Raw genomic sequence first — 120,621 nt, 5'->3', positions numbered from 1 at the left:
AATATGTAGAACTTAGAATGGACTGTTGTGTATAGAATAAAGCAAATGGGTTTAGGGTTGAAGGAGAGATTGAACTTGTGGATGAGAGATGCATTATGTAGTTATTATAGGATTATAGAGGCAAACAAAATTGAATGAGAGGAATGGAAAAGGGTATGCAAATTTGAAATTATGCAGACTTCACTTGGCTCTATGTCTGCATGACCCAATGAGAATGCACCGATGCAATAAAAAAGCGTGTTCCAATAAAGAAGTTTTGCATTAAATTAGATGTTGGAATGTAATCATGATTAGATGTAAAATGACGCTCAGGGGTATGTAAAACCATGTTTAATTGATTGTGATTAGGGTAATTAAGGGAATTTGGTAGTAATTGATTTTTATATATTAATATAGATATTAAAAACAATATTTTTTTTATCTCAAATATTTACTCTAGGTAAGATTTTTATAATAAAAAAATTATTATATTATAACTATTCAAATTTTCATTAAAAAATAATGAGTACGTGAAAACGTTAAATATAAAATTATTATATTATAACTATTCAAATTTTCATTAAAATAATTGAAGTGTGAAAAAATTATACTTAATATACTATAACTGTACTTAATTTTATGCCAATGATATTAAAAAATAAATAAATTATCTCAAATATTTACTCTAGGTAAGATTTTTATAATAAAAAAATTATTATATTATAACTATTCAAATTTTCATTAAAAAATCATGAGTAGGGGTGATCGCGGTGCGGTTTGGTTCGGTTTTGAGCATAAAAGTCATCCTAACCGCGAGATAAAAATGCATGCAGTTCGGTTTGGTTCGGTTGATTTTTAATAAGTCATTCAATCCAAACCAAACCAAACCAAACCAATGCGGTTAGGATCGGTTCGGTTGATTGCGGTTTACACTATAAAATAAAAATATACTGAAATAAAAGGAAAAAAGAAAGAATTCAATGCCAATATAATATATGATATTATACCATACAAAAGAAATTATATTATAAGAACAGTAGAGAACTAAAAATATATTATAAATGAAATACATATATTAGACTGTAGACAATTACATATATATGTAGCTCAATAAAATACAAAAACTAAGTTGATTATGCCAAAACTTAAGTTAATAAATTAATTATTAAAATTCAAAACGTGAGGTGTGGCTTTATGCAATTAGATTTGGAAAGATAATAAATTAACTATTAATATTCAAAACTTAAGTTAAACATGCGGTTTGGTTCGGTTTTGTGAAATACAAACCGCAAATCAAACCGAACCGCGCGGTTCAGTCAAAAATTCATCCAAAATCATCCAAACCAAATGCGGTTTTTTGCGGTTTCGGTTTGGATTGATTCGATTTGCGGTTTTGCTTTTGGATTGGTTCGGATACGATCACCCCTAATCATGAGTATATGCAAACGTTAAATATGAAACAATATTTTATTAATTTTAGTTTTTCACATTTATAGTTGGTGTATTGTATTCATTTTTATTTTTATGATGCAGTTATTTACAAACATTAATTATTAATTAATTCTTCTGTCTCTCGACTTTATTTAGAAGACATAAAAATTAAATAAAAAATAAAATTAGCTAAAAAAATATCTTATTTATAAATTATGTTTTAACAAATTAATACTCGTTTGATAAATCATATTTTTTAATAAATTATATATTTTAACAAATTAGTAAAAATAATTATACCTCGTTTAAATAATTATACTCCATTTATGAATTAGTAGAAATAATTATTCTTATTATAATTCAAGAAATATAAGAAAAATTAAATTTAACCAATTGATTATTATAAACTTGTATATGCATATGTATCAACATCATTCTTTAATAATTCATTCATAAATAATAGGAAAATCATGAAATATAAAAATCATAATTTGTGTGTCAAATATATAAAAAGATATGCATATTTAACATTTCTTTAATAACATACCATTTTCATTTTTTGTGCACATTTTTATAGAAAATTATAACTAATCTATTATTTTTAAAATAGGAAATGAATTAATTAACAATTACTTTCTTTTTAAATATTCAAAAAGAAAGGAAGATGTGTCATTAATTAAGATGCCGTTAATAGGATAAATATGGTGTCATTTGTTTTCCTAAATTTTATAAAAAATATATTGTAACAAACTTTTTAAAAAAAATTAACATAAACTATAATAAACTTTTTCTATAAAAAAATGAAATTGTAATAAAAAATTCATTTTATTATTTTATAAATATAATCAGTCTATTTTTTTAAAGGTCATATAATATATTAATAATTGGGCTAAAGCCCACAAAAAAATACATGGATAAAAAAAAAACAAGAGGCGTCAAGCCAAATATCAATAAAAAAAACATATAGCTTAACATAAGAAAATAGACAAAAGTCACCCACCACAAGCAACCATAACCAAAACAACTAGCAAAAAGAAAAAGAAGAGAGATATACTCCAACCCCCATAGCGAAACACCACCCAATCAAGATCAAGTTAGCTCTCATACATGAGAACCACCAAAAGCAATCTAGATTCTCAAGGAGCCAATCGGAGAAGGATAAAGAGTTCACATGGGTTTTATTATGAAACCAATTGACTCCAAGAAAAAAAATACTTTTATCCTCCAATTCTTTCAAATTTATTGGTGCGCCAATGAAAAGCTGATTATTACAAACATATCAGGTCATCCACACCACAACATGTCAAATCATAATAAACCTACAATTAGTCTTAGGCGTGGGATCTAAGGAGAGGGAAAACTCTAAAAAACAAATCTAAGATTCCTAAGAATGGCCAAAATGCACCTCTAACACCTAAAAATCATATACCATAAACTAGCAACCAAGTTAAAAGTCATAAACAAATTGGAGGCCGACTCTAAATGATCCCCACTATATGTATAGGAAGTCCCCTCTTGATCGGTAATAACATTCGGCTTAAATAGATTTCCTTAGAGAGGGAGCTATCTGAAATAGTGGAAAGATTTTGGAACATATTCTTTACACTATCATCAGAGGTAGGACTACAACCAGCTAGGACTTGATAAGAGGACGCCGCAGAGAAAGAGTCATCTCAAGTATGTCTCCACACACCAATCGATTTCAGCATTAAGATTGACCTCTTGGAGAGTCAATAGAAACACGTCAATCATTGGTTCTTCATGAACAAAGAATGATCATCTTCATCTATGGTCACATGTGATTGATCTCAGATCATGTAATACCCTTTAAACCCCAAAAATATATCTAGCATAATTAGAGTAAATTAGCATGCATATCAAAAGAGGACGTCACATGTATTTCAAAACCAACACAACTACACCTGGTCATGCTCATAACACACATTTAAATTCATGTTCCATACAGTAACATATATGCTTATCACAACGAAATAATTATCTTTTCAAACAATACTAATAATTAAATCTCATAATTGAATCTCATTAGGCACCAAAGATCAACCATCACTTAATCTTAATACATCATAATATAAAAGAGAGTATAACAAACATCTCTCAAAACAAACATGAGTTCAAATGTTTTCTCGTGTTACATAACCAGAGCATGACTCACTACCTAGAATAAGGATAAACAAAGAACTAGATCCTCCGACTAATCCTTGCGATCAAACACCACTATTCCTTGGTACCTGAGCGAAGTCGACAAAATATCATTTCAACAGAAGAGTGAGAATTCGTATCATTATAGAAATATATAATAATAAGTAATGCACAAATACATACATAAATAGAATCCATCACACTTCACACATTCATGTATTCAACACTTTTTACCCCAATTCACATGTTTACATATACAACGTTGCTCAACAATTCAAAATAACAAAGTAATCGGTCACAAATACCACCAATGTATCATTCACACAAATATTACATAAAGTATACCAAACATACATTTCACTTCGGCACATGTGACTCAAATGCAACTCTATGCAATATGCATGCGGTACCAATTGTTATCCTTAACGATTTCACCGAGTCCATCTCCAAGTCATATAACCACCAAAAATAAACATGTTCCCCAAGCTTCAAACCCATCTCCAAGGTTTGGAACAAGTCACTAGCTTCCACGAAACTAACAAACATTTCCTCTTGACAAAAATAATTCATGTGTAAATACCAACAATTATATGCAATTAAGACCATCTCCAAATCTTAATTATACAAGCATATATCACACAATTAATCACATATGACTTATCTCACCTTTTGCACAAACATACATATATCATGTCATCATTCACATATGAAGCACCTTCAGAGTATTCACCAATTTAACACATCACAATTAACATATAGCAAATAATATAATGCTCAACAATGTTATTCTCAACCAATTGCAAATCATGACATACATATACACAAAATCAAGTGTTATGTTCATTCAAAGAATCGTCTCAAAAACCATCCAAACTTATTCCTAAAATTCCAGAAAATTCATGATAAATCAATAACATACAAGATCCAGTTCAGTTCATGAAAATATAAAACTTTTCATTCCATACCCCGCTAAGCGTGATAAAGCCCGCTAAGTGCCCTCACGAAAAACCAGAAAAATCCTGTTTTAGAACAGTCTCGGGTTCCCACGATTTTCATCCTTAAAATTCATCCAAACATTCATATTTCATGAATTAAAAAATCAAGACCAACAAAATAGTTGAGGATGGGGCGAGGACGTCCGAAAAAGACGGTGTCACCGTTACCGGATCTCACAAACGCTTCATCTCCGATTCCCACCTTGCAACCTAGTAACCTGCAACCTTCTGTAAGTGCCTCTAGCTCCCGTAAGGTTGACGATGATGCTGTTAATGAAACTATGGAGGAAGCAAAATCGAAAGAATCCCCTGAAACCCTAGTTCCGGATCGCAAGCTATGGGTTGATATCCTTAAGGATAACCGAAATCCTGCGAAAGGAAGGAGTATGAAATACATTGCCCCAAAAAGTGTAGAAGGTGGATGCGAAGTTGCGATTGAAGAGGCTGATATAGTTGATGAAATCCAATTCTGGCGACCATCTCTTGTACTCTATGCTTTGGGATGTGAGTTGAGTATGCACGCCGTCAAAAACTTCATGAGTAAGAACTGGTATTTCGTTCAATTACCAGATATGTATTATCACGAAGAGGGGTATTTTATTCTCAGATTCAATTCTTTCAAAGATAGGGATGATGTGTTGATGAAGGGACCTTACTCTATCAGAAATATGCCGCTACTCATTCGTGAATGGAGGCCAGAATTCAATCTACAAACTGATTTGCTTCGAACTCTTCCCATCTGGGTAAAATTGCCTAATCTTACTCTGTACCTGTGGGGCTGTTACCCTAGGTTTTCGACTTACCAACAAATAGGCAACTGGGGCTCAAAATTGGTAATTGGGCCTCGATTTGGTAAAAAGGCCCTAAATTGGTAATTGGGCCTCAATTAAATAATTACATTGCCATTTGGGTCGAAGTGGTTCGACTAAGTAATGCTTAGTAGTCGAAGCTGTTCGACTAGAAAGGTCATCTGAGGCTTCAACGTTCGACCAGACCTAAAGGATGCGAAGACTTAAGAATTTTGCTGCAGAAACTGAAGTGGAAGTCGAGAGGTATTAGAAGTTAAGAGGCAGTTTCAAGCAGTTTTCTGGCAGTTCTTACAGGACGCGTGGAGGTCTCACAATTGAAGATCTTGCATGTCGAAGACACGTGTTGACTGATAACCAGTCGACCGTTAGTAGTAGTTATTTTATTTTTCTATTTAAGCAAGTTTCATAGGAATAGTTAGGGGTCCGCATTTTCTACATAATCACAAGTAAACTTAAATCTCTGTGCAAAAATGAGTAACGAGTGCAACTTTGGAATGTACGTATGCGTACCAGTTTAATTAATGCAATCATTTTACGTTATATCTCATCTTTCAGTGCACATTTACTGCTTTTTTATTGCTTTGATTTACTTTAAAGCCTTTAATTTCAGTGTTTACTTTTATTTTAAAGTTACTGTTGCATTTAATACAAATCAGATACACATAACATAACAAAATAAAGCAATTAGTCCTGGAGTATTCTAGTTGATTCCGCAAAAGTAACCTTTAAAAAGGAAACTAGCGCTTGTTTACCATTTTTCTGGGTAAACAAATTGGCACGCCCAGTGGGACCCGTCAATTGCTGTTTGTTTTATATTTGTTAGTACAATAGTTATGTATGATATTAAGAAGTGGTCGGAAATTAACTAACATGGCTGAAGTTAATACAAATAATTCTGATCTTTCTGGAAATCAAGGAGGTGTTCTAACCGGAGCAACACCGCAAAATGCCGCAGATTCATCCCCAGTGGGAACAACAAATACTGGTAGATCGACGGCAGCAATAATGGTATCATCACCAACGAATGTACGGTCACCGTTGAATCCATTACGACCGCCGTTTCATGGAATGATGCCTCCACCAGGTTTTAACCCTCAGTTTGGAATGCCCACGTCTATGATGCAAGGTTTGCATACAAATCCTTCATTATATTCTGACAGCATGATGGCTACAAGCACATCAAATCCAGGGGGTCGACCTATAGGCATAGGATATAATCACCAGGTTTTTCCATCTTTAAGTACTACGTCAATGTTGTCAATTCGACAACAAATGGACGAAAGTAATCATGAAATGGTGAATGCCCTTACTCAACAAATGGGAACTGTTTTTACTCCCATGATAAATAACACGAATCAAAGTTATGAAATATTGGCGGGACAAATGGCCAGAATTGCAGATTTCTTTGGAGCGCCCCCACAACCAAACCTTTCGACTACTCAAGGGTCGAATGTGAGAGAACTCCAAACTACAAAGGAAAGAACCCCATGACTCGAACGCAGTGGAGACGTTACCAAAGAAGCCACAAGAATGGACAAGAAGGTTCGAAAATGGTGCAGGCAGGATTTTCTCACCTTCAGTCAAAACCTTTTCACAGGAAGTTGACTGAAGAACAGGCTAAAATAGCAAATGAAAGATTAGCTGCTGGGATGATCCTAGGAAAGAAACTCATTAAAGAGCTAGTTGATGATGATGCTCCGGCTCTCAATACGGGGAAAGAGCCTGAATATTCTCCATTGTCGGACGAAGAGGTCGACGACAACTTTGACATAGAGTCAGATGAGTTGCTAATCGACTGTGGAATTGTCTCTGTACTTCCAGCAGAGTTCGACAGAGTATCTGAGGTATCTGAGAACGAAGATGATTTTCTTCCTAACGAGAATATGGAAGAAACACATGTCTGTTACTATGTAATGGAAAAAGGGGTGGTAGAAGAGCAAAAGGCTGTGTTCGAGAGGCCAGGTCGAGGAATGATGTATCATTTGAAGCCTTTATTCATAAGGGCGAAAGTGGATGGTGTTCCAATAAACAAAGTGTTTGTCGATGGCGGGGCTGCTGTAAACTTAATGCCCTATTCTTCACTTCAGAAAGTGGGAAAGTCTGATAAAGACTTAAGACCCCATAATATGGTACTGTCAAATTATGAGGGCAAGACAAGTGGAATACTTGGAGTAATTCAAGTAAAACTAGCTATTGGTTCGTCTGTCAGGTCAACCGTCTTCATGGTGATTGCATCGCAGGCAAATTTTAAACTGCTATTGGGTCGAGAATGGATCCATGGTATTGGGGCAGTTCCTTCCACCTTACATCAGCGTGTGGCCATTTGGAGGTCAGATGGTATAGTGGAGAATATTGAAGCTTGTAACACCCCTCTAATACCCCACGGCAATTAACAAAATTAAATCAGAGTAACATGCAAAGGGTGTCACAATTCAAAAATAAAAGAAAACACACGTTCGGCATATGTCATGCATTCACTGAAACATATGAAATTATAACTCATAGATAAAAATCATGTTTACACAGCGGAATCAAATCATCAAGTCAACATTACATCGTTAATGTATCAGACTTCAAATAAAATAAACAATAGAGTTATAATTCGAAACTCAAAACATCGCGTCCCCAGTGTTACATCTATCAGAGCATGACACCGACACAACAACTAAACCGACTTATGAGCTAATCCTCACCAAGTCAAAAGCAGCTATCCTCAATCTGAAAATTGTTAACAAGTAAGGGTGAGTCTCATTCTCAATTAATCAATGTTATGTATTCATAAGCAACAAAACATCATAATATATCATTCACCCAATTTGTCATATATTCAGATTCACATCTATTATTCATCAATTCACACAATAATAGATTACAACACAAACACAAAAATCCATACAATCATGTTATGACAAAATGCATATGACACAACTGACACTATGCATGTGGTACCAAAATTCGTGAATCACATTCACAGGACTTCTCTCTGCGAGACTGCCCTTCAAGTCGCTTACACCCCACATGGGCACACGACTAACCTCATCGCTCACACCCCCATGGGCACACGATGACTGCTTACTAATCTCCGCACAATGGGAATTAGTCACCAACGATCCACTCATCAACGGGATCCAATGTAAATGATTTATGAATGAATGCACACATATCACATACTTATATCATCACCGATCCGATGCTTAACATCGTCTCATTTCATCTCACCAATATCGTCACAAACAAGTATGTACATGTCCAAGCATCATTCAATCATTCACATACATTCACCACAATCAACATATTAATATTAACAGCATATTAATATTCACAAATCATTAATCATCATCATATAATTCTCAACAATCATCACATCGTAATGTTTTCAAAACAACATCTTATATTGTCACATTTCATCATATATGTCAACAATACATCATCCAATTACACAAATCGTCACATGATTAATATTTCAACCTAGCATGTATTTAACACATCTCATCACATATATGTACAATACATCATTCACCAAGAAATAAAATCATATTTAAAAATAATTGGATTCACACCTCATTCCATCGTTTAAACACGTAGGCTATCTCATAAGATTCATCGTACTCGAAACGACACTAAAAACAGACCTACGGTTCGAAAGTTACACCTCATTTAACTTTCCCAAGAAATAACTATCGCTACAGCACGCGGCGCAACCAAAGTTCGCGGCGCGACCTGAAGCACACAAAACACATTCGCGGCGCCAACTCATGCACGCGGCGCGATACGAGAAAATAAGTACGCCTTCGCGGCGCCAACACATGGACGCGGCGCGAACTGGCGATTTTGCATAATTACGGGTCTGCGTTCAGACTCTGCGATTTCACCTCCTTTTCACCCAAAAACGATTCCAGACATCGCAGACAGGCATATAATCATCGAATTTCTCATCACACATCATTATACATCAAAACAACACATCAATAACCAACAATCTATACAAATTCATCAATTATCCCAAATCATAACATACCTAACAATATCAAATCCCAATATACCCAATCGAATCGAATCATACGTTAATCCATCCTATCACCCATAATCACATAATAGAAATTAACCGGAAGAGTCCCCCTTACCTTAGCCAAGAGTTCTTGATTGGTCTCTCCCTCCATTGCTCCTCTTTCACGTTCTTCGTGTTCCAAACTCTTTTCACATTTCTTTCTCTTATTCTCAATTCCTTATTACTTTATAAAGTAACCTTTTAATTAGAATAGGGCCTTTACTAACATAACACCCCCCTCATTCCTTAACATCACACATGGCCCAACACCATAAACCATCCTTTTCCAATTAAATCCCATAAACCACATATAATTCTAATTATTAATTAAATTTCCATTTAAATTAAAAATTAAAATATACGGGTATTACAACTCTCCCCCACTAAAAGAGTTTTCGTCCTCGAAAACATACCTCAAGTAGCTTGCTCATATAAGAGTCCTCCACCTGACTCTTCAGCTCCCAATTAAATTTACCATCGGTCAATCCTCAAAATCCATCTGACTTAACCAACAGGAAACATGTTTCATACATTCAAATCCCAATTCTTACGTCGCATTTGACTATCCAAACGTATACCACTCGCTATAGCTCCAAAAAGGTTAACAACAACAGAACATTGAGGTACAACCTATACATACGCTCAACAGCCGAGTAATACAATTACACAATCTATAGTATGATCACACTGATCAACACTGCAGTAATGCATACCATCTACCAACATACCAACCTTAGACATACTCTTCCATCTGAGCGATAAAATAATACTTACACTTTTCACCAACCGATTCCTTCAAGAAACTCAATACTCATATTCCTATACCATTGAATTCCAATTATCTGACTCCTCTTAAGTCAAGCCATCGATTATCCAACACTTTACATTCCGTTTTCCGCACTACTCTGACTACTCATCACAATCATCTATACCAATTAGACTTCTGAGCTTTACCCGATCCCGACTCTCTTTACTTATTCGGTCAAGAATCATTCTTCATCATTCATGGTACCAATTTACCATTCAGTAATACTTACTCGCACTCAAAAACAAATTCCTGAGTTACCACATCTATTAAAACATTCTCACCATCGGAACGAGTGCACACAAGTAATTATAATCACGCTCATCAGCCTCAATACGCCATTTCTTACAAAACAACTCAAATTGAGTTTCGCTCTTTTCTAAGAATTAAATCAATTCCTCCCTTCATAGAGTATAATTCCTCATTATATCTAGAATCTACAATAACCCCTTAACAACAACACAAAATTATTACAACGTCATATAGCATCAACTCTTCGTTTTAATTTCGCCGAATACATACTCGTTAACTACGTACAACCGTAATAACATATTCATCATCTCGGCAATTATTCAAAAGAGTTATAATTCTTCGACACGACATCTTTACATCCACTGGATTCTAAATCCAACATATAGATCAATACATATTCTCTATGTAGGCTTCCGACATATTAATTCCTTACTTCCCGCGAGTAGTACTCATAACACCACTCCGCATCACACTTTCGTTGCGCGACTCTGATTACCCGTCTTAAGTCATCATCCACCATGTTGCACTCTTTCCTATTCACTTCTTCATAAGTTCACACAACATAGTGAGTGATTATTCTCACGGCTTAGTATTCATCACATCTTAAACCATTAAGGTAACAAAACAAGCTTATCTCTTCTATATGATTCCATCTACTACCAACAAGAGATTTAGGGTGATCAAGTCCTAAATTTGTCAATATTAGTTGAAAATCATATTTAAGCATAAACCGTCGTTACTACATAATAGTGTCCCTTTCCGAGTTTGCACCCAAACTCATTAACATTGCCATAGTTCAATAATTCACTACGGTGTCCTTCTAGAATATCCTTCTGAAGCTCAAACATCAGTTACACAAATCCAATCACTCAACCTCATTACATCGTTTTCGTCGATTATGAATTCACCGCCTTTACTTTGGTAATTCAAAGTCAACCTATCGGTCAACTCAACATCATCTTTCTGACCTTCTCTAATCTCGTCAAGAATACCACTAGTCATCTTTTAGCATACTCAATCTAACACTATTAGGAGTGCCTTCACATACTAACTCAAGTCTCTAAATTGTCCAATTAAATCCAACTCATTCATCATTAGCACCGACATTTTAAAGACTTCTTACGCAACACAATAGCACAACATTTTCCTCATTAGGATGGTAATTCAAACCAAAATCCTAATCCTAAAAAAATATACTCTAATCATGTCTACTGCCTCATCTTAAGCCTTTTCTGATCAAAGAGGTACTTCAACTCTTATGATCACTAAACACTTCGAATTTTGAACCATACAATTAACCTGCAAGACCAAGACAACATTCATAACTCGTGGTTTTAATCCAAATTCCATGACATCTTTCTTGCCCAAATATCATCCCACTCGACATCTCAACAAAGTCTTCCTCACATTCAATAGATGTCAGAAATCCTCTAAAATTCTTCTTTTATACTTATCGTTACTTTGCCACCACAAATATGATTCCAAGAGTTCTAAAGTTTATTCCATCTTTACTACTAATGCACTCTTCACTAAAATTCATCGGAACTCAAACCATCTTTATTACCAAACATCTCATCAACCTATTCATCAACAACATGTTCCACTCAATTTTTGTTTCAAACACTACTACAATTTTGGCCTACGGCCACGCTAAATTTTTCCACAGCTCTAAAACTGTGGCCAAATACACGCTTTTGCCATGGTTTTCAAATCGTAGAAATATGTTTTAAAATATTGAATACGAAGTGTGAAACTGTGACCTTTATCTCAGTTGCCACGGTTATGTAACGGTAGATATTTTAAACCGCAATCAAAAAACCGCGGCCTTATAATTTTCATAATTTTCAGTTCAAACTGTGGCCAAAGCCCCAAAAAAAAAAAAAACCCTCCAAAAGTTCCCTTTTTTTTTTAGTTTCCCTCTATCTTTTTATTTTCTTTTCTATTTTTTTAATTAAAAAAAATTGAAAGAACAAGACCGTAACTCTCCATCTCGCTGCGCCAAAGAAATAGAAAAGAAAATTCCAAAGAAGAAGACGAGACCCTAACTCCATCTCCATCTCGCTGCGCCGCTGCTTCTCGCTGCGCCGCTGCTGCCACCTCCATCTCTGCTTACAGGTTAGTTTCCTTTCACCACCATCTCCGCTTCACCTTCATCTCTACTTCACCTTCATCTCTGCTTCACCTTCATCTCACTAACCTTAATCATCTGTTATGAACCCTAACTCTCTTCATCCCTTCACCTTTTCCCAAATCTTCTTCAAGATTTCACCGAAACCCTAACTCTCTCCATCCCTTCATCCTTCTCCCAAATCTCCTGTTGGTTTAGGGTTTATGTGTTTACAAATTGATGTTTAGTTAATTTCTAGTCTATTGGAATTGAGTTTTTTTAGGATAATGGGGGTGTGTTTTTTTCTTGTATTGATTATAATGAGGTTGTGGTGTTCGTTATATTGATGCAAATGGAGTTGTTGATGTTGTTTTCCTTATGTTACTGATTGTAAAAAGACAGAGGCAGCAGCGGGTCATAGCCTTCAACTTCAAAAATCTATTAGTCTGTGTTTGAAATCTGACCATGATGGATTTACCCTTCAAAGGTCAGAAGGAAATTAACGCTAAATTTCCTTATGTTAAGATAAAAGACAGAGGCATACATCTTAGAATTGATTAATGTTACAATCAGTAGTGGTTGTTTTTATTTTTTTTATGAATGTTGCTCTTTCTTATTGCTAGCTGACAGTTATTTCACTATGAATTTTGTGAATTATTTCATCTGTCTTATAAATCTTCTGTTTTTAATTGGTTATTCAAATCTATTAGTCTGTGTTTGAAATCTGACCATGATGGATTGACATGGCTGATTATTACTAAATAAATATTCCGCCAATATGTTATTGATTGATTTAATTTTTTTCATTTGGCTTAAGTGTAGATAGCTTCTTTTTCTATGTTCTTTAATTTCGTCCAAAGTTGACCGTTCCATTTTCTGGTGTTTTTATGAGCTTTACCCTAGTGGCTTGATTGGGCATAAATTTTGGATTGTAGGCTGCTGCTTCTGCCAATCTTATAGTTGGGACCCATGTTTGGTTGGAGGATTCTGATGTAGCTTGGATAGATGGCGAGGTCTTGGAGATTAATGGAGAACAAATCAAAGTCCTTTGCACTTCCGGGAAGACGGTGAGTGCATTTTGTAATATTTGCTCAAAGTTAATCTTGGCCTTCACTGATGCATTTCTCTGTTTTTTGAATTACTTGTTTTACATGAATGTTTTGATTTCTTTGAATCTTTGAAGAATAGCATAATATGTACATATGCACTTTCTTTTAACTCAGAATTTTGAACTTTCTGATGTTTTAGAATTTGTTTATTTTGTCCCCATCCTATGTCTGATTTGCAATATGCAGGTTGTTGTTAAAGCCTCCAGTATTTATCATAAAGATAGCGAAGTTCCACCGTGTGGAGTGGATGATATGACAAAGCTTGCGTACCTGCACGAACCCGGAGTCCTAAGTAATCTGAGATCAAGATACGAAATCAATGAAATTTATGTACGCATTTTGGTTCCCAACGCTCCTTAGATGGTGTCTTTTGTGTGACTTTTCATGTTTTCATTCATGCTGTATTAACTTGTGCAATTTCAACGGTTTGCTTTCAGACTTACACTAGGAATATATTGATTGCTGTGAACCCGTTCATAAAGCTTCCTCATTTATATGATAGCCATATGATGGCGCAATACAGAGGAGCAGCATTTGGTGAGTTAAGTCCACATCCCTTCGCTGTTGCCGATGCAGCATATAGGTACTTTTCATACATATCCTGTAATTTGTGTATACTGTTAGCTTATAAAATCTGACTATATAAATTATATGTGTATTTAGGCTCATGATAAATGATGGAATCAGCCCGTCAATATTGGTGAGTGGTGAAATCGTGAAAGTGGTGCTGGTAAAACAGAAAGTATTAAGTTACTCATGCGATATCTTGCTTACATGGGAGGGAGAGCGGCTGTTGCTGAAGGTAGAACTGTCGAGCACACTTTCATTGAGTATTTTATAAGCTTAGATTCATACAGTAGGAAATCACTAAGTGTATTAATTATTTGAAGACTTTCATTATTTTATACAGTATTTTATAAGCTTAGATTCATACAGTACTTTATAAGCTTAGATTCATCGAGCACACTTTCATTGAGTATTAATTATTTGAAGACTTAATCACTAAGTGTAAAAAAATTCTAATATCAAAACAGTAGGAAATCATTATGTTGCCCTAGATTCATACACGAGTGATGCACTTTTGGATTCCTACGTAGTAAATCAACGTGAAACTAAGGTTATAATATATATTTCTAGTTTGTTTTAGTATAATTACATAACTAAAACCTCCAGCTAGTTTAAGATTTGAGTTCCCCATCTTGGATTGTAGTCACATTTTTTAAAGGAAGTAAAGTAGTTGAAATGAGTAGTATATGTATATGTTAAGAAATGTGATGTTGTCTTTTTCATCTGAGAATTGATTCCACCCACTTGTACTATTATTCATTTCTATAGCATATAAATTTTCTTTTTACTCAAAAGTTTAAAGGTGAAGTCTTTTAGATTCCATTATACTTTAATGTTTTGTCTATATACATCACATAAGAGAACTTCTTGGTAGAACTGATTGGGAAGTCAGGTTGAGACAGATGCCTCGTGCTGAAAACAGAGTTGCTGACAAACTTGCCGATATAGGTCGTGAATTACCTTTTTCCGGTCTGCGTGAGATTGGTTCTCCCCCTCAAAACTGTGTCGACCTGCTCTAGATACTTTCAGTGTTAATTAATCTGATGAAGTTTTTACTATGTGATTGGTTATATTCAAAGCAGTTTCCCTGATTTTGTATATTAACCCCCTGTTTGTCACATGTACTCTGCAGTTTTGAGCAATTTTGTATTAATTTGACCAATGAAAAGCTTCAGCAGCATTTTAATCAGGTTTCTTTATTATTTTTATGGAAGATATATATATATTTTTGCTTATAATTGATTATTTATTTGAATCAGACAATTACGTCACCTTTTTGTTACTCCACATGCTATTTTTGCCCTCAAATATTTTGTTCTACAACATGTTTTCAAAATGGAGCAAGAAGAATACAAGAAAGAATAAATTGATTGGAGTTACATTGAATTTGTGGATAATCAAGATATTCTGGATCTGACTGAAAAGGTTTTTGTTTCTAACTCTGCAATGCTTAAGCTGATTGGTCTTTATCTCTCGTTGCATGATTTTTATTTAAGATATTCATTCCTTCTAAGGAGAAATCCTTGCTTACAATGGACTCCCATGGAAAGTTAACTTCAGGGCTTATTTGTTTGAGAAATCATTTTTCTGGGGTTTTATAATTGTTATAGAGATTGACAAATCTGAATTTAGATGGACTGTGTTTTTTATGTGATACCCTTAATTAAATCATTTGTAAAGTTTTTAAAATTTGGTGAAAATCTGAATTTTATTCATTACAGGGCATGTATAAAGTGATCTATGCTGCTAATACACCAATAGAGTTTTGCAAATGGATTGATCTGAAAAAGGTATTTCCATATTTTGTTACATTGAATGAAGCAGCAACAAACAAATATGACTGGTGAATATTCCAGTCCATGGAGTAAAATGTAGTTTTAAGTCCCGTTGCATCTCATGATGATAAACTACTATTGTTAGGCGCTAGTCCTGAGTTTATGTAATGAATAAAGATCAAGTAGATTTTGTAGTACGGTAGTTTAAAAATGATGAGTATCCTTTTTATATTTATACTGTAATGGATGCCAACAGATCCTACCGGAGGATATAGACTGGGAAGGGTTTAATCAGATACCAAGTACTGTCGAACAAAATGGACAAGACTGCGACAATGATAATGCAGGTCTGGGAATCAGGAGAATAAGTTTTAAGGCTCATTGCTAGTATAACTCTTAATATTATTCATACTTGTATATATTTGATTGAATGTGCAGAAGAAAAAGATCAGCAGGCACATGATAATGAACATTCAAGCCTTTTGGATACATCTGATGGAAACAATGGTATATTTCAACTACTAGTATTTCCTTTTTTTACTTTTACCACTTTCAGTTTCAAGTTAACAAAAACAAATTAACTAATGTTATTAATAGAAAGAAAAAGTTACTAACTCTATGAACATCATTCATTCAATGTGACATTTTTTACGCCTCTTTATTTCTGGTCAAACTATAGAAGGAAATTAGAATATTGATTGTGTTCTTAATTTTATTTGAGAGTTTACTCTTAATCAATTATAAGTCAATAGAACAATGTTAAGGGTAAATGTAGTTTAAGCATTATAAAATGATTTTAAGTATAATTTTTTTTCTTTTCTGAACAGAAAAGGTGAAGAAGTCTGTAAAAAAGATTACAATGTGTAATCAAACTCAAATGAAGCAGTAGAATTATACAACTACAAATTGTCAAAGGGGTTAGCTTCTTATTTTCTCATTTATTTGGCTCATCATCTTAAGATAAAAAGCATGTTATGGACTTTTCAAAGTTATTGCATCACTTGTGGGCTTTTTGATTTCATTTGTTGCAAGCTGTTTGTTTTGTTTGACAGGTTTGATACAAGGCGTACAACTGAAGCTAGCTCAGGGCTATGTTCTAAGAGTTCTTAGGTTCAAACTTCACAAGCCGTGAAGCTGAAGTTTAAGCTTTCAATAAAGTAAGAGGCTGCCTGGATCTCATGTGACTTTTCATTGAATAGCTCCTTGCAGCATTCACTTTCAGCTTCAATGAGCAAATGCTTGGGTACTTGACTTCACTTTTTAATGTCTAATTACAAATTGTTTCTCTGATACATATCTCCTGCCATGGTAACGTATTTATCTCGTCATGGTAAAGTATTTATCTCGTCATGCTTGTGTCGTTGCCGTGTTATGCTTGTGTCGCTGCGTTTTGTTTATCATTGCTGTGTTGTTTCTTGAAAAATAATTAGTTAGTATGAGAAATATCTTGTGATACAACTTTAAAATTTGACATGCTAGTATCTTGGAACGTGTGAACAATGCGTTTTAATCTTCTAACAAATCATCTTATTTGATGTGCTTTAGAAACTTCATTTCTGTAATGATTATTTTGCGAATTGTTTCAGTTATCCTCCCCCGAGGGAAAAGTGCGCAGGTCCAAATTGCACTAATGCTTACTAGTATCGGGATTCCAAGTCAAAGGTTCCTCTTTGCAGTCTTGGTTATTACAAGGCAATAGAAGAAGACTAGATTTAGACATGGGAAATGCATGGATTAAATAGTGGAGCAAATATGAGAGGTTATTTATTTAGAGGTCATTTGACAGTAAATTGTGTTTCAATAGTGGATTAAATTATGTTTCATCTCATGGCAATTGAAACTCTTTGTACATTTATTTAGAGGTTATTTAGACACTAAAATAATTTGTATTCATACAATTATAGTAATCAAATTTTAAATTCTTTAAAATTGGCGCAAGTGATTGGTGTCTTGGATTAATATAAGCCACTAAATTTATTTACATTAAACTGTGGCAAGATAAATGGTTTAGAATGCATAACATATAACAACGGTTTTAAATCTGTGGTCATAACCAAACCGTGGCTATATCTTGAACCAAAACTGTATGTTAAACGATAAATTGAGACCGTGGCTTTACCATATGGCCACAGTTCTGTAATCATGGCAAATATAAACCGCGGCCTTAATCAAGCTACCTAAACCGTGGCCTAAAAAAGCCACGGTTGTAAAAAAGGCGTGGTCTATACCAAAAAACCGTGGACTTTACTTTAGGCCACGGCCGAATACTCCACAGTTGGATTTCCGTGGCCAAACTGTGGCCTCAGCGTTACGCCACGGTTATTTTGCATATAGCCAGGGTTTTCTGGTCGTGGCAGGAGACCTTTTTTTCTGTAGTGAAACAATCACGGTAGTAGGCATTCCTATTCAACCAGTTTCACGCTTCCATAACCGACTTCAGAACCTCTCCTCATAGGGTCACTCTACTGTATTTATAACTCTCCCATAAATTAGAACACAATCCCTCCTCCTCGTAGGTTCAAACGGCACATTAATCCGACGCTCGAAACTCAAGATAGGGATTTTCCAATCATTGCCCGAAAAATGCAACACTGACATCATGCAACAACACTCTATACGATACATCCAAAACTCCTCAAATGGGTAACTTCAATTCTTAAAATTACTCCTCAACAAACCTCCTAATTATTCCTTCGATCCATTCAACACTGACACTGACATCCCGTGCAGTACCAATAAACAAGTCTAGTTATAAGAACAAGAGTAACCGTAACTCCACCTCTTTCCAACGTCGTCCTGTCACAATTAAATATGTTACAGCTGCTGCAACTATTTTTATAACAAAGTTCATCTTGTTAGCTTTCCGACGCTTCAAACGGAACTCAATTCGGATGTCCAGAACTCCAGTTATGAATTTTCGAAGTTCTGCAGCTATTCAGCAATTTTCCTGCGTTTTTCTTACGAAAATCTCACTCCAAAACTCATTCTCTTCAACTCTATCACATTCCAAACAGCCCCTTATCGTATCTCTTCACTTCCAAACATTCTTATGACTTGAGCAACACATCCTATCGCCGAAGTGCGATTTCTGGAACATTACGACAACAATCCTCTTTGCAAACTTGCAGCTGAATCTCTTCCGAGACGTAAGGCTACTCAACTGACATCTTCGCAGTACACCAGTAGAGTTGACACGTCGCAACTTTCCAATTTCCTTCTCTTACAATAACTGTCAATTACCTCTAATCATCTTCCTTCAAGATGTTCCAACCCAATTCTCAGTGAAGTCTTAATTCCAAGTCACCTTCAATTCGGGAAACAACAAACTCCAACAACGCTCGCACTGTTGCCAACAACAGCCTACTGAGTCAATATTCTTACAACTGAAACATAACCGAGAAGCGAAGCTTCTCCCCCACTTGTTTCAATCCAACACCTGCAACAAACAACCAAGTACCGACAGTGATTCACTCACATGTCGCGTACCAAGGAATAAAATGCCGACAATATACAACTGTCGCGCAATTCAACTGACTCAACAATTGGCCGGACGGACCGACCTGCTCTGATACCACTATTGTAACACCCCTCTAATACCCCACGGCAATTAACAAAATTAAATCAGAGTAACATGCAAAGGGTGTCACAATTCAAAAATAAAAGAAAACACACGTTCGGCATATGTCATGCATTCACTGAAACATCTGAAATTATAACTCATAGATAAAAATCATGTTTACACAGCGGAATCAAATCATCAAGTCAACATTACATCGTTAATGTATCAAACTTCAAATAAAATAAACAATAGAGTTATAATTCGAAACTCAAAACATCGCGTCCCCAGTGTTACATCTATCAGAGCATGACACCGACACAACAACTAAACCGACTTATGAGCTAATCCTCACCAAGTCGAAAGCAGCTATCCTCAATCTGAAAATTGTCAACAAGTAAGGGTGAGTCTCATTCTCAATTAATCAATGTTATGTATTCATAAGCAACAAAACATCATAATATATCATTCACCCAATTTGTCATATATTCAGATTCACATCTATTATTCATCAATTCACACAATAATAGATTACAACACAAACACAAAAATCCATACAATCATGTTATGACAAAATGCATATGACACAACTGACACTATGCATGTGGTACCAAAATTCGTGAATCACATTCACAGGACTTCTCTCTGCGAGACTGCCCTTCAAGTCGCTTACACCCCACATGGGCACACGACTAACCTCATCGCTCACACCCCCATGGGCACACGATGACTGCTTACTAATCTCCGCACAATGGGAATTAGTCACCAACGATCCACTCATCAACGGGATCCAATGTAAATGATTTATGAATGAATGCACACATATCACATACTTATATCATCACCGATCCGATGCTTAACATCGTCTCATTTCATCTCACCAATATCGTCACAAACAAGTATGTACATGTCCAAGCATCATTCAATCATTCACATACATTCACCACAATCAACATATTAATATTAACAGCATATTAATATTCACAAATCATTAATCATCATCATATAATTCTCAACAATCATCACATCGTAATGTTTTCAAAACAACATCTTATATTGTCACATTTCATCATATATGTCAACAATACATCATCCAATTACACAAATCGTCACATGATTAATATTTCAACCTAGCATGTATTTAACACATCTCATCACATATATGTACAATACATCATTCACCAAGAAATAAAATCATATTTAAAAATAATTGGATTCAGACCTCATTTCATCGTTTAAACACGTAGGCTATCTCATAAGATTCATCGTACTCGAAATGACACTAAAAACAGACCTACGGTTCGAAAGTTACACCTCATTTAACTTTCCCAAGAAATAACTATCGCTACAGCACGCGGCGCAACCAAAGTTCGCGGCGCGACCTGAAGCACACAAAACACGTTCGCGGCGCCAACTCATGCACGCGGCGCGATACGAGAAAATAAGTACGCCTTCGCGGCGCCAACACATGGACGCGGCGCGAACTGGCGATTTTGCATAATTACGGGTCTGCGTTCAGACTCTGCGATTTCACCTCCTTTTCACCCAAAAACGATTCCAGACATCGCAGACAGGCATATAATCATCGAATTTCTCATCACACATCATTATACATCAAAACAACACATCAATAACCAACAATCTATACAAATTCATCAATTATCCCAAATCATAACATACCTAACAATATCAAATCCCAATATACCCAATCGAATCGAATCATACGTTAATCCATCCTATCACCCATAATCACATAATAGAAATTAACCGGAAGAGTCCCCCCTTACCTTAGCCAAGAGTTCTTGATTGGTCTCTTCCTCCATTGCTCCTCTTTCACGTTCTTCGTGTTCCAAACTCTTTTCACATTTCTTTCTCTTATTCTCAATTCCTTATTACTTTATAAAATAACCTTTTAATGAGAATATGGTCTTTACTAACATAACACCCCCCTCATTCCTTAACATCACACATGGCCCAACACCATAAACCATCCTTTTCCAATTAAATCCCATAAACCGCATATAATTCTAATTATTAATTAAATTTCCATTTAAATTAAAAATTAAAATATACGGGTGTTACAAAGCTGACCAAAGTTATTACAAAACTGAAAGTGGTCGCAGACACTTCGACCAGCATTTGGCAAATGTAGCTCCTTGCTACAAAGCAGAAGATGTATATCCTTCTGATGAAAGTGTGTCTAAGTATCTGAACTTAGACCCAAATTATGGTTTCATTTGGAATAAAGAAGATCCTAATGAACCATTGAACCATGAAAGTCCTCCAGAGCAGAGGACAACAATCAAAGACGATGACCACTGAGTCAGAATACCTGGCTCGAATAACGGCCTATTTGGCCGAAAACAAAGAAAAAGCGGCTTTAGAAGCCGAACTAGAGAAAAATATGACGATTGAGGCCATGATAGTAAAAAATGAAAACGATCAAGAAGTCGGTCACCAAGTCGAACGACTTGACGGAATATACGATGACGAACCTTTAGGTTTCGAAATGGATCCATCAGGATCGGTAAAAAGGATGCAAGCTCAAGATCCTCTTGAGGAAATTGACTTAGGTGATGGAGTCATTAAAAGGCCTACTTATGTAAGTACAAGGCTTACAAGTGACCTAAAGACCAAGTTGATTCGACTTTTGAAAGAATACAAAGATTGTTTTGCATGGGATTACAATGAAATGCCTGGTTTAAGTCGACATGTGGTGGAACATCGACTACCACTAAACCCAGGGAAGAAACCTATCAAGCAGCTTCCTAGAAGATTTGCGCCAGAGGTTATGGAAAAAATCAAAATAGAAATTGAAAGATTGCTGAAAAGCAAGTTTATTCGAACTGCGAGGTATGTCGAATGGTTAGCTAATATAGTGCCTATCATAAAGAAAAATGGTAGCCTTCGTGTATGCATAGATTTCAGAGATTTAAATAAGGCTACTCCTAAAGATGAATATCCCATGCCAGTTGCTGAAATGTTAGTCGACTCTGCAGCCGGATTTGAATATCTCAGTTTATTGGATGGATATTCAGGTTATAACCAAATTTTTATAGCTGACGAAGATGTACCTAAGACGGCGTTTCGATGCCCAGGTGCTTTAGGAACTTATGAATGGGTGGTAATGCCTTTTGGTTTAAAAAATGCTGGAGCTACATACCAACGAGCCATGAATTCCATGTTTCATGATTTTATTGACAAGTTTATGCAGGTTTATATTGATGATATTGTAATAAAATCTAACTCTGAAAATGGTCACTTAGACCATCTTCGACAATCTTTTGAACGTATGAGGAAATATGGACTCAAAATGAACCCTTTAAAATGTGCTTTTGGTGTACATGCAGGGGATTTCCTAGGCTTCGTGGTTCACAAGAAAGGCATTGAGATAAACCAAAATAAGACGAAAGCAATCTTGGAGCTAAAGGCGCCAGAAACAAAGAAACAACTCCAGTCATTGTTGGGGAAGATTAATTTCTTGAGGAGATTCATCTCAAATCTAAGTGGCAAAACGAAGATATTTTCACCACTTGTGAAACTCAAGAACCAAGATCAATTCAAATGGGAACAAGAACGTCAACAGGCATTCGACCAAATAAAAGCTTATTTAACTAAGCCTCCTATTTTGTTACCCCCCAATAGGACAAAAAGTATGAAGTTATACATAGCTGCACCAGGTTCGACAATTGGGAGTATGTTGGCCCAAGAAGATGATAATGGCGTCGAAAGAGCCATATATTATCTAAGTCGAACCCTAGTAGATGCTGAAACTAGGTATAATGATATTGAAAAATTATGCTTATGCTTGTATTTCTCATGTAACAAACTTAAGCAATATATAAAGCCTGTTGATGTGTATGTGTCTTCTCATTTTGATATTATTAAACATATGTTGTCTAAACCAATTTTGCATAGTCGAATTGGTAAGTGGGCCTTAGCGCTAACTGAATTTTCCTTGACATATGTCCCTTTAAAAGCTATGAAAGGACAAGTTGTGGCTGATTTTATAGTCGACCATGGGTTAGTCGAATTGTCTGTAAATCAAGTCGAGCAAACTAACTGGAAATTGTTTTTCGATGGCTCTAGTCACAAAAATGGTTCAGGCATTGGAGTCCTAATTATTTCCCCTAAGGGACTTCCAACTAAGTTCCATTACAAAATGAAAGAAGTATGCTCTAATAATGAAGTCGAATATGAAGCCTTGATTACTGGTTTGAAGGCCCTAATAGATTTAGGGGCAACCCGGGTTGAGATTCGAGGTGATTCTGAACTAGTGATTCGACAAATCAAAAAAGAGTATAAGTGCATTAAAGAAAATCTAATAATGTATTATGCAATCATGATACGCTTATTAGAAAGCTTCGAACATGTTGAGATCTTGCATGTACCAAGATCCAACAATTACATTGCCAATGAATTGGCACAAATTGCTTCTGGGTATAGAGTTTCTAAAGACAAGTTAGAAGATATGGTCGAGATCAAGAATAAAGAAACTCATGAAGTATTAGACAAATTGGGTCAATTGTCGACGTCAAAATTCGAGGGGGTAGATGATGATGTTGAAATTGAAAATTTGTATGCCTTGGAAATTTTTGCCATCGACAATATGACTGATGCTGATTGGAGGAACCCATTGGTCCACTACCTAAATAATCCAGTCGGAGGAACTGATCGAAAGATTAAATACAGAGCTCTAAACTATGTGATATTAGGAAATGATTTATACAAGAAAACAGCTGAGGGTGTGTTGTTGAAATGCTTAAGTGAAGCTGAAGCATATTTGGCTGTGTCAGAAGTTCATAGTGGTGTTTGTAGAGCTCATCAATTAGGCCATAAGATGAAATGGTTGTTGTTTAGACAAGGTTTATATTGGCCAACAATGCTAAAAGACTGTATTGAATATGCAAGAGGATGCCAAGAGTGCCAGAAATTTTCAGGCATTCAACATGTTCCAGCCAGTGAATTGCATGCGATTATCAAACCTTGGCCTTTTAGAGGATGGGCTTTGGATTTAATAGGAGAGATTAAACCTGCATCTTCTAAGCAACAAAGATTCAACTTAGTAGGAATAGATTATTTTACTAAATGGATAGAGGCAATCCCACTAGTTAATGCTGATCAAGAAGCAGTGATTAGTTTCATACAAAAACACATTATCTACAGATATGGGATTCCAGAAACTATTACTACTGATCAAGGATCAGTTTTTGTTGGTCGAAAGATGCAAGCTTTTGCAGCAGAGACAGGATTTAAATTGCTAACATCCACTCCGTATTATGCTCAGGCTAATGGTCAAGTCGAGGCTGCTAATAAAGTTATTATAAATTTGATAAAGTAGCATGGGGGGACAAACTCTATGACCAGTCCGGGATAATTGTATGACGTCGAAGATGCCCAATTCCTCCCATCTTTGTTGTTTTTTCGCTTGAACTTTGTTAAGCCAAGCCAAGTATTCCTTGTTGCCAGGAGCTGGAGTCGAACGGAAAACCCTAAGCGAAGGATCCATAAACTTCAAATCGAGGACACGTGATTTGTCGAAAGCTACAGGCATGGTGGTTTGGAAGCAAGGAAAGAAACCAGTGGTTTGCTCTGGGTGGTAACGGTGGTCTGGTAATGGCCCTGAAAAAGCCATTAATTTATCAGTAATCTGAAAAGGGATTAACATCTGGTTTTGCCAAATGATGGCTTTGGCCTCAGTAAGGTTGGGTTGAGGAATGAAATCTAAGCCTTGTTCTTCTTCCTCACGAGACATAATAAACCCTAAAGGGTTCGCACCCGTATCGTACACAGTGGTGTTGGTGGTCGTAGCTGCCATTGTTGTGTGTAAAAGGAGAAGAAGAAAATGGGTAAAGGTTAGAGGAAAAGAGATGGTTCTTTCTGAAACGTTTGAGAAGAGAAGTAGAACGAGGAGAAAGAAAGAAAAAGGAGAAAGAAGTTGTACATATATATAAGCTGGTGGTGACGTCACTAGAAATCGTGAAAAAAAAAGAGAAGTTGTAAAATCAAAAGTCATTCATGTCAAAGAAACTCTTTGAAAACTGGATTCAGAAAGTGGGAGAAGTTAATAGCCCATTACCCAGCGTTTAGGTAATAATTAGTGCCTGGGAAAATGAAACGTAATCATGGCGTAATGGGAAGTAACAAAAGTCGAAACCCAAGAAAGAACTGAAACGCCATCTTCTCTCTTTCCTAAAGTCAGTCGAAAGAAGTCACTTGGAGGGCAATTTGTTACCCTAGGTTTTCGACTTACCAACAAATAGGCAACTGGGGCTCAAAATTGGTAATTGGGCCTCAATCTGGTAAAAAGGCCCTAAATTGGTAATTGGGCCTCAATTAAATAATTACATTGCCATTTGGGTCGAAGTGGTTCGACTAAGTAATGCTTAGTAGTCGAAGCTGTTCGACTAGAAAGGTCATCTGAGGCTTCAACGTTCGACCAGACCTAAAGGATGCGAAGACTTAAGAATTTTGCTGCAGAAACTGAAGTGGAAGTCGAGAGGTATCAGAAGTTAAGAGGCAGTTTCAAGCAGTTTTCTGGCAGTTCTTACAGGACGCGTGGAGGTCTCACAATTGAAGATCTTGCATGTCGAAGACACGTGTTGACTGATAACCAGTCGACCGTTAGTAGTAGTTATTTTATTTTTCTATTTAAGCAAGTTTCATAGGAATAGTTAGGGGTCCGCATTTTCTACATAAACACAAGTAAACTCAAATCTCTGTGCAAAAATGAGTAACGAGTGCAACTTTGGAATGTACGTATGCGTACCAGTTTAATTAATGCAATCATTTTACGTTATATCTCATCTTTCAGTGCACATTTACTGCTTTTTTATTGCTTTGATTTACTTTAAAGCCTTTAATTTCAGTGTTTACTTTTATTTTAAAGTTACTGTTGCATTTAATACAAATCAGATACACATAACATAACAAAATAAAGCAATTAGTCCTGGAGTATTCTAGTTGATTCCGCAAAAGTAACCTTTAAAAAGGAAACTAGCGCTTGTTTACCATTTTTCTGGGTAAACAGGGGCGAAACAAGTCTCAACAAAATAGGAAGTGCTCTTGGTGTTCCTATAGTTACTGATGAATGCACGGCAAATAGATTGCGGATCTCCTATGCTAGGATTATGGTTGAAATGGACATTACAAAAGATCTTCCAAGTGAGATTATTATTAGAGATAATCATGGTGAGAAGATGCGACAAGCTATAGAATATGAATGGCGTCTTGTTTTCTGTGGTAGTTGTCAAAAATTTGGTCATAATTGCGACAAGCCTAAGCCCAAAGCGAGAATTTGGCAACCAAAAGCTCCTGTTGAGACCAAGAATCCTGCTCTCCCAACTGAAGAGGAACCACCAGTAGCAAAGACTCAGCCCACAATTCCCCAATTACCTGTCATCCAATCACCTACTGATGCTGCAATTACAGATCCAGTTCAGAGAACCCCTGATGCTAAGCAATGGACTTCAGTTAGCAAATCCGGCAAGGATCGTGGCAAGCGAGTCATGATAGAGGAAACTGATGCTTCTGTTCTGAGTACAAACGGCTTTGATGCTCTAGGGATTTTGAGTGATCTTCTAGTGCTACAAAATCCGGGCTAAATGATTAGTTCTTGGAACGTGAGGGGGCTCAATAAGATTGGAAAGCTCAAAGAGATAAGCTCCCGTCTCGCCGAGCTTAAAGCTGACATAAATATTCTGATTGAGACTAGAGTCAAAGCAGGGCAGGCAATAAATATCAGGAATAAACTCCATGTAGGAGGGAATTTTGTTGATAACTATAGTTGTCATATGAATGGAAGAATTTGGATCAATTGGAACTCCGACAATGTGGCCATTGATGTCTTGAAATGTACTAGTCAGATGATTCATTGTAAAGTTCAGAACCTACAGAGGAACTTTTCTTATTTTTTAACAGCAATCTATGCCTTGAATAAACTGGAACAGAGGAAGATTTTATGGAGAGATTTACACAATTTGCAGACTCAAGGCCCCTGGGTCATATTGGGAGACTTTAATAATGTGTTGAAAGTGCAGGATAGAATTGAGGGTCAAAGGGTATCAGATGGAGAATTCGTGGATCTTCAAACATTCATGGATAATCATGGTCTCAATGAAATGGATAGCACAGGGGATTATTTCACGTGGTCCAACAAGCATACTGTGGGCACCATATATTCCAGGATTGATAGGTTAATTGCAAATGCAGCATGGTTCCAACTTCACATCAATTTCAACCTTAAGATCCTGCCTCCTCAAGTCTCGGATCATGCTCTATTGCTTCTATCAGATCAGCATCAGATTAAATTCAAAAGAATATTTCGATTTCTGAATTGTATTACTGATGTTACAGGTTTTAAGGAAATTGTTAGGAACAATTGGATTATCCCTTTGGAAGGTAATCCCATGTTTGTTCTTTGGTCAAAGCTGAAGAGACTACAGCCTATCCTCTATTCCATGAATAAAAACCTCACACTTTCTCATCAAAATATCCTTCGGGCTAGGGATCACCTAGAGAAGGCTCAAACTGAACTTATGACAGATATGATGAACATCCATTTGATCGAGGAAGTTAAGCAATGCACTAACAACCTAATTCACTGGCAGGAAATAGAGGAGTCTATATTGAAGCAGAGGGAAAAATTAAGGTGGATGAGAGATGGTGATGCTAACACAACCTTTTTCCATGCTGCTATTAAGGCGAAGCATACTTCTAGAGCTTTAACTTCTCTCCATAATGACGATGGAAGCACTATTAATTCCCAAGCTGATATTGAGCAAGAGATTCTGAATTTCTATGGCTCTTTAATGGGGAAAGATGATGATGACCTCCTTAACATTGACATAGAAGCCATGAGAAAAGGTCCTCAATTGTCTAGAGAGCATAGAATTGAATTAGAAAAGCCCGTCACTGAAGCTGAAATTGTGAAAGCTCTTAAAGGTATCCATGAAATGTCAGCCCCCGGTTTGGATGGATATAATTCCAAATTCTTCAAGTATTGCTGGGATATTATAAAGCAAGATGTGGTTGCGACAATACAAGATTTTTTTCTTCATGGTAGAATGTACAAAGCCTTCAACTGCTCCCTAATCACTCTCATTCCTAAGAGTAAAGCTGCTAAGGCAGTCAAAGATTTTCGCCCGATAGCTGTTTGCTCGACCTTCAGCAAAATTATTTCAAGAATCCTCACAGCGAGATTGAGACAGGTTATTTCTATGATCATTAGCCCGAACCAGGCAGCATTCATTCCGGGTCAACAAATACATAGTCATATCCTCCTTGCCTTTGAATTAATTAAAGGATAAAGTCGGAAGAGTGGTCCACCGAGATGCATGGTTCAACTGGATTTACAGAAAGCGTATGATATGGTTTCTTGGGAAGCCTTAAGAAACATTATGCAAGAATTTGGTATCCCCGCCTGTTTTATTCAATGGATTATGACCCTTGTTTGCACTGTTTCTTACAGGTTCAGTGTCAATGGCAACATCACTCAAATAATGAAGGCTAAGCGAGGCATTCGACAAGGCGATCCCATTTCTCCCTACCTCTTTGTCCTAATCATGGAGTATCTTCAAAGATCTCTCCACAAAATGCAACTCAACAATGACTTTCATCATCATGCAAAATGTGCAAAACTCCACCTAACAAATTTGATGTTTGCAGATGATGTCTTGTTATTTGCCCGTGGTGACAGCACGTCAATGGACCTCATGCTTCAAACTTTCTCCAACTTTGCTTCCTCTACAGGCATGAAGATCAATCAAGCGAAAAGCAAGATGTTTTTTTGGCAATGTTGTGAATGAGGAGAAACTTACTATGCTTGATAAATATGGATTTTCCGAGGGCAGATTCCCATTCAGGTACTTGGGGATTCCCATGTCGAGTAAAAAGCTCTCTATTACTCACTATATGCCATTAATTGACAGGATCCTTGGAGGAATTAAGCACTGGTCAGCTAAACTGCTGAGTTATGCTGGACGGATTCACCTTGTTAAGAGCATTTCTCTTGCGATTGCGAACTATTGGCTCATGGTCATTCCTTTGCCGAAAATGGTGCTAAGGAAAATTAACAGTATCTGTAGAACATATGTGTGGACTGGTTTTGATATGGGCAGCAGGAAAAGTCCAGTAGCATGGGGAGATATGTGCAAACCTGCCAAGCAAGGAGAACTGGATATTCTTAATATCAACATATGGAATAAATGTGCTTTGATAAGATTACTGTGGAATCTTTGTAACAAGGGGGATAATCTTTGGATCAAATGGATTAATTCCTATTATTTAAAGGGCAAAGACATCAAGGAGGTTAAAATAAAAACTGATAGTACATGGATTACAAAGGCCATCTTAGAACAAAGGGATTATATTGACACTCATCAAAGGCTATGGGAGGATATGACAGCCAAGAGTAAATTCAAAATGCATGAGGTGTATCTTTCGCTGAGCTACTCCCCTATTGTCAATTGGTATAAGCTTATCCTGCGTAATCCGGCTAGACCAAGAGCAGTGTTTTTCTTATGGTTGGCATGCCATGAGCGTTTGGCCACAAAGAGCAGACTTTTTAAGTATGGTATGGTTGCTAACACAGAATGTGTGTTTTGTAGACAGGATGAGACTAATACTCATGTTCTGTTTGATTGTGTGGAACTGAAATCTATATGGATGGCAATCCTAAAATGGATCAACTTTGACCATGTCCCCATGAAGTGGCAGCAGGAGCTAATTTGGTGCATTGAGCATGGTGCAATTAAAGGATGGAGGGCTACTCTTCTCAAACTTGCATTAGCAGAGACGATCTACGGCATATGGATGTATAGGAACCTTGTTTCTTTTGGAGGCCAAGCTGATCATGATTACATCATCCAAGAAATTAAAAACAAAATTTGTTATAGGGGTTGGGTCCATCATTCTCTTAAGCCTAAGATTATTACTCTTATGTTAGAATAATCCCTTATGTCTGTTTTTAGGATTATAATGCAGCTGGGTCTGCGGATCGCTTTGTAATTCCTTGCCTTTTGGTTAATAAAGTTTCTATTTTCCAAAAAAAAAAAGACATTATAACATATACTCATCATATAGTATCAATTACCAACATAAAAACATAATTCCAACATCAATTTTATGGATTCTAAATCAAAACCTAAGCATACCAAAACCTAGAAATTGAAATCTCAAATCCTAATACATGTTCATACCCATTACATACATTACATACTCCTACAATCACATGAAAATTCACCCTTACCTTGGATATAGATCTTCTTTTAGGATTCTCTCTTCCCTTTCTCTTCTTTCTCCTTTTTTTCCTCTCCTTTTGATTTTCCTCACTTCTCTTTCTAATTTCTATTTCTCTTGTTTTTATCAAAACCCTTACTAACACATACCCCCACATTTACTCTTCCTATTATTAGTAGGCCTAATAACTCATTCCTATTATTTTCACACCCAATGACGCAACACACATATAACACATATATTCACAAAATCACACAATTAATTAATTATTATATCATAAAATAATTAATAAAATAAATAACTAATAAAGTAACCAGTAAATAAAAATCGGGTTGTTGTTGAAGGAGGCATAGCGGAAAGCAACAAAAGATTTGAAAGTGTTTATCTGAGAATTATTGTATCCACAGAGATGGTTGTTATAATGTCGTTCGACGGTTTCTATGGTTTCGAGTTTTGGTTGGAATGTTCAAAAGTATAAAAATGGAAAAGTAAATATCAACACAAAAGAATTCATTCTTTGGAAAGATAAGATTTATCAAGCATTGCATACAATCTACTTCTCACAAACTTAAATTTATCGATCAGTTATACTCAACCTACGATACTCGTCTATGTCATCACGTATCTCTCACATTAGTGTCCATCTCTGGAGTACCTACGAGATAAACTCGCAACCAAGCTTATCTCTAACGTAAAGTTGCGGGAACATCTGTATTCTCGCGTCGGCTATCTCTCGCACACCACTCAAACACCGAAAGCATTAAGGACGGATGCACAAGTGATTGTCAGCTTTAAATCTATCTCTAGAGTTCAGAAACTAACAGATATCATCCTAGATAAGGATTCAAGAATTTTATCTCTAAAGCAACCCAAATCTCGAGCACAGAGCAAAAATCTAAGACAACAATCAACATAGAGTTATAAAGAAAGTTTTATATAACGCAGTGGGCAACAAATATACATGAGTTCAAAGTAAATACATACATAAAACTCAACTATAAGAGAAAACACAAATAGGAAGAGAAATGAACCAAAAATCTCTCGGTTTGTGTGCTCCATTCGACGATTAATACACCTCCAATCATCCAAATGCAAGCTCCATAATTTTTTTCTAACTTAATATAACCTAAAAATGAGAGTGATGAAGTTTGGGAGCAAAAATCCCCAAAATCCCATAACCTAGAAATAGGGGTGTTCAAAACTAAACCCACCCAATAGAAAACCGCAAACCAAACCAAACTGAAGCTGTAAAAAACTGCATTTGGTTTGAATTAGTTTGGGTCATCTTTTAACAAAACCGCACAGTTCGGTTTGGTTTGCGGTTTGTATTTTGTAAACCAAACTTAAACCTATTATACCTTAGCCTTATGATTACTGTCATACCCCAAAATTTGCCCATCCTAACATTTTATTTTTTATTTTTTATTTTTTAACTTTGATTTTATGAGAGTTTGGTTTAATTTTACTAACATTAGCCTTTTAAAATAGCTTGTTTAAAATATTTGTTTAGTTTAAAATAAGTTTATCTTTACTAATCCAAATTCATTTATATAATTGTTTGTTCTACATTATTTTTAAGTTTAGTAATTATTAGTTTGATAATATTTTTATTTCTTATTTTTATAGTTATTATTTCTACTTTTACTTAGAATAGATTTACCTTATTGTTATTATTTTTAGATTCATATTATCATTATATACTATTATTATTATTATACTATGGTTTTTTATTTGTCCATTATAATTATATCAAGAGTTTTTATTAAATAAAAAATGAAAGAGAGGCAAATAGTAACGTGAAAAGGATCCAAACATGCCAAAATCCAAACCTGCATCTTCAACTTCTTCAAATCCAATCATTCTAAAAATACAACAAATCCCAATCAGATTTGAATCAGATTCAATCAAGAATTAATTGGGTTAACCTAGGATGCTGTCATATATATGTACAAGAATTGCAGACAGAAAAGAGAGGATTTTGCAGCCAAAAGCCATAGTGGAGTTCTTGGAAATTCAAAGAAAAAAATCAATTTCGAATTCAAAGTGCCAGGCCAATTTAAAGAGTTTCGAGGATTCAAATACATCCCTGGAGCATCCCTGAAGCTGACTCGTCCTCCATAGGCATTCAACAGGTTCAGAGTCATCTTACATAGGCCACGGTTTGTCAAGAAACGTTTCCATTCGGTTACACCAAATTACATGTTATAAATGATTTTTTATTGTGTTTTTGAGTTTGTATAATTGTATGGAATGTTTCTGGGCTGGAAATTTTGAGTTTTGTCACAGATTGAGGAATCCACCATTGTTAGGTTATTCAAGCTCTAAATTGGGGATCTTCAAAATAGGTAGAATTGGACCATATGAGGGGTATCATCGTGTTCGGCAGGGTGATTGGAGTCGAGTCATGGTGTTCTTTTTTATTTATTAATTGTGTTTCATTCAGATCAATTTCCAGGTGTGTGTGCAATAGTAACGATATCGCGAAGAAGAAGAAGCTGTGCAGCTCCGCGCACGTCCTTTTTTTATTTTGATTTTTGTTCGTTTCTTTTATATATTTAGCATTGGAATCATAAAATGAACAGCAAGGATATGGTGTCCCAGCGGAGGCGTTTGTGTTTATGACCCATTGAGTCACCGGTTCGATCCCTGGCTAGGGATCTCTTATTTTTTATTTTATTGTGTTTCAATTGCCATAAGTTTCAGTGTGCATGCCCAAGTGTGGCTCACGGTACATCCTCGTCATCCTGGCCATTGGATCGTATCCGGATCAGATCAAACGCACCAGAATGTGCATGCTCATCATGGAGCCTCAAAGACTAGTAACATGGGATCACAGCCAGGTTCTTTTATACATTGTTTTTATTATTTATTTAATTATTTGGATTACTAGTTATTTAATTATGATTAGATTTAATTAATTCATTCAATTAAAAATTAGAATAATATAAGTCAGAATTAGGACTATTAGGGTTTTTCCGATTATTTTCCCGATTTGTTCGATTTAATTAATTTTAATTAACTTTAACTATCACAAATCACAAAAAAAAAACCCTAGAAAGTCATAATGCATTAGGGTTCACTCAATCCCATTTGCCCTTGGCCAAATATTAGGATTTAAATTATTATTCGTTCCGACTAAATTTATTGGTCGCGATGATTAATAATCGATTAATTTAATTAATCAAATCCTATAAATTAAAATAATTTATTTTGCTAAATGGTTTTAACCAAATCTATTGGTTATGATGATTAGCACTTCCTCTTTATCAAATTTGTTATTATTTGTAATCAAATCTATTGATTATGAGGGGTAACGATAATAATTAAATTCTAAAAAACACATCTATTTGCTATTAGTGATAATCGAACCTATCGATTAAAATTGTTAGCAATCCCCACTAATCTATTAATTATGGTGATCAAACCTATTGATCATCGCGATTAATAGTACAAATCAAATCAGGGTTGTACGCCCAAACATCTAAAAAACATTCAAAACACTTCAAATCAAATTACGGATCTTCATCCTCTACGACAGGCCATTCAAAAAGCCTTCAAACAACTTTCAAACATTTTCAATTCAAATCCTAAGCGTACAACCATGTCCCCGAACTACGTAGACTCTGATCCTCCATAAGGAGGTACGTAGGCACTTGGCAACAAGGCGAGTCCCCCTCTTCCAAACTCTAATCATGTTCAAATAATTAGCCTTTAACTCTTATTACTCTCTGTCACCTTTCTTTATAAACCTTGCCATAAACCTTTATCTTTGAGATGTTAGCCTTTAGGAAAGGGTTGAGGGTGCCTAACACCTTTCCTCGACCTGAATATAGTATCTTACCCTGATCTTTATACTGCGTAGGGTTTCCTATTCGCCCTTCAGAATAGGTGGCGACTCTAAAACTTTAATTTTTAGGGCAGGTTGCTACAGCTGGCGACTCTGCTGGGGACAACTTAATAGTGAATACTATGCTCCTATAGGTTTTAGGTTTTGGCAGGGTTTAGGTTTGACAACTTTTTAGGGTTTGGCTAATTCGCCTTTTTTAGGGTTTGTAATTATTTTTTTTATTTTTATTTTTATTTTTTAAAAAAATTTGTTTATTTGTTTTTTATCTAAAAAATATTTAATTGTTTATAACATGTTTATATTTAATTATTTATGTTAATATATTTATATCTAATTGCCTGTTGTTATATTTTTATATGCATTGCTGGTATTTTCTATGTTGTGTTAAACCCTAAGTGTGGGAGTTAACTTTGAGATCAATAGGGGAGCATGAATCGCCTACGAGTCTCATTGATAACTCCACTCGGAGTGGGTTGAATATTCGGAAATGTTCAAAACGAGGCTTGACTTTGTTGAGGGCAGGACGGGATATTTGGCTGATCTCTCCGGGAACCTACCCCAAAAATTCGAACCTCATGGATAAAATGAGTTGTTCTAAAATCCGAAGAGACAAAAAAGTCTCGGAGGCTACGAACGACCCCATGAGACCTTCTAGAACCCCCTATAATAAGGTTGGCTCCCAAGAGCCGCTACGTCGGACCTATGAACCTATGTGATTATGTGCTATATGTATATATATGTGTTGATCATTTTTTTATTATTTCTTTTTCCATTCATCATACATCAGGGGCATTCTTGCATCATATCTTATTCAAAAAAAAAGAAGGAAAAAAGATATCATACATATCATGCATGGCATACACATCATTTTTATGACATTGAGAGAAGATTCCTCTTCTATCTCCAGAACAGGGGACCATTGGGAAGGATAACCTAACATCCCGACCATATTATCCAACAAGATTTCAGCAAAAGAAATCAATGGATCAGCTAGAACAGAATCAAGCCGCCCTTCGTGAGGAAGTGGATCAACTGAAGGTTAGTATGGAGGAAGTTAAAGGAGGTATGACTCAGGTGCTAGAATTCATGAAGGCCCTCCTGGATAAACAAGAAAAAGCAAAAGAGGTTCAGTCTAGGGATACCCTGGTTCAGGATGAGATCCCCGATGACGAAAACCCGCCGCTAGGATTTGTTTCAGGCTTCGGCCCGGCTAAGGACAGACCTCAGGCCCGCTCTGTTAGGAGAGCTATCCAATTCCAAGAGAAAGGAGAAACCTCCCAAGAAGGATTTGTCCCCACTCTACAAACGAACGGGACAACCCGCACAGTTCGCATTCCTGCTGACGATGTCCCTAAGGACGAAGATTACCTGGATCTATAATACGGAGTGCAAGAGGTGGACAACTCAGACCAAGCACCTCAGACACAACAGTCTATTCCTAACCCTGAGGAAGACTCCAAGGACAGTGAACAAATCAAGGCGCAGGAGGAGAGACTAAAAGTGGTAGAAGGATATGATGTCTTCGATGTGGATGCTTTCGAAATGAGTTTGGTCTCAGACTTGACTATCCCTCGCAAATTCAAGATTCCCGACTTCGAGAAATACAAAGGACTCACATGTCCGAGGAATCACTTGCGCATGTATGTGCGAAAAATGGCTGCCTACGCCCACGATCAAAAGCTAATGATACATTTCTTTCAAGAAAGCTTAAGCGGAGCGTCCATTGACTGGTACATGCAATTAGAGAAGTCTTCTGTCCGAAGCTGGAATGATTTGGCCAACACCTTCTTAAAGCATTACAAGTACAACTTGGACATGGCACCCAACCGAATACAATTACAAAACATGTCACAGAAGAAGGATGAATCATTCAAGGAGTATGCCCAAAGGTGGAGGGAAATGGCTTCTCGAGTCCAACCTCCCCTAATGGAAAAAGAACTGGTGGACATATTTATGAGCACCTTGCAAGGACCATACTACGACAAGATGGTCAGAAGCATATCTTCAGGGTTCTCGGACTTGGTAGTCATTGGTGAGAGGATTGAAGATGGAATCAAAAGTGGGAAGATACAAGGGGCATCCCCAGGTTCCTATCACACCAAGAAGTCATATGACGGAAAAAAGGAACCCAACACTGTTGGGGCAATCCTGGTTAATGAGACACCAACAGTACAACAGAAGGATCAACAAAAACAACAGGGTGGCCAACGCCCCTGGAGGTCCAAGCCAAAACGATCATTCACCCCGTTGTACATGCCACTGTCTCAAGCTTTGCAACGTTTGCTCAGTCAGAACTTGGTAACTCTGCTACCTCCATACTCAGCTCCAGCTAACCCCGCTCCCGGGTACAAGCATCATGCTAGATGCGCTTATCATTCAGACAGTCCTGGTCATGATACAGAGGATTGTGGGTCGTTGAAACACAAGATACAAGATTTGATTGAAGAAGGGCTCATTGAGTTCGAAGATCCTAGCAAGTCTAAAGCCATAGGTGGCTAGAAGGAGGATTTCTCATATCATAAGTTTTGTTTTCATTCGCAATTTCTTTCCGTTTGTTTAAACATTAGTCTTATGACATATGCTATGTACTTTACAAACAATCATTAATGCATTGCTTACGTTTGTCTTGATTCATTCCTAGTGTTCTCACTATATTCAAAACTGTGTTTTTACTTGGTTTTCTCCTTTGTGATATTCAACTCTCGATTAAAGTCGTACACCTTTAGAGGGAGAATGACGAAAACGATACCACAATTTCATACACTACGCTTTCGAACAGACCGTGTTGACGATGTACAGGCATTTGTTCAATTCCTAAATAATGGAGATATAAGGATGTTAATCCCTCGTCAACCCCTTTGAGCCTAAAGAAGTAGGAGTTTTCCTTCATATAAAATAGAACCCTTCATATATAACCTGGGGTAGGGTAGCTGCTCAGTTAACTTAATCATTCCAAATTGTTCCTTTGAACATAATCACCGATGGTTCCCCATCATCATTAAATCCGGCAGTCAATATCCAAGAAAGCAATGCAAGGGCCTTCTAAGTCAAAACCTATTAAGGAGACTTAGGAAAAATTGGGGCATCCCGCTGACTGTAGTTTTAAAACGAACAGTTCAGGCAAAAGTTAGGGATAACAAAGTCGAAAAAAAAGGTTACTATGTACCTTCGACAAAAGGAAAAAATTACAAAAAAAAGGAGGATGACTGCCTTTGCAGATAAACCTTTGGTTTTTGAACCATCATAAATGTCAATGTCATAATTCCCCAAATTCTTTTGGAGACTAAACACATAGCTAACTGAGCATAGGACTGGAGAACATCACGAAGATTGGGATGGGTACAAATAAACTTTGAGCCTCCATCTTTTGTTTCTTTAAACCGTGAACTAGGCCACGTTACAACCCTTAAAAGTCCTAACTGAAGCATGGTTAGTTCGAAAGCATACCGTTACCAAAAGGTATCCCGACTCCTTAAGGTCTACTATAACTCTTGAGTTGATATCACTTTCTTACAAAAAAACTTTGTTTTACTCAAAAATGTTTTTAAACTTTCAAGACAGACATATGCATTCGCATTACATTATAAAGTACATTTGTCTATATAGATTTAAATGTTAACATCAGGGAGAAGTTGCATGGAGCATGGCTAATGACTAAAAATCCTACCGACAGATGAAATAGCTTCCAAAAAGAAGCTTATCAAAAGAAGAAACATCTCTTACACATGACTGAGATAGCTGGGGTGCACACGGGGCATAACCCGTCATTATCCCATTTATATGGGGCAATCTAATCGATACCCATGGAGTCTCTCAAGGACGCTGAATAGCCCATGGGGCAAGTCTATTACCTGGGGCATGTTGCAAAGGTCACTCAGTATCAGATGGTGTCAATACCACTCTCACATCCTTTCCAGGAACCTTTACAGGATACTTCTCAATCCGTCCATATAGTATTCTTCAAGACATGTTCAAATACTTCTCACCCTTTCTAGGAGCCTTTTCCAGATAGTCTTTTTAAGACCCATCTTCTTATCCTTTCTATTTTCAAACCCTTTCAGACAGTCTCCTCTAAGACATATTTCTCTCTAAGAACCTTTTCTAGGCAGTCTTCTGTAAGACATCTCTTAACTTTTTCAGTTAGTCTTTTGTAGACATATTCAAACTTCTCTTATGCTTCCAAAAACCTTGTCAAACTTTGTTTAAAGTATGGAGTCTTCTCTAAGACAGTTCACCATCCTTTCTAGGGTGACCTTCTTCAAGATGTTTTTCCTCAGTTTTGTTTAAAACCCCACACTCCTTAAAAACAGTCTCTATCCGCTATAGGAATATTTTGACCCTCTGCACAAACACATCCCTTTGAGCTTTGTTTAAAGCGCGATCTTATTTAAGACAATCTCCCATTTCTTTCCAAGGACCTCTTCAGGTAGTCTTGTAGAAGACATCATCTCACTCTGAGTACTCAGCAAGTCACTGTCCGTCGGACGCGACCGAAATGCATGACTCATTCTGAAAAGCATCTACTTCACATTCAAATCAACACTTAGCATCAAGGAGACCTCAAAATTGGTCTAATCAAAGACGATCATTCCTGATAAAGACTCTTGAATGGGGAAACCACATCCAGAGGGTTTTCCTAAAATAGGGGCATACAATCAAGGACCCTATTAACTAGGGGCATATCTTTCAAGAATTCAAACACTGGGGCAAGGCATATCAGGCAAGACATGGTGAAACTCGAGTTCTCTCTAAAGGTCCCTCCTTCAGATTAAGGGGCACGTCTCTCAAAATTTCTGATATTCGGGAAGTCACACTGGTATCATACAAGGAGCATTGTTGCATAATTGATCTTCCCACGCCTGTACTATTTACATCCCACAGTGTGGGATAAGCATACATGCATAATTCTCATTTATTCTGAGAATCTCATTACATGACACATGCATCATGACATTGCATAAAACTAACGCTGCCTTTTCAGGTCACTTCATGTTCAAAAGGATGTTATCATACAATTACAGTGCAAATACGATCGTATCAACGATTCAATCTTAACTGATACAATTCTAATACCTCATTCCAAGTCTTTCTTCAAAGACAATCCAGAAACAATTAAAGAATTTCTTACCTCTCCAGGTAGTCTTGTCCAAGACAATTATCCTAATCTTTCCAAGCAGTCTTGTTTAAGACATATCCTAACCTTTCTAGGTAGTTTTGTTTAAAACGTCTCACGGCCTTTATAGGAATCTTTCTAGATAGTTTTGTTTAAAACACATCGTTTCCTTTATAGGAATCTTTCTAGATAGTTTTGTTTAAAACACATCGTACCCTTTATAGGAACCTTTCTAGGTAGTTTTGTTTAAAACGTATCGTACACTTTATAGGAACCTCTCTAGGTAGTTTTGTTTAAAACGTCTCACGACCTTTATAGGAACCTTTCGAGGTAGTTTTGTTTAAAACATATCGTGTCTTTTATAGGAACCTTTATAGGTACTTTTGTTTAAAACATGCCATATCCTTTATAGGAACCTTTATAGGTAGTTTTGTTTAAAACGTATCGTACCCTTTATAGGAACCTTTCTAGGTAGTTTTGCTTAAAACATATCGTACCCTTTATAGGAACCTTTCTAGGTAGTTTTGTTTAAGACACATCGTGTCCTTTATAGGATCCTTCTCTAGGTAGTTTTGTTTAAAACATATCATGTCCTTTATAGGAACCTTCTCTAGGTAGTTTTGTTTAAAACATATCGTGCCCTTTATAGGAACCTTTTCTAGGTAGTTTTGTTTAAAACGTATCGTACCCTTTATAGGAACCTTTCTAGGTAGTTTTGTTTAAAACGTATCGTACCCTTTATAGGAATCTTTCTAGATAGTTTTGTTTAAAACGTATCGTTCCCTTTATAGGAACCTCTCTAGGTAAGTCTTGTTTAAGATATCCCGTATCCTATCTAAGAGCCTTTCCAGGTGAGTCCTGTTTAAGACGTACCATAACCTGTCTAGGTAGTCCTGTTCAAGACGTTTCATATCTTTTTAGGAGCCTTTCCAGGTGAGTCTTATTTAAGACATATCATGCCTTTCTAGGTAGCCTTCTTAAAATGTTTATCCAATCTTTTCTAAGACACACTTAGTTCTTTTAAAAGAACTCCTCAGTTAGTCTTCTCCAAGACATTCTTCCTAAGCATTGTTCAAAGCCTAAGTTTCTTCGCATCAACCGTCGATATATCCTATTCAGGAACCTCTTCAGGTAGTCTTAGGTAAGACATTACTTCCTCTCTCCGCAGATGCAATCAAATGATACAGGTCTGAAAAGCATATGCTTTAGACAAGTGCCCTGCAAGGCAAACAGGTGGCATCTATAAATCCATCTCCCACAGAACTCCTTCCCTACGCAAGCAAATTTCAGGGCATTTCAGTGTCCAATCATCTTCTACCTCTTCAGGTTCAAGAAGATTGAACAAGGGCAGCTGTCATACCCCAAAATTTGCCCATCCTAACATTTAATTTTTTATTTTTTATTTTTTAACTTTGATTTTATGAGAGTTTGGTTTAACTTTACTAACATTAGCCTTTTAAAATAGCTTGTTTAAAATATTTGTTTAGTTTAAAATAAGTTTATCTTTACTAATCCAAATTCATTTACATAATTGTTTGTTCTAAATTATTTTTAAGTTTAGTAATTATTAGTTTGATAATATTTTTATTTCTTATTTTTATAGTTATTATTTCTACTTTTACTTAGAATAGATTTACCTTATTGTTATTATTTTTAGATTCATATTATCATTATATACTATTATTATTATTATACTATGGTTTTTTATTTGTCCATTATAATTATATCAAGAGTTTTTATTAAATAAAAAATGAAAGAGAGGCAAATAGTAACGTGAAAAGGATCCAAACATGCCAAAATCCAAACCTGCTGTCGCACGCTCGCGAAAAAGATCAGAGTCGCCACCAATATATTTATCCCATAAGGGAAAGGAATATCAGAAAACCTAACAAAGGGTAAGAACAAGGTCTTGCGACCAGAGAATAGGGTACGGGAGTCGGTTACGCGAGGGGAAGGTATTAGCACCCCTCGCGCCCATCGTACTCGATGGTATCCACCTATGTTTGTTTCTATCTAAAGGGTGTGTACTATGTCTATGTCTATATATGAATGCATGCAAAAAGAAATACGGGGAAAAGAAAGAAATATTTACAAATGTGCTCGTTCAAGCCCCGCGACTTGATGCCTACGTATCCTTTTCAGGAATCAGAGCGTCGTAGTTCGGCTCCATAGTTTTGTTTGTTTTTGTGTTTTTTAGTTGGGCGGAGTTAACGTTCGCGCTCTTGCATAAGGGATCGCCTACGATGCGTACGAGCGGAAATAACAGTGCCCTTAGGTGCCAAAGAGGCAAAAGAAAAAGAAATGATTGGTTTGTGTCTTTTAGGGTAATTCCATGATGACGAAGACCTACTACAAGGCTTCGCATCACTTCCTTACTTTGTTTTAAATCTGACCATTTATTAGTGTTTTAAGTGTTTTTGGTTGGTGTTTTTTAAGGGAATTTTAATTTGTGACTTAGATCATACCAAAAGAGTTTTGTTTTGCGTATTTAGAGAACGCACATCGAGGCCTACGCCACAATCGTTTCTCTAAATAGCGGTTAAGAAATACATTGAGGCCTCACACCTCAATCATTTCTTCTCCGCTAAGTAAAGGAAATACAAAAAGGAGTTATTTTGTGAATATTTAGAGAATGCACATCGAGGCCTACGCCACAATCGTTTCTCTAAATAACGGTTAAGAAATACACCGAGGCCTCACGCCTCAATCATTTCTTCTCCGTTAAGTAGAAAAGAACATACATCGGGGCCTACGCCCCAATCATTTCTTTCCTACTATGAAATGTAGTAACGGTATGATCTTCATCGATATTTATTAAGTATTTTAAAAGTTGAAAAGGAAAAGAAAATGAGAGAGGGAACTAGACCTATTTTCTATTCTAATAGTTGTTATTCTAGTCTAAGTCTAATGTTAACATGGTAAATTCTAATAGGAGCATTAAAAAGGTATTAACAAAATAGGCCAAAAATATGGCCAAAAACAAGTAACAAAATCACACAACAATTATACCAAAATTAACATGTAATTGATACAAAAACAATCCAGACATTAGTGCAAAATTAAACCAAAAAATACTACTATTTTTGATGAGTTTTTTATGAAGAAAACTAAATGTCAAAGTTAACCTAAAATTTTTACTATTTTTATGTATTCTTAATGAGAAAATTCTAAGACTAAAATTAATCCTAAAATCTACTAAGTTTAATCTTTATTACTAAGAAAAAAGAAGGAAAGAAAAAAACTACATCAAAAACTAAATTCTAATCAATAGTTAAAACATGCGATTAGAGGGTGCACATTGAAACTACTAGTGTGATGAGTAACTGGCGTAGGCCCACATGGTCAGGCCCATGATGATTTTTTTTGTACAGATTTTATGATGCCAAAAAGTGTGCTATGGGCCTATGGGGGGTACAGAAGCAATTCGGTGGCCCAGATATTATTGATGATCCAAATTCAAACTAACTCAGATTTTTACAATTCAATTAATCAAATTAATCACCATTAACCATAGTTAATCACACTTAATACTCAATTAAAACTAATGTTAATTAAAAATAGTAAAAAGGGGAGTTTAGGGTTAATACTGTGACCTTTGGAATTCTAAGTGAGTCTTCTTCCTCTCTGCGCAAACGGCGACGGCGGCGAAACTCAACCCGGCGAAATCCTTCAGATTGCCGTCATGACCGGAAGCAAATACGTCAACCTCCGATCTCATTCTCTCATTTCCTTCGATTAAGCAATGGTGATTGAAGATTTGCGTGAAATTATTGCCGAGAAGAAGATGAATAGAAAATGATGTTATGAAGATGCGTTTGACGTGTTCCGCTGGCCGCTAACGCATCGTGGTGTAGATGTTGAATCAGTGAGTGATACTTCGGAATTGAAGCGGATCGAAGAGGATGATGACGAAGTGCGTGGGGATGATCGAAGGTTGAAACTTGAACTTGAGGATCGGAGAATTGAACTGCGGTTGAAGATTGTCGTAGAACTCCTCATTGAGGTTTGCTACCTTTTCTTGTTACTGATTTTCTCTTTTTCGTTTGCAGAATTGTGATGATGGTTGTTGAATTGTTCTTGGTGTTATGAACTGTTGTTGTTTGTAGCAGATGTGTGGAGATGGTTGTGGGGATGTGAATCAGACCGTTGAAGATTGTTGAGTTTTTTTTCTGGTTTCTCTTATGAAGATTGGTACAGAGATGAAGGTGATGATGAAAGTGTGATGAAGATTCAAGAGCAGAGTTGATTTCTGATTGAAGATGATGTTGATTTCAGAAGATTGAAAGTATGGGGAAGATGAAGAAGATAGATGAAGAATTGGAGAGGGTTGATGGATGTGATCGAAATCTGAATTTTTCTATTATGGTTCTTGGTGAATGATGAAGGTTATGCCAAACTGAAGATGGATATGGAGAGAGAGATTGAAGGGTGATTGTGATGGAGGAAACCGCCGAATGGAGACTGAAGAATTCTGGTATATAGGTTGAAGGAAGGTTGAGTCAGTTATGATAAAGGTTAGTTATCTTTCTGATTTTTCTGTTTTGAGTTAGTTAAAAAACTGTTATGTGTTAGTTGAAGTCAGTTTTTAAAACTGTTAGGAGATGTTAACATAGTTAGGAGGTTAGTTAGTTACAAGGGTGGAAAAGGTTAGTTAGGATTCTGTTTGTGGCTTTTTATGGATTTAAGTTAGTTAGAACTGTTATGAGATGTTTGCAAGTTAGTTATAGGAGTGGGTAATGGATGAAAGTTTGGTTTGCTAACTGGTTTAGAGAGTTCTGTTAGGAAATGGTTAGGGTTAAAACTGAATCTGTTAGTGGCGTAAGTAGTGATAGCTTGTGTAACTAATTTTGTTTGAGTTAGTTGGAGAATTAGTGTTTTAGTACTAGGTTGTTGGTTTATGCTTCTGTTTGGATTTTACAGGACTCTGAATTTGATTTAGATTTTCTATGATTTTTCTCCCTTTTCTGTGCTGAATCGATGCAGGGTTGCTTTGTGAATAAGCTGGATTTTTTTGTTGAATCTGCATGGAGTTTATAAATGCCCTGCTTGTGAGTTTTCTTTGGTGTTAGGCATGCTGAAACTTGTAGTCTAGCAGGCAATGCATTTGACAACAAATGTCTTTGTAACTTGCAGGTTCAAATAACCAGGATACAAAGTCAAAGAAAAATGGGGACTTGAATGATTAGAAGCCTTGAAGCAATGACTTTTATTTCCTGAACTGATGTCGTTTGCTGTCAGTTTCTAGATGCCGTCTTTTGTCTGACTGTGTTGTGTTGTAGCAGGGATTTTTCTTGTTTAATTTTGGATGGAAAAGCAGCATCTTGGAGCACATTGTATGGCTCAGTTTTGAATGCATGGCGGTTCGGTTTCGGTTGGCAAGTGAAGTGGCTGCAAGTATAGGCCTGAGAGTAAGATGAATACCGGTGATGCCCACAAGCAAGAGCTCTGACCAATGCCTTTATATTTCCCAAATTTCGGACTCTTTGTAACTGAATTTTTCTTTACTGCAATGGTAGGCTTAGATGTATAAATGTTGGGAATTTGATGTATGTATATCAGATTGAACATTGATATATGGATCGAGATTCTGATTGGTGCTGATATTGTAATTCCTTTTGACAAGTCTGAGCATGGTTTTTCTCTTTGCATGAAATTCTCTAGCATTAGAAGCTTCATGAGGTTTGGAGATTTGTGATACATATGGTGATGACTTCAAGGGGCTGGAATGCAAAAGACTCTAAAGTTCAGAAGTGGAATAGGTCCAGGGTGGGAGTTGACTTTGGTCAACTGTGTGACCAAAAAGTCAACAGTTGACTAAAATCAACTATAGGTCAAAATATGTAAATCCTTGTAATGGGATAAAGCTTGATTTTCTTGTATTCTTTGTAATGATTGATATATTTGCCATCCTTCTTTTTGTAACAAGATATTTTTTTCTTTTAATGAATTTTGAATGAGGAATAATGTGCATCTTGGATAAGCTTTTGACGATTCTGAATGATGGATCTTGTATGAAAATACTTGAAGATTCTTGAATGAATGAACGTGTTTTCCATAACGCCTGAATATCCTTGTACATGACATTTGTCTTAAGTTTCAAGTAACTTGCTTCTCAAGACCTCACCCACAAATACTTAATAACTTTGATTATCTTTGAACTCAAATCCACTTCAAATTTCGATGAACAGTTCTAATCAACCTGATCTTCAATGAATCCTTTAATTCAATTCAATTCACCAATTCAAATCAGACTTGCGTATCAAGCGACTAGCGTTAGTGTCATACCCCAATTTTTGACCTAAGATACCACCTCATATCATCTGCATATGCATCATTTGCATCTCTAACAAACTGCATAGCTTGTGTTTGTTACTTGTGACTCAGCAGGATTTAATCAGGAAATCACTCATCAGTACAAGTAACAATCAATTAGGGTTTTGTTCTCCCTTCATCTCAAAAGAACTATCTTCATCAACAATCAACATTTGGTCCTCAGAGATTCACTTCAACAAACTCAACAGCTTTGAATCGACTGAATTAGGGTTTTGACTGAAGACAGCATACTCCTGACTTTTGCTCAGAATTTGACCTAATGGCTTGGGACATGACCTCAAGACCCCAAGTACATCACTTTGACCTAATCCATTGGCTCAGAACATCTCCTACACAAAGATTGATCAGACAAATCCTCAGATCAGGGTTTTGAACTATCAGGGACTGAAATCAGGGATCACATTTGGGAAACCCTAAAAATCCCCAGGAAGTCAATCAAAGGTTTCAATCATCTTCAAATAATCCCTATGACCACATCCAATGGAAATTGTGTCTCAATTCAAGATCAACAGTCAACATTTGGTCCTCAAAAATCCATTTCAACAAGCTCAAAAGCTTTGAATCGACCAAATTAGGATTGTTCATTCATTCACTCATTCTTTGCAAGATAATTTCGTGTTCATGGCGGTTTTCCACTTTTTATGCGCCATTGCCAATTGGTGTGATTTAAGAGACTTGCTTGGAATTTATTTCATAGTTTTTTGACTCATGGATTACTCATGGTGAAGATTTGATTTATACGGATTATTTGATCATTCATGGGAATTTCATCAAAGTTGCAAAGAAAATATCATGTTTGGTCCATTGTTGGAAAATTACTTCAAAAATGATTCAAGATCATGAGTTCAAGGATTTTAATCCAAGATCATTTCAAATTCATGGTGCAAGAATATATTCCAAGACTTGAAATTCAAAACTTCATTACTTCAAGGATATTTCACCATTTCCTTTTGAAAAAGGATCATTCAAAGGAATTCAAGAATTGATTCAAGACATAGAAATTGCATTTGAAATTCATTCAAGAAATATTCAAGTTTCATATAATTTCATTCAAGGATTCTAAGAGAAATTCAAGCATTTACAAATGGAGTTCTTTACATGAAAAAGTTTCAATTTTCAAATGAATTACAAAGGGACTTTATCCAAAATTCAAGAATTACAAAATTCCATTCATTTGCAAGAATACAAAGTTTCATTCATACAAAGTTGGAATTACAAGGAAAAGAAAAAAATAAAACTTCAAATGCAATTCTTGAATTCTTCAAGTCTTCATTCTTCAAGATCAAATTTCTTCATGCTTTTCTTCAAGGTTCTCATGCAACATGAAAAAAAAGAAAACAAAAAGGGGGTGAAATTAGCAAAAGTCAAAGAATGTCAAAGAGAGATTTTTATGTCATAAAATTATGCAACTTAGAGATATCATAAAATGACATAAAAATTTACACACATGGCTTATATCATGAAAAATATCTTTGTATAAGAATATTCTTATTCTTATTCTTATCTTGCAATGATGAAGAATATATTCTTATTCTTGCAATGATGAAGAATATATTCTTATTCTTGCAATGACCATAACATTCCAATCAAGTTTCCTAATTCCTAACACATCCCTAAATTTGGCCTATAAATAGAAGTGTTTCTCTTTGAAGCAAGACACACCAAAGCAACTAAACTACTTGCTTTCTCACTTCTCCCTCTTCTCATAGTTTTAAAGTTTCTTGGTAAGAAGGAGAAATTCTTCAAAACCAAAGAAAACCACTTGAAAAGTAAGAGTTTCTAGTTACAAAGGGAGTGAAGAATAAATTCTTCATACCTTGGTGTGGAGAGTTCCTACTTGAAATCCATCTTCAAGTCCTAAGCAATTTCAAAAAAAAAGAGGCATCACCTTCATCAAAGGGAGCCTACAACAACAAATCAAAGTTGTTAGCAAGAAGTTCAAAGTTGTTCTACAACAATCAACAACAATTCAAGGGTGTTCTTCATCAAACACCACACGAATTTCCAGAAAGACAAAAAGAGAATTGAAGCATACCTTCAACGTTGCAGCCCCGTGTCTACACCTCATACACACGTCACCTGCAATTTCAACACCGACGCTTCCAGCAACAAATTGTGGTGAAGCTGCAACACAGCAACAATTTGCAAAAACAAAAATTCAGAATCCCAGCATAACAACAAACCACAGTTCAGAAACACTGCAATTTTCAACAAAAAAATTCAAAGCGGTAGCAGCGACATATTCAACAATTCAAAAAATACAGCAACAATCAATTCAGAATCACATCAACACAATAACAATTCGCAACCGGTTCAGCACCACCATCATAATTTACGGTTCAGACAATAATTCAGAAGCATAAAGAATCAATAACATACCGGCAAAATCCTCCTTGCCGTAGGTAACTCGATTCCACTCTTACTCTCCATACTGTTATTACTGTAATTTTAGTTACCTGTTAAAACAAAATAGCCAGAAAAACAGAGGGAAATTAAATTCGTTGCTGCGTCACGAAAGTTGAAAACGAATTTGAAATTGCTTACTGATTATGCTTGCAGTTGTTATTTTTTGTATGAGAGCTTTTGTTCCTTCATGGCCGCCGAGAGAAACCCAGTGAAAGAGCATCGTTTTGTTGTTGTTACCGCAAAGAAGCCGAGTTGTGTTGTTGCTCCGAGAGAGAGAGTGTTGCGTTTGTTTCGTCGGAGAACGAGAGAGAGATGACGAGTGGGAGAAAGAAATGGAGAGAGGGGTTTGTGTTGTTGATTGTTCGGTGAAGGGAATTGAGAGCAAAAGGAAGAGTTTTGTTCCTCCATTGTTACTGTTAGCGTAAGAAAGATAGAGGAAATTCAGAGAAAAATTGAGAAGGAGCGTTGCCTCTTTTCTCAATTGCGTTTAGGGTTTTCCAACCCGTGTGTGTTTTAGGAGATGGGGCGGATCCGGGTCACACTGACCCGACCCGGTCCGGCCCCAATGTTTTTTATTTTATTTCAGTTCCTTAAATTAATTTGGGCCATACACCTCCAGTCTGAGTTTTAGCACCCCTGGCCCACTTAAATTAGTTTTTAACTAATTCTCCTTTTATTTTATTTTTCTATAAATATTTTCATGAGTTTAAGTTATTTTTATTTTAATGTAGGATTTTAAGTTCTTTTTTTTTCTAATCCTTTTTTAAAAAAAATGACAAAAATATGTTGTGAGATTTAAGTTTTCTTAGAAATATTTTTAATATGTTTAGAAGTATGTTTTTCTAAAGATATTAAAAAACACAAAAATATTTTAGATGCATATTTAACTTTATGTTTTCTAATTATTTTCTTCTTTTCATGAAAAATCACAAAAAATATCTTCTTTTAGAATTAATTTTATTTAATATTTTCATATAATTTTGTGTAGCTAATCATTTAAATTTTTAATTGATTACTGTTGCATATTACTTGAATTTTCTAACTTTATCCGAGACTTCGAGATTATTTCTCTGTTGTTCTCTGTTTGTTTGGTCTTCCATTTGCTGTAGAACTCCATAAACAATTACTGGATGATCATGGAATTGCTGAAAGCTGTGAGCTTATTCGACGTTTCTTTTCTGCTGGTGTGGATGCTTAACATTTGTTTAGATCCTAATTTATTCCAAGCACATCACTTGAAGATCACAATAACACCTCAAACTCAGAAATCCAATTTTCTCATTCTTCGAGGTAAGCCTAAAACTCAATCAACTGTTTTCACAACAGTAATCAATTCACTTTCAAACCATGCAACTCATTTCCAAAACGAAGTGGGGCCTCTCGAATATTAGAGAGTATAAGTCCCTTTCGTCTTTCTTTGTACAGTTTTTGTTTTAACAGAAAACTTTTTTCAAATAAACTTCCAAACAGTTTTTTTAACAAACAAATCTTTCAACTCTTTTTTAAACCATCCACCATGTTTTATGAAAATAAAACAGGGGCCTCTCGAATATTAGAGAGTATAAGACCCACTCCTTTTTTCTTTTTACACAGTCTTTTTATTCAAAATAAATAAACTTTCTTTCAGAACAAACTTTCAAACCGTTTTTCAAACAACGCGACTGTAAATAAAACGATCAACCATGTTTTGTAAATAAAACACGGGCCTCCACGTAGGTATAAGTCCCAAGCCCCTTTTGTACATACCCATTCCAGTACATGAAATTAGGTATTTCATTGTACGCCTTTTGTACACAGCTCGATCTGTTCTTTTTAACTTTGAATAACAAACCAAAAACGAAGGTTTCTTTAAATCTTCCCAAAAAAATATACCATGGGCCTCCATGTAGGTATAAGTCCCAAGCCCTTTTGTAAATACCTGTTTACATAGCTTTGAATAAACTCAAATGGACCTCTCCCCGAGTGTGAGTCCCGAGCCCTGTGTATACAAATGGATCATGCTTACAGGTATATTTCCTTCATAAACTCCATTATATACACACACTTTGTCATATATGTATAACTGTTCATAGTTGTTCATGTACTTGTTAATGTTTGTTCATACTTGTTCATACTTGTGATTGTGTTATATGCTTATTCAACTTAGTACAACACTAGGTTCCCCATAGCCTCCTATTGGGCTTCGTGCAAAGAATCTCCACTAGTTTAGGTTAGGACATAGAGTATGGTTTCCCGGTGAAATCGCTCTAAGAACTCAAACCAACTATACCATGCCTCCCCTTGGGCTTTGTACAAACGAGTGACCCTCCCATAGCCTCCTCTTGGGCTTACAATGCAAGGACCCCGGATTGTCCCTCCCATAGCCTCCTCTTGGGCTTACAATGCAAGGACCCTCGGATAGCCTCCTCTTGGGCTTCGTACAAGGACCCACGGGCTTCTTATAAGCATCCCCAATATCCAAAACAAATACCCTAGGAGATTAGACATTTTTCATCTCTATGCTAGGAGTATCTCTTATATATCATCACAAACAATCAATCAATCAAACTTTTTTGCCACAAGGCTGGCTAATCAATCCAACTTTCTTTTTGCCACAAGGCTGGCTAATCAATCAAACTGTTTTACCACCGTACTGGATGATTAATCAAAGTTTTTGTCACAAGGCTGACTTCATTGAAACTTTTGCCACGAGGCTGGCTGATTAATCAAAACTTTTTGTCACAAGGCTGACTTCATTGAAAGTTTTTGCCACAAGGCTGGTTAAACAAACAAAAACATCTTTATCATTCTAAGCACCCTAAGTGGCATGGCCCCGGGCTTATAATGAAAAGATTTTCAAACAAAATCAAACAGATGTATGTGATGATATAGATTAGATACATCTAGCATTTAGACGACATTTGTCTATTTTCCTTTGCTTCCACTAGCATAAGTGGGAACTACGATTGCTCTGACTTTCTCAACATCCCTTTGAGAATACGTAGGCACAAGGTCGATCCTTGGCGAGCAAAACAAAACAAAAAAAACCATTCAAACCTTAGCACCCGTAGACCCCGAGCTACAGATGCTCTGATTCCCTCTAGGGGATATGTATGCAGAGGATCGCGATGATCTTTGCGAGCATAATCAAACAAACACCTTAGGTCCCACCTATTTCACAAAAACCTTCACCACAACAAGAATGGAATAAAACATAACAAAGAAACCTATAGAGTACTATAGATACGTTGGGTGCTAATACCTTCCCTTCGTATAACCAACCCTCTTACCCAAAGATCTCTCCCCCCACTTTTAGGTTATTGCAGCTTTTTTCCTTTTCCTCCTTTGGAAATAATAAAAAGTTTGGTCGAAACAAAGAAAAATCATTTTTTTGAGCACTCGAGCCCAAAGAAGGCATCAGGTGTCTCATCCACAAAAAAGAGGAACAAAAACGGTTTTTCGCCCGCGACAGTTAGCACGAATGATGCCTTAAGTACAATGCAATCTTCAAGTTCATCCTCTTGTACCATAGTTCAACAATGATCTCAAAGCAAAATCACAATGCTTTGAGGTAAACGCTGATGAGAGAACCTAATTCGATGATCCTCAGTTGGAAACCTTTTCAAGCTCAAACACAACAGGTGAAACCTTACCTTTGGTCAACCATAGGGAAATAAACCCTGATCCCATGCCTTTTGGCTTGAAGAACCAGAAGAACCATGTCTCAATCGCCATGCACGCGTCAATCTCATTATGAAACCCTAAGCTTCCGAAATCCTTGATCCCATGCCCAATTTATTGATCAATGATGCATGATATGTTATATGACCTAATGGAGAGGTGATGCATATGAAATGAGAAGCCTAAGCCAGTTAAAAATTAAGGGGCAGGACAAATTTGGGGTATGACAGCTGCCCCTACTTAATCGTCTTAAACCTGAAGGTGAGATTGGCGCTAGCCTTTCGAACAATTAAGGTAGAAGAAGATTAAATATCAAGACCTGAAATTTGTCCTGAAGAAAAGATGGTGTAAGTGTTATCTTTATTTTTCGTTTTTGCTTTGATATCTGTTGGGGAAAGAGAATTTTTGTTTTTCTGGTGGAAGAATTTATGGTGAGTAATGGTTGAATGGTGATAGCTTGTAACGTAGCAGTGGTGCCAATACAAGGTTCTCAAAGGGAATGATTGTTGTATGAAACTGACTGAAAGGATAAGATCTCGTGCGATCCATGACTCAACATCGGGAGAAGATCTCGTACGAACTTCAAGACTGAAAGAAAAGAGATCTCGTGCGACCTATGACTCAACATCGGGAGAAGATCTCGTACGATCTTCAAGACTGAAAGGAAAAATATCTCGTGCGACCTATGACTCAACATCGGGGTGAGAATAACAAACTCACGACTCAAGAGAATTGAAAAAGACGAGGATAAGGTCGACAGACCTACGATCCATGACTCGAAATTAGGGTAAGATCAACGGACCTACGACCCACAAGAATTGAAAGAAAGAATAGACATCAACACTGGGGTTGGAGGACATCAACGCGGAGGTTGGAGCATATCAACACTGAGGTTGGGGGACATCAACACTGAGGTTGTGAAAGGAAAGGCGTCGACACTGAGGTCAAGGACATCAACACTGAGGTTGGGACGAGAAAAGATAAACATCAACACTGAGGTTGTGAATGACGATCGGCATCGACACAGAGGTCGGTGAAGGAATGATAGGTATCAACACTGAGGTTGGACAAGAAAAGGATAGACATCAACACTGAGGTTGAAAAAGAAAGGTAACGACACTGAGGTCAAGGGAAGAAAGAATTAATATCAACACTGAGGTTGGGGATTGGGAATTAGTTTTGAAATGGTTTGCCAGGACGGAAGGCAGAGGATACACAACACGGGGGTTGGATCTAAAAGTTTTCCCGTACGAGGGAAGAGATCACGGAGACTAGTGACGACTAGACTCGATCAAAAGACATCGGTAAACATTGGAGATTCACTGAGATGTTGATGCTGGCGAAGCATAAGAATTACATTAATCCCTCAGGCCAAAGGCAGGGTGTAACTCTTCAAGAGCGGAAATCGTTCGAATTGCCACACACCAAGTATGGTTATTCAAATGATTGAAAAATGAGATGGGTTGAATGCCCACCCTCATTCACACTCTAATCTTCACGCAGCACGCGGGAAATAACCTCGGAGACAACGATTCCGACGAAGAAGGACATTGTATCCGATCCACATTGGGGAGAGAACATGAGACTTCTTTTAGGGGTGGAAATAGGCTAGGCTAGGCTAGGCTTTATAAGGCCTAGGCCTGGCCTACAGTAAACTTGAAAGGCCTGAGCCTGGCCTGTGGCCTATAATAGGCTCTCTTTTTTGGCCTGGCCTGGCCTTTTTAAAAGCCTGGCCTGGCCTGAAAGCCTATATAAAAGCCTATTTTTTATTATGGTTTTCAATTAATCCATATTATTTAAGAAACCTTATAAGCCGTCTTATATATGCATATTTAGGTCGGTCTATTTAGCCTTTTTTATAATATATATACAGATATAGGTTTGCTTATTTAGTCTTTTTTCTAATATACATGCAAATATAGGTCTCTATTCAGCCTATTTTTAATATACATGAAAATATAGGCCGGTCTATAAGGCTTCATAGGCTTTTTTAATAGCCTAAGCCTGGCCTATTTTATTAAATAGGCTTTTAAAAAAGCCTAAGCCTGGCCTTTTTGTTAAAAAAGCCTGGCCTGGCCCGGCCTTATATAGGCTAGGCCATAGGCCCCTGTAGGCCGGCCTGGCCTATTCCCACCCATGGGGATTGAGGATACCAGGTATTGGCACCATGGTTTGAGGAGATTTGTGATGTAGTAACAGATATCAATCGGAGTTTGTAAGGACAACATTTTATGTGGGGAAGTATCATCGTCTTGATTGAATGTTGATTTGTATTATCTGGCTTATGCTTTGTATGCATGTTTGAATTTTTCTATGGCGTAATGTTCCATTTTGATGGGTATGCTACGCTTTTGATGATGCAATGTTATATGCAACGGAAACTATATGCAGAGTGCCAAATAAAGGCATTAGAGTGATAGAGAAGCATGATTGTTGGAGTCCTTTGCTTGTTGTCTTGAGCTACCAATATGAATCAGTATTGGAAACCCTACAGTACCAAAGATCTTTATCAACCGCATTGAGGAATGGAATGTGGCTTTGTTGGGGAGGAAGTGACTTCATTTGACTTTCCCTACACCTTGAACTGCTTGGGGATGGTGAGTTTGAGGAGATTCCCTCGATTCACCATGTTGGGGATGAGAGATTCTGATAAGGAGACCAGGTTGGGAGAGTGGAACAACTTCCATGAGAAATAAACTCATGTGTTTGAGGAGAGACCAAAGTTCCAGGAGAAATAAACTTCTATGATTGGGGATAGACAATAAAGCTCAGAAGATTGTGCCCCAAGCTTCATGTACTACGAGGGAATTTTCCCCAAGGGATCTTTGGAAAGATTTGTCGAATCTCGACGTAACTGCCCTAGATTGACTGAACTTGAGAGAGGATCCTCGACTTGATTGCCCCAGATTGGTTGAACTCAAGAGAGATTCCCCTACTTGATTACCCCAGATTGATCAAAGCTTGAAGAGATTTATCGACATGATTGCCCCAAATACGCTGAATTTGAGAGGTCAAACCTCGATTCAATTGCCCCTGATTAGGTGTATCTTATTAGGATCTTCGAGCTTTCTTTGTTTTGAAGTCAAACAAACGTGGAAACAACTTTACCACGCTCAACGGAGTCTTCAAACTCTTCCTCACATAGTAATCAAAGAACGCATCAACTATTCATGCCCAACAGAGTTCTTTAGAGAACCTTCCCCTTGATGGTCAACATTTGGAATGATTAGCTTTACTCCTCGGAGTTCTCAAGTCTCTTGAACTTTGACATAGTCAAGTTACTCACTGATCCTCACCATGGTAATTTCCTTGATGTTAAGCACATATTTGTATGCAAAAGAATGTTAATTCTAAGAATGATGATTCTAATGCAAAGCCTATGTTAGTCTTGAAGTTGTAAAACTATTTATGAAATGAGGTTGCGACCTCTTGTGAATGGATCACTAGTTGACACAACCTCGATTTTTGCATATGGAAGATAAAGCAAGCATACGATACCAACATGGATATGTGTTACGCTTCATTGGGAGTCAGTTAAACACTATCTCATCGGAGTGCGCTTTCAAAATAAACCCTACTTCAATTAGGACTTTTAAGGGTTGTAACTTGGCCAGGTTCACGGTTTTGGAAACAAAGGATTTTTAGGCTCAAAATTATTTGGTGCCCACCCCCTTCATGATGTTCTCCAATCCTATGTTCAATTAACTCGACACGAGTGTTCATCCCTCACAAGGGATTTGGAATGGCTGAGGAATCAATAAGGTTCTTTGGACATGGCGGTCGCTCACCTTTTATTCTTCTGATTCATTGTCACACGACTTTGTTCTTGCTTGGTAATTTCATCATCTTTTTTTTTTTCATCTTTTGTCATTTTTATTTTCATCCTTTTCTTCTTTTTTTTTTTTTGCCATTTCTTTTTTTGCTATATGTTTTTTTTACAAGTCGTGTGACCTCGCATTATCTTTGATTCGTTGGCGGTGATTGCGACTGCCTCGCTCCTTTGATTTGATGAAGGATTACCACTGTGGTATCGTCATCTCTTGATCTCTTGATGGAATAAGGATAATCATTACGGTTTTGACATTCCTCAACCTTTGGAAGGATAACCATTGTTGTATCCTTAGATGCACACCCTTTTGGTGAGTTTTGAACACTCAATCAAGTTAAATGAACACTACCCTGTCCCAAGGTTAAAATTAGGGGTTTTTTCTAATGAGAAAAGAAACTCCTACTTCAAGGCTCAACGGGGTTATCGAGGGTCTATCTCCCTTATATCTCCAGTGTTTGGGGATTTGAAATAATGCCTGTACATCCTCAGTAGGGTTTTTTATTCAGAAAACACATGATTAGAGATTTTTGCGTTTTTATTTTTCATCATTCTCCCTCGGCTCTTGCCTAAGCAAGCAATTAGTAAAGTTGATATCGTAATGCTAAAAACATTTTTTATGAGTGATAACGAATGGATTACTTCAAGACAAACATAAGCAATGTATTTTTATTTTCATTCAGAAATTAACAAGTTTTTACATGCTAGCAGTGCTTAAACAAACAATGAAATGTTACAAATGAGAATGCAATAAAGAAACTAAATGAATGCCATTGTTGAGGAGACTTGACTCCGTCTGGACTTATTGATCTTGAATACTTTTTGCAGTTCTTTCCAAATACTTCAGATTACTCCAAAAGAGAACTCCAACGAAGTCACCCATGAGTCGTAAACTTTTGCCTTGCTTTAGGGATTCGAGCAATGCAAGTGATGCAATGCTCAAGATAAGAGTACGTCTTGCTTATCCCTCGTGCGGGAGCCCCAAGCATAGTTGCTAGAGTAGTAATCGCCATCCTAAATGGAAAGAATCTTGTATGATCATCAAACTCAAGAGAGCTACTAATTGAAATTCCAACAAACAGGGAAGTGAATGGGCACGAGGCAATAGAATCACATCAATTTGTTTCTCATATTCTTCTCGTCTCTGTTAACAAGCGGAGGCTACTGAGAAGGAAATTCTGAGAAGAGACAACTGAGATATGAAGTGGAACCTTGAGAATGAGAAGCATTGTGTAGAACACTTTTGATTACCACATGGAAAGAGATTTTGACAAAGTCATCCAGGAATTTGTAACGCTTTTAAGGGATTCGAACAAAGCAAATGGTGCAATGCTCAAGATAGACCAGGCCTTGCTTATCCCTCGATCGGGAGCCCCATGAACCTTTCAATTTATGTGAAGACCATTTGGAGTGAATGATATCGCTTTGGATTCAATGAGATCTTGGACTTTGTGTTTCAAAATATTACAATCCTCAGTTGAATGTCCAGATGCCCCAGAATGGTACTCACACTTGGCGTTTAAGTCATATCCTTGAGGAATCGGTGTTGGAGGGGGCTTAGCCTCCCTTAATTGGACCAAGGAATCATTGAGTAAATGAGAGAGTAGTTGACTGTAGGTCATAGGAATCGGGTCAATCTTTCTCGGGGGTCTTCTCGGCCTTTGTGGACCTTGTTGTTGGTAATTTTGGTGATAGTTAAGAACATGAACCTGAGGATAAGCAGGGAGCTCTCCTTCTCTATTCTCTGAAATTGCATCTGTTTCACTTTTCTCTTCTTCTGTGAATTCGGAAGTATTAGCCATATCTTGGATTTTACCCATCTTTAAGGCGTTTTCAATTCGTTCTCCTACGACAACCAAACTTGAGAATTCGGAGGAAGCACACCCAATCATCATGTTCAGATAAGGATCTTTCAGAGTATTCATGAACATGTCTACAAGCTCTCGTTCCAAAAGAGGAGGTTGGACTCTGGAAGCTAATTCTCTCCACCTTTGTGCATACTCTTTAAAAGACTCATCAACCTTCTGAGTTAAACTTTGGAGTTGTAGTCTAGTAGGAGCCATGTCACTGTTGTACTTGTAATGCTTGAGAAAAGCCTCTGCTAGTTCATCCCATGTGCGGACATGGGTTCGTTCGAGTCGTGTATACCACTCAAGGGATGCCCCACTTAGGCTATCCTGAAAGAAATGCATTAGAAGCTTATCCTTTTCTGCATACGGAGCCATCTTGTTGCAAAATGCCTTGATGTGACTCATCGGACAAGTGGTACCCTTGTATTTCTCAAAACTGGGGACTTTGAATTTAGCAGGAATCTTAATATCAGGCACTAGGCACAAATCAATAGCATTTAAACCGGAGGAGCTTCGACCCTCTAAAGCATTCAACCTTTCTTCTAGGAGATGGAATTTTCTCTCATTTTCCTCGATCGGGAATTTGAAAGCTTCAAGTTCAGAATCGTTCTCATGGTGTGAAGTCTCTTTGTTAGGAATTTCCACATGCACGGGTTTCGACCCCCATTAGCAACAGTGGTCGGAGTACCATTAGCCAACTTAGCAACACTTTGTCTTAGCTCTTCTTGCCCTTGAACAACAGCATGGAGAGTCTCCAAGAGTTGGGTAATCCTCTCCCCCATAATATCCAAGTCCTTACGAAGTTCAGCCTGATTCTGTTCAAGATGGTCCATGATTCTCTTCTGTTTAATCCTCGTGTGATACAGATGTAGGGAAGTCAAATTTGTTGATGAAGCAGAAATACTGTTGAAAGGGACCCCAATTAGTTTCTGATAGAACTATGAAATGTATGATAGTATGAATGCAATGTTTCATTTATGAGAGATCCTAAAGTCTTTTCATACACTTTTGTCCTTCTTTTTTTCTTTTTTCTTTTGGAATCAAAGCTTTTTTTGTATAGAGTATCTTTTTTTTCCGCTTTTCTATTTCCTTTTTTTCTTTTTTGAAATAGACTCTAGGATCCCCCATAAATGAAGTGGATAAAACAATGATGTTATGCAATGCCAAGGCATGGGATCAAGGTCCATATAATCTTAGTAACCACCATACAAACTTCTGAATAACTGATACAAGTCAGATGTCACAGGATCAAAGGTCCGACACCTTTTTGAATACCAGGAAAACCAATAGTCACCAACAGAACAGAATAGTCACCAACGGTACCTGTCATGTATATCCCTCCCCACTCACAGGTGAATCTAGGTCAGGGTAGGTCAAAGAAAGCCAACAGAGGATTGAAAGTAGGCGTAATCATACGATATTGCCTCTTTCAACCAAGCTCTGTCCGTGGATACATGATCAGATCAATCAGACATACGTCTTCTGCCCGTCATGGCCACTCTATTCCTAGTTCCTAAGGTATCACTCATGGCCTGGGTATTGGGCCTTTTACCTCATAGAATCATCCCAACCAACCTGCAAACAGAGAGAAAATATATGGCCCCCACGGGGACCCATAATATAGTCCAGATGCATGCGGAAAGTAAACATGATATGCAAGCAAGAAATAAACATGATATGCAAGCGTATATATACAAATGCAAAACGCATAAACAAATAAATAAACACCCAATAAAAGAAACAAACAAAGGCTAGGATCGACTCGCTAAGAATGGACCAGCACAGGTCTATCAACATCCCCAGCAGAGTCGCCAGCTGTCGCATGCTCGCGAAAAAGAACAGAGTCGCCACCAATATATTTATCCCATAAGGGAAAGGAATATCAGAAAACCTAACAAAGGGTAAGAACAAGGTCTTGCGACCAGAGAATAGGGTACGGGAGTCGGTTACGCGAGGGGAAGGTATTAGCACCCCTCGCGCCCATCGTACTCGATGGTATCCACCTATGTTTGTTTCTATCTAAAGGGTGTGTACTATGTCTATGTCTATATATGAATGCATGCAAAAAGAAATACGGGGAAAAGAAAGAAATATTTACAAATGTGCTCGTTCAAGCCCCGCGACTTGATGCCTACGTATCCTTTTCAGGAATCAGAGCGCCGTAGTTCGGCTCCATAGTTTTGTTTGTTTTTGTGTTTTTTAGTTGGGCGGAGTTAACGTTCGCGCTCTTGCATAAGGGATCGCCTACGATGCGTACGAGCGGAAATAACAGTGCCCTTAGGTGCCAAAGAGGCAAAAGAAAAAGAAATGATTGGTTTGTGTCTTTTAGGGTAATTCCATGATGACGAAGACCTACTACAAGGCTTCGCATCACTTCCTTACTTTGTTTTAAATCTGACCATTTATTAGTGTTTTAAGTGTTTTTGGTTGGTGTTTTTTAAGGGAATTTTAATTTGCGACTTAGATCATACCAAAAGAGTTTTGTTTTGCGTATTTAGAGAACGCACATCGAGGCCTACGCCACAATCGTTTCTCTAAATAGCGGTTAAGAAATACATTGAGGCCTCACACCTCAATCATTTCTTCTCCGCTAAGTAAAGGAAATACAAAAAGGAGTTATTTTGTGAATATTTAGAGAATGCACATCGAGGCCTACGCCACAATCGTTTCTCTAAATAACGGTTAAGAAATACACTGAGGCCTCACGCCTCAATCATTTCTTCTCCGTTAAGTAGAAAAGAACATACATCGGGGCCTACGCCCCAATCATTTCTTTCCTACTATGAAATGTAGTAACGGTATGATCTTCATCGATATTTATTAAGTATTTTAAAAGTTGAAAAGGAAAAGAAAATGAGAGAGGGAACTAGACCTATTTTCTATTCTAATAGTTGTTATTCTAGTCTAAGTCTAATGTTAACATGGTAAATTCTAATAGGAGCATTAAAAAGGTATTAACAAAATAGGCCAAAAATATGGCCAAAAACAAGTAACAAAATCACACAACAATTATACCAAAATTAACATGTAATTGATACAAAAACAATCCAGACATTAGTGCAAAATTAAACCAAAAAATACTACTATTTTTGATGAGTTTTTTATGAAGAAAACTAAATGTCAAAGTTAACCTAAAATTTTTACTATTTTTATGTATTCTTAATGAGAAAATTCTAAGACTAAAATTAATCCTAAAATCTACTAAGTTTTATCTTTATTACTAAGAAAAAAGAAGGAAAGAAAAAAACTACATCAAAAACTAAATTCTAATCAATAGTTAAAACATGCGATTAGGGGGTGCACATTGAAACTACTAGTGTGATGAGTAACTGGCGTAGGCCCACATGGTCAGGCCCATGATGATTTTTTTTTTTACAGATTTTATGATGCCAAAAAGTGTGCTATTGGCCTATGGGGGGTACAGAAGCAATTCGGTGGCCCAGATATTATTGATGATCCAAATTCAAACTAACTCAGATTTTTACAATTCAATTAATCAAATTAATCACCATTAACCACAGTTAATCACACTTAATACTCAATTAAAACTAATGTTAATTAAAAATAGTAAAAAGGGGAGTTTAGGGTTAATACTGTGACCTTTGGAATTCTAAGCGAGTCTTCTTCCTCTCTGCGCAAACGGCGATGGCGGCGAAACTCAACCCGGCGAAATCCTTCAGATTGCCGTCATGACCGGAAGCAAATACGTCAACCTCCGATCTCATTCTCTCATTTCCTTCGATTAAGCAATGGTGATTGAAGATTTGCGTGAAATTATTGCCGAGAAGAAGATGAATAGAAAATGATGTTATGAAGATGCGTTTGACGTGTTCCGCTGGCCGCTAACGCATCGTGGTGTAGATGTCGAATCAGTGAGTGATACTTCGGAATTGAAGCGGATCGAAGAGGATGATGACGAAGTGCGTGGGGATGATCGAAGGTTGAAACTTGAACTTGAGGATCGGAGAATTGAACTGCAGTTGAAGATTGTCGTAGAACTCCTCATTGAGGTTTGCTACCTTTTCTTGTTACTGATTTTCTCTTTTTCGTTTGCAGAATTGTGATGATGGTTGTTGAATTGTTCTTGGTGTTATGAACTGTTGTTGTTTGTAGCAGATGTGTGGAGATGGTTGTGGGGATGTGAATCAGACCGTTGAAGATTGTTGAGTTTTTTTTTCTGGTTTCTCTTATGAAGATTGGTACAGAGATGAAGGTGATGATGAAAGTGTGATGAAGATTCAAGAGCAGAGTTGATTTCTGATTGAAGATGATGTTGATTTCAGAAGATTGAAAGTATGGGGAAGATGAAGAAGATAGATGAAGAATTGGAGAGGGTTGATGGATGTGATCGAAATCTGAATTTTTCTATTATGGTTCTTGGTGAATGATGAAGGTTATGCCAAACTGAAGATGGATATGGAGAGAGAGATTGAAGGGTGATTGTGATGGAGGAAACCGCCAAATGGAGACTGAAGAATTCTGGTATATAGGTTGAAGGAAGGTTGAGTCAGTTATGATAAAGGTTAGTTATCTTTCTGATTTTTCTGTTTTGAGTTAGTTAAAAAACTGTTATGTGTTAGTTGAAGTCAGTTTTTAAAACTGTTAGGAGATGTTAACACAGTTAGGAGGTTAGTTAGTTACAAGGGTGGAAAAGGTTAGTTAGGATTCTGTTTGTGGCTTTTTATGGATTTAAGTTAGTTAGAACTGTTATGAGATGTTTGCAAGTTAGTTATAGGAATGGGTAATGGATGAAAGTTTGGTTTGCTAACTGGTTTAGAGAGTTCTGTTAGGAAATGGTTAGGGTTAAAACTGAATCTGTTAGTGGCGTAAGTAGTGATAGCTTGTGTAACTAATTTTGTTTGAGTTAGTTGGAGAATTAGTGTGTTAGTACTAGGTTGTTGGTTTATGCTTCTGTTTGGATTTTACAGGACTCTGAATTTGATTTAGATTTTCTCTGATTTTCTCCCTTTTCTGTGCTGAATCGATGCAGGGTTGCTTTGTGAATAAGCTGGATTTTTTTGTTGAATCTGCATGGAGTTTATAGATGCCCTGCTTGTGAGTTTTCTTTGGTGTTAGGCATGCTGAAACTTGTAGTCTAGCAGGCAATGCATTTGACAACAAATGTCTTTGTAACTTGCAGGTTCAAATAACCAGGATACAAAGTCAAAGAAAAATGGGGACTTGAATGATTAGAAGCCTTGAAGCAATGACTTTTATTTCCTGAACTGATGTCGTTTGCTGTCGGTTTCTAGATGCCGTCTTTTGTCTGACTGTGTTGTGTTGTAGCAGGGATTTTTCTTGTTTAATTTTGGATGGAAAAGCAGCAGCTTGGAGCACATTGTATGGCTCAGTTTTGAATGCATGGCGGTTCGGTTTCGGTTGGCAAGTGAAGTGGCTGCAAGTATAGGCCTGAGAGTAAGATGAATACCGGTGATGCCCACAAGCAAGAGCTCTGACCAATGCCTTTATATTTCCCAAATTTCGGACTCTTTGTAACTGAATTTTTCTTTACTGCAATGGTAGGCTTAGATGTATAAATGTTGGGAATTTGATGTATGTATATCAGATTGAACATTGATATATGGATCGAGATTCTGATTGGTGCTGATATTGTAATTCCTTTTGACAAGTCTGAGCATGGTTTTTCTCTTTGCATGAAATTCTCTAGCATTAGAAGCTTCATGAGGTTTGGAGATTTGTGATACATATGGTGATGACTTCAAGGGGCTGGAATGCAAAAGACTCTAAAGTTCAGAAGTGGAATAGGTCCAGGGTGGGAGTTGACTTTGGTCAACTGTGTAACCAAAAAGTCAACAGTTGACTAAAATCAACTATAGGTCAAAATATGTAAATCCTTGTAATGGGATAAAGCTTGATTTTCTTGTATTCTTTGTAATGATTGATATATTTGCCATCCTTCTTTTTGTAACATGATATTTTTTCTTTTAATGAATTTTGAATGAGGAATAATGTGCATCTTGGATAAGCTTTTGACGATTCTGAATGATGGATCTTGTATGAAAATACTTGAAGATTCTTGAATGAATGAACGTGTTTTCCATAACGCCTGAATATCCTTGTACATGACATTTGTCTTAAGTTTCAAGTAACTTGCTTCTCAAGACCTCATCCACAAATACTTAATAACTTTGATTATCTTTGAACTCAAATCCACTTCAAATTTCGATGAACAGTTCTAATCAACCTGATCTTCAATGAATCCTTTAATTCAATTCAATTCACCAATTCAAAACAGACTTGTGTATCAAGCGACTAGCGTTAGCACGAATGATGCCTTAAGTACAATGCAATCTTCAAGTTCATCCTCTTGTACCATAGTTCAACAATGATCTCAAAGCAAAATCACAATGCTTTGAGGGAAACGCTGATGAGAGAACCTAATTCGATGATCCTCAGTTGGAAACCTTTTCAAGCTCAAACACAACAGGTGAAACCTTACCTTTGGTCAACCATAGGGAAATAAACCCTGATCCCATGCCTTTTGGCTTGAAGAACCAGAAGAACCATGTCTCAATCGCCATGCACGCGTCAATCTCATTATGAAACCCTAAGCTTCCGAAATCCTTGATCCCATGCCCAATTTATTGATCAATGATGCATGATATGTTATATGACCTAATGGAGAGGTGATGCATATGAAATGAGAAGCCTAAGCCAGTTAAAAATTAAGGGGCAGGACAAATTTGGGGTATGACACCTGCATCTTCAACTTCTTCAAATCCAATCATTCTAAAAATACAACAAATCCCAATCAGATTTGAATCAGATTCAATCAAGAATTAATTGGGTTAACCTAGGATGCTGTCATATATATGTACAAGAATTGCAGACAGAAAAGAGAGGATTTTGCAGCCAAAAGCCATAGTGGAGTTCTTGGAAATTCAAAGAAAAAAATCAATTTCGAATTCAAAGTGGCAGGCCAATTTAAAGAGTTTTGAGGATTCAAATACATCCCTGGAGCATCCCTGAAGCTGACTCGTCCTCCATAGGCATCCAACAGGTTCAGAGTCATCTTACATAGGCCACGGTTTGTCAAGAAACGTTTCCATTCGGTTACACCAAATTACATGTTATAAATGATTTTTTATTGTGTTTTTGAGTTTGTATAATTGTATGGAATGTTTCTGGGCTGGAAATTTTGAGTTTTGTCACAGATTGAGGAATCCACCATTGTTAGGTTATTCAAGCTCTAAATTGGGGATCTTCAAAATAGGTAGAATTGGACCATATGAGGGGTATCATCGTGTTCGGCAGGGTGATTGGAGTCGAGTCATGCTGTTCTTTTTTATTTATTAATCGTGTTTCATTCAGATCAATTTCCAGGTGTGTGTGCAATAGTAACGATATCGCGAAGAAGAAGAAGCTGTGCAGCTCCGCGCGCGTCCTTTTTTTATTTTGATTTTTGTTTGTTTCTTTTATATATTTAGCATTGGAATCATAAAATGAACAGCAAGGATATGGTGTCCCAGCGGAGGCGTTTGTGTTTATGACCCATTGAGTCACCGGTTCGATCCCTGGCTAGGGATCTCTTATTTTTTATTTTCTTGTGTTTCAATTGCCATAAGTTTCAGTGTGCATGCCCAAGTGTGGCTCACGGTACATCCTCGTCATCCTGGCCATTGGATCGTATCCGGATCAGATCAAACGCACCAGAATGTGCATGCTCATCATGGAGCCTCAAAGACTAGTAACATGGGATCACAGCCAGGTTCTTTTATACATTGTTTTTATTATTTATTTAATTATTTGGATTACTAGTTATTTAATTATGATTAGATTTAATTAATTCATTCAATTAAAAATTAGAATAATATAAGTTAGAATTAGGACTATTAGGGTTTTTCCGATTATTTTCCCGATTTGTTCGATTTAATTAATTTTAATTAACTTTAACTATCACAAATCACAAAAAAACCCTAGAAAGTCATAATGCATTAGGGTTCGCTCAATCCCATTTGCCCTTGGCCAAATATTAGGATTTAAATTATTATTCGTTCCGACTAAATTTATTGGTCGCGATGATTAATAATCGATTAATTTAATTAATCAAATCCTATACATTAAAATAATTTATTTTGCTAAATGGTTTTAACCAAATCTATTGGTTATGATGATTAGCACTTCCTCTTTATCAAATTTGTTATTATTTGTAATTAAATCTATTGATTATGAGGGGTAACGATAATAATTAAATTCTAAAAAACACATCTATTTGCTATTAGTGATAATCGAACCTATCGATTAAAATTGTTAGCAATCCCCACTAATCTATTAATTATGGTGATCAAACCTATTGATCATCGCGATTAATAGTACAAATCAAATCAGGGTTGTACGCCCAAACATCTAAAAAACATTCAAAACACTTCAAATCAAATTACGGATCTTCATCCTCTACAACAGGCCATTCAAAAAGCCTTCAAACAACTTTCAAACATTTTCAATTCAAATCCTAAGCGTACAACCATGTCCCCGAACTACGTAGACTCTGATCCTCCATAAGGAGGTACGTAGGAACTTGGCAACAAGGCGAGTCCCCCTCTTCCAAACTCTAATCATGTTCAAATAATTAGCCTTTAACTCTTATTACTCTCTGTCACCTTTCTTTATAAACCTTACCATAAACCTTTATCTTTGAGATGTTAGCCTTTAGGAAAGGGTTGAGGGTGCCTAACACCTTCCCTCGACCTGAATATAGTATCTTACCCTGATCTTTATACTGCGTAGGGTTTCCTATTCGCCCTTCAGAATAGGTGGCGACTCTAAAACTTTAATTTTTAGGGCAGGTTGCTACAATTACGAACAATTTTCTCATCCTTACACATATAATTTCAGTCCCGATCTTCTCTAATCTCTAATAACACTATCGCACCTTCTTTGTCACATTCATCTTCCCTCTTCTTATATAATCTCTACTCTCTTATATTCTTTCTTTTTCACCTTCTCATTTTTATGAAAATGTTATGTATTTCAGTTTCGTTTTTATCGCACTTCTTCTTTTCTAATATCTCAACTTTTTTTTCACCTTCACTAATCTCTCATCTCTTCTATTTTTTGTTTCATTATAATAATTTTTTTATGCTATCATTTTATGTTTAATGTTCCACTTTTGTCTAATTTAATTTTTACATATTAAATAGAAAATTGTTGTCAAAATATGACGATTTTTATTGTTATTTGATAGTGTATGAATGTCTAAATATAATATGTTATCATCTATATATGTATGTATGACTCAATAAAATATTTGTAAAAAACCGAATCAACCGAACCGAACCAAACCGCATTAGTTTGGTTTGGTTTGGTTTAGATTTTTTTTTAAAGTCAACCGAATCAAACCAAATCGCACGATTTTTTCTCTTGCGGTTCGGATGATTTTTTTCGTCAAAATCGCCCAAACCGCACCGCGAACACCCCTACCTAGAAATGTGCCAAATGAAAGAATATAAAGAAAAGTTTTTGCAGAATGGCTCAGCAAACTGTCAAAACTGTCTAGTACAGTGGACTTGGCTAAGCGGGTTGAGCTGGCTCAGCGATCTCAGGAATATGCTCTTCTCTATTTCACGTTTATGCAAGCACGCTTTGAAGGATAGAAAAACACTTAGAAAGGGGGGTTTGAATAAGTGTAGCTTTAAAACTTGTAAGATAAAAACAATTTGCACAATGATTTTTATCCTGGTTCGTTGTTAACTAAACTACTCCAGTCCACCCCCTTGGAGTGATTTACCTCACCTGAGGATTTAATCCACTAATCACACTTGATTACAATGGTTTTCCACTTAGCCAACTGCTAAGTCTTCTAGAGTATCCTGATCACAACCTGATCACTCTAGGAACAAACTGCTTAGACAACTTCTAAGACTTGCTAGAGTATACTGATCAACAACCTGATCACTCTAGAACTTACAAATTAATGTAAACAAAATTCTTTTAAGAGTTACAATGCTTCTTAAAAAGCTATTATCACAACTGTGATTTTCTCTTAAGTTTAAGCTTAAATCTCACTAAGATATTACAACAGCAATGTAGTGAGCTTGATGATGAAGTTTGAGAGCTTTTGATTTGAAACAGCGTTTCTGCAAGTTGGTTCAGAATTTGTAATTCGTTAACATTTGCTTCTCATCAGAACTTCATATTTATAGGCACTTGAGAAGATGACCGTTGGGAGCATTTAATGCTTTGCGTATTCCGTACAGCATTGCATTTAATGTTTCACTCTTTTGTCAACTACCTCGAGCCTTGTTTCCGCTGTGTCTACTGACGTTGCCTTTAATAGCTTCTAACGTTCCTTTTGTCAGTAAGCGTAGCCTGCCAGTCTAGTACTTGCTTCTGATCTGATGTTTGTGTAAACAACGTTTGAATGTCATCAGAGTCAAACAGCTTGGTGCAGAGCATCTTCTTGTCTTCTGACCTTGAAGAGCTTCTGAGCGTGATACCATGAGAACTTCAGTGCTTCTGCTTCTGATCTCAAGTTCTTCTGATGCTTCCATAGACCCATGTTCTGATTCTGCTTGACCATCTTCTGATGTCTTGCCAGACCATGTTCTGATGTTGCATGCTGAACCTTCTGAGTCAGTGCTTCTTGCGCTGATTTTGTGCATACTCTTTATATAATTCCTGAAACGGAAATTGCATAGTATTAGAGTACCACATTATCTCATACAAAATTCATATACTTGTTATCATCAAAACTAAGAATATTGATCAGAACAAATCTTGTTCTAACACGCTTGAGCTTGGCTTAGCGAGCTTCTGTGTAATTTCCATTTTATTGCTCCAAAACTGCGTAATCGAAGTCGTGCCTTCGACACTTTATTCCTTGAAGCTCCGATATGCATCAATACCTATAAAACAAAGGAAAAACTATCAAACGGTACATAAAACGAATTAAAACTCAAGTAAGCACATATATACACAAAAGTTGGGATTTTATTACAAAAACCAAAAGAATAGAATCGATAAGTGCCACAAATATATACTCAAAATAATAACATTTTGGCACTTATCAGGTATTACAAATTATACCTCCCTACCTCGCCCACAGTCTCATCTTAAATTTGGTAGATAGAGAAAAATCACTACTACAATTTTTTGCTACAATAGCACCAAATTGATAGCGTTTTTTAATAAAGCGCTATTAATTATTTTACATACTAGCCTATGATACCGCTTTTTTGTCGGGTGCTATTAAAGATGGGTTTTATATTAGCACCTTTAATTAAACGCTATTTTAAAGCATTAAAATAATAATAATAATAATAATAATACACATTTGTTAGCGCTTTTCGTAAAAGCGCTATCTTAGGCGTACGACCAATTTTTTAAAAATAAAATATTTCCATTCAACTTTTGCCAAAAATCACAACTTTACCAAATTAAAAAAGAACGCATAAACTTTCACCTTCGCGTACATCACTTCTCACCTCCATCACTACTCGAAACCCCACCATGGAATTCACCTTCCCTCATCAAACTCATCCTGTTCTTCCCCAACGATACTCGTACTTATCAAACTCAGAAACCTTATTGTCTCTCTTATACCCAGCCTCCATTCAAGAATTCAGAAACCCTAAAACCAATTTCGATTGAGCATAGAACTTAGAAATTCTAAAAACTCATTGAATCTAGAACTCAGAAATCGGTTGAGTTGTTTTTAGAAATCTTCACAAAGGATACCTTTATTGTTTCTCTGTCTCTCGATGTTGTTGTAGCGGTTCTACTTTGTCAGTTTTCTCACCCGCTAACATCTAACACTCTTTGAAACCCTCTTGCAAATCCTCATATGTGATTTTCATTCACCTCGTTCAAGAGCTACTTCATTCAAAAATATGGTTAATTGAATTGTATATTGGAACTGAACTGAATTGCACCATAAAAAAACTGAATCACTTAAATGGTTAATGAACTGAACCATTTAATTTAAACAATTCAGATTCAGTTCAAAACTGGTTCAAAACCAGTTTTATTTTATAAACTGGTTTAATTATATAAATGATTTTTTTATAAAAAAATAAAAAATCATATTTTTTCAATAAAATTTTAAAATAAAAATAAAATCCGAAAAAAAAAAAATCTGAAAGTAAAAAAATATTTTTTTCTTGAAAATAAAACAAAATCTGAAAATAAATTATTTTTTAAAAATTTCAAAAAAAAAAAAACTGATTATATTATATGAACTATGAAGCCTAATATAATATATTTTGTACTATACATAATAGTGTCAGTTTTTCCTTTGTCAAATTGCAAATATCTAATTGTAATTTAAGTTTTGTGTTCACTTAAAATAGTTAATTTGTTTGACTGAACATATGACTAAATTAGTTCTTTTATTTTGATTAATTAATTTCAAGAAGCTTAATAATTTATTAATGATTTCATAATCTCATATAAGTCATCAATAAAATTTGTATTTGCAAGAAAATTTTAGTGTTTCAGAATAAAGGAAAATATTTTTTGAGAATAATTGAAATTCAATGTGTGCATCAACACAATGTGATTAAGCAGTTTATAAAATAATATGATTTTAAATAAAATAGTTGAGATCACATAATGTTTATAAATGGTTTTTCTATTCTTTTATTTTAAATTTTTAAAAAATAATCGGAAAGAATATGTGTGCAGTTCCTTGGAGATTTCAATTGGTTTATGTGTGCATTTGTGGAGATTTCAAATTTGTGGATTTCCAATTTTAAAACACCAACCGAAACAAACATACATAATATATATATAATGTGTGCATTTGAAGATTTAGATTTGAAGAATCCTGGAGGCCGAATCTTGGAAATCCACAAATTTTCAAAACACCAACCGAAACAAACATATATATATATATATATATATATATATATATATATATATATATATATATATATATATATATATATAATGTTTTTTAAAATAAAATTTCAAAATAGATTAATTTTAAAATAATTTTTAATATAAAATTGTTTTTTTTTGACAGAATATAAAATTGGTTATATAACTATAAATTGGTTTTAAACCGGTTTATATATACAAACTGGTTTAAATATGCAAACCGGTTTAAACCAATTCATAATTGAATTAAAACTGTTTTAACAATTAACTGAATTGTTATTAATGTGGTTATTAAAAACTGAATTGAACCATTTATGTGGTTCGGTTCAGTGCAGTTTATGAACCATGAACACCCCTAATCTTCTTCTCCAACCTGTATGTGAAGGTTTCAAAAATATGAAGGAGGATAGTTCGGTTGCATCGTAGTGTCAGTGGCGATTGAAATCTAATTTAGGTATGTATATGTGCAAATCATGTTTTCTCTAAATCTCAATTTCGTAGGGTTGCCTATTCCTTCATTGTTGACTATACTCCATTAAATAATTCGGAACACATAATACTGAATCTTTTTTATGCATGGATTAAGTTTTTTGTGATTAGCTTTAGTTCAATCAAGTTTAAGGAAGCAAAATGTTGGGTGTTATAAGAAACAAGGTGCAATATCGATCAATTTGTTCAATTCGGTTTTCGTGATTTTTTCATAATTAACAATTTACATTTTCAGAGTATTTGAATTGAACCTCTCAGTTCTACAACATCGATTTCGTGTACCAATGACATTGTCAACACTAGTTCCCCTTGCTTGTAGGGCATATGTGTTCTAATCTTAGCCATGGAGAAGAGTTGTGCATGTTTCTTTAGCAATGTGTCTCTTAAGGTGGAAGGTACCACAACCTTTGAACCAGTACTATTGGCAAAAATTTGATTGCATTTGATTGCAGTACTATGGTAAAGTGTTCCCAGACTATATACTTCTTTTTCCTCCTTTTGTTAGGCTAAGTGTCTGGGGTAGGTTCCTCACAGTTGAAAGGAGTGTCATCACTTATTGTCTCATAGTTGGGTATATCACTCTATTTGAAAATTACATAGTGTTCTTGAGAATTAACTAGCCGGTTTTCATGTAGTATCTCGCCATTTTCCAGCTCATAGTGATGCAACATTTGAGAATTAGCTAGTTGTCTAGGGGATAGTGTCTCAAAATTGGTTAGGTGATGGTTGCGCAGTATCTCATAATGGTCAAGATGGGTGATGGAAACTATATCATATTGAGCAAGATGATGATGATGATGTACAGGTTTGATGCCTCTGATGTGACTGTCTTCAAGTTGTTCATAACATGGCAGTGGATCACAAATGGATAGAGATTCATGTTAAGGGAAATTATCTTTGGGAATTATACGGAAATCAGAAAAGTGATGATTATGAGAGTGAGTTTCAGGATGAGAAAGGTGATTGTGATTGTGGGAAATCATTGTGGAAGTGGACAACTCATTTCTTGTCATGGTTTCAGTCATGACCATATCACTGATGGTATGTGCCTCTAAAATGACCACCTCACTGCCTGTTGTGTTGCAAATATAAACCTTTCAATAATATGTTATGTTTCTAGTAAAGCTACATCATTGTTGTGTTGTGTTTTTAGTAGTGCCTCATAATCAACTCGTTTGAGGCATCAACATTGCTTGACTGTTCATTAGGTAGTGATTCTGAATTTTTTGGCTTATTAGTAGGAGGTTATAAAGTGTTGTCCCATTTTGAAATATATGTATATAAAAATACAATCAAATATGCTTTTAATTCTTCACTTGATAAGAAAATGTTAGGTGATCTTATAGGGTAAATAAGACAAAGTAGTTCTAGACTTTGTTCTGTTTAGTTTATTTCTCTCCCTCCAAGTATGTTGATGTAGCTGAAATTTAGACAGAACTAGTGGCATACTTAAAATTTTGGGAGCACATGAGCTTGAATCTTCTTTGGAGGAAACACTAATAGAAATTTTGATTGGTTAATTTTTTTATCACTTTTTTTTCTATCCACTGGTCTAACTGTGATGTTATTGTGTAGCACATTCAAAAATATTTGCAAGATTTGATTACTTTGGTTTCAGAATTATGGTTAGCATTCTCTCTTCCAGCACCAACTCATCTTTTCCTTGGCTATCTGGTTCGTGTTGCAGCATCTCTTTGGTAGAATAAATCAAACGACACGTTCCTGTGGTTAAAATTATTTTATACGTTTTCCTTCAGCAATGTTGCAGGTACTTGACCTGGTAGAACAACTTTGCTTGGCTCTTAATGATGAATTTGGGACATATCTACCAGTTAATCAATGACGCAGAACGGTGTAATGATTACACGTATGTTCTTGATGTTCTCCACACCCTATAAACTTTTGGTGGTGTGTTCTCTTTCCTGTAGCATACTGCTTATTTTTATTCAAATTCTAAATCAAACTACCACTTTGACTTTTCATTATGTACAACTTACCTTGCATATCCAACTCAACTAATCACCTTATTAAACTTAGATAGTGTAAATCACACACTGTTACTAATCTATTTAAATTGTTAATCGAATCGTGTATGCGACCGATAAATGTTTAAAATATAAACTTGAAATTCAAAAGACAAGAAAGGGTGCTACCAATCTTAATAGAAGTTTTATATTTTTAGCTTCATGGGGGTAATACTGCTCTTACTATATAAAATAAAGGTTTGTATATGCTTTTAGTCCCGGCAAATATCAAGAGTCTTGGATTTAGTTATGTAATTTTGTTTGTTTCTTTAGTCATTGCAAATATACTACAATTTATTTTTTTTACCTTGTTTAGTTTTAATCTCTATAAAATATTTTTATATTGAAATTGATATGTAATATTATTTTGTCTTCATTTTGAAGGATAAAAATCACATCTTTTACATATTACAGGGACTAATTCCAATAGAATAAATTTTAGAGACTAAAACAAAACATCAAAGACAAACAGTAATAATTTGTATATTTTCAAGGATTATAAACAAAATAATATTTATCATGTCACTGTTGTTTGTTTTTATCATTGTGGCTATACTGTTGTTTGTTCTCATGTTTTAAGGGAAGTTTGACAACATGTTTTGATTACAAATTCGTAAGAGCAGGCGATGTCAAGAAACAAACCTGCAACATAACATGCTATGACAGTGATTCATCTAGTTTGCTAAAGTTAAGAGCAACCTAGTCACAAGTGTTGCAAAGCCTTCCACTCATGTTTTACTTGGAGAGCATGTTGAAGTAAGGCCTTTTCTCTGTTAGGTATTTATATCTAGACATGTTTGTTTACCACTTCAATATTTTAATTTGAAGTATTTTAAACTTGATTGAACTTGTCAAGGAGGTAGTAGTTGTTGATAAAAAAGATGAGGAGTAGAAACAACGTATTCCAATTAAGGAACAAGATGAAGAAGTTGAACATATTAGTCCCATTAAGGTACTAAATAGTTTGTCAAATTCATTTTCAATTTGATTTTTCATTCATGTTTTAATAAGAAATCAGTTTTATTTTATGTGTAGGTGTGCAACAAACTTGGAGATAGAAGAAGTTGTCGCAATAAAAAAGGCTATGGAGGTATATGATAATAGGATTGATGCTAAGAGAACAGTAGGGAATCAAACTTCTTTATCATAGAGATCATATGATAACATATGTGATTGTTACATATATATTTCTATGCATGTGACTTTTTAATAGATATAATTTCTCTTGTTACATTTAAGCTGTATAATTTTTATAAATAATTAAATTCTTATTTGACATAAATCTGTTTCATAATTTCTATTTTAAAGAAATACATATGATAGCGTTTTTTTTAAAAGCGCTATTAGTTTACACGATCAGAAAGTGCTATTTGGAATGAATCTATAATAGCGCTTTTGGAGAAAATGCTATTAAAAACTTGACTTTAATAGTGCTTCTTAAGCGCTATTAAAAGTAGCCATCCTATAATAGCAGCAGCTTTAATAGCGTTTTAAAGCGCTATTAATGGTCAAGAAAAGCGCTATTAAATGTGTTTTCTGGCATAGTGAATCTATGAAATATAATGATAAAGGGGGTACTACCTAGTCAAGGGTCTTTACAAAAGGAATTCAAACAACCGGACTCAACCTTCTTAGTAAATACCTACTCAAACAAATTCAAAAGATCACCTTTCTTAGATCCAAGAAGGGAAACTCCTCTCATCCATGCACACACAAAAATATTTACTTGAAAACCTACCTCTACACCAAAAGAATACAATAGAAGCACCATAACGGGCATACAGAATATCATACACACTATCAGACCAAAGCTTAGAATAGTCTGTCGGGAGCCTTCGTCTCCATTTTGCAAGAAGAGTAGGGTTTACGTGTAACGCCCGGAAAAATAATTATTTTCTTAATTTAGTCATTTGTGATGTTTATTGAAATTTTTCGCTTTTGGGACGATTTAGTCGGTATTAGTTCGGGATGGCGGATCAATATTTAATCGAAAATTTTAATATTTTTAGTATTAGAAATATTAATGAGTTAATATTTAGCGTTTAGGGAATTTTCCGAGTAATTAAGATTTGACCGGAAATATGAGACATTGAGTTATTAGAGGATTTTAAGAGTATTTATTTTACTATTTTATTTGACTTTATTTAGTGTGTTAATTAATTAATTGATTGTTAGATAGTATAATAATTGATTATATTAATTAACTTGGTGTGTATATTTGTGTATATTTAATTATTGGTGTTATTTAATTTAGTAACTAAAATAGAAATAATAAATAGAATATATTATATTAGGCTTATTTATTGATGTTAGAAGTAAATAGGGGGTGTTATATTTAGGCCCATTAGGTATACTTGGTAAGGGTTAGAAGTGGGGAAGTGTCATAATTCTTTTTCATTTTCTCACGGATAACAATAGAGAGAGAGGCAGAGAAAGAAGAAGGAAAAAGAGGAAAAGAAATGGGAGAACAACAAAGAGGAATTAGGGTTTGGAGAAGAAATTGAAGAGGTAAGGGAGAGAATCCTTATTATTATGTGTTAGTATGATTGGGTCAATGGGTAGATTAACATGATTTAAGGATTTTGTTCTTTAATTTCTAAGTTTTGACACGTTTAGGTTGAAATTGCTAATTTTTAAGGTTTTGACATTGCTAATTTTTTAGGTTTTGATATTGTTGTTGATTATGATTGTGTCTATGTTTTTCTTTTATTTTGATACATTTACTTAATGTAAGGTCTGTGCAAGAATTGTGTAATCTCATGAATAGTTCATCAGTGAGTAAAAGGGGTTGTAAATGGCAAATGAATATTAGCTTTTAAATAAAAGACATAGCAGGTCATGTACATGAAATTGGAGTTAGAAAATAATTGTCATTAAAGCTATTAGTTTAGAATACAACCAGAACAATTTAGCTGGACCTGTATACACGAGTCTGGGAGGTTCATTGATGAATTAAATAGATAGAAAAATGTAGCCATGGATAGTTAGATTTACATAACTATATCAAGTCTCTACTGTAAACTTTATATGCTCCACTTTTGACTTATTTATCTATTTTATCAAAGAATTCTTGGTAGGTTAAATAAAATTAAAAACTAAAATGGGCACAGGATAAGAATGATAACTATTGGAGTTTACATAGTTTTTAAAACAAAGAATAAGACAATCTTCTAAAATTTACACGCCCATAATATTGTCACAAACCATGAAAATGAGATATATATATATATATATACTAGACATAGTAGAATAAAGAATCTTGGCACCTTATATAATTAAATATTAGGATACTAGAATTTAGAAATGTAATAGAAATATAATAGATTAAGAAAGGAAATAAATAGAACAGTAGGGTAGGACTAATAAATGCAAAACAGTCTCGTTTGATCGAAATAACCGAATTAAACGGTATAATTAGTTGTTCGGAATTTGATGAAAATTTACGTGGTAGCTAAGTTTAATTAGTAGATTAACGTGGTAGTTTTATTTTATTGAAAATGTGATATTTACGAACCGACCAAAATAGTGTAGATTTAAATATCTTTTATATTAAATATTGGTTTTTAGAATAGAAAATGAATTAGAAACTTAGAACTAATGAAGTGTATTTATTAATTAGTTGATTTAATTAATAGTTAAATTAATTGCAATGAGTTTAATTGATTGGAATATACTAAAGTTGGATCAACTATTCGGTTTGTCGGTAAATTACGGTATTTTGAGGATTCGTCCGTAATTGTGTTTTGACTTGAATATGTATGTTGAAAATAATATATGTATATGCTATGATGTTGTGCTAGTATTGATTCTCTGTGGTTAGTTGGTTAGTATTAAATTAATGATTAATTGCTTGATGTTGAACGTGTGTGTTCATGTATAATTGACAAAAAAATAAGAATTAACATGAGATAGTATGGTTACTAGTGTTAATTGGATTGTGTAAATCGTAATTGATTAAATGGCCTCTCATATGTGAATGATGTGTGTGTGTGTTGTGAATGTTGTGTACAATTGGTGGATAATTCATAGAGTTGAATTATTGTGATATGCGGAAAGTTAAGATGGTAGAGATGATCTTAATTGCATATATTTGTGATATTGTACATACATTCATATCATAGTGTGCCTTGAAACACAGGTGGATTTGCTTTGAAACACAAGCGGGCTTGGATTCTAGAGTGAATCGGAAGCCGTAAACTATATGTTTACAATTGGTGGACTTTGGTCTTGTCCGGATCGGAAGTGTGGCTTAGATTCTAGAGATATGAATCGGAGGCTGGTGAAACTTAGAATTTCACATTGGTACCACATGCATAGTGTCACATGTTTCATTGAGTCACATTAGAGTTATGTGATAGTTGACTATGTGCATTATGTTGTCATGATATGTGCACGATTGTGATAATTGATTATGTGCATTATGTTGTTGTAATAAGTGTACGAGTGAACAATTGATTATGTGCATTGATGTCGTAATGCTATGTGTATGAGTTTGGTAATTGATTATGTACACTTGGTGTTGTAGCGATATTTGTATTAGTTGATAATTGAGGATGGGTGATGTTTGAATACGTAATTGGTTAAATGCGGGAATATGTGATAATTATGGCTATGTGTATAATTGAGAATATAGTATTGAGATATTATACTCTTATACTTGGTGTATGCTTAATATATGTGAATTATGATTAGCATTAATTTTATGATTAGGGAAGTGTAATGCATTTCTATAATTGTTGATTTAACCATTGTATCTCATTATACTTTCTTCATAATGGTTTGTATTCTCACCCTTCTGTTTTAATGTTGCCCTCGTTTGGCGACATGCAGGTTTTGATGATTAGTAAATGGCGTGTGATCTAGTCGGAGTTTCGTCCGAGTTGCTTGGTAATTAAGTAGCGAGTCAATGCTCTGGTCATGTAACACTGGGTAGCTTAGATGTCGAACTCATGTTCTATTTGCTTATGTATTTTGTTATAACTTGTGAACCTGTTTAATTGGTTACTCTTGTTGTTGAGAGGCTTTAGGCCAAATATTATGATCATGGTATGGGACATGTATCATTTGTATGAAACACATGAGTATTACTTCCACTGTTAATGCATATTCTGGATGAATTATGATTATATGTCAGGTGTTATTTGAAATGACCAGGTGTATCGTATATTGTTGATAAATGTTGTCGGTTTTTAAAAGCTTTTAGTTTTTGAAACCGTCGATGTGACGCCCTTTTGAATTATATGCATGTTTATTCTCTGATTATATGCTTATTTATTTTGGGGTATAAAAGGGGTGTTACATTACGTGCCTAAGATCATTAACACCAAAGCTCCCAAGCTTCTTTGGCGAACACACATCAAACCATCTAACCCATAAAATTTTAGATACCCCTTTCACTCCACTCCAAAGGAATCTCCTTTGAATCCTAACGAGTTTCTTTCATAGTTTCACATGCATCTTAAGAAAATAGAGGAAGAAACTAGTATAACATTAAGCACAAAATTAACAAGAATAATATTTTCCCCTAAGCTAACATACCTATGGGACCATGAGTTAATTCTCTTCTTGACCATATTCAATAAAGGTTCCCAAGTGAATTTTAACCTAGGATTGGATCCAACTAATAACCCTAGATATCAGAACATGAGAGACTCGATCTTAATAGCTTAAAAAATTAAAAAGTTACATCAAATAAAAAGTAATTTTTAGTATTTTCTCTTAAAAATTATTGAAAAAAATATGTTTTCTATTACGATAAACAAATACAAAACAACTATTTTTTTCAAAAACCTCAAAAAAGTTATCTTTACATATAATTGAAAACCAATAATGAGTCTATATTAGTGTCTTCTTAAGTTTTTGAATGTTCTGTGTGGTTTAGCTATGATTCAACTGTGGAAAATTAAATGTGTCATATGTTACACAATTTAACCACACTAAGTAACTCATGAGGTCTTATTATAACAACAGGTTAATCATGAAAAAATTTGGAACCCGTGAGGTATCTCACCTTGCACTCTCTCATAAATGGGTATGCTCTCATAAATGGTGATGCTATTTATATAATATGAAATAATGGGTGTTCTTGTTCAATTAAATAATTAAAATAAGAGAAATAATTTTATATATTTTATCATGTATTTATTTTATGTTTGATTTCTTTTCAGATAAAAGGCTTCATTTATATTGACTAAAATTTTTAAAATGTTGTTCGAACATGCAACTAAAATGGTTCTACTAAATCAACTCAAATGGTTCGAACATGCATGGATATTTGATTTCAAGAGTGCACATTAGAGCATGTAACAATTCCCTTACTTTCCTTTAAAACATCAAATTTTCCCCATAAAAACTCATAGACAAAAAATGTAAAAAATCAAATGATAAAAGGGTTTACACATATTTGATATCCCTTAACACCTATAGTTATTCTTAGAATACTTTTGAAGATAGAGGTACCCTATTTCCCTTTTGGAAATGGTTCTATAATATAGTAATTTGAACATCTATTGATATGACATTATTTTGAGGTTGTAAAAACACCTGCATCATAAAATTAGTTTTTAACCTTTGGTTCCAAAATCTTTTTAGATCCTCTTGTGTCATTGAAAAATTATTACTTATAGAAGTCCATTTTATATTTCATTCATACTACTATAAATTTTACATTTTATGTAATACTTTCATCTAACTTAACCAAAAAAAAACTAATACTTTCATCTAACCTAACAAAAAATTAAGGTAGAGTTCCTAGACGATATTGCACCTTAAAATTTGTCATTATATTTTTATTTCTAATTGGCTTAGATTTTGCATTCATTTGCATACTTCCATTAACACAATTTTGCATTTGCATTTTTATCTATTTTCATTAAAAAAACAGTACATGTTCACTATGCATTTTGCATTATTTTTTAGATTAATAGTATTTTCGTTACTAATTTTTTAAATTTATAATTTTAAGTTCTAATTTATTTTAGATTTAAATTGAATTTTAAATTAAAATTAATAAGTCAATTTTTTTTTATCTTTTTATTTTGTTATTACTATTTTTGTATTTTAGGTGCGGTGCAAATTAAATAGACAATTTCTTTATAGACCATCTACCTTCTTAAAAACCCGCGGCGAAATTCCATAAATGCCTCTATATTTAGGAAGTGCATCTCCAAATGCATTTTTTTCTGAAAAAATGTGATTTCGGATATGCACTTCCGAAATCACCCTATTTTTTAGAAAAATATGTGAATTCAGAGATGCACTTCCGAAATCACATTTTTTTTCAGAAATAAAAAGACTTTGGATGTGCACACCCGAAATCACCCCTTAGGATAATTCAGAGATGCACTTTCAAAATATTGTCTGATGCAGAAAACAAAAAGCAAACCAACTAAGCTCCGATTTATCATAAATAACCGAAATTACAAAGATAGATCAACATGAACTTAAAGTTACATATTGTTAAACACGGGTAGTTGAGGATGGGTCAACATTTTGATAACGTCGGCTCTCGATCTTTGAAGTTTCGCATCCAACTCGATCGAACTCTTCGAAGAAAATCGGTCAAAAGTTGACCACATAACCTCTAAATCTTCGTCGTTCTTGACCTCGAATTGGGTGAACTGGATGTCTTCGTCGTCGTCAAGTGACGGAGAGCGGTACTCAAGCTTGACAACCTTCCGATTTTTCGGGTATATTGCAAGAGATAATTGAATGTCGGTATCAACTTCGCGAATGGCGTGTTGCGCGAGAACCTAAATTGAAGCGGCATCGGATAACCTCTACTGAAGTAGACAAAAGCAAGGTGGGGGTAGGTTTGAGTCATTTTTGTTTGTGGTTGATGTTGATGGAAATCTATAGAGGCGTTATTTATAGACTTCTTGGAGTAATAATGACTCAACAAACCTTATCTTGCTATCAGTGGATGTTTCGGAAATCCATTTCCGAAATAAATCCTGAAACATTAAATTTTCGGAAGTGCACTTCTGAATTTTACAGAGACAAAAGCATAACAAAAGCAATCTATTTTATGCAGTCTGTTTTGTCCAATTACCAAGTGCACCAAATGACAACAATCAAATTTGAATTACATAAACATTGACAATATTAACTATAGGTATATTATATATGTATTGGATCTGTTTGATTTTACATTTGTCAAGACAATACATACAAAAAATGTCATATACCCGGTCAATACATACAAAAAATACTCAAACCTAATCTAAAATGCCTCGAACGATTCGTTGGCGCTTAAATCTAAAACCGGTAAATTCTTCGACTTCTCTCTATTTTCCTCCCTCTCTTACTTCATCATTTCTTTGAACTTCACCATTCTTTCAACAAAAGGATCCGGCCAAGTGTCCGCCTCTTTTGTATGATGTGTCGTCCACTAACAAGATGTAGCCGGAATAGGACACCCCGGTTTCAAAACAATTTACACAAAGTGGCGCAATCTTAGATACCTGATACAAATGATGTGGCCGGATGCGTCTAAAGGTGGGCGACTATGAAGCGGAAAAAATGTATCTGAAAAGTCAAATCTCGTCAAATCAACACACACCCGGTCGTACGCACTTGTTATAAGATGGCCCATCTAGAATCTCCCTCCATGCGGCCATTAACTTGTCGACCACAACACTGGCTTTGATAATGTTTCTGTTGTCATCCTTTATTTCTTTCCAGCCAACCGCGAGTTTGAGCTTACTTCTCACATTGTATGTTATGTGATACCGACAAAGTAATGCGGTTGATATCAGGAAGACGATACCGACCGCATTCATAAGAGCATTATCTCGGTCAGTAACGATAACACTAGGCATATTCTTTTGATCAACCAACAAAGTCTTATATATTCCCAAAGCTCATGTAAAGTTATCTTCTTTCTCACATTCCAAAAAAGTGAATCCAACCGAATATGTCTTGTCCCTGGAGGTCATACCAAAAATTTCTAGAAGCGGAAGTCTATACTTGTTGGTCTTGTACATCGAATCAATCATAAGAACGGTTGGAAATGTGTTAAATAACTTGATACTTTTGGGATGAGTCCAAAATAGTCACGAACCGTAAATTTGTCCTCACAAGTTCTAAAACTTGAAACGTATTGATTATCACCCAAGAGCTTCAAAAGGTGTTGCATTTCCGACCTCGAGCCCATTTTCTCAACTTTAAGATCGTATCGTTCATTGTATACCTGCTTGATATTTGAAACACTATCTGGTTTCTTTCGCTTCAAATCGGAAAGTATATTTCTTAGTGAAACTTTGATTATCGATAATTCCGAAATAGCATCCTTCTTTTCGCAAGACAACCGACACGCAATTGGATGCTCGTGTAGCTTAGTGTCCAATGTGTGATTATGAAGTTCACAAACGACGCTAAAACGCCACAAATCATCAATCCTACGAGTTACGCACAACTTAAATGGACACGCACACTTTCTCTATCCCGTGTCAACGTGTTTTAACACTCGGTTTGTTGGTACATACTTCCCACCCCTGTCGCAATTCAACACAACAAAAGCTTTCCTTCTACTAGTACCATTGTAGGACCTTAATATCACAATGTCAAATCCAAGTTTACTAGCTTCATTTCGGACCCAATCTAGCACATGTTCGCGACAAGCGAAAGTCATATCATTTGTAAATTGTGGTCGAACATCCACCGCAACGGTTTTGGTTTTAACATCGTTAACCGACTCTTTAGGCTTAGCATCTACATTGACCTCTTCCGTGACTACTAACTCATCGGTGACAATGTTGTCCGGATGCACCATACCTAACATATGCAAAAAAACATAAATGTTGTTAAAACTGTTTTTTAAAATTCTGCAACAGAGCTTATTTCGGAAGTGCACTTCTGAAAATTGTTAGGTGGTGTATTTCGGAAGTGGATTTTCGAACTGGCGCAGTTTCTTCAACAACAAATCAGCAACAATGTATTGGAATAAGAGATGAAATGAAATAATCTTTACCTCAAATTGTAGCTTTCTATGCTCTCTTTGGTATGATGAACCACTTGAAACTTGATTTGGAGAAAAAAAATGGATTGAAAATGATTGAGGTTTTGGAGAGGGTTTGAGTTTTGTTTGGAGGAAAATGAGTGAAATAGTGAAGGAGGAAAAATAGTATATGAAGGTTTTTTTGGAGATGCATCTCCGAAAAAACACCTAACATTTTAAATCCAACGTTTAAATTGGAAAATATGTGATTTCAGAGATGTATATCCGAAATAATAAAAAATGTGAAAATGAATAACTTCGGAGATGCATCTCCGAAATTAAAGGGTATTTTAGAGTTTTCAGCACTCACCCCAGAAGAGTCTATAAAAAAATTGTCTTTAAATAAAGGGTGATCCATTTGATTCAAAGCAAGTTCATGGCCCATTATCATTTTTGGTCCAAGCTTCTAAAACCAAAATTTGCAAAGACAATCATTTTTTTTATTATTATTATTTCAAGCCATGAGAATTAGTGAGGTACCCACACAAATGGCCAATTCACTTTTTTTTCAACAAAACAAAGTTCAAAGTTTGACATTTCAATTCCGTTCCGAATTCATTACAAAATGATGCAAGCTTCATGACATCACACATTTTATCAAATACACATCATCATCATCTTCTAGAAGTCACAAAAGACAACAAAAAATCAACAAACTTTTTCCTCCCAATTTTTTACACGATTTCCGACAAAATCAGCTCCAAATCACAACCAAAAATTTTGCATTCTTATCCAATCATTCATCCAATTCTCTATACTACCCTCACTCGAAAAATCAGAAAAAATTATAACAAAACTCAGTCAAAATATCACCAAAGATCTTCCTTCAAAACCTTCAACAAACCACATTCATCTTCATACTTCATACACAATTTCCTCAACCACAACACCTCTCAAATTTACTCAATCAATCTCACCTCAACCTATTCATCAACTCGGAATGGAATATCCAAAATCTCACATCTATTACCAATTTCCATCACCCTTAGCGGAACTACTCTTTCTTAACTTTAGGGTCTGTTTGGTTCAAATGAGGGGGGGAGGGGAGAGATTTTAATGGAGGGAAGGGAAGGGAAGGGGAGGGGAGGAGACGGATTTTTTGTAATTATATATATATATATATATATATATATATATATATATATATATATATATATATATATATATATAAATGAGGGGGGGAGGGGAGAGATTTTAATGGAGGGAAGGGAAGGGAAGGGGAGGGGAGGGGACGGATTTTTTGTAATTATATATATATATATATATATATATATATATATATATATATATATATATATATATATATATATATATATATATATATATATATATATATATATATATATGTTTGGTTCAAACGAGAGGAGGGGAGGGATTTTAATAATAATTTACAATTTTATCCTTGTAATTTTATATAAGTGATATGATATTCAATTGTAAAAATATTATAAATATTTTCTTAGAAATAATATTTGTATAATTGAGTGATTAAAAAGTCATAACTTATCGCATAATATTAAAAAAATAGAGTACATTTGATTCTTATTATAACTCTTAACACAAAATAAACTATGCGTTGATAACAATTTTTGAATACATAAAATAAATTATAATAAAAAACAAAAAATTATAGTAGTTATAATTTTTATTAAATAAAAAATAAAAAATAATTTGAAGGTGAAGAATAATTATAATAATTTGATGGAAGCAATAGATAAAAAATCACAAAAATAAAAGTAGAAACATGAAAGAAAATAACATTTTTAAGATAATAAAATAAAATTGGGGATATTTTAGTAAATATATTAATTTAATTAATATTAAAACTCAGATCCCCTCCCCTCCCCTCCGAATCCCTCCGATTCGGGGAACGCAAAAAGTGTCATTTGGAGAGATTTTGCTCCCCTCCCCCCCTCTCTCCTCCTAAAAATTGAACCAAACACATTTCATTTTAAATATTCTCTCCCCTCCCTTCCTCTCCCCTCGCTCTACCTCGAACCAAACACACCCTTAGGGTTTGTTTGGTTGGTAGTAGATAGAGGGAGGGGGAGGTGATATTTATAACAATATGTGTTTGGTTCATTTTTTATAAAGAGAGGGGAGGGGAGGGGAGCAAAATCCCTCCAAAGCTCACTTTTTGCTCCCCTCCAAATTGGAGGAATTTGAAGGGGAGGGAAGATTTAGTAATTATAGTTTTTTTATTTTCCCTATTTTAACCTCAATAATTTTTTTAATTCCAAGATTGTCTTTATTGAATTATTTAATACTAGATTTTTTTTCTCTGTATTATTTCACGTTTATTTTTTTTCTATTGTGCGGTTGTTATTTGTGCATTGTTTCTCTCAGGTGAATTATTTTCCTTTTTATTTTGTTGAAGTTCCATTTTTAATATTATTATTTTTTTTATAATAATAACATACTTATAATTATGTCGGTTCTTATATATGATAGTAATAAGGCTTTTTTTATTATACTATTAATAATAATACAATATACAATATATGCAAATATAATATATTTATGTTATAAATAAAAATTTTAACTCAAATATTATCTGTTTATTTTTTTTAATATCCTAATCTTATTTTATTTATTTTTAATTATAGAAATTGTTTTATTGGGTTAGATGAATCATAAGATCAGATAATGGTTTGATTTGCGTTGAAGATATATAGTTCAACTAATGTGTGTTGTTGTTTACGGTTATATTATGGTTTATGAATGAACAAGTTTTTATTTGGTGAAATTTACTCATTACTATTGTTATTTAGAATTATTTTTACTAAGCATAACTAATAATATTTATAAGGATAAAAAGGTAAATTGATTTTAAAATCCTCCCCTCCCCTTGTAAACCAAACATACTTGTTGTTAAAAATCCCTCTCCTCCCCTCCCCTTCCCTTCTTTGAACCAAACATTTATTTAATTAAATTATCTCCCCTCCCTTCCCCTCCATTCCCCTCCCCTCCCCTCTATTAAATTCCCTCTCCTCCGTTGAACCAAACGGACCCTTAGGATTTTTTTAGTTCTAATGTGTTGGTGGGCCTATGGTTGCAATAAAAGCCAACGATTTCTCTCAATGCACAAGCTGTAGCGCGCCACACCCCTTCTGAGGTTTATTTCAATTGCTTTTTGGGCTCAACAAAGCCCAACGAAAATCCCCTTATGCACACTCCCTGTATTCAGTTCTGCACCCTTCCTCTGGTTGGATTGAATTATTTATTTTGGGCCTGTTTCAACTTGGGCTCAGCGCCTAATCCTTTTAACACCCTCTTTAGACAATTACTATTATTTTCTAACTGTTTTTAATATTTGTTTTAGTTTCAATTTTATTTCTTTTTATCAAAAATACAAAAATATTTTTATCAAGCTTTTATTTTTTATATGATATTAAAAATACGAAAAAAACTTATTTATAATTTTTTTAATCAAATTTTAGTTTCGTATTAAAAATCTAAAACATGTTAGAATATATAGTTAATTATATTTTCTTAAGCAATGGGAAAGAATGATCGGGACCATTCCCTACCTTGTTCTTTTTTAATTCATAGTCTGTGTGTTTCAAATCACAAACTCTTCCCATAAAAAACACACAATTCTTCCTAAAATATTTAACAAATATTGACAAGAATCATACTAACATGAGCCTTTAGCATGGAAAAGAATGAGCGGGACCATTCCCCAACTTGTTTTTCTTTTATTCATAGTCTTTGGTGTAATTCAAGTCTAAAAATCCTAAAAAGGTAGAGAAGGGTGAGTGTCAGGGCCGGCCTTGGGCCAAGGCAACCAGGTCCACAGCCCAGGGCCTCAAAAAAATGGGGCCTCAAATTATTGGTTATGGGCCTTATAAGTTAAAAATTAAAGTTTATATATATAATTTGGGTTGAGATATACAGAAGCGCGTGACTTTAGCCTAGCGGATAAGTACCAATGATTGTATTATTGGTTATGTCATTGATTTTGTTACCGTATACACTTTTTTTTGTTTTCTTTTTCAAAAACTAATAAATCCTAATATTAATATATAGATAAATATTAACCTAATAAAAGTTCACCTCCTTCTCTCAAACAAAATGAAAAATAGTGATTTTCTCCTCTCTCTCTCTCTCTCTCTCTCTCTCTCTCTCTCTCTCTCTCTCTCTCTCTCTCTCTCTCTCTCTCTCTCTCTCTCTCTCTCTCTCTCTCTCTCTCTCTCTCTCTCTCTCTCTCTCTCTCTCTCTCTCTCTCTCTCTCTCTCTCTCTCTCTCTCTCTCTCTCTCTCTCTCTCTCTCCTTCTTTGAACAAAAGGGAAACGTAAAAATTAAAAATCAAAATTCAAGGTTAGTTGTTCAATTTTTTTCTTTTTTAATTGGTAATTTCTTCTTATTTATTATTTATTTTTTTAATTGGTATAAATTCTTCATACAAATTGAATTTCAAGTAAATGTTGATTTTATTTACTAATTAATTTTTAATTTTTTATTTATCGGTTCAACTTCAACGTTGCAAAATTTATTGGTTCAACTTCAACTCGTCGGGATTGATCAATTTTAATATCAGGTTCTAAATTTTTTTTATTATTCCTCTATGCCTCCTAAATTGTCTCCTAAGATTAGAAAGTTTGATTCTGGACGTGAGAAGCGTAAGAAAAAGAAAAGACTTAATGAGTTAACTCAATGTCAATCAGGAGCTCTTGATAAATTTATTATAAAAGAACCACAAATTCCTAATGAAAATCAAAATGTTGATGTTAGAATTATTGAAAACATAGTTTCTACTGAAAATATGGAGGAAAATGCTAATGTTAATGCTTTCGAAAATGATAATTTAGATGCTGAAAATATGGAGGAAAATGCTAATGTTAATGCTACTGAAAATGATGATTTAGATGTTGAAAATGTTATGCTAAAAATCTTGATAATTCTAATGACAAAGGTGAAGATAGAGATATATTTGACCCAGCATTATGGGATTCTCTTGAGTCTAGAATGATTAATTTATCGACAACAAAAGGTCCTAAAAGAGATTTGTCTATTGTGAAGGGTCCTAAAGACAAATCATTTAGATCTTTTACGGCTAATTTGTATACTAGAGTTTTACCAAATGGAGAAAAATGTGATAGAGATTGGCTTTGTTAGAACAAGATTTGTTCTGATCAATTATCTTAGTCTTGATGATAACAATAATATGAATTTTGCTTAAGATAATATGGTACTCTAATCCAATGCAATTTCCTTTTCAGGAAATATATAAAGAGTATGCATAATTCAGCGCTCAGAAGCTTTGTCTCAAAGGGTTCAGCATGCAACATCAGAACATGGTCTGGCAAGACATCAGAAGATGGTCGAAGCAGAATCAGAGCATGGGTCTATGGAAGCATCAGAAGAACATGAGATCAGAAGCACTGAAGTTCTGATGGTATCACGCTCAGAAGCACTTCAAGGTCAGAAGATCAGAAGATGCTTTGCACCAAGCTGTTTGACTCTGATGATATTCAAACGTTGTATTCACAAACATCAGATCAGAAGGAAGTACATGTGGCAGGCTACGCTGACTGACAAAAGGAACGTTAGAAGCTATTAAAGGCAACGTCAGTAGACACAGCGTGAACAAGGCTCGAGGTAGTTGACAAAAGCGTATAACATTAAATGCGATGCTGTACGGAACACGCAAAGCATTAAATGCACTCAACGGTCATCTTCTCCAACGCCTATATATATGAAGTTCTGATGAGAAGCAAGGTTAACGATTCTGAACAAAACAACTCATATTAACTTGCTGAAACTCTGTTCTATTCAAAGCTCAGAATCTTCATCTTCATCAAAGCTCACTACATTGCTGTTGTAATATATTAGTGAGATTAAGCTTAAACGTTAAGAGAAATATCACAGTTTGTGATTATAGCTTTTAAGAAGCAATTGTAATACTCTTAGAATTGATTACATTAAGTTGTAAGGAACTAGAGTGATCGTGTGGATCAGAATACTCTAGGAAGTCTTAGAGGTTATCTAAGCAGGTTGTAACTAGAGTGATCGTGTGGATCAGAATACTCTAGAAAGTCTTAGAGGGTATCTAAGCAGTTGTTCCTGGAGTGATCAGTGTGTGATCAGAAGACTCTGGAAGACTTAGTTGCTGACTAAGTGGAGAACCATTGTAATCCGTGCGATTAGTGGATTAAATCCTCAGTTGAGGTAAATCATCTCTGCGGGGGTGGACTGGAGTAGTTTAGTTAACAACGAACCAGGATAAAAATAACTGTGCAATTTATTTTTATCGGTCAAGTTTTTAAAGCTACACTTATTTAAACCCCCCTTTCTAAGTGTTTTTCTATCCTTCAATTGGCATCAGAGCGCCGGTTCTAAGGTGCAAGCACTTAACCGTGTTTAGAAAAGATTCAGGAAGAGAAAAACGCTTCAGTCAAAGATGGCTGATGAAACTGCAAAGTCTACATCTACATCTGGCTCTGCTGAGCAACACAACGGTAACAATGGTTATACTAGACCGCCGGTATTTGATGGTGAAAACTTTGAATACTGGAAAGATAAACTGGAAAGTTACTTTCTTGGTCTAGATGGTGATCTATGGGATCTTCTGATGGATGGTTACAAACATCCGGTAAATGCCAGTGGCGTAAAGCTGACAAGGCAAGAAATGAGTGATGATCAGAAGAAGCTTTTCAGGAATCATCATAAATGCAGAACTGTTTTGCTGAATGCTATCTCTCATGCTGAGTATGAGAAGATATCTAACAGGGAAACGGCCTATGACATATATGAGTCCTTGAAAATGACTCATGAAGGAAATGCTCAAGTCAAGGAGACTAAAGCTCTTGCTCTAATCCAGAAATATGAAGCCTTCAAGATGGAGGATGATGAAGACATTGAAAAGATGTTTTCAAGATTTCAAACTCTTACTGCTGGATTGAGAGTTCTTGACAAGGGATACACCAAGGCTGATCACGTAAAGAAGATCATCAGAAGCTTACCCAGAAGATAGGGTCCTATGGTGACTGCATTTAAGATTGCGAAGAATCTAAATGAAGTCTCTTTGGAAGAGCTGATCAGTGCCCTGAGGAGTCATGAAATTGAACTTGATGCAAACGAGCCTCCAAAGAAAGGTAAGTCTATTGCATTAAAATCCAATATCAAGAAATGCACTAACGCTTTTCAGGCTAGAGAAGAAGATCCTGAAGAATCAGAATCCGAAGAAGAAGATGAACTGTCCTTGATCTCCAGAAGGCTAAATCAACTCTGGAAGAACAAGCAAAGGAAGTTCAGAGGCGTCAGAAGTTCAAAGAAATTTGAACGTGGAGAATATTCTGATGACAGAAGATTTGACAAGAAGAAGGTCATGTGCTATGAATGCAATGAGCCTGGACACTTCAAGAATGAATGTCCAAAACTTCTGAAAGAAAATCCCAAGAAGAAGTTTCATAAGAAGAAAGGTCTTATGGCAACCTGGGATGAGTCAGAAGATGATTCAGACTCTGAAGATGAGCAGGCCAACTGTGCGCTGATGGCGACAGAAGATGACGGATCAGAATCTACATCAGAATCAGATTCTGAAGAGGTATTTTCTGAGCTTACTAGAGATGAGTTAGTTTCCAGTCTAACAGAACTTCTGGAATTCAAGTCTCAGATTAGTCTCAAATACAAAAAGCTGAAAAAGCTATTTGAATTTGAAACAAAGAAGCTTGAGTTGGAGAATTCTGAATTAAAAGAAAAACTGTTAAAATTATCCAATAATGTTGGATCTCCTTATGATTCAGAAAAATCCACTCATAGTCTAAACCATATTCTGAAAGAATATGATTTAAGTTTCAGGAAGTTCTTATCTAGAAGTATTGGCAGAAGTCAGCTAGCTTCTATGATATATGCTGTGTCTGGAAACAAAATAGTCGGCATTGGTTTTGAGGGTGAAACCCCATACAAACTTGAACCTGTTGATAAAATGAAAATCACATACAAGCCATTGTATGACCAGTTCAAGTATGGCCACTCACATGATATTAGGCACACTTCACATGCTCAAAGTTTTCACATTACACACACTAAGAAGCATGTGACACAACCTAGGAAATATCATGAAACTCACATTAAGAATTATCATGCTGTTCCTCCTATTGCTTACAATGTTAACCCAAGTTCAATCAGAACTTGAGAAAATCTAACAAGAAAGGACCCAAGAAAATGTGGGTACCTAAGGATAAGATTATTCCTATTGCAGATATCCTTGGCTGCAAAAAGGACAAAGCACAACATATCGTGGTACCTGGACTCTGGATGCTCACGACACATGACAGGAAGAAGGTCTATGTTCCAAGACCTGGTGCTTAAGTCTGGAGGAGAAGTCAAGTTTGGAGGAGATCAGAAGGGCAAGATAATTGGCTCTGGAACTATAAAGTCTGGTAACTCTCCTTCCATTTCAAATGTACTTCTTGTAGAAGGATTAACACATAACCTCTTATCTATCAGTCAATTGAGTGACAATGGTTATGATATAATCTTTAATCAAAAGTCTTGCAAGGCTGTAAATCAGAAGGATGGCTCAATCCTATTTACCGGCAAGAGGAAGAACAACATTTATAAGACAGATCTGCAAGATCTTATGAGTCAGAAGGTGACTTGTCTTATGTCTGTTTCTGAAGAGCAGTGGGTCTGGCACAGAAGATTAGGTCATGCTAGTTTGAGAAAGATTTCTCAGATTAACAAACTGGATCTTGTCAGAGGACTCCCTAATCTGAAATTCAAATCAGATGCTCTTTGTGAAGCATGTCAGAAGGGCAAGTTCTCCAAACCTGCATTCAAGTCCAAGAATGTTGTTTCTACCTCAAGGCCATTAGAACTCTTGCACATTGATCTGTTTGGCCCAGTCAAAACAGCATCTGTCAGAGGGAAGAAATATGGATTAGTCATCGTAGATGATTATAGCCGCTGGACATGGGTAAAATTCTTGAAACACAAGGATGAGTCCCATTCAGTGTTCTTTGATTTCTGCATTCAGATTCAATCTGAAAAAGAGTGTAAAATCATAAAGGTTAGAAGTGATCATGGTGGTGAATTTGAGAACAGATTCTTTGAAGAATTCTTCAAAGAAAATGGTATTGCCCATGATTTCTCTTGTCCTAGAACTCCACAGCAAAATGGAGTTGTAGAACGAAAGAATAGGACTCTGCAAGAAATGGCCAGAACCATGATCAATGAAACCAATATGGCTAAGCATTTCTGGGCAGAAGCAATAAACACTGCATGCTATATTCAGAATAGAATCTCTATCAGACCTATTCTAAATAAGACTCCTTATGAATTGTGGAAGAATATAAAGCCCAGCATTTCATATTTCCATCCTTTTGGATGTGTATGCTTTATTCTGAACACTAGGGGTGGCAAAGCGGGCGGTCCGCCCCGTTTAGACCCGCCCCATTTAAGCCCATCCAAACGCGGGGTGGGGCGGGGCGGGCCTACTTAGGTGTTCGAGCTCAAAAGTCATGCCCGCCCCGTTTACTAACGAGTTGGCGGGTTGGCGGGCCGGCCCGCCAATTTTTATTTATTTTTTTATTTTAAATTTGATTTACCACATAATTTACAAAAAAAAATAATTATAACCAAAAAGATCGATAAAGTATTTTTTTAAAAACGCACAATATAACTTCAACATATCTTAAGTCTAAAGAGTTCAAAAAATAAAATAAATAAAGATCAATTATAACAAAAAAAATAACAAAATAAACTCAATCACAATAAAAAAGCGTATCAAAATAAATAAATAAATAAAACATATCACTTTAATCCTATTTAAAATCTAACTACTAAAAAACCCAATTAAGAATTTACATAAAACAGACAGTGATAACAATTACACCGCATAATACATCACGGTGCATAAAATAGTAGTGCATAAAGAAAACATGTGAGCTAATGTATTAACAACTTAATAATTATGCATGTTATACAACTGTTCTTTTATTTCAAGCTTTTCCAATCAACACATGTATTAGAAAGTTATAGAAAGAACGTTACAATTATAATTCAATTTGTATGTATAATAATTTAGAATAGAATTCAATCAATATAATTATAAGAGAAGAGTGTTGTTTTTATAGTTGAAGTTATTTTAATTCTAAATAAAAATTAATTTTTTTAACAAAAAGCCCGCGGGCAAAACCCGTCCCGCCCCGCCTCGGCCCGATTTTTTAAGCGGGTTAGGCGGGGCGGGCCAACTTAAGGTACCGAGCCGAAAACCTCAGCCCAGCCCGCCCAAAATGACGGGTCAAACGGGCCGACCCGACGGGCCTGGCCCGTTTTGCCACCCCTACTGAACACTAAAGATCATCTTGGTAAGTTTGATTCCAAAGCACAAAAATGTTTCCTTCTTGGATATTCTGAACGCTCAAAAGGCTACAGAGTATACAATACTGAAACATTGATTGTAGAAGAATCAATCAATATCAGGTTTGATGATAAGCTTGGTTCTGAAAAACCAAAGCAGTTTGATAATTTTGCAGATTGTGATATTGATGTATCAGAAGTTGTTGAGCCAAGAAGCAACGCATCAGAAGCAGAGCTTCTCAGAAGCAAAGAATCTGAAGATCAAGTATCAGCTTCTCTGGAGAATCTAAGCATTTCTGAAGAACCATCTGTCAGAAGATCATCCAGACTCATCTCTGGTCATTCAGAAGATGTCATTCTTGGAAAGAAGGATGATCCAATCAGAACAAGAGCATTCCTTAAGAACAATGCAGACTGTCAATTAGATCTTGTATCTTTGATCGAGCCAACTTCTGTTGATCATGCTCTAGAAGATCCAGACTGGATAATTGCTATGCAAGAAGAACTGAATCAGTTTACAAGGAATGATGTTTGGGATCTTGTTCCTAGACCAGATGGATTCAATATAATCGGTACAAAATGGGTCTTCAGAAACAAGCTCAGTGAGAAAGGTGAAGTGGTAAGGAACAAAGCCAGACTGGTGGCTCAGGGTTACAGTCAGCAAGAAGGGATTGACTATACAGAAACCTTTGCACCAGTGGCCAGGTTAGAATCTATTCGTCTATTAATTTCATTTGCCACTCAACATAACATCACTCTCTATCAGATGGATGTTAAGAGTGCCTTCTTAAATGGTTATATAGATGAAGAAGTTTATGTCCATCAACCTCCTGGTTTTGAAGACTCTATGTCTCCTAATCATGTTTTTAAACTAAAGAAATCGTTGTATGGATTGAAACAAGCTCCCAGAGCTTGGTATGAACGCTTAAGTTCTTTCCTTCTGGATAATGGTTTCACTAGATAAAAAGTGGACACTACTCTCTTTTGTAAAACCTTTAAAAGGGATATTTTAATTTGTCAAATATATGTAAATGATATTATTCTTGGAACATCTAATGCTACACTTGGAAAGGAGTTTGCTGAGTCTATGCAGGCTGAGTTTGAAATGAGCATGATGGGAGAACTCAAGTATTTCCTTGGAATACAAATAAATCAAACATCAGAAGGAACGTATGTTCACCAAACCAAGTATGCGAAGGAACTTCTGAAGAAGTTTAATCTTCTAGACTGCAAAGAAGCCAAAACTCCTATGCATCCAACATGCATCCTAGGTAAGGATGAGGTAAGTAAGAAGGTAGATCAGAAGTTATACAGAGGTATGATTGGATCTCTTCTATATTTGACTGCTTCTAGACCTGACATTCTGTTCAGTGTTTGTTTGTGTGCTAGATTCCAATCAGATCCTAGAGAATCTCATTTAACTGCTGTTGAGAGAATTCTAAGGTATCTGAAAGGTACTACTAATGTTGGCTTAGTTTACAGAAAATCTAAAGAATACAACTTAGTAGGATTCTGCGATGCTGACTATGCTGGAGACAGAATTGAAAGAAAGAGTACTTCAGGAAGTTGCCAATTTCTTGGAAGTCATTTGATCTCCTGGTATAGCAAGAAGCAAGCAACTATTGCTCTTTCAACAACAGAAGCAGAATATGTCGCTGCTGCTGGTTGCAGTACACAGATGCTCTGGATGAAGAGTCAGCTAGAAGATTATCAGATATATGAGAGTAACATTCCTATATTCTGTGATAATACTTCTGCTATATGTTTATCTAAGAATCCTATTCTTCATTCAAAAGCTAAACATATTGAGATTAAACATCATTTCATAAGGGACTATGTTCAGAAGGGTGTTCTATCTTTAAACTTTGTGGATACAGACCATCAATGGGCTGATATCTTTACAAAACCCCTGGCTGAAGATAGGTTTAAGTTCATTCTGAAGAACATCAGTATGGATTTATGCCCAGAATGAGAAGATGAGAAGTTCTTATGTATGAGTATCTTCTGAAATGAAAGTGGATTATTTTTTAATCAGAAGTTCTGATTAAAATCTTTTAGAAATTATGATTCGGTTATTACTAACGTTTCACTGTCTAAGTTGATTCAGAACCTCTTTTAAAGCAAAACAGCTGTAACGTTTTATCTCGGGATGGTAAACCTGTCTTTACTGTTCATGGATAAGCGCGCGTGCAGTTGAAGGGACGCCGACCATAGGTAACTGTGCTAGTCACCTCATTTGTCTTTATTATCTCTCCTCATGTCACGTAACATTAAATGCTATCCATCATTTGTTTCATTTTATTTTCTTTTAAATACTCTTCAAACGCTTCTCCTTCCCTCTTATGTAATATCTTTTGATTATCAATGAAAAGTTTCTTTGTTTTTACATTCCAGTGATTTTATTTGTCGTTTTATACATCTGAATCTTTTGAAATATTCTTTTTGATGTTATGACAAAAAGGGGGAGAAGATAAATGATAAATGATTTGATTAATCTATCAGTTGCTGGATAAAGCTCCCACACATTTACTAACAAGAACTGCAAGTTCTATATGGTTTAAGTGTTTTGCAGGTATAAAGAAGTGAAGAGAATCTTCAAAGCACACAAGAAGCAAAACCATAAGAAGCGTTATTCTGTAAAAAGAATAAGCTTATGGAAACTGAAGCAAGCTGCGTGCTGTCAAGCTTCAGAAATCAGAAGCAAGAAAGAAGAATGATCAGAATTTCTGATAATAGAATTTGATCCAAAATTTGTCTATTTGCTCTGACAAAATTCTATTTGCTCTGATACATTATTTTAGCCTATATGGCTCTGATACATATCATGTGTTCTAATATACATTTTATGTTCTGACTCGTTCATGCTGACTTTTGTCGTTTAGTTTTTGTTCTGTAACATTTCAGGATGTAGAGATGCTCTGATGATGCTCTGGTACATTCAACAATGTTCTGATACAAATCTAGCATGAAGTGATGTTGGTAGAAATTCAAAGCTCTGAAGCTATCCGAGGGAAGCAGAAATCAGAAGCTGTGAATGTTCTAAAGATCCAGAAAACTCAAGTTCTGAAGCTGTCCTAAATGGAAGCAGAAATCAGAAGCTGTGAATGTTCTGAAGATCAAAGAAATTCAAGTTCTGAAGCTGTCCTAAATGGAAGCAGAAATCAGAAGCTATGAATGTTCTGAAGATCTAAAGAAATTCAAGTTCTGAAGCTGTCCTAAATGGAAGCAGGAATCAGAAGCTATGAGTGCTCTAGGGATCTAAAGAAATTCAAGTTCTGAAGCTGTCCAATGGAAGCAGAAGTCAGAAGCTATGAATTCTCTGAAGACAGAAGCTTATGTGATCGTCTCTACCGAAATAATCAGGGAAGTCTTTTATTAAAGTTCTTCGAGTATTTATTTCAGGGGGAGATTATTTATCTCAGGGGGAGATTGTTAATCTCAGGGGGAGACATATTCACATGCTTATGCTATAGCTGTGTAATTTGTCTTTTGCCGTCTGCTCTTTCTGATCGCAAATTCATATCATTTATATATGTTTTTGTCATCATCAAAAAGGGGGAGATTGTTAGAACAAGATTTGTTCTGATCAATTATCTTAGTTTTGATGATAACAATAATATGAATTTTGCTTAAGATAATATGGTACTCTAATCCAATGCAATTTCCTTTTTAGGAAATATATAAAGAGTATGCATAATTCAGCGCTCAGAAGCTTTGTCTCAAAGGGTTCAGCATGCAACATCAGAACATGGTCTGGCAAGACATCAGAAGATGGTCGAAGCAGAATCAGAACATGGGTCTATGGAAGCATCAGAAGAACATGATATCAGAAGCACTGAAGTTCTGATGGTATCACGCTCAGAAGCACTTCAAGGTCAGAAGATCAGAAGATGCTTTGCACCAAGCTGTTTGACTCTGATGATATTCAAACGTTGTATTCACAAACATCAGATCAGAAGGAAGTACATGTGGCAGGCTACGCTGACTGACAAAAGGAACGTTAGAAGCTATTAAAGGCAACGTCAGTAGACACAGCGTGAACAAGGCTCGAGGTAGTTGACAAAAGCGTATAACATTAAATGCGATGCTGTACGGAACACGCAAAGCATTAAATGCACTCAACGGTCATCTTCTCCAACGCCTATATATATGAAGTTCTGATGAGAAGCAAGGTTAACGATTCTGAACAAAACAACTCATATTAACTTGCTGAAACTCTGTTCTATTCAAAGCTCAGAATCTTCATCTTCATCAAAGCTCACTACATTGCTGTTGTAATATATTAGTGAGATTAAGCTTAAACGTTAAGAGAAATATCACAGTTTGTGATTATAGCTTTTAAGAAGCAATTGTAATACCCTTAGAATTGATTACATTAAGTTGTAAGGAACTAGAGTGATCGTGTGGATCAGAATACTCTAGGAAGTCTTAGAGGTTATCTAAGCAGGTTGTAACTAGAGTAATCGTGTGGATCAGAATACTCTAGAAAGTCTTAGAGGGTATCTAAGCAGTTGTTCCTGGAGTGATCAGTGTGTGATCAGAAGACTATGGAAGACTTAGTTGCTGACTAAGTGGAGAACCATTGTAATCCGTGCGATTAGTGGATTAAATCCTCAGTTGAGGTAAATCATCTCTGCGGGGGTGGACTGGAGTAGTTTAGTTAACAACGAACCAGGATAAAAATAACTGTGCAATTTATTTTTATCGGTCAAGTTTTTAAAGCTACACTTATTCAAACCCCCCCTTTCTAAGTGTTTTTCTATCCTTCAGGCTTGTTTATTCAAAAAGGCTTGATAAAGTGTTTTGTTTTTGTTGTAAAATTTTCAAAAAAGGGATTGGTATAGGTCAATTAGCAAATGAGGGTTTTTGTTCACAATATGACTATTTGGTATGAGTTGCGTAGAAGAATGCAAAATTTTCAAACTATTGATAAAACAACACAAAAGTTGATTGAGAAAGAAAAGGAACACTGGAAAAATGTTTTAAAAAGAATCATTACAATAGTGAAATTTCTTGCTAAACATAATTTGGTCTTTCGTGATTCTGATGAGAGATTGTACCAAAATAGCAATGAGAATTTTTTAGGCTTAATTGAAATGTTAGCTGAATTTTACTCAATTATCCAAGAACATGTTAGACGTATTACAGATGATAATGTTCATGTTCACTTTCTTGGACATAAAATTCAAAAGTTAATACTTTTGCCTCCTTCCGCAATTATAAATGAAATCATTAGAAAAATTAAACAAGCAAAGTATTTCTCAGTGATACTTGATTGTACTCCTGATGTTAGTCACCAAGAGCTAATGTCTTTTATAATACGATATGTGGATGTTTCTTCAAATACTGTTAGTGTTGAAGAATATTTTTTAAGATTTTTTGAATGTGAATGATACTACCGGTCAAGGGTTTTTTGATGTTTTACAAGATGAATTGAAAAATCTTGATCTTAACATATTTGGTGTACGGGGACAAGGTTATGATAATGGGTCAAATATGAAAGGAAAATATCAAGGTATACAAAAGAAATTTTTAGACCTAAATCCAAGAGTCTTGTATACTCCTTGTGTTTGTCATAGTCTTAATTTGACATTGTTGATATGGCTAACTCTTGTGGTAAAGCTAAAATTTTTTTTGGAGTTATTCAACACATTTATACTATTCTTGCTAATTCTACTACGAGATGGCGAATTTTGAAAGATAATGTAAAATGGTTGACGCGAAAATCATTTCCATCAACTCGTTGGGAGAGTCATGTAGATAGTGTCAAAGCTATTAAAACTCAAATGTCATATTTTAGAGAAGCTTTACTTGAAGTGTCAAAAAAGAATCTTGATTCTAAAATAAGAAGTGAAGTTAAATCCTTGGCAACAAATGAGCTTGGTAATTTTGAGTTTTTAATGGCGATAATTATTTGGTTTGAAATATTATCTACAATTAATGTGGTTAGCAAGCTCTTACAATCGAGGCATATGGTTATTGATGTTGCTATGAAAAAAATAACGGGATTGATTTAATTTTTTAAGGAATATAGAAAAATCGGTTTTAAAAATGCCTTGAATTATGCTATAGAAATTGCCTTTGAATTGAATATTGATCCAATATTTCCTCAAAGGCGTGTAATTCGAAGAAAAAGACAGTTTGATGAGAATTTGAATACCCCACCAGCTGAGCTATCTGAAGAGGAATATTTTAGAATTAATTATTTTCTTTACCTTGTTAGTCAAGTTGTTGTATCTCTTAATAAGAGATTTGAGCAATACTAACAATATGAAAGTGTTTTTGGGTTCTTGTTTACTTCTCAAAATTTACAATCATGGGATACATAATGAGCAATGTGATATTGTTGGGAAATAATTATGTATGGAGTTAAAGTTACTAAGAGATACGTTGCCTGCAAGAAATATTGGACCTATTGATATATTAAGATTTTTAAAAGACATGGATTTTTATCCTAATACAATTATTGCATATAGAATTTTATTGACTATTCTTGTGACAGTTGCCTCTACAGAAAGAAGTTTTTCAAAATTGAAGTTGTTGATGTAACGACCGTTTTTCTTTAATTATTTATTTATGTGAGTTACGTGAATTAATTGTGAATTATGTGTTAATGATATGCTTAATTGATTTTATGTTGTTTTATTTTGGAATTGTTAGTATATAATATAATATAGTAAGTATTGTTGATTATTGGGCCTAAGTTGATATTAGTAAGTGAGGGGTGTCAATTAGAGCCCATTAGTAATTTAAGATAGTAAGGGTTTAACAAAACAAGGGTTTTAGGGGTTTTAGACTTAGAAGCTCATTTTGACAAAGTTGTGAAAGAAGAGAAGAGTAGAGTGAAGAGAAAGAGGGGAATCTCATATTGAAGATAGAGTTGACTTCAATCCAAACCTAAGGTAAGGGTGGGATTCTTTCATGCTAAAGGGATGTATGATGATATTTTGGGTGGGGTTTTGATTATATGTTGTTATCCATGATTATGTAGAAATTGAATAGAGATTGTTAGGGTTCATACTAGATTTCTATGAAATTGTGAGTTTAAGTATGATTGATGATGTTTGTATGAAAACCCATGATTAGAAATAAGTTTAGGAACCTTACATGTGTGCTAAATTTGCTTTCAAATGATGTATGGATGGAGTATGGGTTAATGGGTGTTGTAGGAGGGGATTAAGGAAGAAAAATGATGAAATCTGGGTTTTCACGCATCTTAGGTCGACCTATGCAGAACCTGAGTCGACCAAACAGTATAGAAAGCCAAAAATCTATTTTTCCTTCAGTTAGGTCGACCTAGAGGAGTTTTGAGTCGACCTAAAGTAGTTTGCGTCGACTTGGGAGATGTTTGCGTCGACCTAGGGGTTCAATTTTGAGCAGATTTTGTAAAGACCATAACTTTTGATTCGTAACTCCGTTTTAAGTGCCGTTTGGACCTACGTGAAGTCCTAATTGATGTCTTTCTATTGAATATGCTTATTATATCTTTGGAAACTCTTGCAATCTCCTTGAATTGGATTTTGTTGACATTGGATATCCGGAATTGATTATGTCGTTTAAGTTGATCATTTCGTATACGTATATTATGTTGTTTGAGTCAATTATGTCGTTAAGTGTTATTGCGAATGTGCATCATTGAGTCACATTCATTGCATTGTTTGAGACGGCCCTAGTGGCAATTGTTTGAGACGGCCCTTGTGGCGAATGTTTGAGACGGCCCAATGGCAATTGTTTGAGACGGGAGTTTTACTCCAATGGTACCACATGCATTTGCATTGTTCGAGTTGCATAAGTAAAGCCGTGTGATGAGTCGTATTTGAATAATTGTGTGTGCATAACATGAATGTTATCTTATGTCGATTTGATGGTTGTTGCGTTGAGCATATGTGCTAAATTCCTATGTATGCCTTAATTGAGATTGATATTATTGTTGTGAATGATGTGAATATGAGTAAGTGATATATGTTGAGAAGTGGTGACCGATGTATGATTATTTCTCCGCTTTGAATATTATCATACGCTTCTTTATAATGAATGATATATCACCCCTTCTGTTTGAATGTTGCCCTCCGTTGGTAACGTGCAGGTAATGACGCGGAGTAGTCGTGTACCTATAGCTCGAGTCGGTGTGTGTCAATGCTCTGATACGTAGCACTCGGGGAACGTTGGATTACTTGTTTACGTCTTGTTTCTTGCGTTTATCCTTGTTGAACTTTGTCCTTATGTTATGCTAAGACTTGTTAGATGTATTGTGCCGTGTTTGGCCTTGACATTATGAGTTGTATGGTTGTTGACTTGTGATTTTCCGCTGCGATGCAAGTACTTGATTTGATGGTAATGATTAATGATTTCGATATTGTTCTCCTACACGTGTGCTATGTATCTAAGTGATTGAGCAGGAAATATGTATGCGATGTTTGTTGTTTAAAATGTGACGCTCCGAATCGTTATGTTCTAATTGCTTGAAATTTTGTACTCTGATATTCCTGTTAATTGCGGGGTAGATTTGGGGTGTTACATTAGTGGTATTAGAGCAGGTCGGTCTTGTCCGGCCATGTGTCGTGTCGTAGTGTAGTCTAACAAGCTTATATTGTTGTTTGTGCTGATTGCTTTTGTGTTGTAGTGAAGACTTGTGATGGCTGGAAGGAATGATGCTGCGATAGCTGCTGCTTTGGAAGCAATGGCTCAAGTTTTGGAGAACCAACAACATGGTGGAGAGGGTGATGCTTCTCGGAGTTTGGCTACCTTCCAAAGAAAGAACCCTCTTGTGTTTAAGGGAACTTATGATCCTGATGGCGCTTTGACATGGCTTAAGGAGATTGAGAGGATTTTCCGTGTCATGGATTGCACTCCTGAACAGAAGGTTCGGTATGGGACTCATATGCTAGCAGTTGAGGCGGATGATTGATGGCTAGAGACCCGTAGGAGATTGGAAGCGAGTGGTGAAGGGATCTCTTGGATTGTATTTCGCATGGAGTTCTTAAGGAAGTACTTTCCTGAAGATGTCCGTGGCAAGAAGGAAATTGAATTCCTTGAACTAAGTCAAGGGAACAAATCTGTTGTGGAGTATGCTGCTAAGTTTGGTGAATTGGCTAAGTTTTACCAATACTATGATGGACCGAATGGTGAGTTTTCCAAGTGCATTAAGTTTGAGAATGGGTTGGGTCCAGAGATTAAGAAAGCAATTAGTTACCAGAAGATTCGTATCTTTGCTGATTTGGTTGATTGTTGTCGGATCTATGAAGAGGATAACAATGCTCATTATCGTGTGATAAGTGAGAAGAGGGGTAAGGGTTATCAAGGTCGTGGTAAGCCTTATGAAGCTTCGAGTGGAAAGGGCAAGCAGAAAGCAATTGAGGGTAAGAGAACTAGTGGGGGAGATGCTCCTGCTGGTATTGTATGCTTCAAGTGTGGCAAGGTTGGTCACAAGAGCACGTCGTGTAACGTTGATGCTAGAAGATGCTACCGTTGTGGGAAGTTTGGTCATGCATCGTCCGATTGTACGCATAAGGATATGGTGTGTTTCAACTGTGGTGAAGAAGGACATATTGGAAGCAAGTGTCAGAAACCAAAGAAGGAACAATCTAGTGGAAAGGTGTTTGCCTTGTCAGGAACTCAGACCACTAGTGAGGATTCGCTCATCAGAGGTACTTGTTTCATTAATAGCATTCCTTTAATTACTATTATTGATACCGGTGCTTCTCATTGTTTTATATCTGCTGATTGTGTTAATCGATTGGGTCTTGTGTTGTCTGCCATGAACGGAGAGATGGTTGTCGATACTCCGGCTAAGGGTTCGGTGACCACTTCTCTTGTGTGCTTGAAGTGTCCCGTGTCGATTTTTGATAGAGACTTTCTTGTTGATTTTGTGTGCTTGCCGTTGAGAGGTTTGGATGTGATCTTGGGGATGAACTGGTTAGAGCATAACCGTGTTCACATAAATTGCTATGATAAGTCTGTGAGGTTTTCTTCTCCTGAAGAGGAAATCTTAGGGTTGTTATCGACCAGACAGTTTCGTTTGTTGATGAAAGAAGATGTTAAAGTGTTCGCATTAGTTGCTTCGATGTCTATTGAGAATCAGGCTGTAATAGAAAGGTTGAAGGTAGTATGTGAATTTCCTGAAGTTTTCCCTGATGAAATTCCTGATGTGCCGCCTGAGAGAGAAGTTGAGTTCTCCATTGATCTTGTACCTGGTACTAGACCTGTGTCTATGGCACCGTACAGGATGTCTGCTTTAGAATTGTCTAAATTGAAGAAGCAGTTGGAAGAATTGCTTGAGAAGAGGTTTGTGAGACCTAGTGTGTCGCCGTGGGGAGCTCCAGTGTTATTGGTTAAGAAGAAAGATGGAAGTATGAGACTTTGTATTGATTATCGTCATTTGAATAAGGTGACAATCAAGAACAAGTATCCACTTCCAAAAATTGATGACTTGATGGATCAATTGGTTGGTGCTCGTGTGTTTAGCAAGATCGATTTGAGGTCGGGTTACCATCAGATTAAAGTGAAAGATGAGGATATGCAGAAGACGGCTTTCAGAACACGTTATGGACATTATGAGTATTCCGTGATGCCCTTTGGTGTTACTAATGCACCTGGAGTATTTATGGAGTACATGAACCGTATTTTTCATGAGTATCTGGATCGTTTTGTGGTGGTGTTCATTGATGACATTTTGATTTACTCTAAATCAGAATCAGATCATGCTGAGCATTTGAAGTTGATATTGAAAGTCTTGAAAGAGAAGAAGTTGTATGCTAAGCTATCCAAGTGTGAGTTCTGGCTGAAGGAAGTTAGTTTTCTGGGGCATGTCATTTCTGGTGATGGCATTGCCGTGGATCCGTCTAAAGTTGATGCAGTGTTGAGATGGAAAACTCCTAAGTCGGCTACCGAGATTCGAAGCTTTTTGGGACTAGCTGGCTATTATAGAAGGTTCATTGAAGGTTTCTCTAAGTTAGCCCTTCCGTTGACTAAGTTGACTTGTAAGGGTAAGGCTTTCGTGTGGGATGTTTCTTGTGAAGATAGTTTTACCGAGTTGAAGAGAAGGTTGACGTCGGCACCGATTTTGATATTGCCTAATCCGGATGAATCATTCGTGGTCTATTGTGATGCTTCTAAGATGGGTTTAGGAGGTGTGCTCATGCAAAATGGTAAGGTTGTTGCTTATGCATCGAGACAGTTGAGAGTTCACGAGAAGAACTATCCTACACATGATTTGGAACTTGCTGCTGTAGTGTTCGTGTTGAAGATTTGGAGGCATTATCTTTATGGTTCTAGATTTGAAGTCTTTAGCGACCATAAGAGCTTAAAGTATTTGTTTGATCAGAAGGAATTGAATATGAGACAACGAAGGTGGTTAGAACTGTTGAAAGATTATGATTTCAGTTTGAATTATCATCCAGAAAAGGCTAATGTTGTTTCCGATGCTTTGAGTCGCAAGACTTTGCATATGTCGGCAATGATGGTTAAGGAGTTGGAATTACTTGAGCAATTTCGAGATATGAGTTTGGTATGTGAAGTGACCCCTAAGAGTGTTCGATTGGGTATGTTGAAGATTAACAATGACTTTCTGGATAGTGTCAGAGAAGCCCAAAAGTTGGATGTGAAATTGGTTGATTCGATGATTAGAGTCGATCAAGCTGAGAATGGTGATTTCAAGTTAGATGTGCATGGTGTGTTGAGGTTCCGTGATCGTATTTGTATACCTGATGATGTGGATTTGAAAAGATCTATTCTTGAGGAAGGTCATAGGAGTAATCTGAGTATTCATCCCGGAGCTACGAAGATGTACCAAGATTTGAAGAGTTTGTTTTGGTGGCCTGGAATGAAGCGTGACATAGCTCAGTTTATGTATGCATGTTTGACTTGTCAGAAGTCGAAGGTTGAACATCAGAAGCCTGCTGGTTTAATGCAACCGTTGGAAGTCCCGGAATGGAAATGGGATAGTATTTCCATGGATTTTGTGACAAGTTTGTCGAATACCATGAGAGGACATGATTCGATTTGGGTGATTGTTGATAGGCTTACGAAGTCGGCTCATTTCATACCTATTAACATCACTTATCCGGTTTCGAAGTTGGCGGAAATTTATGTCAGTGTGATTGTGAAGTTGCATGGTGTCCCTTTGTGTATTGTTTCGGATAGAGACCCGAGGTTCACTTCGGATTTTTGGAAGAGTTTGCAAGAGGCGTTGAGTTCTAAGTTGAGGTTGAGTTCGGCGTATCATCCTCAGGCAGATGGTCAAACGGAGAGAACGATTCAATCTTTGGAGGATTTGTTGAGATCTTGTGTTCTTGAGCACGGAGGTACGTGGGATACTTATCTTCCATTGATAGAGTTCACATACAACAATAGTTACCATTTGAGTATCGGTATGGCACCGTTTGAAGCGTTGTATGGTCGGCGATGTAGGACTCCGTTGTGTTGGCATGAAACGGGTGAGAGTGTGGTACTTGGACCTGATATTGTTCGAGAAACTACCGAGAAGGTTAAGTTGATCCGTGAGAAGATGAAGACTTCGCAAAGTAGGCAGAAGAGTTATCATGACAAGAGGAGGAAAGATTTGGAATTCCAAGCTGGTGATCATGTATTCTTGAGAGTTACGCTGGTTACCGGTGTAGGAAGAGCCTTGAAGTCGAAGAAGCTAACTCCTCGTTTTATTGGACCGTATCAGATTTCCGAGAGGGTTGGTAATGTGGCGTATAGGGTGGCTTTACCGCCTAATCTTTCGAATTTGCATGACGTGTTTCATGTGTCGCAGCTTCGAAAGTATGTTTCGGATCCTTCGCATGTGATTCATATGGACGATGTGCAAGTGCGGGATAATCTCACGGTGGAGACTATGCCTATAAGGATTGAGGATCGCGAGACGAAGACGCTTAGAGGCAAAGAGATTGCTTTGGTGAAGTTCGTTTGGTCGGGAACTACTGGCGAAAGTATGACGTGGGAATTGGAGAGCAAGATGCGCGAGTCGTATCCTGAGTTATTCGATTGAGGTAATTTTCGAGGACGAAAATATTCTAAGTGGGAGAGAGTTGTAACGACCGTTTTTCTTTAATTATTTATTTATGTGAGTTACGTGAATTAATTGTGAATTATGTGTTAATGATATGCTTAATTGATTTTATGTTGTTTTATTTTGGAATTGTTAGTATATAATATAATATAGTAAGTATTGTTGATTATTGGGCCTAAGTTGATATTAGTAAGTGAGGGGTGTCAATTAGAGCCCATTAGTAATTTAAGATAGTAAGGGTTTAACAAAACAAGGGTTTTAGGGGTTTTAGACTTAGAAGCTCATTTTGACAAAGTTGTGAAAGAAGAGAAGATTAGAGTGAAGAGAAAGAGGGGAATCTCATATTGAAGATAGAGTTGTCTTCAATCCAAACCTAAGGTAAGGGTGGGATTCTTTCATGCTAAAGGGATGTATGATGATATTTTGGGTGGGGTTTTGATTATATGTTGTTATCCATGATTATGTAGAAATTGAATAGAGATTGTTAGGGTTCATACTAGATTTCTATGAAACTGTGAGTTTAAGTATGATTGATGATGTTTGTATGAAAACCCATGATTAGAAATAAGTTTAGGAACCTTAGATGTGTGCTAAATTTGCTTTCAAATGATGTATGGATGGAGTATGGGTTAATGGGTGTTGTAGGAGGGGATTAGGGAAGAAAAATGATGAAATCTGGGTTTTCACGCATCTTAGGTCGGCCTATGCAGAACCTGAGTCGACCAAACAGTACAGAAAGCCAAAAATCTATTTTTCCTTTAGTTAGGTTGACCTAGAGGAGTTTTGAGTCGGCCTAAAGTAGTTTGCGTCGACCTGGGAGATGTTTGCGTCGACCTAGGGGTTCAATTTTGAGCAGATTTTGTAAAGACCATAACTTTTGATCCGTAACTCCGTTTTAGTGCCGTTTGGACCTACGTGAAGTCCTAATTGATGTCTTTCTATTGAATATGCTTATTATATCTTTGGAAACTCTTGGAATCTCCTTGAATTGGATTTTGTTGACATCGGATATCCGGAATTGATTATGTCGTTTAAGTTGATCATGTCGTATACGTATATTATGTTGTTTGAGTCGATTATGTCGTTAAGTGTTATTGCGAATGTGCATCATTGAGTCACATTCATTGCATTGTTTGAGACGACCCTAGTGGCAATTGTTTGAGACGGCCCTTGTGGCGAATGTTTGAGACGGCCCAATGGCAATTGTTTGAGACGGGAGTTTTACTCCAATGGTACCACATGCATTTGCATTGTTCGAGTTACATAAGTAAAGTCGTGTGATGAGTTGTATTTGAATAATTGTGTGTGCATAACATGAATGTTATCTTATGTCGATTTGATGGTTGTTGCGTTGAGCATATGTGCTAAATTCCTATGTATGCCTTAATTGAGATTGATATTATTGTTGTGAATGATGTGAATATGAGTAAGTGATATATGTTGAGAAGTGGTGACCGATGTATGATTATTTCTCCGCTTTGAATATTATCATACGCTTCTTTATAATGAATGATATATCACCCCTTCTGTTTGAATGTTGCCCTCCGTTGGTAACGTGCAGGTAATGACGCGGAGTAGTCGTGTACCTATAGCTCGAGTCGGTGTGTGTCAATGCTCTGATACGTAGCACTCGGGGAACATTGGATTACTTGTTTACGTCTTGTTTCTTGCGTTTATCCTTGTTGAACTTTGTCCTTATGTTATGCTAAGACTTGTTAGATGTATTGTGCCGTGTTTGGCCTTGACATTATGAGTTGTATGGTTGTTGACTTGTGATTTTCCGCTGCGGTGCAAGTACTTGATTTGATGGCAATGATTAATGATTTCGATATTGTTCTCCTAAACGTGTGCTATGTATCTAAGTGATTGAGCAGGATCATGTATGCGATGTTTGTTGTTTAAAATGTGACGCTCCGAATCGTTATGTTCTAATTGCTTGAAATTTTGTACTTTGATATTCCTGTTAATTGCGGGGTAGATTTGGGGTGTTACAGTTGAAGTCTTACTTGTGCTCTACCATGTTACAAGAAAGATTTAATGGGTTGGCATTAATAGCGATTGAAAATGATTTGTTGGAGAATATACAGTATGAAAACTTGATTGAAGAAGTTGCTTCAAAAAATGCTAGAAGGGGGACTTTTTTTAAGTTGTTAGAATGTATTTTGATAATATTGATTCGAATATGACTTTTTTGCTTGGTGGAGCTATTTACAGTTTAAATAGATGATGTTATTTTTTTTTTAAAAAATTATATTATTTATTAGGGACCATTTTTATTATTTGCCCTAGGCCTCCAAAAAGTCGGAACCGACCCTGGTGAGTGTCCTTACATTGGGATCCATTCATCATTATCTACAACAAAACATTTAACAAACAATCAATTCTTTTCTCCCTTGCCTTTAGGGCTTTCTTTCCCTTAATCGAACATGTTACTTCCTTTCAATCGCAAACAGGTAATGCATAAGACTCCACTCAGCGAATAACTATCCTAATGCTAGAATGCGAGTGTGACTTCGTCCACTAAAAAAACAAACAGAAACTTTTGAGTCGAACTACGGCGCTCTGATTCATTAAAAGGGATAAGTAGGCATTAGGTCGTGGGGCTTAAGTGAGCACAATTTTGTAAATATTCCTTCATTTCTCCGTACAATCTTTTCTTTCTTTTGCATGCATTCTCTTCCAGCATTAAGCTCTAAAATCTTAGATTACACCCTTATATTTTAGAACAAACTCGAGTGGATCCTGTAGAGTACCGCAGACGTGAGGGGTGCTAATACCTTCCCCTTGCGCTACTGCATTTCTTTCCCGATCTTTGATCGTAAGACCTTTTCTTATCCTTTCTCTCTTTCAGGTTTTGTCGATATTTTCCCTTTCCTCCGGGGAAAAATAAAGTTCGGTGGCGACTCTGTTGTTCAAGCAAACAATTTCGCGAGCGTGTGGCAGACCCGCTGCATTATTTTTTTCAAGAAATTATCATATATTACCTTGGTTTAACTATAAAACCGATGAGTAAACTAATTCAGGGTACATCTTTCAAATCTCAAAAACTGCAGTTTTTATTTTTTTCTTTAAAATTGGCGCATTTATTTTTATTTCAGAATTTATTCAATTATAAAATATTATATTCCATCGGTTTCACAAATAATCAATGGGGTATGATATTCAGATTTCACTATAAAAGAATTTCTTCACTAAGTTTTATCCTAAACCTAACTCACATGTTCAGTCGGTCTATATTCGTAAGATTCATTCTTTGGGATGTATTGTAAGACAATTTTTTTGTGGTTCTATGTTGTAGTTCTTCTTACACTGACCTTTAACAAATCATTTTTTTTATTATTTCAATTTATCTCACATAATATTATTGCTTTTATCGTTGTTGTTGGCTTTGTTGTTGTTCCATTTCTTGCCAATGTTTGATGTAAAAGAAAACATATTTTTATGTTGGAATAACTTTTCAGTATTGTCAATCAAAGAAAAATGTATATATTGCTTTCTTCGGTTGACAACATTGAAAAATGTATTCTTAATCATATTATAATGTTGTTTAGAATACAGACATTTATATGATTATTGCAACACACAAAGAAAATTGTGAATGAAAAAAAATTGAAAAAGGAAACAATACATACATGTCTCTTTAAATTTCTTTCATTCACCCTTTTTTTAGCAATAGAAGTAATATACTACCTCGATGTTTTTAGAAACTGATGGTAAAAGTACCTATTTTATTCTATTTCTTATTTAAAAAGAAAAACTTTTTACCTGGATTATTCATAATAATCGAAGGTAAAAATAAGCATGTTTATTGAGTTTATTTTTCGTCCTTAAAAAATTCCTTGTCGTCCATTTAATGAGTATCAACAATTAAGATGCCACCACCATATTAATCCATGAGAAATATTAGTGATCCGCGTAAAATCTAAAAGACAACAATTCTGAAGGCTAACACCATATTATATATTTGAATCACAAATATTCTGAATATCAAACATTGATAATAAAAGCATTTGTCATTAAAATATTGAAACTTAAAAAAATTTGTAAAAATTCTCTACAATGAATTATAAGAGCAAAAAAATATTTTGGTTTAAAGTTGACTCTCTTACATAATCTCTTATTATATAACTCAATATTTATTTTATTTACCTGACCCTTTTTTCTTTTATATCATAAACATTATAGCTTGTTAGGTTGATACTACTAACTAATACAAACACAAATAAATAATTATGATATGAGAAAATGTGAATATCACATACTAATTATTAGACCGTAACAAATGAAGACAAAAATAATTATTTAGAACTTTAACAACAAAATCACAATTAATTTAAAAATATACATATAATTTGATTCACCTGTCACTCAACCCCAACCCCTCTTTTCTAGGGTTAATTTTATCTCATTACCTTTTATAGCATTGCCTTATTTTTCTTTTACTTTTACTTATTTTAGTCAACATATCCATTTCTGATAAAATGCACCTGTCATTTTGATGGAATAAAATAAGTAAATTTTCATGTTCTTTTTTCTATAAAGAAATTTTAATGTTCTTTTCATAATTGTTGTACTATATTGTAATATATTATAGCTTGTTAGGTTTGCTTTCCTTAATTTTTAAAACCCTATAAAAATCTAGTTTATCTATTTTGATGATTATTCAACTACAGCTAGCTAACAACCCTTAAATCTTTGGCGCTACACATTGTACACTAGCTATGATTTCTCATTTTATTTTAATATTTTAAAGACCAAAACAAAGTAAGTTATAGGTAAAAGATATTCATACACCAATTTTAACACTCACACCGTATTATTATACCTAATATCTACTAATTTTATTTTTTTAATAATTTAATTTTTTGATTTCTGTGCAAAACTATGTTATCTCGTTATTATATACGGTGTAATAGTATATAGTGTATGCAAAAGGTGTAAAAATAGCAAACCTCTTAGTTATAATGGAGTATTTAACTCATGGCAATCAAAATCGGACCGAATGGGTCGGTTCAACCGATTCGATGTCTTGTCCGATTTTGATTATCTTGATTTAACTTGTCACTCCCTCAATTATATTTGACACTCCCTAAAACTCAATAAATTTCAAATTTTCAACCAATTTCAAATTTTAATCAAGCATTGAAATTGCAGGATTGCAGGATTTCATACACATTTGTCCCAGAAATTGCAGGATTTCCGGTAGTTCAAAAATGTTTGAAAATTTTAAGAAATTTCCAAATTTTCGGGATGTTTTCATACACATTTGTCCCGAAAATTGCAAAATTTCTGGTAGTTCAAAAATGTTTGAAAATTTCCAAAAATTTCAGAATTTCCGGTACTAAGTTAGAAATTTGGAAATTAGCGGTAGTTCACGGATTTTTTGCATTTTTTATTTTGCAGTGAAGACTAGGGAGAAGGAAGACACCATTGAAGGCATGACCACTAATAAAGCGGCAGCCTGGACTAGAGATGTTGAGGCAGAGTCTTTCCACCGGGAATGGTTGGTTGAGTAGGTCCAGTTCCATGCACCCCGACATCGAGGGTTGAGATTAGACGAGTAACCCAGAGATGATGTTAAGGTTGTTCATGCTCAGGAGGTGCAAGGTGCAGGGACAGATGCGGTACATGTGGCTACTGAAGTGATCGTTTAGATGCGGTACTTGTTGCTGATGAGTTTGTAGTTTCACTGTGAAGGTGGTTGATGAGGTGGCTGCCACCGATTGGTCATTATTGTTGATGATGATATTGCTACTGGTGATGATATAGAGGTTACAACTCCAACTTTGACAGAGCCATCTGTTCACATTGATGGAGCGTTCCCAGGAGGACCTAGTGACCGATTAGTGCTCATAGAGTATGATGACCATGTCACATACAGATTACGATAGGGAAATGTATATATATATATATTATACTTAAATTTAATTTACTTATTATTTTTCCATGATTATGTTTACTGATAATTTTTAACTTTGTTACAGGACTGTCAGCCGCTGAAGGTGACATCCTATGGTTCAAAGATGAATAACTTTCCTAGCAGTTTGATACCTGAGCAGGTCGAGCATATTGTTATTGATTTTGGTCTCCTAGAGTTCGCCAACTCCTCACTCACCATGCTATATGTGCCACTTTTGACTGCTTTAGTTTAGTGATGGCACAAGGAGACGTCATCCTTTCATCTTCCATTTGGGGAGAAGACTATCACTTTGGATGATGTCTCCTCCTTTTTCCATCTCCCCATCGCCGGTAGATTCTTTTCTACTCCTATTATTAACCAGACGTTTGCATGTATGACGGATCTACAGGATTTGGGAGTTAGTGAAGATGTCATGCTAGAGGAGTTTGATGTTAATAGGGGAACTCACCTTTGGATGTCTTGGCTTTAGAATAGGTACAACGAGCTTGTGCAGGCAGGAATGTATGAGGAAACTGCTAGGGTGTACATGCTACATCTAGTAGCATGTACTCTCTTTACGGATAAGTCTTATGTTTATATTGATGCTCGGTAAATGTGGTTGTTCAGTAGCATTGAGCATACTACTTGGGCTTGGGGGTGTGCTGCATTGACCATCTTATATATCGGCTGATGACGTGCCGCCACTGTCACCTTCATCGGGCACATGTGACTAAGAGAATCTACAAATGATTATTGTTATTATGGATAACCCCATGGGTTTGGTAAACTCATATGGTGAAGTTTTTACTGGATTACTCAAGCAACACACATAGCTCGTGAGGGCCTATTTAGTTATTTGATTTTACAATTATATTATTTGTATTTTTTTACACATATTACTTACCACCACCGTACCTTTTACCATATGATATCTTGACGATGACATCTTTGGAAGGTGAACATAACATAAAACATTAAAACAAATATAAATTAAAAATGACAAAATATGAAAGTCTAGACACTACCAAATGATTTTGTATGTTTCAGCATCTTAATTATGTCGTTGATTGATCTTGAAATCTTTGCATCAAACTCGATCGGCCCCTTAGTTATCCTACAGCAAAATGATATCCACGTTACCGTTAAATCTTCATCGATATTCAACTCAATAACTTTGTATTTCACCCTTCCATCAGTATCAATCTAATCTTCACGAAACTCGATCTTTGTCACCTCTCTGTTATCTCTATCAAGCAACAATTCATTCAACTTGAATGACAAGGAGGCGACAGATGCGGTGCCATCCGGAAGCCGGAACTCTACAGGAGGTTTATCTTCGTTGAAGTACACTTATGCCTTAATCAAAAATTGAGGAAGAGGCATTTTGAGATATTTTCTCAACAACAGATGACCCATATTTATAGAACATTGGACACAAAACGGTTAGTGTAATCACAGCCGTATAAAATTATCGGTAAAATCCTGACTATTGAAAATTTAACATAATAAAACAACCATAAATTTCACTCTGGGTTGTTTCTTAAGGCTCAAACAAAAAGCCAAGAAGATTGATTACCAATAACACACAATTCTTATTCATTAAACAACACACAATTCTACTCTCCAAACATGTTTAACATCGTATCATTAGATATAATTGTTACCCATACAATGCATTTCACCTTACATGTACGGTTGTAACCGTTCTCACTATATAAAGGGCAAAACATATCATTTCAGATATTTTCAATACATTCTCACTCTTGCATTATGTTCCATTCTCTTACTGACTTAAATGTTGAAGTGTTAACCTTACAGATCATCCCCCTCTGCGTCACACCAGAAGCTTGCTCGGTTGTATCAACATCTTATTTCACCGCTCATCAAACACTTTGGTTCCATAACAAAACACTTGTGACGTCAGTGGGAAATGATATATGATTCTTGCAAGTTTCTACATTCAGACTTTTCTGATCTAGGGAATCATAACTCCATTTTTTGGTTGGATCTTCTTCGTTTCTTGATCTTCTTTCTTGAAGTTTTAACCTTATCCTCCAACATGTTCATCCTTAGATTCATCAAACATATTCGCATCGAAATCCGCTTGACATGTCGTTCAATGAAAAGTTATTGTTGCAACTGCTAAAACTGTTAGAGCTCTGCCTTTTCCTCCTCCTCAAACAGAAGATGATCAAGTTCTAATGGTGTCTCCTTCCAACCCTACACAATAAGATCATGCTCCATCGAGAGTTAGTCAAGGAGCATTCCATACTCTTTCGATCTTTGGATCTACACAACAAATGCATCAACCTCTTCTACTTCCCCTCATACCAGGACAAGAAATTCTCCTCAGCCTACAACTTTTATAAGTCAATCTTGGATTACAAGGAACCATAGACCTACTGAGCAATGTTTATAAACTGGTGCACCAGCTAAATTCACAATTCTTAGTGGATAGGTTATTCAAGATTGAAGAGATACTACAACATGTTGTGCCAAGGAATGGTAATGTGTGAAGCAACTATCTAAGAAAATCAAGCCACCATACTTGAGATAACCTCCGTTAATATAGAAATACCACAGGGAGAGGCCCCAAGGTCGACATCTCGAAAGTGACATCGAAGACATATAACTCCTCCACCTAATCTTGAAGGGAGGAGTGGTAGCCATACTCATCTCAGGGTTGATCTTCCTCATCATTCACGTGTACAACATCCTCGAAGAAAAGAAATATACAACACAGACGTTCTTGTGATAGGGCAGAAAAATCATATGTTATCTGCCCGCATCCTTGATAGCAGGATTTCAAGGTCATTAGTGAAGCCTCCAAATTTACTAAGCTACGATGAACTGGAGATCCATATGAACACCTTGAGGATGTAGGTAACCGATTGGATTACTATCGCGCTCAAGGAGCAGTAAAGTGAAATCTCTTTGCATTAACCCAGATCCGAGCTGTAATGGCGTAGTTCAAGACCATCTTTTATGGGAGCATATATTCATGGAAAGAGCTTTGTGATGTTTCACCGTTAAGTTTACCATTTTGAAGTTACGATCCACGAACATGTTCATACTCAGCATGGTTACCCAGCAAAATAAAGAGACCTTGTGTGAGTATATTGATTGTTTTACTAAAGTGGAAGTAGCAGTGAAGGCCTATATAATGGGTTGAAGTGTTGGATGTTTAAAAAATGATTGATTCCTATTGCATGTTCCAATAAAAATTAAGACTCGGGGGAGCTTTTACCTAAGTGATTTTCTTAATAGGGCGCAACCCTATATAAATTATGAAGAATAGCTCCTGGACAAAGAATAGGGGGAGACAGATTGAGGAGCAGGGAAACACGAAAACAACCTAGAAATAGAAAGAGATAGCGGTCGTAGTAAAGAAAAAATAGATCACGGAAATCAATTCAGGTTCATCACTTGCACTCCTGTGAACACTTGAAGTGAAAAAATATGGAAAGAATGTGCAAAAACTGAGTTCTAGGAAAGAATCCCTACATGGTTATAGAATCATCCAGGATGGACCAGTTCAAATATTGTTTTTCCTATAAGAGTCACAACCACGACATAAATGATTGCATCCATATGAAGAATGCAACAAAAGAGTTAATTGAGAAGGGGCGAGTTACTGAGTACACTTGGGATGATGACTAGAATGGAGGATGAAACAATAAGAGGGGGCACAAGATCCGAGAAGACTTTCCAAAGAAGAAATGCTCACTGACAGAGAAAAATCCCCTAGGAAAGCTATTGAAGTTGTCACTATAGCCAAAGGGGTGAAAGACAACAACAATGAAGAAGAGGAAGACCGAAAAGGAAGCTCCAATACATTGCATCTATTATTGGTGATCTTCCGAGAGCAAAGAACCCCTTTAAAAATAAGATGAAGAAAAATATCTTTGAGATGATGTCAATAAACAAAAAATAGGGGAACACTTCACACGTGGAACTAAAAAGACATATACTCAGTTTTCGTGATCGTGAAAATCTAGGAGGGATCTCAAACGAGATTTGTCCTCTGATGAGTGGTAATAATATCTACCATCACAAATTTTGATATCTCCTGAGTCATCATTAATGGAAGAATATCTTGTGATATCGTGTACTCAGACCTCTTTTAAAATTTAGGACTGGAGAGGGAGAAGTTGTGGCCCTATGTAGGATTTGGGTTGCAAGATTTCAATGTCAAAGTAACATTTCCTTGGGGTATTTCGAACTGATCGTCATTCTGGCATATGGAAGAGACACCAGGATGTTCAAATCGCAAATTCTAATGGTTCCCTACAAAAGTGTCTATAACTGTATTTTGGGTATGCCCTTCGATGTAACCTTAGACGCAATGGCTTTCCCGGTCCATCTCAAGATGCAATACCTCAACGTTCACAATGAGTCGGTGATAATAAGCGACAACTTATCTAAATAAAAAACTATATACAAGGTTTTGCAATGATACCAAAAGGAGGAAAAAGAAAAGGATTTGGAGATCAACGTAGACTCCTTTTTCACGAAGTTAAGGGACATGGCGATTAAACCCTCGAAAGGTAAAGCAAATTACTCCGACTAAAATTTACAGGTGATGACTCTTGATGAAAGCCTAAGCCAGCTACCACGTCCTCTACTGATGCTATCAACGGCCATGTCACTTGGTTAAAATTAACTTACTACATATATAAATCACAAATACTACGGCGATGTACGATGTTATTCTTAATAAATAATTTTTTAGCTAAACTCGCTTTTTCTTCTGATCATAAAAGGTAGCAACGAGTCAGGAGTATTTTTCACAAACGCCACTAACATACGACCAAATCAATTAAAGCCCCATCATAAATGACTCAAGGGTATTTTCAGAAATGCCACATGTGTACGACTTAAACAATCAATGCCCAACAGTTTCAATACATAGATAAGGATAACTAAACACAAAGTGGAAACTACGGGTTAACCTCTCTCTTGTTAGCTAGCCACTCTAGAGGTAGTGGTGAGTTCACTTTACATTAACTTTGAACTAGGTTCTCACATAGGGGCGGGGAAGGAGTATTGCCCCCTTTCCATAAATAATCTCTAGAGATGTCCAATAAAACTTCGAGCACGATCTCAGAAAATAAACTATCTCCCATAAAAACGAACACGAGACTCAAAGAATCGTATAAATAAGTAAGGATAATGGTAAGTGACCAAAACTGAAATACATATTGCAAAGCATGATCCAAGAAATTTTATAATTCATTAAAGATTCAAATACTCTGAATACAAGCAATAAAAAAGACCATAAATCCATGAATTTGGCTAATCTGCCAAGGAGACCGACTTTCCTTCCCTCATCATTTGGTTAGGATGGACTTACTCTCATGAGATAGTCCCCACGGGATAAAAATATTCCACCTACGATGAAGCATTTTAAGAAGATTCACATGCAATATAACAACTCTTCTCTAATGAGTTCACATACTCCTTGGCCAAGGCAAGATTCTCAAGATGTATCTTATGGAGGTGATTTTTAGCCTTCTCCCAACCTTCCTGAGACTCCTTCAAAAATGACTCAAGCTCTTCTACCTTTTTTTTGAAGGATCCATTGCTCGGTTTACTTCAGGGAGAGTAGCATAAGTCGTAGAAAGATATTTCTAGAAGGAAACTAAGGATTCATTATTCTTTGTCACCTTTTACACAAGCAACTTCACCTTTTCAACCAGTGTGTCGGGTTACTAGAAAGGATCCACACCAGAATCTATGCTCAACAGTAAGGTCATTAACATGTTCTTAGAGGACTTCTTCATCTGTTTGAAGGCATTCGAGCAGGAGGGATTTTCCTCGCCCAGTAGCACCAAAGACCAAGACAGCTGATGTCATACCCATATAATAAGCCCGGTAGGATAAATCCTCTTAATGAGCTTTTTCAAATTTTCTTAAGAAATAAGAGTAATCTTCTTTAGAAATAGAATAGTGGAACTTCCTAATCGTCTACGAACCACGACGAGCTAGCAAGAAGGAGGCAAACTGGTTGGAACTGACGTTGAATTCCCCGTAGAGTTCGGAGTAGGCATGTCCCAAGTAACTAAAATAGTATGGACCCCCGTTGTGGAACCCATTATGTGATCATAATATTGGTAGCACCGACAAAGAGAGGGATAACCCATGGAGTCCTCCTCATTTGTTGCATGGTTTTCTCACATTTAATATTATTTGCATGACAAGAACATACATGTTACAAAAGGAATCACAAACAATATTAAAAATATTCCTCAACTCACTTATTAAAAATAAACTTCCTAACATCTTTTGATCCGATCTCCACCAGCAAACGCGTCTATATGAATCGAACCAGCTGCCTCTTTAGGAAAACGTCCTCTTGAGACAAACTCTGGCAAGAAGTGGATTTCGCTCTAGAACTTAGAGAATGTGTTTGAGCATTGGTAGGGTGACCTAGGGTTTATGTAGCATATTTTAGTGTGATATTTTTTGTTAAGAGGGGTGGCCAAGAAAAATGGATCCTTGAAGTGCTTCACAGTATCCGAATAAACATCAAACAACTTGGTGCACTGGCAAAGATATATCAATCCCTGGCCATTGAAGATCCAGCCAAGCAACATTGAGCTTTGAAAAGGTGGAACAAAAACCTCAAAGTTGGCACAATCTTGTTATATATATGATCTAGTATTGTAAGACTTTAACTTAAGACCAACACACCAGATGTAGTTGCGTAGGGCGATTGACAAGTGGCTAAGAATGCTAACTTTGAAATTGTTGAAAGGAAGACGGAAACATATCAAAGAAAGCACATATTCATGAAGAGGAATGACACACCCCTCATACTTCAAGCCTTCTTATTTTTCTCAAGAATATGTACTCCCCGGTCATATTGAGGTCCTACCTTAGTGAAAACTCGATAGAACCCGCCCTTAGAGACGAAAGTATAAGCAATGTATAATGTCTCTCGATCCACCCACACTTACAAGTTGTCCCCATTTGCTTAACATAGCATGGTAGATGGAACGTCCGTTGTGAAGAATATTGTCAACACATAAAAGGCAAGTGTGAAGAAACAGTGCTCGTATCAAACAAGCCAATAATATAAGTTTGAACATCGGAGATATCATAAACCTATATTCCATAAAACTTAACACGCAAGGAAGCAAAAGCAAGAAGGGAGATATATAATTTACCTTAAAAGAAATGGATTGATTGTATATGTGTCTCAGATACCACCTAACGAGATATCACATATGAACCTAATCAGACAATCAGTGTAGAAGAGCTCACAAGAAAGAGTGAAGTTGATGATATGAAGAAGAGCTTTTGCAGTTCTTTAAGAATTCTTCAAGAATTCATTATGTGTGCCTCATCCACAAGGGATCGTACGATCCACTACGTTTACTCCAGCCAAGTAGTTGAGGTAGGGATGTACTCGGCAACCCTCGTCCTACACAACAGAGACAAGGGTTTAGGGACAATTGTTATAGGCCGTTTGCAAGCTTCAAAGCAAAAGGCCTAAGATCACCACCAAGTGGTAAAACGCGTGGAGTAGGTGATCCCTCATTCATTGAATGATGGACAATTCCACCCTCTATATTCGTTTATCATTGTCTGATTAGATCTAATGACTACCCGTACAATGCGTCTCACCTCACGCAAATGGTTTTAACCGCTCTCACTCTATAAAAGAGAATGGGTGTCATTTCATATATTTAAATTTATTTTCACTCTTATATTACTTTTCATTTTCTCACTTACTTAAACGTTTAAATGATAATCTTGAAGTTTAACCTAAAACCATGTTCTTATTTCACTGTTCATTATCGAACCTTTTGGTTCCATGTTCTTTCATAATTGTTGTATTATATGTTCTCTTATATATTGTAGCTTGCTAGGTTTGCTTTCCTTTTTTTTAAAACCCTATAAAAGTTTAGTTTATCTATTTTGATGATTATTCAACTACAGCTAGCTAACAACCCTTAAATCTTGGCTTTGCACATTGTGTACACTAGCTATGATTTCCCATTTTATTTTAATATTTTAAAGACCAAAACCAAGTCAATTATAATGATTTTGCTTTTTAAAAAGTGCACACATATTGGTCTTGATATTATAATGCTCTTTATATAAAGCATTCAGTACAATGTCTCTTTTGAAAATTAAATAAATGGTTGAAAAAAGTACTACATGATATCATGTTAGTTACTTGA

At 35.8% G+C, this 120,621-nt stretch overlaps 2 protein-coding genes and 3 long non-coding RNA genes across 16 annotated transcripts; 3 read left to right on the top strand and 2 right to left on the bottom strand.

Moving 5' to 3' along the window:
• The first annotated feature begins 12,449 nt into the window (after window positions 1-12,449).
• LOC131595901 (myosin-2A-like) lies at window positions 12,450-17,966 on the top strand. 2 transcript variants are annotated; one of them, XM_058868422.1, is made up of 10 exons: window positions 12,450-12,594; window positions 13,522-13,653; window positions 13,882-14,025; window positions 14,133-14,278; window positions 14,359-14,497; window positions 16,294-16,384; window positions 16,476-16,544; window positions 16,865-16,954; window positions 17,090-17,280; window positions 17,624-17,966. In XM_058868422.1, exons 3-8 carry the CDS (start codon window positions 13,948-13,950, stop codon window positions 16,924-16,926), a joined length of 585 nt encoding a protein of 194 aa, XP_058724405.1. In that variant the 5' UTR covers window positions 12,450-12,594; window positions 13,522-13,653; window positions 13,882-13,947; the 3' UTR covers window positions 16,927-16,954; window positions 17,090-17,280; window positions 17,624-17,966. The 2 variants fall into 2 exon arrangements, with proteins under 2 accessions (XP_058724405.1, XP_058724406.1); XM_058868423.1 differs by lacking the exons at window positions 16,476-16,544; window positions 16,865-16,954; window positions 17,090-17,280.
• Window positions 17,967-47,223: 29,257 nt separating this feature from the next.
• On the bottom strand, window positions 47,224-48,990 carry LOC131595899 (uncharacterized). Its single transcript, XR_009282095.1, has 4 exons — window positions 48,669-48,990; window positions 48,504-48,580; window positions 48,160-48,248; window positions 47,224-48,028 (listed from the first exon to the last, which is right to left on the bottom strand). It is a non-coding gene; the product is annotated as an uncharacterized LOC131595899 (long non-coding RNA).
• Window positions 48,991-48,996: 6 nt separating this feature from the next.
• Window positions 48,997-74,453, top strand: LOC131595900 (uncharacterized). 11 transcript variants are annotated; one of them, XR_009282098.1, is made up of 10 exons: window positions 48,997-62,921; window positions 63,007-65,595; window positions 71,089-71,157; window positions 71,512-72,233; window positions 72,349-72,400; window positions 72,768-72,866; window positions 72,950-73,100; window positions 73,840-73,972; window positions 74,073-74,168; window positions 74,252-74,453. It is a non-coding gene; the product is annotated as an uncharacterized LOC131595900 (long non-coding RNA). The 11 variants fall into 11 exon arrangements; XR_009282099.1 differs by having other exon boundaries at window positions 48,997-62,388; window positions 62,857-62,921; window positions 71,512-72,866; XR_009282101.1 differs by having other exon boundaries at window positions 71,512-71,651; window positions 71,998-72,866.
• Window positions 74,454-74,909: 456 nt separating this feature from the next.
• Window positions 74,910-78,342, top strand: LOC131595898 (uncharacterized). The gene is made up of 2 exons (XR_009282094.1): window positions 74,910-75,724; window positions 78,047-78,342. It is a non-coding gene; the product is annotated as an uncharacterized LOC131595898 (long non-coding RNA).
• A 2,221-nt stretch (window positions 78,343-80,563) lies between these two features.
• LOC131598306 (uncharacterized) lies at window positions 80,564-82,988 on the bottom strand. The gene is made up of 4 exons (XM_058870922.1): window positions 82,702-82,988; window positions 82,278-82,614; window positions 80,797-80,967; window positions 80,564-80,575 (listed from the first exon to the last, which is right to left on the bottom strand). The coding sequence occupies exons 1-4, from the start codon at window positions 82,986-82,988 to the stop codon at window positions 80,564-80,566; spliced, it is 807 nt and encodes a 268-aa protein (XP_058726905.1).
• Window positions 82,989-120,621: the final 37,633 nt, after the last annotated feature.

Source organism: Vicia villosa, linkage group LG4, assembly GCF_029867415.1.
Source record: "Vicia villosa cultivar HV-30 ecotype Madison, WI linkage group LG4, Vvil1.0, whole genome shotgun sequence".
Taxonomy (NCBI): domain Eukaryota; kingdom Viridiplantae; phylum Streptophyta; class Magnoliopsida; order Fabales; family Fabaceae; genus Vicia; species Vicia villosa.
The sequence above is the reverse complement of the archived record's forward strand: the minus strand, read 5'-3'. Positions and strand labels throughout refer to the sequence as shown.

Excerpts from the sequence above, each read along its gene's own strand:
- LOC131598306 (XM_058870922.1), bottom strand. The coding sequence starts at position 82,988 with ATGGTGCATCCGGACAACATTGTCACCGATGAGTTAGTAGTCACGGAA. Across the intron at positions 82,615-82,701 it reads AATTGCGACAGGGGTGGGAA|GATTGATGATTTGTGGCGTT; the intron begins GTATGTACCAAC and ends CGTAACTCGTAG. Across the intron at positions 80,968-82,277 it reads CTTGTGAGGACAAATTTACG|GTTCTCGCGCAACACGCCAT; the intron begins GTTCGTGACTAT and ends GCTTCAATTTAG.
- LOC131595901 (XM_058868422.1), top strand. The coding sequence starts at position 13,948 with ATGACAAAGCTTGCGTACCTGCACGAACCCGGAGTCCTAAGTAATCTG. Across the intron at positions 16,385-16,475 it reads CTGCGACAATGATAATGCAG|AAGAAAAAGATCAGCAGGCA; the intron begins GTCTGGGAATCA and ends TTGAATGTGCAG. Across the intron at positions 16,545-16,864 it reads TACATCTGATGGAAACAATG|AAAAGGTGAAGAAGTCTGTA; the intron begins GTATATTTCAAC and ends TTTTCTGAACAG.